The following is a 144,179-nucleotide window of genomic DNA, read 5'->3' as shown; positions in this document are numbered from 1 at the left end:
GTGGCTGAGAGTAAATCCTACCACGTGTGCAATCGCGCTTCCCGACAGTGACTGCGGCATTTTATTTATCGATATACGTCTAGCATTTTTTATGTCCATTTTCTCATAGACGTGCTCCACATAGGCGCTGCTTAGCCATATGCTTGTAAGATTTGTGCGGTCAAAATAGACTATTTTTTTCTCATTGCAATGTCCTGTGTAAGACACGGTACATTATTCAACGCCGTTTTGGTTCCGGTTCCGCCATCAGCGTGCTCTTTTTGTTGCTGATGCTTAATTGGTTCGGTGTACATACTGCAGGAAAATTTTTTTTAAAGAAATCTTTCCTAATTATAACTTATTAGGCCCGGAAAGAACATCATATTTATTTGAATCTTGAGTCTAACGGCTCGCTCCAAAAAATTGCCGATAGACATTCGCTTGCCGTAACAGATCTTCTTTTGCATTCGTTTCAATAAATACATCTATCTATCTATTTCGCTTTTTTTTTTGTTTAATCTTCTCTTGAGTAGAGGGCCAGTTTTTAATCATTCCGGCCAACCTCTCTGCCTTTAACTTTAATAAATTCATCTATCTATCTATCTCTTGAATATCAGACATGGTTTAAGGTGCGGACCCAAAGCAATGCCGGCTAAATGTTTGGGCAAAATGCTGGTGGAGCTCCTGGCCCCATCACAACCCTTCAGGTCGCCATGTGTACCGTCATGCTGCCGAACAATTTCATGCAAACACATCATTATGTACGCTTCGGACCTGTATCCTTTTTTTAAACAAGTAATTGGTTTTATTTGGTTAGGTTTAGGGGGCTTAACTTTCCAAAGCGCCAAGAAGTAATTCAATAGGGGTGAAGAGCTGCAGAAAAGTTAATCAATTACTCAAAAAGTTACTGTTTCAAAAACCAGGTTATTGTTTACAAACTTTAAACGAAAATACATTTATTTACAAAAAATCAATTACGTTCAACTCTGATATTTACATATTCTGAAACCAATTAGTCTCAAAGCAGGCGGCCGCCTTGCGATATACTTCGCACATATCCATTAAATTTGAGTAGCACAAGAACATTATCTGGTTAGATGCCCCTTCACGCACTTTTAATACTATGTATTAAAACGATACTATAAATGTATTAACACTAAATGCCACAGCGAAATCAGTGATACCAGAGCCCCAGTCTCCGTTACTGCTAACGCTCAAAACATGCCATCCAACTTCCTGGCAGAGAAACATTAACCCCCGCAAGATGCCAGGATCAGTAAATTACGTTTATTAGATCAGAAGAGATAGATGCCGCATGGATGTCCACTCGACATAAGCGCTTTTATTCCAAAAGTTAATTTTAGTGTGCTTCCTCATTTCACACATGTTCCCACTTAGTGGGTGGACTAATCGGCCGTCCTTTCGCTATTTAGCGGGATTATTTTTCCTACCTTCCGATGGACACGTGGTTGCATATTTTCGTCAGACAGCACTTGCGCGTTGTCGCGCCTCTTCTTACCATACTGGAACGACTTCATAACGAAGCACTCGCGGCCTCCTTAATCCTTTGTTTCATCTACAGGGCTGTTTGCCCTCATGTCAACTTACCTAATGCCCACAGCAGAAGAAAGTAGGCCGGTTTAATGAGGAAAAATTTTCCTTCAACGTGAACTGAAGAAAGTCAATGATAGGAGGGGCTATTGTTATTGCGAACAATTAGCCTCATAGATCCTGCAGATGACCGTATATTGAGCCTCACGGCATGCTCCGTCGCAAAACTTAAAAGCGACTGCAGGTACTGTTTCAGAGCGAAATTCCTTTACTGTGTACATTAAATGTTTTTCGCAGAACCTTGTCCTACTGAGTGAAGAACGGAAGTACCAGCACGCACTGGGTATAGTTGACACCATTTTTGTCAGGGCCCATCGGACCAGTGCTTATAATATTCTAGAGCACTTTACTAGTGCGAAGTGGCTTCTTGCTGCGTACGTCTTTGCCGACTCGTGTGCGCTTATTGTAGCGGCGTTCGACATGGGCTGGCAATTGTGTTTCATGTCTGGCATAACTGCGGAAAATGTAAAACAAAGTATGTGGTGAGATGCTTTTTTTTTTCAATATTTATTGCCTCAGAACATCAGTAGGGTATGAGATGAAGGATGTATAAATGATTAAATAAATGGAAAAAGGTTGGCTTATTTTATGAAGTCCAGAAGTGAGCGATGATGACGTCCTTGCGTCCAAGCGATATATGAGGCAGGATTGGTTGCTGAAAAGCCAGCTATCGTCAGGTGCCCCATTCATGTTGGCTTCAGTGCTGGGCAGTCCCACAGCGAGTGGTGAATGTCGGCTTCAACATTTTCGTTTTAACAGGTGGGACACCCTGGGCGGGGATATAAGTGTCGGAAGTGAGACCACGTCCAAGTGATAGCTGGTGTGATGACAACACCCACCCGGATTCTCCTAAGCGCAACTTTCTCTCCACGGGTGAGACCACGGGGAAGGGATACCGTACACGGAAGGATAAGTGCACGTGTCCGTAACATATATCCTGCACTCGTTGCGCGCCTCCTTCTAACGCACAGGAAAAAGAAGATTGCGACTGCGAAATTAACACTGCCGGCTTTAAGGACTTCACCATCTGTCATGAAGGGAAACAGATAAAGCGGTACGAAGTTGCGAAACCACAAAATTCTGAAGGCTTCATATCACCAGTAAATAGATGTTTAAAAACATTCAATGAACAGAAGCAGGGTCCATTAGGGGATTTTCATTGAAAATGTTTTAATTACGCATTTGCCGTCTGAAAGCTTGCATTGGCCTTGGGCAAGGCATCAATTTGAGTCTTCGCGACTTTCGCTAGCGATTACAGCTGGCAAACAGGCATACATACCTTTCCTTAAAGATATACTTTATTACTTAGAGTCAATTGCCACTAATAAAGTTTTTCTACGCTTTGCCATATGACTGTAGAAAGCTTAATTCCTATTTGAAACACGAGAAAAACTTTCGAAGTAGCCAGAATGGGAAACGGCTGCGCCATCTGCCGCTGGCGCATTCATTCACAAACCTTCACCTCTGCTTTGCGCTGCTGGGCGCCGCTGGAATCGGGCTCTAAGGGAACAAGGGGAGCCTACATGTTGCTCGCCGGCGCCAGCGGCCTCCGTAGTGCTACCTTTAGGCTCCATAGCATGCTACATAGCTTATTCTTTCCCATGTTTCTTTTCCTTGCGGACTGTCTGTCAGCCACATATGGTTCCTAGGTCTTGGTGACTTCAAAAATGTTTACTTCTTCCAAGCGACGATTTGTAGCTCGCTGTGTAGCTCATATCCTCTAGACGGTACATTGTAGTACTGACCTCCTGTTTAGCTCCGCAAAAACGAACGAAATTTACAAACTAAAACAGAACGCCGGGCAGCTGCGACATCTATGTGCCGGTGCCTGTACTGTCGAGAGTTTCATTCAGCTTGAAGCTGCTTCGCGGCGCTTGTGTGAAGGTTACCCTAGGTTATCCATGCCGTTTCTCGTTAATTCTATCCGAAAGCGAGATACTGTCTCAAAATTGAGGTGGTTCATTTTCCTCCCGAACATCACACAAAAAAAATTTAGCCACAGAATATATGAACAAGAATGCTGAATTGGGCGAGTTTGTGCATTCGCATTTTTCGCTCGTGTGTGTTTCCTTCTTTTTGTGTCCTTGTCTCCTTTGCGCTACGTTTCCTAAAATACAAAATATATGGCAGTGTGGGGAGGTGATAGGGGGTATCGGTTTATTTTTGCATTCTGTAATCATCGAACTAAATGCTAAGCTTCCAAGTGTGTTTTACTTCAAATTGCTCTCTAGTGAACGCATGCTACAACGACAGCACATGCTTTTTCAGTGAAAGGTTACTTGCAGGCTCTCCAAAAAAGAAAACGCACGCAGACGCACGCTTGCTAATGCTTATCCCTGTCAGCAGGACAATTTTTACGTTTGAGAACTGACTTCGCATAACCTTCCTCCGGTAGGCCAATAACCCAAAATCGTGTAAGGGAAGCATCCAGACACTTAATCAAAAGGCAATTCCTTCCACCGACACTTCGAAGCTTCCCTAAATAAATGTTACAGCGAAAGGTCTTCCAGAAATTAGCGTCACACGTTATTTGAGAATCGATATGAGGAAACTAAAAACACGCAGAAGCCTTCAAGGAAAAATAAAAAAAAACACAACATCTATAGGTCAAAATGACAGAGGTTTATAGAAACACTTTATAATTGGCAGCAACAGCTTACTGCCAAATATTATTCGAGTGAGAAGAAGGCGCCAAGTACAGCGGCGGTATTATAAATTGCCGGACATGCGAGAGAGATAAAGAGCCCTCGGCAATTTTCACGACATAGCAGTACCGCAGTGGAAACAAGATCACGAGCGTAATAAATATCGCCTTCGATCAGGTTGCAGACGGATTAAAGGCTGTCATTTGATCCTGCACCGATGGGTGCAACAAGTTTCTTTAACTGCAAATATGAATCGCATTATTCTGTGCTATGTGTGCGCCCAGTTGTAGGCAGATATTTTCTCAATATTTTAAATCAAATAGGCAAAACTCTGGAGCTGGTTAACTGAGAGCGGCCATGCTAGTGTAACCGCACGCACACGATCTACGACCACCCTACGGCATTTTTAATATTAATGAGAAAGTATTACTTCGCTATGTTCCCAGATTTATGTCCACAAAATCTTGTCCCCAGCAGTTGTGCGTAATTGAGGAGTAGGAGTTAACAAGTGGTATCAATCGATAGAGGGTGTCGTAATGTTTTGTCCGAAAAAATAATTAGGCCAATAAGGTAATTAGGTAAGCAATTAGAATAACTGGCTCACAAGAAAGGAAAGGCGCAGTATCTGTCACACTTGTTCTGTGGACACCTGAGCGCGGCATAAGGGAAAGGAGGAAGGTGGGAGTGAAAACGGTAAGAGAGAAAGGATGCCGCAGTGGATGTGAAGTCAAGGATCTGACGTCACGCAACCGGAAGTAGAGCCGAAAAAGGGCATAGGAGGGGCTTGGCGCGCAATTTGAAAGTACCAAAGACTAAAATGGTCAAATAAGAAGTGAATTATGTGACGTAGAGGATGTGACGTCACGAGACCGGAAATAGAGCAGAAAAAGGCATAGGAAGACATTGGTGCGCAATTTGAAAGTACCAAGGACTAAAATGGCTCACATTGCCTACTGCGATGCGACCTATGGTCTAGAAGGGCGGCTCTAATGGCAGTAATCGATGGAGACTACGAGACAGTGGTCCCCGGATCCCTCAACATTATAAACTCGCTCATAGCGGGAGAGGCTGCTCTGGCGTTAGCCTGAAGGAGCACCAAAGCCAAATTCATACTTTGCGACAGCAAGGTAGCAGTAAGGAACTTTAACAAGGGGACTGTTTCGAACGAAGCAGTTAGGATATTTGGACAATCGGTATTGGATAGAGAGATCAACATCATGTGGGTCCCGGCTCACGAGGGGATTCCAGGCGATGCGGCTGCTAACAGTCTCACCCGAGATAGTTACATCCATGCAGCCGTGGAATCCCTTTTACGCGGGTAGAAGGATCCGCTCATCACGTGCACAGAAATTACGGCTGCGCACAGCAATGAAATATTAGACCTCCCACCTCCAGGTTGGTCTCTCAGACCTAATGAGTGCAGAGAGTGGAGAAAATTACAAACAGACCAATTCTTTCTACCTTATTCATACGGGGAGGGAGAGGAAACTTCAAACTGCTGCACAAAATGTGGGATAATAGCCAATCAGGATCACCTCATTTGTAAATGCCCCAATTCTTCCGGGCATATTGATGGAATCCCAGAGAAAGAAATTTGGGATGCCCTCCTCCGGAGCCGGGCACCACAGCAGCAAGCTCGAGTAATCCGTCTGGAACGGGACGCCTTGCGAAGACGTCCCACTGCGGGACGTCTGCGGGACGTGCGGGAAAGACGTACCTCTCCATTGGAGGCCCTTTAGGGTCTTACTGAGGGAGGAGCGGAGGGGCCTTTATATCGACGGCAATAAAGTTGTCTTGAACTTGTGAACAAGAAGCGAATCAAGCAACTCGAAGCAACCAACAGCAGCATCCGTGCTTTCGCATTACTCTAATGAAGATTCTGCAGTGCTTTTTAATTTTTAAATTGCCAGGGCTGAGGAGATCTGTACAGTAGAAAACTAAGGAGAATGCAGTCATGACGGCGAATTCATTTCATGACGCTAAACAAAACCTCTTCGAGACGGTATCTCTTCCGATCGCTGGATGCTGGGACTTCAGTCCAGGAATCCTAACCGTATTTCTTAACGAGTTCCAATCACTACAGTTGAGCAAGCAACGCCCTTGTGTGCCCATACGTGAGGAGGAATTTTTATAAATCAGGTACTGGGTGCTTGGAAACATATCACAGGTGGCAGCAGCTGTATCTGTGCTCTGCTGTGTGGCTTCTCATCACCGAAGACACTGATCACAATACTCTGCTAGAATTCGCTTCATTTCTATACAGAGATCTACTCGAGCCCTTTGTAACAAACCTACTCCCTCCCGCCTATGGATTGCGGCGTGAACACTCGGATTAAAGGAGTAATGAGCAGAATGGCAGGGCATTCTGCTCAAAGATAATTTCCTATCATAGGTGAGCGGAGGTTCTCGGAGATTGGTGACGGCCGTCTGTGACTTTTTCGGTTAGTAGTGTAACACTTTCAGCGTCGATATGATTCCATCACAGGGAACGGTCGTTCTTGGTGACACCTGTTGTATGGTCTTGAACGTCCAACACATCGTTGGCGCACGCCACGATGGCGAAGCATCCTTCGCTCTTTATTCAGCCCACCTTTGTAGTGGCATCGCGCGGCGGCCTCTTATTCCTAGTAGGGCCCACACCTCGAATCCAAAACGCTCCCCCAGACTCTAATTTGCCAAAGAGAAGAGGGAAGCGGCTGCCAGAAGGGTCCCCGCGAAACATTAGTGGTGCGGGCGGAGTCTGACTTTGGACTCCATCTTACCTTATGTCAGAAGGGTTTAACGGATGATGATGGGCTGATAATTTACGTGACTCGTTCCTCCTCCCCTCCTGGCAACACCCCGCCGGGGTGGTGCAGTGGTTACGACGTTTGACTACTGTTCCCAAGAATACGGGATCGAATCCTGGCCTCGGAGGCTCCTTTTCCATGGAGGCGAAAAGCAAGGCGCCCGTGTGCTGTGCGATGTCAGTGCACGTTAAAGAACCCCAGGTGTTCGAAATTTCCGGTGTACTCTACTACGACGTCTCTTATAGCCTGAGTTGCTTTCGGACGTTAAACACCACAAACCAAAGCAAACATTTCTGACAAAGGTAACAGATAAGTGCAATGTTCTGGTTGAGTCTAGTGCGTGAATCTGCTCCTTGCCGAATATTGGTGGCGGCCTGCCATATAAATGAACTTTCTTGTTTCCAAAGGACGCCACTTTATAAAACGCACTGGTCTGTCTAGCTTAGATTTTTTAACTTCGTTATCTTATTTTGCAGTCCGTTGAACACAAGTATTTAGAATAAAATAAGCACCAATGGGAATGCATAAGATAGAAAGAGAAACAAAAAGAAAATATAAAATGTCGGCGGTTTCCCGTGACGGTACGGGAGCTGAGGAGAGCTGCAACTTTCCCTTTCGGTCACTTTTGAAGTCAAACCGATGGCCGCCCATGGAAGTGCAACGTCCACCGCTAGTAAATAGAATATCGCTGGTGAACATTGTCAACGTTAAGTTGCAAACCAACATTAATACTCAAAAAAGTAGTAGACTCACCGGCGATCTCTTTAGCATAGTTGGTAAGTGAACTGGACGCGGAGGTCGGAAATCATGATTTCCGATCCCACCAACGGCGTAAGGTGATTTCTTTTCCTTTGGGTATAATTATCTTTAGCGAAGAAAGTACTACAGTGTTAATTTTTGTCAGCAGCTGAACGTTTTAAATATTTCTAGTGCTTTCCTTGGCCACGCTGTCTTTCCTTCAGCTAGGTATCAAAAACATCTTATTAAAACCTATCTGCTTAAATGTCTATGATGTTGATGTTCTATTTGCCTTGAGACCAGAAATAGCATATAATGTTTTATCAGACAGCTCCTGCTCTAACTGTACACCACGTTCGAATGTACATACAGGCTAATCTCTCTAATCTGCTTATCTCTAGACGCTGACAAACATAGTGTGACCAAGAAAGATCGGTTAGTTTCCATCATTTGGGCTTACATCTTTCGACACATCGTTGAAGTTGTAAATTATAAAAAACGATTCCTTAGAAATTCACGGTAATAGAGGAATTTAAATCAAGATTCAAATACAGTAGTTTCTTTTTTTTTAATTAAAAATTCAACTCAAAATTTACTTGTTTGGAAGTGGGCGCGAAAAACATACAGGCTCGCAATGTCAGCCTCATGACAGTTGAAAACTAAGTAAAAGAACTTGCAATTATGACAATGAATTGAAATTGGCCAATAGAACGTCCTGATAGATAAATTATCTTTACTGTGTCGCGAGAAAAGTTGACTATTTATAAACAATTGAATTTTATAGGACTCGTTTTTATTTCGCATACTTTTATTTGATTGAATTTATTATATCATAACATCTTCTCAGCCACAGAGTAATTTTTCCACTTGCTTTTGCTTCCCTCTTTTGCGTTTTATGGTTTCTAATGCCTACTCTCGCGCTCATGCGTATGCCCAATTCATCTTTATAGAAACTCGCTACGGGTGCAAGTGTCCTCGCAATCTTAGATTAAGTATTTTAATGCTCATCGTTGGGGCATATAGCTTTGCTGGCATGACTGCGATCTCATTTGATCGTTGTATTTCTCTTAGGTGCTCCCAGAGACTCCTGCCGACACTAGCAGCCTTAGCTATGAGCACCAGTCTGAATATTAAATATTTGTCTCTGTCCCTGCGTTTCACCAGCCGTGGTTGCAGAGGCCAGGTAGTACGACAAGGTAACGCGGCGAAGGAAGAAAGCACCCTACACAGTGCCTCGAGGAGTAAAGATAGCAGGCGCTCATTTCATTTATCGATTTATCATCCACAGCCAGCGTGAAACAAAAGCTCATGGGGGCTGTTATCATCAATGATAAGCCCATTTCCTCATAAAGAAGCACAAGCAGCTGATCTGGCGTACAAAGAGCAGTTCTGACTTCTCCAACTGGTAAGAACCTTCTCTAAGCTTTGGGTTCGTACATTTGGTCTAATATAATCTGTTGATAGAATATTTTTTTCTGCAATGCTGGTATGTACAATAACATTAAATTCGCATGGTTAAGAATCAAATTTCTGAGTTGGTGATTCGTAAAGCATCACCATTCTAGTCAATGCAAAAGCTGTTTTTCTGAAAGCTGCATGTATTAGCGAAAATACTTGACGAGAGGCTGGTAAATGTACTTCATGAAGTCGCTGTAGCCTTGGCGCTTTAAGACTCGAAATGTACGTCGTTCTTTCACATGATGCAACCGATGGAAAAGAAAAGCAGGACCACTAACGAACCTCCTTTCTATTATTTAAGGTTTCAAAGAGAATTTGAGTTTTTGGTGTTACGCCTAAATTATGTCCATCGGATAGACTAAATACTCTTCGGTTCTGGTTTCCACCTAATTTAATTTTATGCATTTTAGGTGAATGTAGCTATAAATTTAGCAATGGTTTGCTTTTGCTTTTTGCTTCCTAATTTCACGTGCAGAGAAGTTCAGTGATCTTCGTTGGAGGTTGGACATAAAAGAAAATGGACATATGCAAAATATGCTGATTTTTGATGTCATAAAAATTCTTGCGCCTGAGTGCCTTTTCTTGCTCCTTCATATAGAAACCTTGTAGACCGACAATAGGCGAATATATTTACTACCGTTAACGCAATAATTATACTTACCAGCGTCTAAATTGCAACTTTCTTCCGCCAGCGTAAATATAGCCTTGCCTATTTCAGAAACTCATGAGTTCATCATTTAGAAGAAATAGCAAAATGAAAACATGTGCACCACAAAGGCTATTTTCTTACGATTTCTTTACTCTCCGAATAAGTGCTCGGTTATTTTGGAACGCAATTTGCTATGTCCTAAAATTCGGGCTGCATTTGTATCTAATACCGCTGCGTTTGTATGACAATACCTTTCTGGAGTGGAGATAAAGTTGTGTTCTAACAATAAACGAATATTAAGACCAGACGCATTGCACCAATATTGCTGCTCTAAAGACTTAACAGCAGCGCAAATTGAACATCCCGGATATGGAATTTTGTATGACTGGGAGTCACAAGTCAAAGTCACAGTATGACCGGAAGTCATAGTGAAAAAAGCGTAGGATCCCCGTAGTTGTTGGTGTTACAAGTCTGGAAATTTGGCGAGAATCGGTTTTCGGTGAACGGGTCCGCGTAACTTGCATTTACGACACTACATACTCCATGTTAGTAATGTTTAGTGAAGAGTATATCACTGCACTATGACCGCTGTCCCTAAGAGACAACAACGAGGAACGAGTCTTGATTGTGAGCGTGGATTCTGCGTAAATGTACTAGTTATTCTTACTAAAAAAACACTGAAGGTAGCTCCGTCAAATTGGAGTTTTTAGAAAGGTTTCATTGTCTTTTGCATACTTTTGACGTTAGCTTCGAAAAATATGGAGGTTTTAAAGCTGCGCGCTAACCAATTGAAATTCTTGGCGTCATTACTAAAAATCTCGCGGTACGTTGTTTTCATATGAAAGGCGGTGCAGCGTAGACTCTGAGAAAAATACTAGAAAATGATGTGGAGGTGTGCCAATTACTTGCGAGATCTGCCCTTGGTATTTACACCTTTATCTTAGTTTGTCCTTTTTGTTTGCAGTTTTTAGCTTTCCGTTTTCTGTAAGTGTAGTCGCTTCTGTCATTTGTAAAGGGCAACGTAACGATATAGGTTCGATGCTATTTGTTCCTTGTGGTTCTTTATGTTGAAAGTATGCGCCGGAGATAGAATCAAAAGCAATTCTCAAGCTGCTAAGGTGCCTCGGCACTTCGCTAGGAAAACGAACTCTTATCTCACCAGAAGAGGCTAGTTTATTAATTCATGCCCCGTAAATTTGTGACCACAGTGTGACGTGGAAGTATAGCAGGTACTTTAGCATCGGATTGACAGCATAATATTAAATCTATACAAGCCATTTCTAAGTACAAAGATAATTATGAAGCTGATATAGATAATTACAAGAAATTGACAGTATGCCACGCACAAATCAAAGCATCAAGAAATACGGCTGCTTGTTGTCAGTCCGGAGTATCGCCATTTGAAATGAATTAAATGGGAAACAGGCTTGGGATGTTTTTCGGCGGCGATAATGGAAAAAGAAGGAAGTGAACCGAATTTGAACCACACCGTCGTCTGAAACTGAAGCTCTTAGTTAGGGCGACGTGACGTGACTTGTACAACATGTCAGCCCCCAAGGGTGCAAAGAGAAGTGTGTACAATCTAATATGCATAAACCTTTCCAGGGTTAAAACAATATCAGGTAAACAATGTTCACGAACACACATCTTTGTTTCAAGTCGAAGTATGGCTTTGCATTCATTTTATTTTGATAACTTATCAACCCATCTCTTCAATACAAATCTTGTCGCTTAGGGTGTGATACCTTCTTGACTTTCTTGCAGCCATGGCACACTGGCCAGAAATTATCTGCTTCTTAACGGCCACTTCACTGGCCTTCTCGCAAGGCCCGCCAGGGGACGAAATCCATTTTCTACCAGGTTTGGCTCAGCAACCCAGCTTCAAACAGTACGCAGGGTTCCTTAACGTAGGAACAACCCGAAAGATGTTTTACTGGTGAGACTTCAAAATACCTATGTGCAATATATCATTACCACCATGCAAAATGACGCTTTTGCACTTTTTAAATCATTCAAATATTTAAAAAATTGCTACCGAGCATATTTGATAAAGCCCGCGTTAAGCACAGGGTGACAGAGTAACACCAAACGCAGAGCGACAAAGGACCAGTCGTGAATGAAAGGTGGGCATATTTTTTAAGGATGTGATTCCACATAGCATCACATTTAAAATCACAGCATGTACATAGCTGTTAGAAGCTTGGCAAAAAAGGAAAAAAAAGGAACGTAAAACGATTACGTGGCAATTGGAAAATCACATAACGATTAAGGACAATTTAAAGCTGCCGCTGACAGCGTGTTTCACCTGCTATTAGGGTTGTTTGGTGCTATTGTGGTATTACACGTCCACTAAAGTTAACGAAAGCAGTTACGACTGAACTCACTCTGATAAGAAGGCTCGTTTTACAACGTAAGCCTATGACAGCACACCTCCACAAAGAACATGGATTTCTCGTGTCCTCTTAAAGCCCTTTTCTGTTCAACCTTTTTTTTTTCTGAATCAGTAATTTCTTTTGCTGACTTAGAACCCGATTACTATTGTTTGTCTGAAATGCGCGCATTTACTTAATCGAAGAGGTTATGAAAAAGTTTCTCCGCTGTAAGTTAGGGCTGTGTCTCGTCCCTTTTTCCCCGTTATTTGTGTAGGCGTATTGTCTTAGGTTTACTTAATACTGCTTACGTGCTTTAAAGTCGAAAAGAAGCATACCTGATTGTTATCTTGGTTTCCTTTGTTTTTTTACTTCCTTTTTTCTTTTTTTAACGTTATATGCTATCACAACGTTTTGATGCATCGTGTATTCACTATGAATCTCTTTCATCACCTTCAACCTAAGAACCTTCATAGTTTGTGGATAGCGTGGCCGTATCGACATTCGGCTCCAATGTTACTCTGATCCAAGTTGGCCGAAATTTTCTCGAGTTTCACTACGTTTCATTGATTTGAAGCTTACTGTCAAATATGGTGTAAATTAGAAGAATTTGTCCGGTCACTATACATCCAAAACCTCGGTACAGATTTAACCATCTTAGGAGCATCTGATCGCATATTGAGTTCACGTATAACCTGTTATGATATTCTCTCGACGCCCAATGCGCTTAATCTTAGGCCTGACGTCCTCTCTGACCTTTCGTAACACTAACGGAAGACACATTTCTCATTTCATTGAGGTTTACGTTGCTGGCAATAATATTTATAAAGGCGGTGAAAAGCTTAAAATTATGTGCAAACTAATGTTTCTCTAGTTTGCTTCCGAGGCTAACGCAGAGGCTGGCGACGTTAATGTTGTGCGCTGAAACTATAGGAGAATTCCCTTCGTTACCTCACAGGCGCTCTGTTTGTTAAATCCAAAAAGACTCGGGCCCTGTGGGGCACTGTACTCGAAGGCTGCGGAAAATTCGATCACCTTAGATTCTACAACGGGCATAAACATCGCTAGCTGCATCGATGCCTTCGATTTCTTTTCCAGCGAATAGAGGCCACCATGGGCTGACATTGCGCTCGCGTCATTGTGTTTAGCAGTCGAGTATTCTAATTATTGAGCGACAGGAATTAGTTTTGAAGACATTTCGATGTTTAGTGCTTTGCTTTACGAGTAAAAAAGAATCAATCAGTTTCTTCACTTCTAACAGAGACGACACACTCCTCTTTTGAAACGGTAAGGCCGCTTTGTACGCAAATATTGTTTTGCTTTCTCGTATTTTCGCAAACATCAGATTTTAACGAAAGAACTCACTTTAAAATCTGACACACACTCTTTCTGGCCTCGAAAAGATTTTGGAATGATTGAATCTAACTTCGGTTTTGCGCAGGTTTGTGGCAAGCCAGGCTTCCCCTGACAAGGACCCGCTGATGCTGTGGCTTGACGGGGGTCCAGGCTGCAGCTCTATGGTTAGCTTGCTGAAGGAGCATGGCCCATTCCGAGTGACCGATAATGGAAAGACACTCACTGCAAACCCATATAGTTGGAACAAGGTACAGATTCCTTGATACGAGGTGTTCCCTCTCCAAATTTCGCCGCCGAAGTGGTCTGCTTCTAAAGGGCTTGGCTCGGCCCCAAGCACTACTCATAGCCCTTCGCTCTGAAGACGAAACGAAATGGCGTTCACGTGCTGTGCGATATCAGTGCACAGTAAACCTCACCAGCTGGTCGAAATTACTCCGGAGCTCTCTCCTATGGCACCGCTTTTTCTCTTTCCGCTTTCACTGCCACCTTCTTCCCTTCCCATAGGGCGCGGCCCAGGTGTCCACATAAGTATCACATATACTGCGCCTTCCCTTTCCTGTGAACTGATTATTATAAATTTTATTCAGGTGTCCACAGACAAAGTTTGACGACAGAGCAGTTTTTGTTTCCTGTAAACCAATTAACTTAAGAACCGACAGGCCGGCTCCAGCTTGCTGCCCGGTATGTATGGAAGCCAAGTTTTGCACAGGCGAGTTCTTGATCAGGACATACGAGTACAACTCTGTTTGCGACACATGTTGCACATGATTCCAGTAATAACCTCCTTAAGTACAATAAACCATGATTTTCAGTCTTCGGGTGAGAAGTTGTGGAAAAAAGGGTGCACTAAAATGCCACGACCAGGCGTGAAACACGTCATCAGCGATAGCAAAGCGGCGGTTAGGAATTTTAGCAAGGGTAGAGTCAGCAATCGTGCTGCAAAAATTCGGAACGAGTCGTCTCTCGCCGAAAGCGTGACCATAATCTGGATCCCAGCACACACCGGTCTCGCCGGCAACGAGGCTGCCCACATGCTCGCCCGCTCCTCGCTACCTCGGGGTGCTGCGGACGCCTCCACAACATCTAAAACCAAAGAATGTATTGGTACGTTTAGGGATGTAACCGACAACCTGAAGAAAGACCGGGGGATATATCCGCCACCGGTTAGATCCCTGAGTAAAAAGGAATCGTACGACTCGAGAAGACTCCAAGCTCGAAATTTCTTTTCGCCCCTGTGGAGGAGTTGGACGGGTGCCAGAGGGCGGAAGAGGGACGGTGCAGAAACCGAAATTTGTAAATTTTGAGGCCACGTGGCAACATTCGACCACATAATATGGAGATGCGTTCGTGCCCCAGGGCGCAACGCGATTAAAACTAGCGATGAATGGGAGACCACGCTAAAAAGCTCCGACGAAAAAACACACCGATTCGCCGTCCGCCTGGCGGCCGAGGCTGAAGACCTCTTCTCCTAGACGAGGCCGGGTTCCCTCTGGCCGCGATGTGACAGACTGCCTCCCCGGACGCCTGCGTGCGGACACGTAGGTGGCTGCAGCGCCATATTCGGCGGAAGTAAATGTTCGTCCTTGCTTCCAGATATACCGGCAGTTGCCTTTTTCATAATATTCGCGCTGATCCCTAAAAGACCTTGTTAGCTTTGACGCAAACGCAGAGGGCAAATGTAGCTGGACGTTGTTGAGGTGAATAGCTGGTAATAATTGTTTCTGAAAATTCTTTTTCTGTGGAAGCTTTCAAAACGATGTTTCTATGAATAAGCTTCTTTGCGATTTATGATCTCGGGCGTTGACTCAAGCTTTATTTTTTAGATGTAGTGCAACGAAAACCTTTCATACCAGATATGATCTCAAATGAGTCATCAAATTCCGCCTTTAACTTTGCTTCCTTTTTTTATTAAGTTCCTTTATTTTATTAGGTTGCCAGCATGTTGTACATGGAGGCACCGGCTGGCGTCGGCTTCTCCTACGACCTGTCGGGAAACAACACAAGTGACGACGACTCCACCGTGGACGACATTCAAAGGGCTCTTCTGGATTTCTTCGGAAAGTTCCCAAGCTTGAAGAGCAATGGGTTTTATGTCGCTGGCAAGGGGACTGCAGCTACGTACGTTGTCATGCTCGCTTCACGCCTGCTCAACGATAGCCATGGAATTAATCTGAAGGTATTTCAAATTTTCTGTATACGGTGCTGAGAGCTGAATAATTTGTTGCCGCAGCCATTACTATGAGCATGTATAGGACCGTTTGTAAATGATGCTATTGGGTTTTATTTCACACGTCTGTACAACAACTTGATTCGAATAGCTGTTCGTAAACGGAAACTTAATCGAGTATTTTTGAAATATGTGAACTACGTAGCGTGATATGTGAGATAGAATACATATATTGATTTTTAAACAAAAGCAGCTTATGGTTACAAGGTAAATCTAGATGACAATATTGTGTTAATACATTTAGGTAATAGCTACTTTCTGAAATCTTTCTCTTTCGGAAGCTCATCACCTTATGTCCAGCACCTAATAGATTCCCTAAAAACGTCAGCAAATAGTTCTGCTTCAAGCAAAACGGAAGCAGTATTGCGTTTGCCTTTAGCATCTACAGCGGCAACATCAGTCAAGAATACAACTCACTTTAGGATCGACAGGAGGCGAAAGTCGACGTGGAGCTCCATTTTCTATATTTCGAAGTAGACCTTGAAACCGCTTATGCGTTTGCAGTTTGAGTGTTTTTATACCGGGGAGAAATATAGAGAAATTTCCTGGGCATCTGATATGGTCCATCTGCATGCGCAGGCAATAGAAAAAGTAATCAACCCTGCCGTTCTTTGTCTAGGGATACGCCGTCGGCAATGGAGCGCTTGACTTCCGAATAAACGGAAACTCTCTGTTGCTGTTCGGCCAGTACCACGGAATATTGGATACGACGTGAGTATTCACCATGAAAATTACTTGTGAAGCTTGTATTAGAAATGTCCAATGTTATCTAACTGTTTTTAATGCAAAAAATAACAACTGTTAAACTGAATAATCACTGTCTTTAATGTTTCGGTTGTGAGGCAGGCTGTGGAACAATCTCCTCTCATATTGCTGTAATGGCAGCGCATCTGAGGAGACGTGCAGCTTCGTCGAGCCACCTTTCATCTCCCTGGAGTGCGACACTGCAGTGCGTATTCAAAGCATAGTTTTTTCATACATTTAGTTTGAAACAAATTCTATATTTTGTAATAAATTTCGACATTTTCTATCGGGTATATTTTATTCCATGAGTAGGATTCATTAGTCCATGGCTCGAGACAGGACCCTAATGGAGGGGTATATAATCTGCTAAATTTGTCCGAGAGTCGTACGGTAAAGTTACGTTCATTTCAATGACTATTTATGAGCAACTGTTTTAAATATTCACTGCCTCGGCTGCTTTGACAAATCATACCAACATTAAGCATACATGCTCTGCAAGTTTCCTTTCGATGTGTGCGAAAGATTTTTTGTACTAGTCGCAAAATTTATAAACAGCGGGTTTACCAAAAGGATCAAAGATACAGCAACATGTCCTGTGTACGTAGGAAAGTGAACATTTAAATTAAAATGATAACACAAAAACAAAACATTTATGCAACTGTGGCGCAGCCGCAGCTGATACTAGTTCAATGTCAATAGAGACGCTGTTTCAAACGGGGGCCGCTCTGATACACATCTCGTACGTGACCACCTCACATCACCTTACGTCCTCAACAAGTGACTGATTGAAAGTTATTTTGGTTCTCACGAGCAATCTGTTGGGCTGAGATATATTTTTATTTATTTATTTGTAATACTGCCAGTCTCTAGTTGAGACCATAGCAGGTGGGCATTACATTCATAATATCGACAAAATGATGAAGACAAGAATTAAAGCAGCTCTACAAAAATACAGCATTAGGCAGTTCTTAAAGCACAAAAAACTGAAAATGTGTTATCAAATTCGCACAAAGAACACACAAATAAAGAACACATACAAGTTCAAAAACGAAACAATGGGATAACAGGCTGTCGACTGCGTTAAACAAGCGAGCGAAAAAAGAAAGCGAAATTTGTAACCGAATAAGGTCAGCTCAATCTATAATAGATTTTGTGACCAGAAGCATTTTCATGCCTTATGCCGAAATAAGCGGGGACCCTGACTAACCGCTACAGCGAAGCAGTTAATTTTTTACAAGAAATAAAAGGGTGCAACCGGGAGCAAATTTATATGGATCCAATGTACTTGCCTGATCGTCAAGTTATTACTAGTTTTTTTCTCCAAATAAAAAAGCGCAATTTAGTGTTATTGTACATTCTGGGGTAATATTTGCATTATATTGGTGCTGTCAGCAGCAAACGCAGTGAGATTCCGCCAACACTCATATTAACCGTTCTTTCTTCTACCAAAAATTGCATGACGCTGCCTCATTGACCAACATGTTAACAGCGACATCATGCAAACTTTCTCTTCTGATAACCAAGCGACGGCCCATTCATCATATGCTGCAATTCTCATTGCCGACTAATTTCAGGAAATGGCATTTTAGTGAGGAATTATTACTTCCGGTCCACCGGAGGCTTATAAGGAACCTGCGCTACAAAAAGGAACCGTGCGCTAGCGTCTTCCCTTGTTGCGGTGCAATTAGAACAACTAACATTATTACTTATTCGGCATGTATACATCGCGTTCATCGTCCCCCTTCCAGGGAGGAAATTCTTGTTTATTGAAAATATGTCCTCTCCGGAGCCGACCACATCCAACCTATTTCCGTAAACCTGTTTGCATTTCTCTTGACAGCCCGCCTTCATTGGCTTTTGCTGCCAGCCATTGACTGATTTTAAGGAATCATTTGTTATTTTACTTTGTCATCATATGCCCCATTACTTCCTGATTTCAGCTTGCTGTCATTAAGTCAATTTCGCTTCAAAATATTTTGGTTTGTTTAATTGGCTCAATGATTCTTCTATCGTTTTCCCCAAATTCTTTAAAAGGAAGAATTTCCAAATACAGCAAATACGCTACGACTTAATTTCTTTACCTTACAAATGTGACACTAACGATCACTCTCTGCTCTGTGATCCTGATTCCCAGGTTGAGGTGGCAGCTCACCTTATCATTGAAAAGGGGCTCAACAACTATGACCTGTTCGATGTGTGCATCGGCTTTCACCCTGACCAGAGTGGTAGGAGTATGAATGGTGCCGAACGATGGAGCTGGGCTATTTCACCTTACCGTAGGTCACAGGAGTTTTTGCTACGCAGCCTCAACGTGAGACCTTCTGTAAGTGTTATTATCGCACATCTCAGTCTTTCCAAAATAAGCAGCATTTACATCGGTCAACTTGTTTTCAATCAAATCACGCGATTGTCCTTCAAACTTGCCGTCGCCGAAGGGCAATGTTCGTCCCATCCGATTCCTCGCTGAACAAGATTGACTAAAGTATGCGCTGAAGAGTTTTTATTCGAATCGTGATGAGAATTTACTACACGATTACACTTACGAACAAAATGATCGAAATGGGTGAACGTCCGATCCACCTAACTGCTACGGCTAAAGGTTACATCCGCTGGGGCCTCCTACCAGCCTCACTTAATAACAAAAGCTCTTTTTTTTTTAGCTCACTGTTTCATACAAATCCACATAATGCACAAGACTTGTTTGATTCAGATGACGCCGTTGAGGGCTTCACTACTAAATTTATTAAGTATTTCCTCTAGGGTTCAGAATCAAGAAAAAAGTAAGGAGATGCAGGCCCGATTTATTGTACTGGTTTTAGTTCTAGCTTCTGGTGTGTGCCGGTTCTGAGCTTTTCCTCTAGGCTTGGGACAGGGCGTATACTACAACGGGTTTCTTACTAGAACTCTGCTAACCCAAAACTAGATCACTCTGTGCCGTGAAAACTTGAAGGGCGGCAAAATCTCTTTTCAAATTTCGGAGGTCACTCTCCTTGAGTGAGATAATTCAGTCTAAAACTCCGATACCTCAAAATTAGTGGAGGTTGTCCAGCCCATGTGTCTAATTTAAAAGAGCTGCGAAATATCTTAGTTGTGTTCCTGCATAGCTTTTTAGCAAGCGAAAGAAAAAAATGGGTCCATAAATGAAATAATACTTGTGTTTTGACTGATTTTGCTTTGGCAACTTGCGCTGCAATCTGGATTACTTTATTTTGTGTGCCGTGGGTGAAGAATACATGAAATCGCAACTTAAAGGGTTAAAAAGCGCATAGCGCCGCCATAACAACAAAGCTGGAAGTCACGAGTCGGAAGAAGCCTCTACACTGAACCTAGACATATATATATATCGATTTTTACTTATCACCCGGCGTCAAAAGTTAACGGGGCACGTGAATCACAAAAAAAAATGCGAATTTCGTTTCAGTCGTAGCATGTAATGTGATAACCAAAAATGGTTATGAGCAGCGGACGCCATACTGCGCAAACATGCGGACTGCGTTGTATTGCCAGGCCGAACGCTACAAACCTACACAAGAACAGGCTTTGTCTTGAAGTAGCGTGAACCGGGTATTTAGGACGCGGGTGTACGTCGTAACAATGATGTCGTAACTTATGCAGACGCTAACACCCACCAAGAATTTTGCCAGATTTTGTTTATGCCATCGCTCTGATTGGCAAAGCCTTTGGTAAAGTCATCGCCACGTGGTTTCGCGCGGGTAATTCAAAATCAGCCCGGTGCAGCGGCCGCAATGCGCCACTCTGCCCGGCCGGTATTTCAAGGTCGCCTGTCAACGCAGACAGTAATGGAGCCTGTGGCCGACCATTATCTCTTGGAGAGCTTTATACTAACAAAAATCGCTGGGTTTAAAATGGTTGGGGTCGAGCCTAGGTACTCGTGTTCAATAGCCGAGCATCTGACCACTGAGACAAGATGGCGGGTGCTTTCGCTTGTTACAGCAAGGTGTAAGTAGGCATAAACATCTCCAGTTTAAGGTGGCGGCTCCTAGAGGGCGCCACAAGTAGGGCTAAGCTAAAGGTTAAACCTGCAAACTCTGCAATCAGGCGCGTCGTTACGCTGGAGATGATAGCACTGGTCAGAGTTAAACCTCCTGAAATATTTTTTTCTTATATGGCCTTTACAGATGACGCCACATCCACAGCAGCAACTGCAGCTTCTTGTGTTTCGCACTATAATAGGTTTAACCTAGCTAACGCTTTCCTTTTTTTTTCGTTTCCCGCTCTATGTGAAGCCTACGTTAGCTTCAGCTTATTGCACAAATCTGACCTTAGGTATTAGTTGCAGGCGCCTACGCTTACTAACATGCTAATTTGAAGAACTTCTAAAAAGTCCCCCTTAGAAGATTTTAATAAAAACTGATATAGAGTTAATATTTCTGAAAGAATTGAACAGCGTGGTTTCCATCATGATTTTGTCAAACAAAATTTGTTCTACGCTACAGGAAAACTTGAAGTCTAGTCCACCGTGTGTGAAATACGACGACGTCGCCACATACCTGAACCAGCCTGAGGTTCGCAAGGCGCTACACAACGAAGCATCGCCTTTGATATGGACTCCATGCAGGTATGTTCAAAAGAAAAATTGAAAAACATTTTTGGAGCAAATGAAAAAGGCAATTTTGAGGACGCAGACCCCGTCGAAGGAACATGGAAAAGAAGGAAATAAAACAGTTAATGCTAGAGTGAAATATACTGTTCCGAGAAAGCGCGCAACTTTCCGAGCGTACGGTGCAAAGTAACATTATTCAGCATGCAGTTGAAAATTACTTTTCGGGTTTTAAGAACAGGTAAAATTTTCCAATGCCAAACTGTGTGCATAAACGCTATAGGTATGCCGCACTGAGATCTGTATTCGAAATAGAGCTAACATAATTCAGTTTAACCAGACAATAACTATGTTTTCCCTGAAATACGTTTAAATGAGTTCATTGAAGTAGCTGAACCTAATATATTTGTCTTTTCATTTTTTTAATTACTCTCTTGTAACGGAAACCTCAATGACGACACATATTACTACAGACTGTCCTTTCTATCTGCAGTCCGATAAATAACAGTTACAGCTATTGAAACGAAGACATCCTTTCATACGCGGAAATGCTTCTATTAGGTGTATTAGGAATATGAAGCAACCGCTGGACTGTGTGCAGAAAGTGTAAATAAAGAAAGTGTATTTCACCCGAATAGCCGGAGAAAGTCCAGAACTATTACTCTAGCCTGTCTAACCCGGTTGTAGCATTTTCGCATGCTGTGTGTTCACCAGATTACCAGCATCATCATTGTTTCTCTAAGAGAGAACAACGGCCTCTTGTCGATATTGCTGTGGGTGATGGGGACAATCGCAAGCAATGGCAATAATGTAGTCACCCCATCATGTCTATATTTCTAAATTCGAGGCACATTCAGTAAACAATTGCAGCGTGTTTAGAGGTTTATTCAGTGAGTACAGAAGACCGCAGTAGGACTCCTTTGGATACGTTATACGTCTCCTGCAAAACCGCAATGGCAGAATTCAAATGGAACTCTTTTGTGCCGAAGAATTGTTTCTTTTTTTAACTCGCGGAACGGTGCAGGTATGAATAAAATGCTGAAGATGGTTTTATTTCATTCTAATCTATTAAAATAAAGCGTAAATACATTTCTGTTTACTACCTGGGTACTGACCGTCTGTTTGAAATTGTTCGCTCTTTAAAAACTTTGCATACAAGTTGAATAAATTTCATTTTCTCAGCATATCTATGTAACTGCTATGTTCTCTTCGTCATCTGCAGTGACAACCTAACTTACGCCATCCAGCACATCACGTTACGAGACGTAATCAAGAAGATTGTAGACTCGGGACGCCTGAAATCCCTCTTCTACAGCGGGGACACGGATTTGACCTCCAACGTCGTCGGAAATCAAATCTTCGTCGAGAGCCTAGGATTAGAGGTGATGTACACTGTTTATGCATATCGTTGAGAAATGTCCGAATGTACTACGTCGTTTTAAAATGGATACATATTTAATCTATTAAAGCAGATAATAAAAGAAAACCTTGAAAAGATCACAAACAGATAAGATGGTTCGTGGTACAGTTTATGGAGACAGAAGTCTTTTCATTTATTAGCAATGTTTTTACAAGACTCGAAAATATTGAGCTTCAGTGCCTGACCCTAAAACTTGCGTTAGCTGGCAATAGCTTAGAAATTATTCATTTGTTCTATCCACAACATTCTCCTTTTAGAGCTGAGCACTGGCTGATGGCACCTGCGCTGCAGTAGTCATTTGTTAGTATGCACCATTGTGCCAATTTAATTTCGGAGCGCCTATTGGTCGCAGATTTTAAAGCTGAGATATGCTGGACTTTTCTTCAAAACGAATGAGGGCACTTTAGTTTTCCAACACCAGTTCCCCTTATATGACTTTCCACAGGCCCTCTCTGAGTACAAGGTGTGGAAGCTGAACGATCAAGTCGCCGGATACTACCAGACCTACAAAGAAAACGTCACATTCATCACCATAAAGGTAATAACAATGCAGCTATTTTACAGGAGTGTGCCGAGCGCAGAACTATGAAGAACCATCTCTGTTTTAAATGGTAGTGTTTTGCTTTATAAACAGGGCGGCGATATTTCGAATGCCGTGAATGTGTTCCGCCGTTCTACGCAGCCAAAATAGGATTTTACTCTTGGCGCTAAGCAGATTTCTTAACAACTGAGAAGTTAGCATTTTAAGATCGCATTAGAAATTGCATTTTTGAGTTTGAAATGAACGGATAAAATAACACTTCGCTCTCTTGATTGTAACGTGAAAAGCACTGATTGGTTTTTGAAGGTTTCACGAGATGTTTATTTATTTATTTATTTATTTATTTATTTATTTATTTATTTATTTATTTATTTATTTATTTATTTATTTATTTATTTATTTATTTATTTATTTATTTATTTATTTATTTATTTATTTATTTATTTATTTATTTATTTATTTATTTATTTATTTATTTATTTAACAATACTGCCGCTCTCAACCGAGAGCCTAGCAGACGGGCCAAAACATACATGTTATGTTACAAGCATACAATATAAAAGAAATGAAAGAATTCTAAACAGTTCCAATAAATGCGGACAACAAAGTATACATTTTTTGGGAAAAACAACCGAACAATACTCGCAACAGTATGGCAGCATTTCATAAAAAACAAACAAACAAAATAAAAAGATAACAATAGTCGGTGTACCCCATATTAATCCTACGAATTGTTAGTAACGTGTAAAGGAAACCGGGAATAAAAGTATAGAAGCATTAATGGTCTCTTGTGATTAACTCTAGTCGGGTTAAACTGCGACAATGAATTTGTATTTTTTAGAGATGAGCTTAGCTGATTCCATTCTCTAATCGCGCGAGGAAAGAAAGAGTACCTGAATGCGTCGTTAGAAAAAGGGTATTCTGTTAGCGCATGCTCGTGGTGGTGCCGTGTTATTCTAGACTGTGAATACGATATGTACGTAGTTGTATCAATTTTGTACTGGCCGTGTAGTAGTTGATAAAGAAATTTTAGTCGGGCTTGTTTTGCTCTGGTCGATAATGTGTTTAAATCTGAACGAGCTAAGAGAAGGGAGGGTGAGTCTGTACGCCTGTATTTGCTGTGAATAAACCTTGCTGCTTTTCTTTGCACGCGTTCGAGTTTAGCTATAATAAGGAATGCGACGAAGCTGGACGCATTATTGCATTATAATGTTTAAAGTCTTGCTATTGTGACGTGCTAGTGATGATGCCAAAGACAGAAAGGAACGAGGTTTATACTTCCCTGAAATAATTCTTTATTGAGTTGACTTACGCCCGCTAAAGAACTAAGCGAATTGGCGGCGGCCGTAACAGGAAATGCGCTCGTCGTTCGACGAAGTACGAATACAATTTGCATTCGACAGTGCTCAATTTAAAGTCGACGCAGAAACATCTACACAAACCAGCCACAAGATACTGGAAAACTCCGGAACATTGCTTAGCTATTCAAGACACTTTCCGGACCTCATATTTTAGGTATGTGGGCATCGTTTCTTCGCCTATAATAGCGTCACATAATAGGCATTGCATATTGAACCGGAATATTGTCTGACCAGTTTACCTCGCTAAAAGCTATACTCCCACCCCTTAGACTAATGCACGTGAATACTCGCATATATATTATCAGATCTGCTCGACGTTTCTTCCTACGAGCAATTGTTTATACTCGTAATAGTGAGTCCGGCAATAACACGTGTATCTAGCAGAAATTTGGGCGAGTTGGTGGGTATTTATTTCGCTCACATACGGGAGATATTAGGATCGACCCCTGGTGGCACCGGGCACCTACCGGGGTTCTAAAGCATAAGAGCTTTCCCATGGCCTGGTGCTCGGCATTTCTGTGGTGATGTGCTCGGGAAAAGGGTCACCGGTAAAACTGCGTTGTCGTCTTGTTGCGCTTTGAGCGAAATGAACATACGTGTTTTTTCCCCGGGAAAGCCTCAAGAATATGTTCCTTCTTCTAGGGAGCCGGACACCTGGTAGCTCAGAAAAAGCCGGAAGAAGCACTCGCCGCCATTTCACGTCTCTTGATATAGGCTGCAGTTTGAAGAAGACAGAAAAAGAAAAAAAAACACATGCCATTGAGAGGAATAAACACCACACGTTGTAGCTCTCATTGAGTGCACGTACGAGCGTAATAAAAGAAAAAAATATTGTTTTCTTTTCTTGTGCTGCTGTACCCGCTGTTTTTCGTACCCCTAACCGTGCATCAATGATAAAGTGTTCTTTCTTAAAGACTCGTTATGAAGGATGTCTGTTTGAAAGCGAAATGGTTTGACAAACCCAGCCTTAAATATATGAAACTAGAGAGCTCTGCACCTCGGCCCGCTGAATTATGGGTCATTTAAGTAAACCAATATCAATAACGGCTGCTTCTATTTTGAGTAAATAGGATGTCATGCACAATTAAAGTATAAGAACACGGAAGTTTACATTCATAAAGTGTTCAGGCTATGGGTTTGGTAAAAGGGTACATCTTTTGTTTTAATCAATGAAATAGAGCTGTTGTCTTGTCAGAACGCTGCTTATTTTCGAATTCTTAAACATTACTATTTTCTGCAAAGCCATATGCAATCTTTTCTTGTGCAGTAACCCCTTACTGTAAATTGCTGCTTAATAAAATGAACAACACCTTCGCTCTTCGTCGCTGCAGATGTGTTCACAAAACATTCATTATGCACTGTCCTCCTGATTGCTATCGGCTTCCCATCAGCACCATTGACTTTCAGACTTGGACATTCGGTACCTATCATTGATCTCTAATATATTGTTTTTGTGTCTGCGGAAGAAATGTGTTGTTTAGGGAAAATGTTTATTTCACTTTGTAGGTCCATTCCCGGCTACCAACCACAGTCCCCTGTGAGAAATACGCGCCACCAGAATGCAGACATGAGCGTACAATAATGCCTCTTCCTGTGTGTCTAAGCTATGCTCGTCTTGAGCGCATTGGATGACAACTGAATATTTGTAGCGCTTTTGAAATTTTTCACGCGCACAACAATGAATAAGGAATTCGTGAAGGGGTACTTTCTTTTTCAGTATATCGGAGTCAGATAAACCCAAACGTAATGTTGTCTACACGAAATCAACACCTGAGTTAGAGCGCATATAAGAGCCGCGGGTCAAAGCCCAAACTCAGGCTCCCAAATCCGATACGTTGTTTAAATGCAAATAGGAACGTCTTGGTGCAGGTGGAGGGGCCAGTTCTGCCAGTGACATCACAATGAGTGCTTAACGTTAAAACCTCAGCATGTAGGCGATTTACGATTTACTGCTTTTGCGGAGCAATGCAATTCGGCGTGCTTGAAAAAGGCGCTTAGCAATAATTTAGAAGTCACATGCATATATATAATAGCGCGGTTCAATGACAAAGGCGCCAGTTTCATCGCAAATGGATTGTATATGAAGGAAAATAGTGACAAATAATGAGTTCAGTCATTGTCATAATCGGGAGGTTTTGATAGTAGTCTACGGATAATCATGGCAGCTTTATGCTTATGTTGCGTGTGCGTGCATGTTCCTGTGTTTTAATAAATGGAAAGTTTTGGGTTAGCTGATTCGACAATTTTGAAGCAGAATATGGAGCTCAAACTGAGCTCAGATGAAAATTGAGAGTGCGAAACTTATTGCTAGTACAGATCGCTTCTCTTCTACGTGTTTGTGTATTTACCGTCCAGTGCCTTCACAGTTAAGCGTGCGTGCGTGTGTGTGTGTGTGTGTGTGTGTGTGCGTGAGTGTGCGTGTGTGTGTGTGTGTGTGTGTGTGTGTGTGTGTGTGTGTGTGTGTGTGTGTGTGTGTGTGTGTGTGTGTGTGTGTGTGTGTGTGTGTGTGTGTGTGTGTGTGTGTTTGCGAGTGAGTGCGTGAGTATAAGGACTACTAAAGCCTATACCTCTCCGTAATTCACTTTCAGCCAGGATGACAAAGTTGTTGCCCGATCCTGACGTCAACAGGTTTAATCTCGTGGCAAAAACTATTGAAAAAGTTTTATCACGCTCAAATGCTGCTTTTGGTATCGAATGAATCTCATTTTATCTAGAAATATTGATTGAAATAATATTTATGCAACAAGAACATTGCACTGAGATTTATACATCGCAGCTTCAAAGTTTAACCATTATATTCAAAGATACGCACCAATAACTGCATCTTGTTTTCTTGGAAATTAAATGCGACGCATTGTAATCGAAAAACAAAATGAGCGTTTGGTTTTGGATCATTAACCTTTATTATCACAACAGTGTTACGTAACCTTTAGTGTTGAGTTTATTAATAGTTGCGTATTAAAATCAGAGGGACGAGCTGCTGAACGCTTAGGTACGCGTATTGCTGCGTTTGTAGCCAACAACTTGTGCTGTCCTATGTGAAGATCCTCATCATGTTGGATGTGTTGTCGGGCTAATGGTGACCATAATGGCCGCAAGTTTCGGTTTGCAGTCTATAACCTGGACGTAGTGAAAAGACCAAATGTAGACGGAGTGCGCGCTGTGTACAGAAAGCTGTGATATTTATATAGTACAAGGGCGCGAAGCTGGTCCATTATCAATCAAAATTATTAAAATTATCAATATCAAAATTTTATTCCGTTTGGGGAAATACTTACAACTGCCATTTATCGTCTGCAGAGTATGTAAAAAATCAGGCTATCCGCATTATCACCTCCAGCACTTATTTCCTCATACATTTCCAGCACTTAGTCCCTATACATGAACATCATATCTTATCAGTCCACCAGCTCATTTAGTATCACCTTGTAATCGCGTTCTTTAAGCTATTGAATGGCAGCTTGCATTTCAAGTCTGTTAATCCGCTACTACTTTCGAACTATAACTCTACAAGATTTGCAGCAAATAACAATTTACTACTCCCGAAAGTTCGTACTAATTATGGAACAATGACGAGATCTTTTGCAGCCATTTCATTCTGGAACTCATTACCTTTAACACGTAAAACTTATATGTCCTTGCCCACATTTAAGAATAGCTTGCAGGAATATTTGTTGAATTGCTGATGTTTTATATTTTTATGTCTAATACCTGTGTTAGTGCCTTGTTTTTGTGTAAAAATACTGATTTGCCATGTTTTGTATATTATAACCTTTCGGTAACTTTGCTGTTATTATTTATTTTGTTGTAGTGATCTATCGAGGGTCCCGGTGCAGTCTTCTGACTATGGGACCCTCGTCTGTATTTTTATGCACTTTGTAAATATGTTAAAGCTAATAAACTTTCACTTTCACTTTCTTAAAAAAAATGCGACTTTTAGGCACGAACTACAGCGGCTGCATATGCCTGTAAGAGCAGCATAAAAGAAGAACGTTCGTGAATGGCATGTGCCGTGCTCTGTACATGAGTACTATCTGTTTCTGAAATCTGGAAGCAAACTCTATGCTCGCTCTGGATCATGAATCAGGGATGCAAGTAAAATAATTTTTATTTCAAATAGCGAGGTATTTGTGCGGTATAACTGGTTGGGTTGTATTTTTCTGCTAAAGGACGTCCAACAATTGGCTCGCCTGTTTTAATGAGGAGTTGCTGGCAAATTTAAACGCTTTCGGCGCTTTCTTGTAGCACTGTATTCATAGATTTGTCTATACTGGAATTCGTCACTGTACCGGCACTAACTAAAGTAAATATATCACAGAGCGAATTCAAAAGAGCGGGAATCAAATCTGCTGATGAGTACACCATAGGATAATAAAAAAGAAGCTCGAACGAACTTACTGAACAGTGTATTACTACTATGCAAAAACTACAAAGCAAATATCTGAAAAATGCGGCGACTGAAAACATTTTTCTTATTCTCTGAGGTAAACAGGGTTCATTTCAAAGAATGCTCATTACCCTAGAAATAGCTTACGATGCTTACGGAAGAGCAGCCTGCCTAAATATGTCAGCGCAAACATGAAATATTTATCGTACATCTAAATAGGTAATCTATAGCTGATTGCCTATAGCTTACCGAAAATGACTCCTAAGAAAACATTGTATGCTTTTTTGTGCACGTTGTGGAAAAGAAGAGTTAAAAAACATTGAGCTGGAAAAATAGTGTTTATTTCGTTATGGTCAATGTTTTTTATACGATGTTATTGGTTGGTTTGCATATCTCTTTTCAGATGACGAAAGTAACCGTAGGCTCGGCTCGAGTGGATGAACGTTTTTCCTGAGACCTTCCGAATTCGAGTACAATTGCTGGCTGATCGAGCAAACTCAGAAATATGACTGCGATGAGAATCACGGTCAGTGTGTAGATAATGATGGCTGATATGTTTGCGACACCAAGAACCAGTAGATACCCCATATCGCCCAGCCTTATCAGACCGCTATTGTATTGGTCTTATCAGCGTGCGAGCTTATTCGGTATGAAGCTAATGTTGCACTAATCGTCTGCACACAGATCGTGGAAGTGGAATCGAGCAAAACGAAAGAAGTGAGTATATTTCACCCTGGAATTGAGCGACTTCATATTTTTGCCTTGTGCTCCTTCTACGGATTGTTTAAAGGTAGATATTGCGGATTCGCTCTTTATTCATAAAGTGAAACTGTGCATCAAATGTACACGCTAGTTTAGACATCTAAAACGATCATAGACGTCCCTGTCACGTGTGATTGCTGTGGCGTTCCAACCGCTTTTTCATATTTTTATACTCTAACAATGCATTGAAGACTTCCGGGCGTCACGAGAAGTCATTGCTACTCATAACATTTCTCCGGGTGGCATCAAAGGTGCGTAAGATTTTTACGCCAACTAAGGACAACACTTCCGACATGAAGTTTACTACACCTTTAATTCAAAAGCATTCTGCTGTAGATGCACTCAATGTGTAATCTGCATTCAGGTTTATTGTACTACCATGTCCAAGAATATTTATTTTTCTTTTATCCTGCACTTTCAATTGTAATGAATTTTAGACCTTTGAGCTGGCAAAGAGGAAAAAGTGTAATAAAGTGAATCTAAAGTTTACTTTACTTTCAGTTTTACAAACTTTGAAGCGCAAGGTATTTATGGACGCCATTCGTACACTATGGCCACAAGTTGGCTGTAATTTAAAGGTACTGAGTTTCAAGTTCGTAGCGTGGACTTCCGGCCGCCACGGGCACGTTCAGTGGAAGTAATGTGAAAAAAGAGCTCCCTGTGCGATAGGACTGGTTACAGTACCCCATTCAGTGAATCTGATCGATAGCCATTTTCTACTGCTTCCTTCGGAGCCGCACATAATTTACAGGCAGTTGTTTCTCAGGTTTCTTATAATAAGCCTTTTTCAAGGAGAATGGTCGAATGCATCTTTTCGGTCTGTCATTGTGTGCATACACAAATAGCAAACTTTCGCACTGCTGTCAGGCTGCAAAACGAAAGTTGGAAGCGCTTGATATTTAACGCAAAAGTAAGTAACTGAACTCACTGCGGCCATTAAGAGCCTTTATGTGGTAGTAACAATGCCCGTGGTGCTATTTGGGAAAGAGCGGCGCTAATTTTGAGCGATGGCTGTCGCTCTTCATGCAACGATAGTTTCCTACTGCTTTGCTTAACATTGTGCCAATACAGTTCCACATACATTTTTATAGCTTCGTAAGCTTAACACCATCTGTTTCACTGTTCAGAATCTCGTCTCTCTGTTTCTGTCATTTTCAGATTGCAATGGATTGTGAAATGATATTTATGGACTCACGGAAAGGAAATTTTTCAAAATGGGATAATGAGGAAAATGTTTAATTTCCTAGTGTGCAGGACGCGTGCAGAGATACCTATTTTTACAGTGCATATAAGCAAGTCACAATGTGGCAGCATATTTATACAACTGCTTGAATACACGAAAGAGTATGAAATTATTTTTTTTTCATTATCCTACACATATATTTGTTGGGGGTGGTGATGGCGTCTCTAACATTGCTAAAGACGCCAATCGCACGCTTGGTTTTTTACGCCGTAACTTGCGACTTTCACCTCCTTCTGTCAAACTGCTGACCTATTTAACACTCGTCCGTCCCAAACTGGAATACGCATGCGCAGTTTGGGACCCTCACCAGTCTAACCTTTCCCTCACCCTCGAATCCATCCAAAATCGTGCAGCAAGGTTCATTCATTCAGACTACTCATATCACTCAAGTGTTACTGATTTGAAGACAAAATCTAATCTCCTTTCCCTCCAATCATGCCGCAAAATAGCCCGGCTGCGCCTTTTTCATAAATTTTACCATTCATCACTAGGAAACTGTGCCATCATGCCTTGTCACCGCGTATCCCATCGACTTAACCACAATAAAGTAGTATACCCACCATCCGCAAATACCACTGCACATCTAAATGCTTTTTTCGTCCAGACAGCAAAGGACTGGAATCGCCTTCCTGCCGACGCAGTTCATCACGCTCATCCAGCACACTTCAAAGCATTCATTGAAAGACTCGCCAATGAACTGTAACAGCCCACCCCTCATGTAATACCCCACCAGGGGCATTTGAGGTATCAATAAATAAATAAATAATAGCAAAACAAAGGAAATGTCTTCACAATTTTTAATTTGGGCTAGCAGATGACATTTACGAAGGGTCGCTCTTTAAGTTACTCATTTGTGCAGTGCTGCATTGAAATGAATACCAGTTAAGCTGAATATTTGTTCACAAAAACTTCCTTGAGCTATGCAAGTGCATTGGAGTTTTTGTGGTTTTTCATTTAAACCACGCAGCGTTTGTTTGGCGTTTTCTTTTTGGTACTAATGATGACGTAGTCAAAATAAAGGCTTCAAAAGACGCACAGTGATAAATCATACTGTCAGCTTCCTAAAATACACAAAGTTCCAAAATGTCGGAGTAACTATTTCGTAAACAGAAGTCCTTCGTGTATTTTTTACGTAACAATAACAATTATTACATCCGTAGCTTTTGGTTGTCAGGTTTGGAATTCTTTATAATTTGTTAAAGCGTCAATGGTTTAAAATTGCACTCCGACTTATTTCTGTGAACACAGGATAAGTTTGAGAAGAAAATTTCGCTCCATGTCTGAAAATTAGGTCATGCTAATTCGCTGATTATTGTGCTCAATAATGCACCCTGAACGTATTCGCAGTAGCTTCACAATCATTGAAGGACGCACCACCAACGGGAGGGTAAACCTCTATTACTCACTATAACCACACTACAAAAGTTAGTAGCAATCTATAGCCGTCCATTGAAGGCTGAGATCGATCAGTTATATGATATTGTTACGGAGATAAAGAAGACTCGTGCAGGGCGAGGAAAAGGAAGAACGAAGAGGAGATCTAAGTGTGCGCTCTCCATTAGACCTTGGATTACTCTCCTTTCTTTATTTTCCTTCCTTACTTAGAATGGTCCCCTTTATATATCTTTGACAGGCACCCTCATTGCGCCCCTTTAAGATTGGATGTTGTACTGTTCCCATGTAATTAGTATCATTGTTGCTATTCAGCAGGCCTAACATTTAGCGTTAATTATTGCGAGTAGGGCTTTGTAGTAGCGGTACCTAACTGTGCGAATTAGTTGAGGTAAGTTACAGTGATAATTATTTATTATAATTTCGTCTGTGGAACTGAAATTTAAAATTCCCTGCCGACACTGTAGTGTATTAGGCGGTCGCACAAAGCACCTAAACAATCATTTTGGGCAAGTGCCCTACTGTTCTATGTAGCCCGCGTACAGCCTAAAACTCCGCGATATGATTTCTACTTCAATTCTTGTTTTCAGAAAAAGTGTGTGTCGTTCTAAAGGGACACTTTGCGATGGAAAATAAAAAAAAAAATGACATGACCCGCGATGTCGTCACCTGCTTAACCATTCAATTAGAGAATTTCGTTTTAAGCCCAGGCTTCTCGACAAATAAACGTTGTACCACAGTCACGTTAAAATGCGCGAAATTTCCCAGACCTTTCTCCGTGGAGGAGAAAATGGGAACTTTGTTAAACAGTGCAGCTTGTAGTGCGCTCAGTATGAAAATGCCTAATCAATTATTCTCTTGCTTACTGTGAACGTTGTCCTCCTTTTCCGCAGAAAGTAACCAAAGCACGAAAATGAGGTCAACGGCACTTTTTATCTTCTTTGCGGGCATAGCTGCAACGTCCACGGTGTCCGGCCAGGGACCTGCTCAAGACGAAATTAGATCTCTTCCAGGGCTTTCCGTCAAGCCCTCTTTCAAACAGTACTCAGGATTCTTGAACGCTGGACCGAACAAGAGGCTTCACTATTGGTAAGTTAAGTGGCGCTATAGAGGGCCAACTCTGTTATTTTTCGGCACCAGTTCAAGCCTTGGCTTGTGTTTATAATGCATGGAGGTGCCGAAAGGCTTCTGGCCTTAAATTGTTTTTTTTTTTATATATAATTGCGTTATACTAACAGATCTATCATTACGGGTGCGCCATTATTGCTACACGTGGTTTTTACGAACACTACAAGCGACAGAGCTTATTGGCGGACTCTGCTCAATCATTTTTATCCTGTACAGTCTGAAAAAACGAAGTAGTTTGGGTTCTTGTCTTTTGTTTTCTTTTTCAAATAACTTCTGACAACCTCCTAGAGCTGCGTTTCGTATTGGTGCAGCGTTAGTAGCTGTCGGCGAAAAGCAGGGCGGCTGTCACTTGAACAGTTCACTATTTGCTGCCCTGGTAAGAAGAAAAGTATTAGCACTTAAGGAGAAAGGTATTAAAGAGGCTATTGCTTTACTATGAGTGACAGTCAGAGAGTAACTGGGGGCTTTTATCTCAATTTATGGCGCCGCAATTTAAGGTTGTGCTTCCCAAGATACGCATATCGGTGGTAGTAGAATTGGAAACCATATATCAAGAGTTTTTTTTTTTTTTTTCTAACTGCCAACAGATGGTTGAAGTTGAAGTTTCAGGTTTATTATTTAATCCAAGAAAAGATATACGAACATATACAGCAAGAGGTTCCATGGTAGAAGACCGTGGGCGGGAACTCCCATATAAGTAGATTTCAATAAGCAACTAAATAGAAATATACATATATTCTTAAGCAACATAGACAAAAAATAAATAAATAGATACACAGTGTAGTAGGAGTTACACAAATATTTAAGTGCAAACAATATAATGCACCGGGTTAAGTGGAGAAATATGGGAGAGGCCTTCACCCTGCAGGGGGTATAGTCAGGCTGATGATGATGATGATGATGATGATGATGATGATGATGATGATGATGATGATGATGATGATGATGATGATGATGATGATGATGATGAATATAATGCAGGACAAGATAAAATAAAACGCTCACTGATGCTGTGATACAGAGAATAAATATAATGAAAATCACACATTATAGGAAGCAAAACCTTTAATTTGACTTTGAGCAAAGAAAGCGTATTAGTTTGTTTGATGTCATGAGTTCAAAGAATTTGAAAATGATATGGATGAAAAATGAGGGCATCATTTCCTGTAGTTAGTTCTGAACTTAGGTAGTAACAGTTAATTATTACGCAGCGCAAAACGTGTGAAGTTGTTGCTTATGGTCATGCCGGGTGAAAATATACTTAGCTGGAGTTAATGATGAAGAATATAAAAAAATAGCATACCAATGTTGTAAATATAAAAAAGCCAAGATAGGTAGAACGTTTAAATCTCTGATCAGAATGCGGGAGAGAGACATTCCAGGGGTAGAGGTTATGATTAATTTAAACAGCGCGAACACAAAGAACAATGACAAGATAAATTAATAATGAATGTGTACCAACTCGCCCAACAAAGTATCTTGGAAGAAGTTATGATGCGCATGTGGGGGACTTGTTTTTGAAGTTTTAATAAAGGCTAGAGATGGATATGGTGGGCGTTACCTTAATATGAGATAGCGCAGTTCAACTGATAGTTAACAAATGCGTAGTAAAGGGATAATGAAGTTTTGATTGGGAAATAGCTTCAGTATTTAATTACCGCGCTAATCCGTACGAGCTTTTTTTACAAATTTCAGCTACATGATGATGGGTCACTGGTAACACACAGATAATAAACTTGGCCTTGCCTCGAGATAGCAGCAGAATTGAGGTATAGTAGGGGTGTAATGAGGAATAGGTTCTGAGGGTGAGGGAGACGAAAATTTGAAAACAAATCTTAGTGACTTTCTCAGACAGGCGGTTAAATGTGGCACCAGCGAGAAATACAATTAAGGTCATTTTCTAGGTTATATTTGTAGATTATAGGTCACTTTATTGGTCATATTAAATACCTCAGCGTGATATGTCCAGATGATTTCTACAGGGCGGCAGACATTATGTACGTTACAGAGGTCAATGATGAAACGACTAATTACAACACTTGCTCTTTAATTGAAGGGCGAACATGAAATTTTTAAATTGAAGATCGTTTAAGACTTTCTCTCCCGGAAACGAATGCATTTCGAAATGGTTAAAGTCAAGAATATTTTTTTTTCTATTTTAAGTGTGCCTTCCTGCAATGCACGTATTTAAAGTAGAGTTGGTTAGTTCAGCTTTATAGAGTAAATCACATTTCCTACGACTACGGTATAAAATAGACAAACGGCTTTTGTATTTGCTGTATTGTAAATGAGAGCTGCGCCATTTTATAAATTTGAAATGAGTGAAGTAAAGACGGCATTTTTTCACGTTAAATATTTCGAACTGCAATGACTATAAAAAGTGTTCAAGAACTGAACTCAGCTCAATTATGACAGCCTTCAACGCCTTATTTTAATGGTTATCTTTTAAATCATAAGCAATCCACCTGCACAAACCCCACAGATTTTTCCCTCTCAGGGTTTAAAGTAGGGACCTCTAAACTGTTAAAACAACTGATGCTAATTATACATGTCGCTCCCAAATTACCTTTTTCAGTATGCCTTGAATTGTTTATGCGGCCTGTGCTGTCGCCGAATTTTCTGTTGCGAGCGGTAGCTATCCGGGCACTCTTTCGATTTTACAGACAGGGGTAATTGCTTTTAATCGCCGCTGACGCCTATATAATCTTTGTCGGCGTACTTGAATCGATAACTCGAGCCTATTTACTCATCGCGACCATGTTCAGAAAACGATCCTGTCATGCATGACAAAAACTCTGTCTTCAGGGGCACTGATAGAGATGTCAATAAAGTATTTCAAATGTTTAAGATTGGTCTAAATAGAGACTATCGCGCTCTTCTAGCCCCTTGATGCCTAAAGTATCGGGAATCGGCCATGCTACATTATCCGCTGAGTGGTTTTTTTTCATTTTTGTTGTGCCAAAAAAAGTTTAGATTTTTAAAATGTCAACTTCTGTATTTATAAAGCGTCTTGAAACATGCTTATTTTGTTCAAAACACCGAGTTTCTTGTGGTAAAGTTAGACGCATGTTTGGCATATGAGTTTATTTTCTTTCTTCTACAATGTTTTGCTTAATTCTGGACTAATAAGATAAGAACTGGAAGTCGTTGTCGCACATGGTGATGTCGGACTAAAAGCTATATTTTCCCAGCAAGTGTACATAGCCGCCAGCTCTTGACGCGCCCAAATGTGAGGGAAAGAGTGCTCAACAAACTTAGAGCACGGGAGATGAAGCGGTCGATAGAAATACCCAGAATCACCGCATGCGATGTGAACGTCAACGTTTCCGAATCTTATGCGTCGTATGACCACTGCTGAGGAAATGTTGAGCACGAATAAGCCAAATGTTTACATGAGACATGCGTTTTCGACACGGTCAAAGTATCGCAACAGACATAGCCGGTTTATTCCCTGATTATGCACAGTTTATTGCATATATTTCATGTCGACTACACAAGAGTATATGGCTTTGTGTACAACTCGAGCGAAACGCATAGTGAGGAAAGGCAGTTGGGTCACAAGCTATGAGGAAACGTGCGGTGAATATAAGCAAAAAGAAGAGTGTATAGGAGGTTATTAAGGGACCACATTTTGACAGTGAAGTAGCAAGATTTAATTTTTTGCCGTCGTTGTCATTCTGAATCACTCGGCACAGCACTTCGGCATGTGTTAATTATGTTTACTAGAGAAGCATGGTGAAATGATATGTTGACAGATGCACGAGGTAGATGATAAAACTCCACTTGGCTGTTATTTTCGCTGCCTCAGTAAATGAGGTTAACAGGTGGAAATACTCCTACTATATATAAACCAAGCCACTCGTAGACTGATGATCGCTGCTATCTGACATGCCATGTCGCTAAAGCAAAAAGGTATATATTATACACCAATGTCAAAATCTGACTCAGATTTCATCGAGTGTGCGGATAGTCTGTGGTTGTTTTGATTTAAAACAACATCAGTCGTGCTGAAGTAATGCTACTCTGATGAAAGTTTGGCTTTGTCATTTAATGCAGGTTTGCGGAAAGCCAAACAAAGAAGGCGAGCCTGGATCCGCTTATCATATGGGTTAATGGCGGACCAGGGTGTAGTTCCATGCTCACACTAATGATGGAACATGGTCCTTTCCGCGTCGTGGACAATGGACAGCTTCTTGTGCCCAACGACTTCAGCTGGAACAAGGAAAGTTCCGCTCTGTATCCTGTATCGAGAGTTTGCTTGCCTTATAGACTAGGCGTAATGTTGCCCGAAGCCACTCAATGATAACACAACAATTTACAGGAACCATAATAGCTACCGATGGAAGATAAAATGTGTAACTCCCCCTGAATAACGTTAGGTTATATTGTCGTTAGGTTGTATAGTTATATAAATAGCAACGGCTACTGAAATATACGACAAAAAGAAAGCTTGCAAGAAATGCAGTTTAGCAAATTTCATTACTTCAAAATTACAATACCACACGAATGTAAATATTAGGTTGTTTTTTCTTTTTGCAGAGATTAAGAAAGAGCTTTAAAATCGGGAAGCACTTATATAGCATTCAAATAACGCCTAAAAAAGCAAAATGAATAATTAGCGCACAACAACGCCCGAAGGTCTGTTTTAATTGGTTTCTAAAGAAAGAAAAGCATCGTTACAAAACTGTACTAAGGTTTTTGCAAGACACGTATAAACCTGAGTTTAATAGGGGCAACAAGAATTGACATTCCTTTATTTTTATTGTTGGTTCGCATGCAGGTCGCCAATTTACTTTTTCTAGACGCACCGGCAGGGTCAGGTTATTCATACGACGCAGCCGGCAACTATACCACGGATGACGAACAGGCAGCAGACGACACCTACTTGGCAATACTGGACTTCTACCACAAGTTCTCATACTACAGCAGTAATGCGCTCTACATTACTGGTCAAGGTGTGGCCGCCACGCATGTGTCCCTTGTCTCCGAACGGCTTCTCGATGAGCCAGCGATCAATTTTACGGTGAGATCTCTGCAAACTGCGGCAGTATGTCTTTTTGAGGGGGTGACATCTCTCTTGAAAATGATGCACAGAGAGGACCATGTAAACAGAAAACTTTTATAATTGTTTATACAGTATCTTTTTTTCTTGTAAGTGCATCTTTTTGTGTATTGAATTTTATATTTAGCCGCTTACACATTCCTCAATTTTAACTCTAACGTTACAGCATATATTTTTACAACACAATGATTATACTAGTGTGTCGCTATGCCGAATAAATTCAGAAATATGTAATGTTAGAAATGAGTAGGATTTAAAAAATATTACGAGGTCTCATTGCAGAACCAATTCGTATCTATAGTGCGCTTAATAGGAAAAAATGAAATATTGATGTTTATTCTCTCTTGGCTTATATGCTTGCCACACCTAATTTCAGAGATGTATTACAAATTTTCCAGACTCAGTGGAAATCATCTGAAGGCCATAAGCAGCATTATACCCACAATATCTTGACCCTGTATGACACTTTCGCTAAGCCCACCCCGTTAGCAGGAGCATCGCATCGTACGCAGCCAATTAATGGTATCACTTCCAAAGCCTATCTCACGAGGACCGCACAGCGCTTTGAAATATTTAGCAAATCTTAAATACAACTAATTTAAACGAAGTTGTGGATCCCATAAGCATGCCACTATGATAATCTCCGACCTGGTTTAGATAACATTCCCTCTGAAGCTCCTTCTTCCACGTATACTGTCATAGAATCTTTCGAGGACATGGTCATTCAGGTTGCGTTTTCCTCCGTCCTCGTCACAACCTCCTCTTCAAATAATGTGTTACTATGCTAGGTGAGGATATTTTATTTTAGGCAAAAGGAGCTAAAACACATAGAAACAAAAAAAAGGCTACGGGATTGAAGGCCCCGTTGCCTTATTTCCTTCAACTGATGGCCTCCATTGGGTCTTGGAAATTCCCAACACATTTCTAGAATTAAGTGCAGTAAGCATATACCGCCCTAAGCATGTATGTCGAGAAAAAATAAAAATCGTTATTTTATTTTTTTTGTATTCGGCGCACTATCAATACAATTTGTCCTTGCAATGAGGCCTTGCAGTACTTCATTTATCGTACTGATATCTAAAATTACATATTCCTTAATGTGACTGACAACGCGACCGTTCGGTAAAATCATTACCTTGGATTAATATAAGCTTTAACGTTCGACGTCACCTTAATATCGAGAAAAATGTAGCTGGCCAATATATACCTAAGTAAACAAAGCGATGAACTTGCAAGCTAAAGGATATCGTACAAACCTGTGCAAAATATATATTTTTTTTCATATGACCTTTCTTGCCTTTATACGGGACTGAGCACTCCGTTGACTTTCTTGCGTTCGTACGCGTTTTCAAGCCTTTTATTTAAGATGAACGAACTTTTTGCTCATGTTATCCACCCTGCGGGTTATCCAGCAAGCTGGGGGTTAGACGTCCCTCTCACTACTTGCTGCCTACGAACCGTAGCTAGGTGCCATTAGGAGGCTTCAGAGAGGGTTCAGAAAGCCTTTGCGATGAACCGTTTTCACCAAAATTTTTAACTTTGAAGATTCGTGTTAAAACTAGTACCGAGAACAAACGCTAACCTTTGTGATTTAATACACCGAAGTTAATTAATTAATTGGTTCACAGGAAGGGAAAGGCGCAGTAACTGTCACACTTGCTCTGTGGACACCCGAATCGCGCCGTAAGGGAAGGGAGAAGGGCGGGAATGAAAGTGGAAAGAGAGAAAGAGGGGCCGTAGAGGAGGGCTACGGAGTAATTTCGACCACCTGGGGATCTTTAACGTGCGCTGACATCGCACAGCACACGGACGCCACTTCGTTTCGCCTCCATCGAAACGCAGCCGCCGTGGTCGGGTTCGAACCCGGGAACTCCGGCACAGTAGTCGGGCGTCTGACCACTGCACCACCCCGGCGGGGCTACACCGGAGCCACATTGACGCGCTATGGGACGGTGTCGAAGAGTATTTTGGATAAACGTGCACATTCTGCCATTAATCAACGCTCGGGTATGTCGCACAGCACCCCTACTGAAAAAGACCCATATGATTTTCATATAGGCCACATATGAATTCATATAGGCCACATATGAATTCATATAGGCCACATATGAGTTCATATAGGCCACATATCGATTGATATGGGGCCAAATTCACACCATATGGGGCATATAGGACTAGGGGCAGTTTATATGGGCAAGTTGTATGGGGCCATATGTGCCCCATATTGTGCCCATATCCATATGCATCGCAGGACATATGGATCATATGGGCACGGGGGATATGGGTGCAGAGTTCATATGGGTGCCCATATATCAACCAAACTTCTATCGTCAATGGGTCATTTGTCATATTATGGCGAAAATGTACATCCCCTGGGCATTCATATGTAAACAACACAGTACCTTTAGCTATGACAAGGTGTCAAAATCACTCAAGCTTTTCAAAACATATTACACAGTGAAGATAAAATTTATTACTACACTCTTACATAAAGAAAACAGTGGAGCAATTAATAATAAAGTAATTACAGGCATGGTTGCTCAATCATACAATACTAAAATCCATTCTTGAATAGATGGTGCTTTTGGATGCTTGACAATGGCCAAAAGCAGTTACATTCTGTTTATGTGCATGGAACATATGGCTTGAAAAAAGCTGTTCATTTGATGGAATAAAGTATGTCATTGCACTTTATATACCATTATCAAAAAATATACATAGCAAAACATTTCAATAATCCAATTCCTTTCTGAAATCAAGAGAAATATTCGGCTTCCACATTAGTATGTAATCATTAAAAGCAGAAATCTGCATGTATACAACTCAAATATGGACAATTGTCAGTATTATTGGACCAGTACTTTATTAAACAGTAGTTAATGCTAAGATATAAAGTACGCAGCTAGAGCATGCATTGGATATATAGATCACACATACAGCAAAGAAAGGTCAGAAGGAAGCAAACTTTCCTGGACTGCAATGAAAAATAATTCTTGTTTTAATGTAAAAATTTGTAAAAATATGTAAAATATCTAAAAATTTAGCACTGCATTTTTACCAATTGAGCAAAATTGACTGAAAACATATGCACATTATTTTAACAACAAACAAAAAAGGCACCATTTTACTGTTATTTTTCTTGCTTCAGTTCTGCACTTATACTAAGTAGGCAACCTGCAATGTGCAGTCATATATACAATATTGACTCATGAGCAATTAACAGAAAAATAGTTTTGCAATCATTTTGCAATCCATCAAAGCATCACATTATTCAAGCATTACAGCAGGCTACTTTGGGGACACAAAATGAATATCAGCCTTGGCCTCTATCGGCACATGCAGCCAATTTGAAAGGCATATTGGCTGAGCTTATGATACTAGAGACAGTTCACTTTCATTTTGTTGTCCTCTTTGAGCACAGAAAGCATTCAAACAGTGCAGATGTGCACCTTGTCTGTGCATGTAAATTAGATTAAAAGATGAAGTAAGAACTTCAAAGCCCAATAACAGAATAAAACAAACAAATATTTTAAATAGTATAATTAAATTATGACATTGAAGGAGATGTGAACTTATGCTCGTGAAACAAATGGTCTCTAAATCACACAATGGGTCGATTTATTGCAGGCCACCTTTTACAAATTATGTGCACCTAAATGTTACTATCGCGTCATACATGCTATAGTGTTGCTGTGAGGAATAACAGCATTATTGCTTTGTACAAAATGAGAATTATCAAGATAGAAAAGTACCAGGAATGCTGTAAAAGCTCCAATAAGAATTACAATAAGAATAAGAATTATGTACAGGATGTTCAGCACTTCGATCTGTACAGAAGGGAATCCCCATGATTTCTAACTGGCACATTGCCAGAGAGCTTTCTGAATGGAAGTCACTAGTTTCCAGCATGAGGTGACATGTTGTAACAAGAAAGTACTCAAACTACTATAATGAAAGAGCCATCAAGCTTATTTCACACCATGAATTGACGTTATTACTAATAAAGTTGTATGACATTCTTTCAGTTGCATATTCACTTGCCTGAATGTTCTCCCTATAGCACTGTTTCCAAAAATTAAATTAAAATTAAGAATCACCTCACCTCCCATCACTTACTACTCCTCTTTAATTAACAGCTGGGCCATGTCTACAACTGCATGATGTTCCATTAGAGTGGTACAACAGTCCCTAAATCAGTTTTTTACATAATCAAAATCTTCCATCTCTTCAACTGGTCCATTTAATCCTCCTTATGTTGTTAGTGATGGCTATGATGCACACGTACTACCTACAGAATACCTGATATTGTGCGTACAGTATAAATATTTGATTCGCCTTGAAATGAGCATGCTCCACCAAAGAAGATGTGCTATCAAGCTCAAACTTTTTGAACTCAGTTGAAACATAGCAGCTGCTGCTGCTGCTCAAACGCATCTTATGCTTTATAGTTTAATAGCTCTCATGCTAGCCATCACCACTGGGCAAATTACAAACACTTCAGAACAAGACCTCATTCCAGACATCTCAAGTTATCCTTGCCCTGCACCTAGAAACAGCCGCTCCACATGAGCCCATTTTCTAATCTTATTGTTCCATTTGATTCTGTGCTTAGAAAGCTAATGAAGAAGCTAAAATTCTAAATGAGAACAGCCTAGTTAGCTTCCAAAAGAAAAATGATAGAAGTATATATCAACAGGAAGAGCCATGCAGATTTGGGGAACTAACCTAGTCTCGCTCGACTAAGTTGGGAATTGAGCATATGTAGTTTTCACTGCCACTGAATGAGATTAAAATACATGGCTTTACTATATCAGTGATTTTCATGGGTGCCAAAGAATACACCAATGAAAAAAAGCACTCTGAAACATGTGAAGGAAGCCCCTCAGTGCTACCATTAGCAATGATCTTTGCACAGAGAAGAATAGTTTGACCATTTGGAACGGAAGCACTGGTTGCTTCCAATATTCTCTTAATAACATAAAAGTCACCTGCCTTGCACTGAAACACACTACTGTTTTTTTTACTTGTACGATACTTTTCACTATGGAATATTGTACCAAGATAAGAAAACCGGAAGTGCTCTTGCAAAGATAAGACATGACCAAAATATAACTGTAAGCATGCAGCTTCTCGATTAGAGAGGGAAGGTGCAGCTTTTGGCTGACCAAACATCCATCCAGTTTCAATACATCTGGCGTGCTTTGTTTTTGGGTGGTCAACAAATGTCATGCACAAAGATTGCACATTAGCAGGCAATGGCAGTACTGATAACAGAATATGTAGCTCCTGCAACATCACTACTCTTTCAACAATTTGCTCGGGCACACCTTTAGCTGCATTCACCAATTTAACAAATGCACCATTTCCACTCTCAAATGTGAAAGCTGAATGTGCCCAAAGAGGTCCAAAGTTGCGAACAGCTTGTGCCAGGTGCAGAAGTTGGTGGACGTTGAATGTCATGCATCGTTGTCCATAGAGGCTAGGTGCTTGTGACACGAAGCTTCTCAGAAGGTGTTCTAAACAAAAAATTGCATATAAACATCAGTGTAATTGTACATTCACCAATGCACTTAAGGTGACTACAGTTATATAACTGATATACCAGCAGTATTCAGTGTAAACCTAATTGTTAGCATGCATAAGTTTTGCTTTTAGGTCAGATACATTGAGGTATAATTTCATGTAGATCACATGTAAGCATAACCACATAATTGCTTATTGCTTTCACTTCACCCCTAACAGACAGTCACATGATACACCACTTTGGTCTGCTGTTAATTCAAGCAAGCATTTGTTGATATTTGCACCGTCTGGGATTCTGCACTGACCTTTCTGGTTTCGGAGATAGAGTGCCTGTGGTTGGCACAAAGTGCACGAGTGTAGTTAAATCCGAGCCCTTTTTTAGCTGCCAAAGGTGTAAACAGTAATGTTGATCACTAAAGCTTCCTTTAAGCAATAGCTTACACAGCTCATTCAGTGTAAAAGCCATTTTTGTAGTAGTTGGCACCACGTGTCAGAAATTAGAGGCTGCATAAAAATTATGGTAATTTGTTCTAGTGATGGACCACTGAGTGTTAAATAATTGTAATGATGAGGTAATAAAATCATTATATATATAATTGAAAAACTCAGGCTATATGAGACACACACTAGAAAGAGTTGTGGTAATTTTGACCACCTGGCATTCTTTAATGTTAACTGATATCTCACAGTAAACATATACCTTGCTTTTTGACTCAACTGAAGAGCAGAGTTTGCAGCCAGAATAAATTTCCACATCCTTATGTGTAGCAGTCGAGCACTCTAGCCAATAAGCCACCACGATGGGGATTATGCAGTATAGTGCATATATGTTATAGTGTGGCACACAAAGCCCCACCCACTATTTCAGTAGTTCAGTTCAGTTCAGGCGTTCAGTCGTGTCCGACTCTTCGTGACCCTATGGACCATGTCACGCCACGCTTTCCGGTCTCTCACTATCTTCTTAACATCACATAGCTTCATCTGCAATGCCTCGAGAATGCCATCTAACCATCGCGTTCGCTGCCTACCCCTTCTCCGGCGACCCTCAACCTTTCCCAACATCAAATCTTTCTCCAGCGACTCCTCTCTTCTCACCAGATGACCAAAGTAGCTGAGCTTTAACTTTAGAATTTGACCCTCCAATGAGCAGTCAGGGTTTATGGTCGACAATATCGACTGATTTGATCTTCTGGCAGTCCAAGGAACTCTTAAGAGTCTTCGCCAGCACCACAATTCAAACGCGTCAATTCTTCGGCGGTCAGCCTTTTTCACAGTCCAACTCTCGCATCCATACATCACAACTGGAAAGACCATAGCACGGGTTATACGGATCTTGTTGGCAGACTAATGTCTCTGCTCTTTACTAGGCGGTCAAGGCTAACCATTGCTCTCTTTCCCAGAAGCAGGCGTCTCCTAATTTCATGGCTGCAGTCTCCTTCCGAGGTAATCTTGGCGCCCAAGAACACTTTGGGTCAATACAGCCAAAGTGCTCATACCTGCATGATCAATTTGATGAACCGAGAGCTCCTCCAGCAGCAAGGTGAAAACTGCTTCAGCCAGGAGTGAGAAGTGCCGAAGGTATCTTGGAGGAAGAATATGGCAGCAGCAGGGTAAGCAGTAAAATAACAACCAGTTGCGCCATTCATGAGCTTTCCAATAGCACCTCTCTCGAAGTGTCCGGGGCAAGCGTGTGAAATGATGTGGAGGACGTATGCCCAGCAAGCGTTTATTGATTTCTTGAAGTGTCTTTGGGCGGCCTGCAAGTAGCAGAACAAATTAATCACTTATAACACTATAGCTTCACATATTCTACAATGGGTGACCTCTTAAAATTTCATCTGCACGACTTCCCAATGCACAATGTAAGCAAGCAGATAAAAATATAAGCAAAATTTAATGCTCGATAGCTGGGCATAAATAAGGACAAATAATTCTTTACTAAATATAGTGAAACACATTTGTAGAAAAGGAAGCATCTAAACATAACTGCATCATTCATGTAAAAATAGTTTGACATGTCACAAGAATGCTTTTTCATGTGTAGAGACATCATACGACTGAATCTGTTGATAATTTATATTACTTGAAGGACCGGGTGGCAATATGAAGCCTATATGCTGGCTTTCCTGGATAGAAGACTTTTTTGTTTTTAAATTACCCGACTGACTCATACAGGTTAGAAACGGTGATAGCATTCCTTTAGTCAAGGCATTTTTCATAGCTTAAAGGCATAAAGAAATATGAAAGAACAAGAAATATAATTGGCCGGTCCACTAATCAAACATGGTTTATTGAGCATAAGCTTGGGAGCATAAGATGCTTTGGCAATGAGTAAGCAATAGTGTAACTATATTGTGCTTGTCAGCAGCTATCCGATGATATATATCGTACCATATTTGAATGCCTAATTCCAAATTAATTGACTAATCTATTTGATGATACTTGCTCTCATCAGTACTAGCTATACCTAATGTATGTCACATAGTTCAGTATATGCTTAATCATATCTACTACTTACTAAACTTGTCACTGGCAAGTAACTGCCTTCTGTACTTGCACTCAGTACTAACCGTATAGTACAGTGAGATATACATTAACTCACTTGGCTTAGCCAACTGCTACAAACTGAGTCCAATTTGACCTGCACTGGTGTTAAATGTCAAAGCAGGACAGACAGTCGATTTCCAAGTCTGTAGCCTGGATTGTTTATGACAGGCCAATTATTGAAAGTGTGAAAGCAGTGCAAGGTTTTTGAGCAATATGAAATCTGTCACACTAATGATAAGATTAAGCCTGCAAGACAAACCTAAAATAAAACTAAAGGTGCTGTTTATACTAGTATAGTGTTAGAGGTCCACACAAGTGATTGTCATGCAGCATGTGCAAAAAATAAGCTAAATAAATTTGCCAGTCACAAATGCTGGATCATTAACCCATAGAAAGCTTCTTTTTAAGTTCATTTGCACTTATGGTATCATAACCTACAAGCAACTCAACATACGAGCATTGCTTCCTTATTAATGATATGGTACATGTCAAAGCATGAAGCACAAGGTCTAGTTTCCCTACACACTACTGTGAGTAACAAAGTGCACCGGCTGTAGTTAACCTGTTAAGAAGCAAATAAAGAAAACTGTGCGGTACTTACCAATGTAATAGGCTTCTTGACTGTTCGAGGAGTCCAGCCAGTAATCAGTGAATTGCCTTGTCACGCCTAAGAGCACACAATGCATGTATTCAACTGTGTGACCCCATACAAGGTCAAAATATGGCAGCTTTTGCAGTGCAGACATCCCTTTCAGTCCATTCACAGGGGATTTTATCTTGGATGCAAGTCTCATATCTCTCAAGACACCTGCCATTGTCCTTTCCACATCAGGTCTTGGATTGCTGTACAGCCGCCGCCCTGAAGAAGTAAAAATTATAAAGCTAATGAATGAATCTGCTGTACTAGCAGCTCAATCGGAGCCATCTACGGCACGCAGGATTTACTTGCAGGCTCTTAACAAGTATTTCCATAGAACCTCCACTATTATCACCCTTCACTTCACTACAAATTAAGCCTAGCAATCTAAACATATAGCCTAAAAGCACAAGTATGCTACAGTAGAGACAATCACTAACCGTAGCAGATAAGTGCCTCAAGGTTACTTAGAGGCAGCAGAATTCTGAGAAAGAATTGATTAATTCTGGCAAGCAGGACAGCCTTCGGTGAAGAGAGTGTCAATGGAGACAGTTTCACAGAAAGAACATTTTCTAGAAAATGGCAGTAGCATGATTCTCCTAATCTGCCATTATAATTCCCATTTTTTTACCTGTCCTACATTATGTTCCTTTATTCAAAAGCACAGAATGCACTCACAATCATTATCAGAAGGTGTGAAATCATTGGCAACTTGCTCTAGTTTACGCATAGCTCCAAGTGCAATTTGCCCATTTGTCTGCTGCTCCTAATCACACTAAGATGAAATAAAGCATGCCAGTATAAGCTACAATGCACTGTCACACCCAATATGAATTGCAGCTTATGATATATTTGGGGTTTAATTAGTGCAATGAGCATTCATAGGCATGCTGAAAAGTGGTGCTTTTATTGCTCAATAAGATGTGCAAAGTACCCTAAATTTTGTGCAGGTTAAGTATTAATTGTACAATAACGCTCATTTGTTACAATACAATAACCTGAGTAGATTTACTGGTGACATGTTCCAGGTCGTATTGAGCATGGCAGTACATGAGTGGCTTGCAATATTTAATACTATTCTTAAAGACACATTTGAAATACTTTATAAAGCATGCATTATGCTCACTACAATTGAACCTTAGCAATTGAACATAAATTTCACACTTCATTTTAGAGTGTGCCATAAGTACACTTACCTTCCTGGCTTTCTCCACAGGCTAGACACCATGGACACCCAAAAAAGCCATTAAATTGAACATGGTTGCTCACAGCTGCTCTTGCAGGCGCGTCCACACACATACACACAGGATAGATTTTTGTGGATATTGACATCGATGACGATCTCCACAGAAGTTCACCAATATCGTTCATTGCTTCAATAAATTTACCGAGGAATATTTTCATATCTGGATGCTTGCGGCCAAACCACAGTCCTCCTAGAATTACATTTTTGTATCTGTGGGTCAAAGGGAGCTCAATCACAACAACTTGTATAGGCCATATTGAAGAATTTGATGACTTAGAAAGTGGACTGCCATCAGTGTTCATGATGACTGTGAAGTCACTCCATCTTAGCACCCCTCTTTCATGGAGGGAGCGACATATAAGACCACTTGTAAAGTCTGTCATTGCACGAGAACTTTCTTCTGCTTGTTGCCTTAGTTCACAGAGGCGGTCATACAGCACACTAGAGAGCCTTGAAATCAAAGCAGAAAACTGCTTCCTCACATCCAAAATAGTGAAAAATGTTCCTCCACTCTTCATGTCAGACACATTTGAATTTGTATGACAGCTACAGCAGGACAGCCTCTTTTTATCGTCAGACATGTGCATCAATTCACCACACTCACTGCAGCAGTAATGATATTTGGCCAGTGAGGCGCACTTAGCTGACCACAGCTTTCTAAATAAATACTTGGAGTGAGGTAGGCCGGTGTTCTGAAAGCCGAACAAAGCTTCCACAAGCTTCATTAAGTCATCAACTGCAGTCCAGGGCAATCCATGTGATGCAATAAAAGACATTATCAAAACTATAGCTACTGCCACTGTGGTTTTTGATCCAGGAAGAGTTTTCGCACCAAAGTCTCCCACACATCTAGCCAGCAGTTCTGATTCCTCAAAAGGTGGCACGGTATTGTGACTATGGTGCTCATCACCATTACTGCAGCCGTCTTCTCTGCTTGTGGGCGCATCTCTGTCGTCCTCACTGTCAGAAACTTCCGTGCTCACCATTTCGTCATCCGTGTGTTCAGCATGTTCAGGGCTGGACTCAGTTGCGCTGTCACTGTCAGAAGAGCTCTCTGTACAGCTTTCATTTCTTGGAGGCGACGATGGCATGGATTCAGGACCTTCAGACTGAGCAGCACTAGGTGTGAGAGTAGAGGCTGCAGATTTGTTGTACCATAATGTTGAGCGAGGGACAACAAAAGAGGACCCAGGACTCAAGTAAAGCTTCCGCCGTTTCTTCTCACCTTCTTGGCTCATGCTGACGGCGACGACTTGCGAACAGCAAAGAACCGCGATGCGACAAGTTGGATTGGCACGCTCGTGACTACAAATCTTAACTACAACTCTTAAAGCTCCGAAGAAATCCGTCGTTCAGCTAAACCATCACTACTAAGCCCGACTGATATATGCCACGGCACACACGCTAGCTTATGCTGGGCACTGTAAAGATGCTCCGCTGTTTTCCGCGATTCGAACTCGGCCTGCCGCTCACCGAACCTTCAATTTATTTACTTTCTGACGCATGTCTTCAGCGCTGCGCGTTGCCGTATATGAGCGCAGCGGAGGAGGGGAGGGGGGGAGGCGCTGAAGATTTAGCCCCCCCCCCCCCCCCATTTGTTTTGTGTTATCATGCACCAACAGCTTGTCCTCTCCATCGCCTTCATCGCATGCGACGCTGCTTCCTTCGTTCTGTTTTTTTTTTTTTTTTATTACCTAGCTTGTTGGAAGTCACGACCCCAAACCACGTGAACCGTACGAACTGGCCACAACGCAGAGAAAAAAGAAATGACCTCACTGAGCACCGCTGCAACCGCACACCTGTAGCTGCCGGCACCTTCACTCAATATAGGCTTTTAAACCTCCCCTCCCACCCCCTTCCTAGCCCTTTAACCCCACTCTCTCCCGCTTCCACTTTCCTGTACTCGTCTGTCCTTGCCTCTCAACAAGCCCTGCGTCCCCGGTGCAGCAGTCAAGCTGTCTCCCAAGCGTCAGGTGTCTCAAAATTAAAAAAAAAAGTGATAGTTGGAGAAGTTTCAAATCACGAGCATCGGGTGCCAGCGATGGGAGAGCGGTAGGGAGGGCTTCAACAATTAAGCAGCTGCATGGGATGCCAATGTTGCGGCTGCTTAATTGTTAAAGCCTCCACCGCTCTCTCTCCTCGCTCGCATCCAGTGATGCGTTCTCTAAACTTGAAACTTCTCTAAGCATCACTTTTTTAATTCCCAGAAACGCTACGTTTGGGAGACAGCTAGAGGCAAGGAGAGACGAATGCAGGAAAGGAGAAAAGAGCGAGATGGGTTTAAAGGGGTATGAAGAAGGGGGGGGGGGGGGAGATCGGTTTAAATGCCTATATTGAGTCAAGGTGCCGGCAGGTGTGAGGTAGCAGCGGTGCTCGCTGGGGTCATTTGTTTTTTTATCTGCGCGTTGTGGCCAGGTCATACGGTTCACGTGGTTTGGGGTCATCTAACTGAAGAAGGCGCTATTTTCGATTATTGGTCTCGGTCTCCAGCACAGATGGCTCTTGGACGGTTTTTTTTTTTTTTTTTTTTTTTTTTTTTTTTTTTTTTTTTTTTTTTACCTAGCTCGTTGGAAGTCACGACGCCAAACCACGTGAACCGTACGAGCTGGCCACAACGCAGAGAAAAAAAAAAATGACCTCACTGAGCACCGCTGCTACCGCACACCTGTAGCTGCCGGCACCTTCACTCAATATAGGCTTTTAAACCTCCTCTCCCACCCCCTTCCTAGCCCTTTAAACCCCATGCTCTCTCTTCCACTTTCCTGTACTCGTCTCTCCTTGCCTCTCAACAAGCCCTGCGTCCCCGATGCAGCAGTCAAGCTGTCTCCCAAGCGTCAGGTGTCTCAAAAAAAAAAAAAAAAAAAAAAAAAGAGTGATGGTTGGACAAGTTTCAAATCTCGAGCATCGGATGCCAGCGAGGGGAGAGCGGTAGGGAGGGCTTCAACAATTAAGCAGCTGCATGGGATCCCAATGTTGCAGCTGCTTAATTGTTAAAGCCTCCACCGCTCTCTCCTCGCTCGCATCCAGTGATGCGTTCTCTAAACTTGAAACTTCTCTAACCATCACTTTTTTAATTCCCAGAAACGCTACGTTTGGGAGACAGCTACTCCGTTTCATACATCAGGTGCAACGCAGCGAAAGCTACGCAAGTAGTCCGCAAGGAAAAAATACAGGAGGCGTATCACTACGCGCTCGTTCTGTAGGCGAGTGGTTCCTGCCGAAACGGGCTCTATTCCGAGCAGACACGTTTGCAGTAACATGCTTCGCATGCTTAGACATCTTCACAGAGCGGATCTTATAGAAAAAATGCGCACCAAGGAACCTTTTTCTCAAAAAGAGATGCGCAGCGCGGAGGGCACAGCCAGCGCCATCTGGTGGCACAGCTGGCAAGGTGGCGGGGCAGCAAAACGCGGCACGAACAAAAACTACATAAAAAAACATAGAAATTAGCCAAATCCGACCTTTTCTCCCTAAAAAAGGTGCTTTTTATGAAGTTGATGGCAAATGTAAAATGTGTTAAGCTTGCAGACAAAGCAATTATTATTTTCTCTCGTCAAGAGCAGGCCCTATTTTTTATCGCGGATGCGGAGAGCGCAAACAAGAGATGTAGCTTTGGTAGTGTTGCACTTGATGTATGAAACGGAGAAGGAGAGACGAATGCAGGAAAGGAGAAAAGAGCGAGATGGGTTTAAAGGGGTATAAAAAAGAGGGGGGGGGGGCAGGTTTAAAAGCCTATATTGAGTCAAGGTGCCGGCAGGTGTGAGGTAGCAGCGGTGCTCGCTGGGGTCATTTGTTTTTTTATCTGCGCGTTGTGGCCAGGTCATACGGTTCACGTGGTTTGGGGTCATCTAACTGAAGAAGGCGCTATTTTCGATTATTGGTCTCGGTCTCCAGCACAGATGGCTCTTGGACGGTTTTTTTTTTTTTTTTTCTTCCATAGTATGGAATGTTTGCCTATATGGTAGGTACGTGTCGCGCGTTCTCTTAAGAAATTCCTTACATATCATTTTTATGTTGCCGGAGTTTTGTCTTTATGTACTTGTATTGTAATATTGCAGTCGAAGCGCAGTATATAGTGTATACTGCTTTTAACACGTTAGTCGCGAAGCCGCGAAAATTCGCAATATAAACGCGTATCGCAATTAATATTTGAGCTCAGGCTCACGTCAGATGGGTAGCTTTCCTTTCAAGAACATCTCATTAATGAGTGCACGATAAGCAACCCACTAAGTCTGCTCAACACTTGATTATAGTTCCAGCATATCGCACGCCGCGCGACCGCGAAAATTACCGCAACCGCCGCAGCGCGGAATGGTCAGCACTGCACGGGCCTGAATTTCTGGCCGGGCCAGGCCTCGGCCCGGACCCAATGTTTGAAGGGAGCCAAAATCCAGCTCGGGCCAGTCCGGACCCATGGATAAAAGTCTGGGCCCACGCTGACATGGAGCAGGCCCGACTGGGCCCGCGCTCCGAGACTCGGCCTGTCCTAGACCCTGCAAAGTAAGCCTGCGCGGGCTCCTTAAAAGACTGTACTACTAAGGCTTTTCGTACGTGTAATGAACCCACTCCTATCTAAGTCTCGAATAGGACTGATAAGGTTGTTAAAATAAATATACAATATTGCTTAAGAGGTACACAATAACAAATCAAGATAGCATAACAATCTGACAAATATTCTCTGCAGAGGAGGGTATTTAAAGTACCGACAGAGCAAATGCTTGGTCAAGAAATTTTTGGCATGCCCTTAAATTGAATGATATTGTGCTCGATGTACGTTTAAGAGCTATGGATTAAATTCAGTTTAAATATAGATCGATATTTGGGCAAGTTATTTGCTTAATCAAACACAGAGACTCACTGCCCAAGGCAACTATGCCACACCAACCTGTGTGAGTTAGGCTATAGGAAAAGAAAAAAAAAATCTATATTCTTGTAAAGAATTCATGGCGGTGCTTCAAATAGCTCTATAAGGAGAAAAACAAAACGCCTGTTTTGTGCATACATATGCGATTGAAAACCCCCTGAGCCATAAAGCAGAGCGCGCTTATCCAATGACGTTTATCGCAACGTACAGCATTTTTTTTTTTTTTAAGAGGGGGTAGGGACGAAGCCAGACAAATGCTACCTTTGTATTGATGCATCAGTTGCTGCCTGCCGAGCAGTCGATTAAAGATCCTTCTCCGGCGGCTCTTATATGAGGCTTCAAATGTCCAGTCTGTAGTGGTAACGCAATATCGAGAAGATACAAGCGATCAAGTCTGCTTGATCCGGCAGAGTATGCTCATTGGTTGCTGAAAAATGCCAACCTAGTGGTGTTGTGTACTTTAGCACGCGCGTGCTCATGCAAACGAGCCATGTTCGTTGCAGCGCTTCATAAGACCGCTGCAGGGTCTTTCGCTTTTTCAAGTTTTTCGCTATGTCGTACTCCGCCGGGCGTGTTTGTCTAAGTTACTTTTTTTTTTTTTTTCCCCAGTGCTCATTTTGACGCCAGGCGTCGTCTAATATTGTATAATGTTGTTTCTTTATTGTGTGCTGAGTTGCGTGTACCTCAGGGAGGTTTTCTTTCTGTCAAAGTGTATTTCACACCCACTCCTGCTTAAGGCTTTGCAATAAAGCCAGCAGTCTTCTGTAAACAAATAAAATAAACCACTAAGTGCCGCTGATTAAACTTGGTCTACAAATAAGCTCTCTCATTCGGCGTTAACAAATGTACTTGTAGGGGTTTATTCATAAACCACTTGGACGATTTTAGTGCTCGTGTTCGTGTTTCCGAAAGAATAAGCCGTACACAGTCCGACCCCAGCCCGGACTGGGCCCGCGCGCTTCTACTTCCAATCTCGAACCCGGTCCAGGCCCGCACCTTCAAGCCCGAGCCCAACCCGCCTGCCCGCCCAAACTCCCCTCCCCCTCCCCATTTCCATTGAATTATTTTCGTGTTGTGTAGGCACCGCCAGCTTGTCCCTCTCCCATCGCCTTCATCCCCTGCATACGACTATGCTTCCTTCGTTTTGCCTGTTCTTTTTTTTTTTTTTTTTCTCGTTCGAGGTCAGTCCCTTTGCTGCAGCTGCTGAATTGTTAAAGCCCTCCGCACCGCTCTCCCCTCGCTCGCATCTGCACTCTAAACTTAAAATTTCTCCAACCATCCAACCATCACTTTTTTAATTCCTGCGGCTGGGCTCCTGCACCGGTAACGCAGGGCTTAAGAAGAGGCAAGCTAGGAGGGACGAATAAAGGGGAAGAGAGCGAGTGTGGTTTAAAGGGGTAGGAATAGGGGGGGGGGGGAGGTTTAAAAGCCTATATTGAGTCACGGTACCAGCAGGTACAGGTGTGCGGTAGCCGTGGTGCTCGCTGGGGTCATTCTTTTTTTTTTTTTTTTTCTCCGCGTTGTGGCCAGCTCGTACGTGGTTTGGGGTCATCTAACTGAAGAAGGCGTTATTTCCGATTATTGGTCTCGGTCTCCAGGACCGTTGGCTCTTGTAAGCTTTTTTTTTTTTTTTCTTTTCAGAGTATGGAATGTTTGGCTATATGTATAGGTACGTGTCGCGCGTTCTCTTAAGAAATTCCTTGCATACCATTTCTAAGTTCCCAGATTTTTTCTCTTTATGTACTTGTATTGCCATATTGCAGTCGAACCGCTGTATATAGTGTATACTGCTTATAACACGTTAGTCGCGAAGCCGCGAAAATTCGCATTATAAACACGTATCGCACTCATTTTTCGGGCTCAGACTCACGTCAGTTGGGTAGCTTACCTTTCAAGAACATCTCAATAATGAGTGCACGAAAAGCAACCCACTAAGTCTGCTCAACACTTGATTATTGTTTCAGCATATCGCACGCCGCGCAACCGCGAAAATTACCGCAACCGCCGCAGCGCAGAATGGTGAGCACTGCACGGGCCTGAAGTTCCGGCCGGGCCCGGCCTCAGCCCATTGTTTGAAGCCTGAACCCAGCCCGAGCCCATGGCTCCAAGCCCGGGACCATGCTGACATGCGCTTCCGAGACTCGAGTCTCGGAAGCGCATCGGTCCGGCTTAGGCCCTGCAAAGTCAGCCTGCGCGGGCTCCTTAAAATACTGTACTACCAAGGTTCTTAATTGGGCTAGTTGGTTGCTATAGGTTCGTATGTAGAGGATAGTGCACGAGGAAACGTACAACTACTTTCTGTAAGCGTCTTTCACGTGCGCGAGGCGCTATGCTGGAAGCGAGCTAGTTGTAATAATTATTACAACTCATGGCTTTCAGGGCATAATTATTATTGGTAAGTTTAAACTTAACAATAAGAATGTATGCCCTAAGAGCCGTTAGTAATTATCTCTGTTATCTAAATTGCTGAACTAACGATTGTAGACATGCTGTTAACGATTTTTTTTTTTTCCTTTGGTCAGGACTGTACTTCATTTTTAATTGTTTAGTAATTACTACTATGTCCGCACTTTTCGTGCAACCAACCCCATCTAAGTCCCGAATAGGACTGATAAGGTTGCTAAAATAAATAAATAATATTGTTTAAAAGGTACACAATAACAAATCAAGATAGCATAACAATCTGACAAATATTCTCAGCAGAGAAGGGCATATTTAAAGTACCGACCGGAGCAAATGCTTGGTCAAGCAATTATCGGCATGCCCTTTTATCGAATGATATTGTGCTCGATGTACGTTTAAGAGCTATGGATTAAAGTCATTTCAAATATAGATCGATATTGGGGCAAGTTATTTGCTTAATAAAGCAGAGAGACTTACTGCCCAAGGCAACTATGCCACACCATCCTGTGTGAGTAAGGCTATAGGGAAAAAAATCTATATTCTTGTGAAGAATTTTTGGCGGTGCTTTATCTATATCTCTGTAAAGACGAAAAGAAAACGTCGGTTTTGTGCATGCATATGCGATTGAAGACCCCCAGAGCCATAAAGGAAAGCGCGCTTATCCAATGGCGTTTATCGCAACGTATAGATGTTTCTTTTTCTTTTTTGCTTTTTTTTAGGAAGGGGGGGGGGGGGAGGGGGCGAAGCCAGGCAAAGGCTATCTTTGCACTGATGCATCAGTTGCTGCCTGCCAAGCAGTCGATTAAAGATCCTTCTCCAGCTGCTCTTACGAGGCTTCAAATGTCCAGTCTTTACTGGTAACACAATATCGAGAAGATACAAGCGATCGAGTCTGCTTGATCCGACAGAGTGTGCTTATTGTTTGCTGAAAAATGGCAAGCTAGCGGTGTTGTGTACTTTAGCAGGCGCATGCTGATGGAAACGAGCCATGTTCGTTGCAGCGCTTCATAAGACCAGCACTGTATAATAAAGAACGTCGCAGGGTATTGCGCTTTTTCAACTTTTTGGCTATGTCGTTGTACGCTGCCGGGTGTGTTTGTCTGAAGTTACTTGGAGAAACCACTAAATGCCGCTGATTAAATTTGATCTACAAATGAGCTTTCTCTTACTCGGCGTTAACAAATGTACTGGTAGGGGTTTATTCATAAACCACTTCGACGATTTTAGTACTCATGTTCCTATGTTTTCGAAAGAACAAGCCGTATAGCCAGGCCCCAGCCCGGCCTGGCTTCTGCTTCCAATCCCTGACCCGGCCCAGGCCCGCAACTTCAAGCCCGAGCCCATCCCGGGCCCGGAAAAAAATTAAAGGTAGGGGATAGGAAGGGAGGGGGGGATTTAAAAGCCTAGATTGAGTCAAGGTGCCGGCAGGTTCAGGTGTGCGGTAGCGGCGGTGCTCGCTGGGGTCATTTTTTTCTTCTCTGCGTTGTAGCTAGCTCGTACGGTTCATGTGGTTTGAGGCCGCCTAACTGAAGAAGGCGTTTTGTTTCCTATAATCGGTCTCGGTCTCCAGAACGAGCGGCTCCTGGAAGTTTTTTTTTTTTTTTTTTTTTTTCAGATTATGGAATGCTTGTTTATATGGTAGGTATTTATATGGTAGGTTCTCTTAGGAAATTCCTTACATATTTTTATGTTGCGCAACATAAAAATATGTAAGGAATTTCCTAAGAGAACCTGGCAAAACAAGTGCCTAAAAAATCTGTGGCGCCACAGATTTTTTAGGCACTTGTTTTGCCAGTTTTCAGTCTAGGAGCAGTATACATGCAGTGTAGACCGCTTATAACGTGGGTCGCGGGACCTCGAACGTTGCACTGAAAGCGGTACCGCACTTTTTGACCTGAAGCTATACACGCATCTCATTAATAAATGATCAAAAAGCAACGCGACCGCGTAAATTACCGCGACCGCCGCAGTGAAGAACTGTGTATGCGCAAACGCATGCTCAGTATCGCAAAGGCGGTGATGCTAACCTTAGCAGTCACAAACGCGGTGGGCTAAAGCATCTTCGACTCTTTTAATTCCTACAAATTATACGAGGATTCTCGGAACAAGAATATTTAGTTGGAACACAAGCTGTGCGGTGAGGCTGATAGAGGAATCCTCATTTAGTGTTTAGTGCACTGTTGTGGCCGCCCACTACATGTACCTGCTTCCCAATAAGCGGTTACTTTATAAGTGGTTACTTTATAACTTTCCTTGAATATCATGGATTAATCTTGCGGCAACACTAAGTGAGCAGAACATCGAAAGTCCTTGCCTCACATTCGGTTTATTTCAACTCGTCACCTCCTAGGCTTGACGAAAGGAGGAAGCTTTTAATGCTTTTAATCAGGAAAACTCGTATCGTCGGTATTTGCAGGAATATGCGCACAAATCATAACGGAATGTCCTATTGAGATACCGTAGCTTCCTTAGGCTATGGAGATACTCTCCGTCTTGTACTTGTTCAACTGTACATTTTTGTTCTTGTTTTGCAATCCTATGCTATGATATGATGCATTCTTTTTGTCGTATTGTTGTACCAACCTCCCCTGCAGCATGGATACTCTTTATTTCCTGAATGAAATAGCTGGATTTATTTTATTAGCGTAGAAGTAGGCCAGCGCTGGATCATCTCTAGTGCCATGAAAATAATTGCGAATTTGCGATCCAAGGAATTTATTTTGCATTCTAAGGACTGTCTCCTCGAGGGCACCTAATTAAGTGTCATGCAGTGGGGTTCTCCCCCATCGTTTGTATATATGGCAATTAAAGTTTCTACCATCACCAAGTTTCTTTCCTCGCGTCTCAGTGGTTAGGAATAACACATCGAAGCTCTCCGCTTTCTCTTTTTCTCACTCACTTTTTCACCGCGTTCTGTCATTCTCTCCACATCTATAACCTTGCTGCGCTTTCTCTTTTCTCCTTCTCTTCCACTGCACCGCAGTCCTCCGTGCTCTCTCCACATAGCTCTCGCCGAAACCTGTTATCGCTCTCCGTTAGGAAAAAACCTCTCCAACTCTCCGCTTTCTCTTCTTCACCTTCGCCTTTCCGCCGCATTCTTTCATTCTCTCTCCGATCCGCTTCCTCTTTCCTCCTCCTCCGCGCTCCCGCCAAAACTTCTTTTCTCGGTGTACTGTTAGGGCTGCTGGCGCGCGTCTATATATACTCGCTCAGTGTGCTTCGCCGGCAAGTGCCTCTGCTGCTTGTGTCGTGAAAATGCCTGGTGAAGTGAGGGTAGCATACGTCTCATACCAAGACGGGTATAAGGCTGTAGTTGATGTCTCCTTAATCAAAGATTTCGACCCGGTCGCTGAGTCAGCGAAATGCAAGAGAATCTATTGGAAGGAGACATTCAACGACGAGGTGCAAGAATCCTACCACCCCGGTGACGTTCTGCTTCTTGGATGTAAGTTTGCATGTGCTCCAAGTATATTGCAATACTTTTTTGTCTCGATCGTACTATTACTGCCTGCTGATGTAAGTTGTGTAAGTTTACGGCCCTTATTTTATTGTTCGGCAAAAGGTGATGGAGGCGTTGCATAGAATTTTGATCGGTGTCGGCCTGCCGTCAGCGCTGTGCGTACGGTCAAACACAACCACGCATATGCACCAAAGTACTTACCAGGAGACCCTAACTCTTGAATAAGCTAGGAATAACGGAAAGCTAGTAAGCATGCTCAGAGTAATTGCCAATTCCCCCCCCCCCCCCCCCCCCCCCCCCCTAACTATTCTTGAATATGGGAATAACGGACAGCGAGTACAGCACGCATGCTCACAGTAATTGCAGCATTCCCGGCCCTTTTATCGGATCATTTCTGCGTGTGCGCATTCGCGCACTGGCATGAGGGCGCTTTTCTTGATGGCTTTATAGTGTCTTAAGAACGTGTCCAGTGCACTATGCGACTGATTGCACGTACGTTAACTGGCTCACAGCACTCCGCTGCACTGTGCGTGCTCACGCGGCAGATTATTATCGGTTATTAATATTATCGGGATTATTATGACGCAGCATATTATTATTATATGTCGTAGTAGCAAACAGTTTGACCTGTTGATGGCCGTGGAATCATATTTAGGCATTTTTGCTGCCCCGGACAGTGACTCGAGCCGCGTGAGTCTTCTCGCAAGCAAATGTTTACTTTGCACGGGTGGTGGAGCTTGCCGACTAGAAGTGCGGCCAGTTTATCTGCTCATCATATATGCTCATATTATTCCTCTCATTCAAATTCATTTTTAGCTAGCCTGAGTGACCTCGTCCAGAAAATGGCAAAAAAGCGCATTGCCATACCAGACAATATATTTTACGAGTCTGACGCTGGCGGCAGCACCACTGAAAAGGTAATAGAATATGTATATACATTCCATATTCCATTGTAAAGTGCTGTGTAACGTGTCCTTTAGTTAGCGATAAGTTTAGCTCCCATAAATTTCTCTCTCTGCATGCCACATATGCTAGTACAATTAGCAGACAAATGACAAAAAGGGACGTGCATCTGTTGAGCATTTATTTGTTGCCATTAAAATTTATCCACCCGGTCACATTCAGTTTGGTCATCTGCTACAGCATATGCCATCAATATTTAAGGAAATATAGGCTTCTGGAAAATAGATACCTTGCAGGATGGACGAACGAGGACAGTATGTATGTTGGAAAGCAGGAACATTATTTAGATGAAAGGGAAGAGGCATGTCAGAGTAATGAAGTATAGAGCAATATGGAAATGCAATGGGTGTGATGTGCTGAGAAGTGTATGGAAAGGTGTATTAGCACCAGAGATCACTTTCAGAAGTGGAGAGTTGTTCCTGAAGTCGAAAGTACCAGTGGTGCTAGAAATAAACCACGGATGCGGCAGTACTGGGTGACATAAAGTGGAGATCATTGAAAGCTTGAGAAGCATAGAATGAATGCTATGAAGGATTGCTGTGGAGAATGGACAAAAGCGACTGGCAAAGATGGTATTACTTGAATATTTGTATAGGAATAGTGCGGACTTGCAATGGAGGAAGAGAACTAGAAAACTGACCAGTAAGTGTACAGGATTCCAGAAAAGCGTATATTGAGCATATTGAATGAATGGTCAAAAATGTAGGGTGAGAGAAATGTAAACGGGGAAAAAAAGACAATTGTGGCCACAGTGGCTGCCATTTCAGGGTGCAGGCAGGTTACATCACGTCAGGATGCATGGCGCACGCGTCTAATCAACTTTTAGTCCCTGCTTCATCCTGCATGATTGAAGCTGCTGTACTTCAATGCTTCTGGCTTAACAACAGTGTGATTCAGTGGGTATGTGTGCAATCTGTGTGCACTAGAAATTACCACATGTTTCTAAAAAGTTGGACTATCTCTGAATATTGACATCTGTGTATCACTACATAAACTCTGACGTGGGGCAGTTTTTTTACTGGAGAAAAATTCAAAGCCTATAGATCCTTTAAAATGCAGTTATCTATTAGCGGGCAACATATACATATGACATGTGTGAGCACGCTTGCTGACAGTCGATGCACTATTCTCAAAACTTATATATACCGAGGCTCTTCAAGCAGTTGGTTTGAAATTTCAATCTTATTCTGCTTGTAAGCGATGGGCTATAATTTGAACTAATGGAATTAGTACACCTATGACTTTTTCACTAAAGCTGGATTCTCGGTTGGGCACATTTGCAGTAGCGATTGCAATAACAAAATGTCTCTGATCACCGCTCCACTTGTACTGTGGGTGCATGTCTTTCCTTTCTCCACAATTTCATATCTGAATTAAAGCAACTTAAGTCCTTCATTACAGTGGTGGCTCAATAATTTTAAAGGCACAGATCAGCATGCACCCAGTGCAGCTGCTATAAATGTGTTGCTGCTGTTAGGTGATTTTAATACTTAGGCATTGCTTCGTGCCTTTGCATTCTTATTGCATTGTTTGTTAGCTACTGCAGAAATGAGAAAGAAGGTCCAGCAAGTAGTTTGCAAATGCAGTGCAATTCACCATGCATTCACAATTAGAGCTACCAAACAATACTAGACAATGTGGGGCCAAACTCTGTGTGTAAACTTCTTCACAGCAAAGCTTCATATGAACAAACATGTATGCAGGGGCATTCAGTATGTAATCATCTAATAATCTTGAAAACTGCTTTGGATGGTACACAACTGGAGGTAACAGTGCGGAACGTGGACGGGAGCACAAGATTAGAAGACGACACAACGAGCGCTGACTTTCAACAACATTTATTTTGGAAAACCCACAACTTCTCATACCCTTACGCCACACATCAAGTACAAGTGACTTGCACATCTCAGCATAGTTATAATAAACAAAAAGCTAACCGTCCCTACTGCTAACACAAAAAGAAATCGAGCTGCTAAATGTGCAATCTTTTCCGTGAGTGTACCACGCTGTACTTTTTTTTATAACTATGCTGAGATGTGCAAGTCACTTGTATGTGATGTGTGGCATAAGGGGATAAGAAGTTGTGGGTTTTCCAAAATAAATGTTGTTGAAAGTCAGCGCTCGTTGTGTCGTCTTTTAATCTTGTGCTCCCGTCCGTGTTCCACGCTGTTACCTCAAGATGCATAACCAACATGCCCAAGCTGCTATTCTAGGTACACAACTGTACTCTGCTGTGAGCTCAAGACCATGAGTGCATGTAACAAAAAAACCACAAGCATGGCACAGTAGCGTGGACGGCATAAGTGCCTCCTGGGAGCATGGCCTCAGATTAGTTCCCCTATAGACAAAAAGATACTCCTGGAATGTCATATCAGTGCATGGGGGGGTAGGATTTTGTTGTTTTTATCTTGCGGGGGCAAACACATTCATCCTAATGAGGGGGGGGGGGGAGTGCATTTGCCCATGCATCATGCTGGCAGAGGCACTGATGGTCATGCGCCAACACCTTTGCCAGCCAGATCAAGATCTTGGATTACTATAGGTTCCGAGATAACACATGTAGGTATTTGTGTTGGGCGTATAGATGTTTGTTGGTGATTATTTGATAAAGTAATCCTTTTATTTGCTCAGAAGCTGCATGGATGCTTGAAGATGGTATTTACTAATCTATACTTTCTGTATTCTGAAGGTGAAACGAAGTAAAAAAAAAACTGCTGCTTCTCGAAAAAGGCTCCCATCGCCTGAAAGCTCGGGTGATGAGCTTATTGAGAAAAGGCTCCTAAGAAAAGAGCAAGAAAACAGCAAGTCCCTGCGAAGAAAAATCAGAAAGCTGGAAGATAAGCTAGAACTGGTTGAAGGTCAAAATAGCCGCCTCCAGGATTTGCTGCACAAGAAATTCGGCAAGTTATAGACACTTTTTTTTTTTAATTTAAGCAAAATGTTTTGTTTTTCAGTTTTAAATGTATGAGGTAAGGTGAGATAAGCATTCTGTTTGATATGTGCTGACAGTTCTGCATTATATATATGTCCCTGCAACATGCTGTAATAGCCTGTCATTTCCTAACCATCAATTTTAATGTCAAGTGTTCAATTTCAGACAGGCCAAAATACTATTTGTGCTTGGAATCTTGTTCTAAACTTTATTGTCATTTTGTCTGCACCAAGCAATGCTTCTAACAAAAATGTCAAGAATCAACAAAGTTGTATAGTTACACCGGAAGACACCAGACATAGTCGCTGCTGGGCACCATCTGTGTTCATCGAGTAGATGCAGTGAGTGACCTTGAGTGTAGCTAGGAACTTAAGTGAATCGGCGACATTAGCTGTGGGAATAAGTTCTCTACTGGCATCATCGCAGTCAGTTATTACTATACTTGGTTGAAAAAATCCACTCTGGTGAAAAAGACGACTAAACACTCTAAACAGGGATCATACCTTATAAGCACCATAACATAAAGAATGTGGCCGATCGTTATGAGATTAGAGTGGTTTTTCTGCACCCTTCAAATTGGCCAAATTGTGTCCCCGTGTACAGCAAAAAAGTGATTCGTCCCAAAGTATTGGCCTATTTCAGTGTTTTATTAAGCACAGATCACAGCATGTCCCCTGCATGTGTGCAGTTGTGTATGAGTTCCCTTTATCTTGCGGTAAGGTATATGTTGGCCAGACGGGCCGATGCATAAATGTATGTTTGAAGGAGCATTTGGGGGCAATATCATCCGACACTTACTCGCATGTGGCTGTGCATTGCAGAAAATGCAACGAAGGAAAAAATAAGAAAGGTAATATAGACAAGGCTGCTATCCGCAGCTCTCACAAACTAGCATTGTTTTCCATCATCTGGATAGGCTAACATACGAAGTTAAGGATGCCTACTGTATCAGGAAAAAAGGTGATAGATGCATCAGCCAGCCTTCTCTCTCCCTTGCATTATACCTAAATAAAACTTGAAACGTAATGTTTTTTTTTTACTATCTGGCGGTTCTGCGCAGGTGCATTAGTTTGTTTCTCTATATATATCTTGTCTGTTTGTTCAAATAAACTTAGTTGTGAGACTGCGCTTGTCCTGTTCTTTAAGTGTTTAGTTGTCATCTTTTTTAGCGCAGTAGATTTTTTCAACCATGTCTACCAACTCGCCCAACTTTCTACCTTATTACTTTACTTGTATTCGTCTTGCAGCTGTTCATATTGTAGGCTTTGATTTACTTTTGTTCCTGCAGCATATAAACTGTTGTGTCTGCATTTTGAAAGTACTATTACTTGCTGAAAATGTGAGATGAATAAGAGCAGTAACTGACTTCGCGGCTACCAGGAGCGGAACAGATTCACACAGCTTAGGCCTCTGATTTGTTCATCCAGCACAAGTGGTGCTGGCGGCACCCAAGATCACTTTGCACATTCGGAGCGAGCACAGATGATGCCAAGCAGTGGCGCTGTCTCTGTTGTCTTATGGTGTAAATGTAGACGTTAATGTCACTAGCTGCTACAAATGCATAGCACCTCTGAGGGGGCCATGTGGCTAGAGAGGGTATGAATATCTAAATACTAGGTACTGTTGAAGAATATGTTCTGCATTGAAAATTACGTACTCTTACGGCACACTTCAAAACTACTGCTGTCATTATTGTGTAGTAAGATTGCTTTCTTCAGTTGTATTTTATTTCTTTTTGTACAGAAATTTGTGACAGTTATGTGTAAAGGTGGGGGCTAAGGATGCTGAACCACAGAACCTCTTCTCCGAGGATGTGAGAAGGGAGCCCAAACCATAAAGCATTGAATGTTGACCGACAGGCATGAAGAGAGAAATGAAGAGATGGGGACCACACCTGATGTTACTTTGTTTAGCTTTTGTTTTTGTCAGACTTTGTTGAGCTGCAAAAACAGGAATTCCCCTTCACTCTATGAGGTCTCTTTCTACAAAATAATGCATCACTCTCGTGCTAATCACAGTGATCACACCTTGTTTGTTTTTTAAAATGACATGGGGCATTTGCAGAAGTATAATATGGAAATGAGGAGGGACTTCCAGGGGGGGGGGGGGGGGGGGGGGAGGTTGCATGCCCTCTAGCCTAGGGCCCTCATTTTTGTTAATCTGCCCCTGAGAATGTTGCAAGGTGTAGTGGCTGAAGATGCATCAAAGTGAAATTTGCATGGCCTGCTAATGCACCTTCCAATTTTAAAACGTGAAACTAAAAACAATTGCAAAAATCGCTGAATTTGTGCAATCAACATTATTATGCAGGATATGTTGCTGGTCTTGTTAGTAGTTGTTGAGCATTATGGTATCGCAGTGCTGGCAGACGAGGACAAAAGGGCAAGAGACACACACATAACTGCGCTGAACTTTCAACTTGATTTTGGATGTTTTGTTTTGAGCTTTACATTTGACAGAAGGACATCAATGCACAAACACACTTACAAAGCAGATATGATAATCTCGGTAACCACATGTGTTTTTTTTTTTTTTTTCATGAAAAATCGGGGAGAAAATTCAAAGGCCGGGCCACTAAACCAACACCACACAAAAATGCTAATGGCGCTAAGAACAAGGCATAGAAGCAAGTAAAAACTCAAGGCAAGATGACAAGTGAAAAATGGCAATGAAGAGCCAACAATTAACAAGGCAAGGTTCATGAAAAGATGAAGATGCATGAAAAATAAAATAGGCCAACAAATAACATGCCGAAAAATTCCAATGAGGCAATATATAAAAGCAGGTAAAAGAAATTCATAAATGAGGCAATAATCAACTGCCAAAAATTTATTGAGCTAAAATAGGTTAAAGGATGATGTGAGATGACATTCAACAAATGAGGTAACAATTAACAGCCAAATATTCAAGCAGTTGCAGGTTTTGGCTGTTAGTCAAAAACCTGCTACTGTTTGAATTTTTGCCTGTTAATTGTTACCTCATTTGTTAATTGTCACCTCACGTCATCCTTTCACCTGATTTTAGCTCTCATTGAATTTTTGGATGCTAATCATTGCCTCATTTATGAATTTCCTTTACCTGCTTTTATCTCATTGAAGTCTTTTGGAATGTTATTTATTGGCTTACTATATTTATCACGTGTCTTCACCTTTTCATGAACCTTGCCATTGCCAATTTTGCCTTGCTTTTAGCCCCTTTAGTGTTTTTTGCATGGCGTTGGTTTTGTGGCCCGGCCTTTGACTTTTCTTCCTGCTTCTTTTGTGAAAAAGAAACACGTGGTTACTGAGATTGTCATACCTGGCTTGTAGGTGCGCTTGAACGTTGATGCCCTTCTGTCAAATGTAAAGCGCAAATCAAAATGTCCAAAATCAAGTTGAAAGTACAGCGTGTGTGTCTCTCGCCCTTTTGTTTTGTCCTGGTGTGCCAGTGCTGCGATGCCATGATGCTCGATTATTGAAACATTTTTTTAAAGCTGCACTTTCACTCCCACCCTCATTCCTTCCCTTACGGCACGGTTCAGCTGTCCACAGAGCAAGTGTGACAGATACTGCGCCTTTCCCTTCCTGTGAACCCATTAAAAAATTAAGATATGACCAAATAGAATTTTAAATATAATTTTCTGTAAGATAGGTCATCATATTCTTTTTGAGTTATTGGACAGGCTTTGATAACAAAAACTTGAGTTGATTACATTTTTTTCTTCTTTTCATGTCCTGTCCTTGCCCCTGCTACCTTTTGTTTTGAGAGTGCAATTCATTTTACCAGAAGTTAGGATTAATAGTTGAGTGGTGCAGTTGCAGCAGCAATGAGAATGGAGAGCATAGTGATGAATTAAAGCTAGTGGATGAGCTTATTTTTCCATCTGTGGTGGTGAATGCATAAAGTGCGTAAAAAGGAACCATTTCAAAAAGCCACATTGCTGCTGTAACAAAGTGCAAAATATCTCAGGTCAGTAGATATGGTTCACATAGTTTCAAATAACATGTGTACAGCTTTTTTAATAGATAAGTTTTGCTATGATATCAGTTTAAGATGTGGCCTCCAAGTTGTTCTTTGCAAATTTTAGTGTGAACCAGAATTTATGCAGAATATCAGAAATTTGTGAAAACTTTTGAACTTACTTAAATTTTATATGTAGGCCCAGGAGCTTGCATAATATAAGCTGGTATGTATTTTTTATTGATAGTTGCTAAGCAGTATTCTTGGCAGTTCATTTTGGAACCTAGCTGTTCAGTGTTGCGAGAACCTCGTGTTTCCTGTGAAATAGGTGGGCGCTGTTCCTTTTCTTTTCTTTAAGTTGGCAGCCATTTTATTTTAGATGCTGTTGCTTGTCCTTTCAAGTTCACAGTTGATTGCATATTTTTATTTCAGACACTTTGGCAAACAAGCTCCTGACTCACAAAATCGATGTGGCAGTAGCAACAGAGGCTTTGGTACCAGACGAAGGCAGTGCTAGCAGCAGTGGCAAGCCTGATACAGGCAGTCACAATGCTATTCATAATGAGGTAATAACATGCTTGCTTCAGTTATCTATACATATTTCTAGTGTAACAAAGGGGTGCTTTACAAAGTTTATTTCCTCATGGCTATAACATGCACAGAATGCATAGCATCGTGGCTAGAGATTATGGAAAATGTTGTTCCATCAGTACTCTTAACAGTGCAGACTTGCCATGCTATATTTCAGCAAAAGCCAGTCTCAATAGTAGTATCTACTACAAAGTACCACTGTTCACAACATTTGTTCACTTGTGCCCTGTAATTGGCTGTTTTACGATTGTTTTTTATTGTAGCTGTGGTGATTTTTTGTTTATCCACGTCAAACAGGAGCTGAAAGTCTCACCACGATGGGCAGCAATACCCACTGAACTGCATCAACCACTGTGGGGATCAGAACGGCAAAAGCAGAGTTGCTCCTCATCAGTGCTGCACGAGGAGCCAATGCCAGATGTCAGTGTTGTCAACACACCGCATTCTGCAGAGGTTGAGGATACTAGCCAGGTGCAGTTTTTTTAAAGAAAATAATCCATTCCATAAACTCTTCTGCTTTCTTCTTAATAATTTTACATTTAAGTCTATATTTCAGTCTATACTTCCACTATAGCATTCAGTATACCTTCTTGAACTCTTCAGCCTTGTGAAACTTGCCTAACCTGCTTGTACACGATGCAAATCAAGAAATGCAACTTACCAATCATTGTCGATAGAAATTGAGCAACCTATGTTTTGCACATTGTAATTTTAACCTTTCAGTGCTAAGCATTAAGTCCAAAGTGTGGTGCAGCTTTTTTTTTTTATGTGCATACCTAGCATCCAGCAGCATTTCTTGCTGATAATATGTAGATGTCAAAATTTTGCATTGACATGGTAGAAGTGGGGTTTTTGTATTGATCGTATGCAATCAGCAATGGTTGGTGACCAAACATCAAATTTTCCAATATTCTAATTTTATTCACTGCAAAAAGAAGTTATGTAGAATTAGACTCTATCCACTGTAGCAAAATCCATTGCTAGTGTGTATACCATCATACAGTCAAGCCCTGATATGCATAATATGGCATTTGTGAACTACAAAATGGCACAAGACTGTAGAAGCTTTCCTGTATTGATACATTACTGTGCTATTTTTAAAATAGTACAGTAAATTGTCATGATGGATTCTTTTAGTACAGATTCTTTTAGTACCAATTATTAGGAATCCTCTGTGGGTTTGATGTGTATAGTGAATTTACTGCCTAAACTAGGCTACAGCTTACTGAAGTGTTTTGTGAGAGCCATCATTGCTATGTCTCCACTGTAATGCACAGTCTGTTCTGTAGTTTTCATCTTTGTCATCTATTTCTCTCTCTTGATTTGGCTGGTCTTGGTTTTAACCTGACCCACTTTGGTGGCAAGCCCAATAAGGCATGAAATAAGGACTTGCTAGGCCTCTAGGCGCACAAATTGAAAGGCGGGTTCCTTTGGTGGCTATCACTGCAAAAACAGTATTTCATTTGGGAAATCGTTTTCTGAATCATTAACGCATCACTTACTGCTTTTAGTATGGCCATCAATAGCAAACTTAATTTCGCTAAAAACACAAACTATATGGATTTGTCAAAAATGGTTAGTTATATATTTGTTGAGATTTATGCTTTATTATCTGCTGCTTGGAAGGTATATGCTGGAAAAGCAGTCTTCCTGTAGGTTATACCCCTTTACACAGATAGTTTCAGTGTCCATTGAGTTTATTGTCATGGCGTGCAGTTGGTGTCAGACATTGCCATACAGTAGTTTTCTGTGGGCACTGAGCTCAATGGAGATTGACTTAGTTGAGGTTTTGCCAAATGGCTATTGCAGCCTTAAGTGCAATGGAAAGATTAGCTCCCACTATTGGCAGTTTTCATGAAATAGGTGGCTGCACTGATTATTAATCTAAGAAAGATTAGCAGAATGGAGAACCATTTCGTTACTCTGTGGGAGTGCTTCTTTAGTGTATTAAGACGACATAGTTTTGATATGGAAACATAGGCGACTTTCTACCACATTGCAATGTGTCTAGATCACGATTCCATCAATGCAGAACTCACTCAGCAGATTGTGCTGCATAGCAAGCACCTTTAATTGTAGTTTCAGGAGTGTCTGGACAGAAAGGGAGCTCTGCAGCATTGCTCTGTGCCAACAGGATGAAAAAGCTGGGGTGAAAAAGCAGGATAAAAAAGCACCGCTATAGCACTACCTTAAGCTCGAAGTGAAGGCAGCTTTTGATGCAAATACTGGCAACTGTCAAGTTAGCTACATAACCAGTGGTCATATGTTTGTGGCATTTTTAGAGAGTCGACCACTTTCCAGTTTAGAATTCCAAATGGTATTATAGGTTTTCTCCTTTTAAATTAATGACTGTGGCAATAATTGTAATCATTGCAATTGTGCTTGCAATGCAACTGTAATGCTCACTAAATCACACTTTGTCATAGTCAAAGCTGCAATTAAAGCACAGTTTTTTTTTTTTTAGTTTCCTTTATATTTTTACTGTGTTCTGGTACAGTGTATTTTTAAACATTTAGTGTTTCCTGCAAAATATTACATGAAAAGAAGAGATATAGCAGTAATAGATGAGTGAATCTGAGAAAGTGGGAACCTAGGTGCAAGAAAAAAAATGAAGCAGCAAGCCAGGTCAAATGAACCATTGATGAAAAGAAAGTTAATACACACTATCGGTAAACTGCAGCTCACCAGTTTAAGGATTGAATTGTATTCAGAAATGTGGCGCAACAAACACAAACACGAGAAGATACACAACACACGTGCTCTTCTCTTGTGTTTGTGTTTGTTGCGCCACATTTCTGAATACGATGCAGCACCAACTAGCCCCTCAAGCCCTTATTTTGGGATAGAATTGTATTACTGGCAAAGTGAAAACAGGAACATGCCCATGTCTACTACTCATAACCTCGAGCTTCTGGCGCACACACTGACTTAACTTTGCAGGGCATAGATGTGAGCAAGCTTGTCTGCAAAGCAAAGGAAGTGACATTTCACAGCAGGTTTCAGTCTGTGCTCACATTGCAGCAATACTGCATAAACATAAAAGCAAGTAACAAGCACATTGACCTAGACAAAGCAGTTGCACACTAGGATTTGTTCCACAGCATAATGCTCTGGTGCTGTAAACTTGGCTCATAATCTACAAGGACACTGCCTGCTTAGCTGAAGTGATGGCCATGCATAGATGGTACTGGGCTCTGGCTTCCTGAACTAAGCAGTTGCAAGTGAAACCATTCATTCAGCAGTCAAAGTGACTCCTCTTCAGAGTATGAATGAAGATACACGAATGCTGCTTTCGTTGCATTCTGTGTGCCTGCACTTCACTATACTTATGAACTTTGTGCCATAATTGCTGTATAGTAGCTGCGAAAATGACAAGGACTGTGACCATTGGTCTGTGCCAGCTTTGCTGTATAAATTGGTGCCCATATGAAGTTCATATCATCATTCTTTGTCAGTCCGCTATCACTTTCTGTAGACAGTGCCAAACGTTGAACCATTAAAGCAGTTTTTCTGAGCAAAACACTCTATCACTAATAGGTCTTCAGTGTGGGACTGGCAGTGTATGGCTTCATTCAGTGCTTCTAATACAAGCTTTCTGAGCAACTTGAGCTAAGATTTCAAAAAAGTTATTTTGCCCTTATCTGGTTATATTTACTTAACTCCTACATTATTTCCTGTAGCCCCCAAGTGAGATATGCAGAAAACACCTGCTTGCACAGGCACTTTTTTTGCATTTTAAAGCCTATAAAATATGAAAGAACAGATGATTGGGTGCTTGAGCTTTGCTATTATGCAGCTGTCCAGCATATGTAATGGGCGGGCAAGGTCGGCAGCAGTATGACTGTATAGGTATGGCGACGCAACAGTGTTGTAGATACTTGGACCTCTAGCCTGTGTCACGGGAAGGCGCAAATGCATGCTGCAATGACTGACCATTGCAGACTGCAAAATAAAGAAAAGAGCCTTTCCATTCTCATTTAGAATGCTCAGTCAGGAACATTCATTTGTGCCATTGTGTAGTAAAAGCAGGAATACCAGTTACCTACAACTGAATTATAATTCCGTTGCCATAGCCAACCTTGTTCACTCACTGCATGCTTGAGAGCAGCACAATAGCTTGGCGTAAGCATCTGGTCACATTTGTTTCTCATATTCTGCGAAAGACATATAATATAGGAAACAATTTATTGATTGGTTTCCACTGGTGCTTTAAAAGTTTGAATATCTGGCTCTGCAGCAAATATTTACAACTTTCAGTAATTAAGCTTAAGTAATCAGTAAGTTAATGGGCAATTAAAAATCAGCCTAAATTACTGTAGTCTCCAGTACAGTTGTATCTGAAGTGCCTTTAAATTTTAAATCTTGGCTGTAGTTATGCATGTTATGCATGCCTATTGCTCAACGACTACTGCAGTTTGCCATATTGCCACTGTGCATCTGCATGGATTTTAAAACTATTAGTGAGCATTAAGGCTGCCTATGTAACAACAATATAAGAGATAAGTTGGGATCCAGTGGAAGCATTACTTCCAGATGGCCTATTCCAGTGTTTCTCAAATGGGGGTCTGCGAAGACATTTTGAGGCCTATGAACACACATCTCCCACCCCAAAAAGAAAGGTTGTCCAATAGATCTGTGCTCTGGCCTGGCAAGACAGCTTTGCAGGGTTAAAAGCATGGAGGTTCAAAGCCAACTAGTTTCTCAAAGGAAAGGCACAGGAGAGAAGTGGAAATTGAGAGTGTGCATATGAGAGAGGGAGAGAGACAGCTTTTTGTTGATGCAGGCATCAGTTAAACTCGTGCTCTTGCTGCACTGCTGGATGGGGCTGCAAGCAAAACATCTGGAGTGGGAGAGCGAGCAGCACAGTATTGGAAGGAGTTCAGTCCTTTCCAGCGGCATGCATACTTACATGCTGCCTCTGCCTATGTCCTCTACAGCTGTGGCCCACAGGCTTATCAAGTTCAGAAGTGCAAGATGCCGGGCTAGTTGGTACTGCATAATAAAATAAAACAGCGCAAGGAACGGGACGAAACACGAAGGAACGGAGGCCTGTGCCTTTGTCTCCGTTCCTTCGTGTTTCGTCCCGTTCCTTGTGCTGTTTTATTTTATTAGGCTTATCAAGTGCCCATTTTTAGAGGTCAGTTTAGCCTTGACCCTATCCCAGTTTGGTGTTCTCTTGGAACTGCAGCAACAGCAGTCCTCACAAGATGCCCCACCCCCTCAGCCAAGTTTCAGCGGTTTACAAGAGGTCCCCGACCCATCCAAGAATTCTATGTATTCATTCATGTTTTCACTATTTCTTACACATCAGAGTTGTAAGGGTGGCTTTTCTTCGTGGCTGTAGACAACACATAGCTAACTTCCATACCAAGAGTGATATCTTTTTTTTTTTTTTTTTTCATTTTTCATGTCTACTGTGGCCTGTCTATAAACATGTGTGACTTCGGATTTCAATTTCATACGTGTTTCACTGCTTTTCCTTTCCTGTAGGTGTCAAATGTGCCTGGGGACGAGGTACCTGCACTGGCAACAGCAAACTGCCAGGTAGGGGATTTGCATATGTTTACCACACTTATGCTTGCACAACTGTCTAGACAGAAATACATAGGGAAGAAGTCATAACACCCAGATTAACATGTAACTCTTTAATATGCATTGCTTTGCTTTGTTTTGTGTTTCTTGCTATGCCGTTCCACTTAAAAACAGGGAAAGACCGGTCAAGAAATCTGTGTATTCATTCATGCTGTAGACAACACATAGCTAACTTTCATACCAAGAGCGATATATATATATTTTTTTCATTTTTCATGTCTACTGTGGCCCGTCTATAAACATGTGTGACTTCGGATTTCAGTTTGGTACGTGTTTCACTGCTTTTCTTTTCCTTGTAGGTGTTGAACGTGCCAGGGGACGAGGTACCTGTACTGGCAACAGTAAACCACCAGGTAGGGGAATTACAGATGTTTACCACTCTTATACTTGTAGCTGGGAAGAGGCTATAATGCCCAGATTAACTCTTTTTAACATTTTGTTTTGTGTTTCTTGCTATGCCATCTCACTTAAAAACTGGGAAAGACTGGTCAAAAAATCTATGTATTCATTCATGTTTTTACTGTTGCTTATTACCATGTGCTTGGGTACGCATGGAAATAACCATTTATTTCACAGCACTTACCATATATTAAAACACTACTTGGCTAGTGATCAAACTGTAGGGACATAAGCGGCTCATTTTATGGCACATACATCAGCCTACAGTCACTCCTACCAGGGAAAGCATAGAGGATTATTTATTTTGTTTATCAATATCGAAAATAATGAGTTGTTTGATACTCCAAATGCACCAGTTTGTGTCTTCTATGATCTGCAATTTCTTCTAGAATCTTTACTGAACTGTTCAAAGCCGATTTTCTTTAAAGGTGCTACATTAACATCCTTTTGAATTTTTTAGTCTAATGAAAAGCAAAATTGCATTTTTGCACTCCAAATTTTTTTGTAGGCAATCTGTGAGCAAAGGTTTTTATTAGGCACCAAAAAGTGCCAGTGGAGTGATTTTTGTAACTGAAGATGCATCTGTTTTTCATTGTTTTTCAAAACACAGTAAATTGGTGAGCAATAAGAGGCCTAATCAGTTTGTCATAACATGTATACCTTGGAAAAATATTTATAATAACTTTGAGCTCAACTCCCTCATGACTGGTAAATATCCTCCCAAGAAATATTAAGGGAAATCGTCTTTTTCTTAAGGGTACTGTAAAGTGTAGATTTTATCCTTTAATGTGCATATTTATCTTTGCATGAATGCAGAGGGTAATGCGTTTTTCTGTTCCATGCAGGTTCACCTCGGCAAGGGAGTATACATCCCAGTAGAGAGATGGGAGTGGCTCCTGACACGGCCCAAGGATTCACTGTTTTGCAAAGAAACAGTGAAGGCGCTTTGGCCTGTGTCAGAGCTTAAAAACAGGAGCGTGACAGGGGCCCCATGTCGCCGCTTTCTGAACGCAGACTCCATTCAGCCTCCGAAAAAAGCACTAACCCCTCACAAGTTGGAAGCTGTAACAAGTAAGTGTTTGAACCTTGACCTAATTATCTTTTTTTCAGTTATTTTCATGTTGTTTTACGCAGCACAACATCCTTCACGTTTGTGGAGAATATGAATCCCTTCAAATTGTTTTGATGTTTCTCGACTGATTTCAGCAACTCATTTGTTTGCTTTGCAGATGGATTTGCTGCATACATTAGCAGAAATGCAAGCGAGCTGCCTCCAAGCAAGCGCATACAGAAAATGAACAGATATATTGCTGAAATGCTAAAAGACATGAATAGATAAAAAATTCAATCATGTATATTGTAAGACAAATAAATAATGCCGAAAATTGCAGTTATTACTAACCTTCTCTTATTGTATAATGTAGAACACCTGCACAGAACACCTGAAAAGGAATTATATGGCCATGGATTCCAAATCACCTATCCTGCCCGAATCACCCATAATGCCCGTATCGCCCATAATGCCCGTATTACCCATAATGCCCATATCGCCCATAATGCCCTTATGCCCATATGCCCATATTGCACATATGACCCGTATTGCCCATAATGCCCATATCGCACATATTGCACATATCACCCGTACTCCCCATATGTCCCGCATAACACATATCCCCCATATCCAATAATACCGTATGTTCGAAATTCATATGGGAGATTTTCAGTAGGGACAGAGCCCCTTTTTGTGCTTTGAATCTGTTCAAACGCAATCCAAAGCAGCGATTCACTCTGTCCTACTGCTCCATGGTAAACGCGTCTATCTAAATAAAGATGGTTTGGTTTGGTTTGTATGGTTTAACGTCCCAAAGCAACTAAGGCTATGAGAGACGCCGTAGTGGAGGTCTCCGAAAATTTCGACCACCTGGGGTCCTTCAACATGCACTGACATCATACAGCACACGGACGCAAAAAACAAATAATAAAAAAAGCGGCTTAGTCAATGTTACTCACGTTCTAACTGTCGACGCGGTACTCTTTATCATTCTTGTAAGGTGATCAAACCGTAAACTAGCCGCTGATTTCAATAATGTTCCGCGTTTATAGTCGTGCCTGTCGTATTTAGAACAATATTGTAGCCGTTTTTCTTGAAACTTTGCGCACGGATTCGTTCAATGTGATTTTGGGCTCTTAATTTCCACTTACGAAGATGCAGGAAGGGAGCCGAGCATTATAAATAAGGTCTTTATGATACAAACGCATTCACTCAAGTCTATTCAACCGTTGTCAACCGCCCGTCTACCTTACTCATGGTAGCACGCAAAACGAAATAACACAGGACCATCGAGGTGTAGCAAACGTTGGAAGTAAATTTCTTTTTTAATGCTTTATTTGAGCCCTCCCCCCTCTCGCTTACGAAGATACTAATGGTATCATTGCACACGAATCCTTTAAAATGGTTTTGCACATGCGGAGGCAGTCATGTTCAAGAGTATGCGTCCTTGGAGAGTGGTCGTTATTTATAAGTTCAAAATTGACGTTTCCAGAATAAGTGCTCATCATTTAGGCATAAGTCCTTATTATGCAGCCACGCGAAATAGGTTTGCCTAAATACAGATCTTTTATCTGATAAGTTGTCCGTACGTTCCGACTAGCTTTTCACTCAGGTGTCCAAGCGTCCGGTTGCCATGGTATATCTGGGCTTGTTGTCCTAGAGGTCCAATAAAATTTCATTAAATGAAAACCCTCGGCTACTAGGTTAACAACATGTGCACTACAGGTTTGCTATGATTTATTAATGTAAACCCTTGCCCGGTATGCCTGAATTTATTGCTGAACCACTCAGGCGACGTGGCGGTGTTCTTGATCTAGTTTGCAGCGCTTGTGCTGCACACCATCCATTTCGGGATAATGGATAACATATTTACACTTTGAAACTGAAGTTATAGGCATTGGCACTAAATTCATTCCCGAAGGTAAATGAAGTGGTGAAGGCGCATGCTAGTAGCGCGCTGTTGGTGCGCTCATCAAGACTTAGCTTCAAGTCTTTCGCCGTTTCTCTTTTGCGTTATACAACACTAGGTGCCTTTGATTTATACAAAATTTTGAGCGCGAGCGAATTCAAAGAAAACTCGAACTGTTTGAGATGTATGAAATGTGATGTGTAAGGTTTTTACGCCCCGTTTCGAGACTGACAGGAGTGCTTGGTGAGAAGAAGGGCAGAATTAAAAAAAAGATGGTTGACCTTTCAGTCTTCGTTCTCAACATTTACTGACATTGACTAAAGAGTATCGAATATGACATTGTCAACATGAAACTGGTTTGCATTTAACAATGGTTTCAAGTACTTCCTTTTTTCTCGCGAAGGGCTACGCCATCAATAACGGAGTATTGGACGAGCGATCAAGGGCCAATTCTCTTATGTTCTTCAGTAACTACCACGGCCTCTTTGGACGCAGGTAACTCACTTTTGTTTTGGTTCACCAGTGTGCTCTCAATCTAGAAAATTAGTTTGAATTGGGGAAATGAAATGCAATGACTTGCTCAAAGTTACGAGGAATGAAATAGAAAGAGGTTTATGCAAGTGCCTATTAGTCATCAGTCTTTTGAGTGAAGATTATGAACTACCGTTCACGATGTAAATTTAAGCTCTTCAACACTGACTGATAAAGCATCATCTGTTGAAAACCTTAATATCATATCTAAAACAATTGCATGTCTTGGTAATTAGGTACATTTTGGCGCAATTTCAATAGCAGTTAAATTTCTGTTCACGTCCTTTGGAAAAAAAGTTTTCGAAAGAGGAAATATTTTCCACTACCTTGATATCTACGTCACATACATCATTTTCATTCAAGTAGATCTGATCCTAGGTTGATGTATTGCCACTGATATTTATCTCTAGTTCCCAGTCATCTATGAGATAGCGAAGCGCCGCTTTCTTCAGGAAACCGTGCTACTGATATCTGAGCAACTTCATTAAAAAAAAAAAAAGGAAACATTAGCTTAGAAAGTAATTCAGGCTCGTCTTGGGAGGCTGCGCATACGCACCGGCTTTTTGACATCAATTTGATGCATTGCTGCACGAAGGGCACAAGGAACTTTTTGCGAAAGCACGTTTTCAAGGACGGGGAAATTGCAGTCAAATAAGGTGAAATGCTTTAGAAACTGGCAGGGAAACTTCAGGCCCCTTACGCGTCATGCTCATATCAAGGTGACTTCACTCACAATTGCCAAAATTAGGAGTGGTTTGGTTAGTTTATTTAGTAGTACAGTTTTTGAATGTGCGATCAATAGGGTTCGAATTAGCGGTGTTCAAATACTCGACAATGTCGACTATGGAATTGAATACCCTACTTTTGGATTGCTCGAACCATTCAAAACGCATATGTTCAAAATTTCTCGGAAAGAATCTAAGATGTTCACATTGCTTCGAATATATTTGCATTATCTGACACATCGAATAAAGCCCCCCGTAATGAAGACTGTTCGAAAACCGGGTCCACACCGATGTCACTTGTTATATCGCGGAAGAAAGGTGATTCACAGCGACGCGGTCTAAGCGTCTCACGGATTTTATATTGCTCATACATGACCCCTAACACTCTACGACACGGCCGGGCTTGATAAAGCTCAACAAGCCCTGCCCCGATGCTCTCCCACGGTGGCCATGACTGCGACACTTGTCTCATGTCGAGACGTGCAGCTCTAGTTATTCACTCCACCATAAAAAGCAACCTGAAATCTCCATATTGATGCAGCTTTGTGGTGATATAAATAACATGCACGTAACGAACTTTCAAGAGAATATGAAATTTGTGATCTTGTAAGAACTAAACGGCTAACTACGCATACGCTTTGCCACCATACCGCGGTGCCCCCGCTTACGCTTGTGTTTGGCACGAATACTGTCTTTGGTCAATATTCGCAAAAGTCGCTAGCATTAGGAGACATAGTTGAATCGATTCTAACACTTTTATACTCACTTTTTATTTCTTAAAAAAGAAGCAATATTCGTGCAGCATCAGCATAAATAGTTCGTTCGGTTCTAACACTTTTGTACGCATTTTTTATTTCTTAAAGAAGATGCACTATTCTTGCAGCTAGAATTTGCAGAAATAGTTCATTCGGTTCTAACATCTTCATACCCATTTTTGATTTCCTAAAAAGAGGCACTATTCGCATATAATTCACGGTGAATCCACGCTATTCTTATTTGGTACAGTAAGGACAAAACCTGCTGTTTGTACAACGATATGTGAGCAGTGAGAAGGCAGCCAATTGTTCACTGTACCCATTTCTAAGAGGAGTTGTGAGACGAAACCAGCTCTAAAAATGTGACACTGATGAATCTGAAAATGCAAAAATAGTAGTTAAATACGGATGCTTAAGAAAACTTGAAGTTGGGCTAGATGGTGCATTGCAACTTGACTGAAGATGAAGCGTACAGGAAGACACACACAAGAGAAGAAGACACAGGACACGCGCTAACTCTCATCTGGTTTATTTGCAGCAATGACAGCAAATATATGCTGAAAAGGGGTCATGCGCAGTACATAACAATAACATAAAGACAGAGTCACAATAAGGAATATTACAAAACATGATCAAGGAATATCACAAAACACGATCAAGAAAACTGATCTCTGCCTTCCAGTGCCGCACCGACGTATCGCTGACACACCTATCTCCCCTTTTCCCGATATGGAATGCCTCTAAGAGCTCACGCGCTGTCTTATCACGGCCTCTGTCCAGAATCTTAATGTCAGCCAGTGACTCGGTCTTTATGTTATTGTTATGTACTGCGCATGACCCCTTTTCAGCATATATTTGCTGTCATTGCTGCAAATAAATCAGATGAGAGTTAGCGCGTGTCCTGTGTCTTCTTCTCTTGTGTGCGTCTTCCTGTGCGCTTCATCTTCAGTCAAGTTACGGATGCTTCATTGCAGGAAATATCAGAAGAACAAATTTTGAACGACGAACGAGAAACAATGCCAGTACAAAAGCTGCAATAGGTATGAAGAAAGAGGGCAAAGCATTAACGAACAGCGTCAGTCAGCGACCAGGAAGGGTGGCTACGATGATAATATATGCAGCAGACAAAAGATGGCTTTTATGCAGAATTTGATATAAAATACTCAAACCGAATGAAGGAGCTAAGCGGTCTCATCAAACGTTGGCGTATTATGCCTCGCATCCACAGAAACTTATAGAGAAGTAGGAAAAGAGACTCATTATTTGACGGTTACATCTTTAATGCGAAGGATAGAAAGATGTACATTAATAGAGTAAGACTCAGGTGGGCTAGTTGGTTCATATTAAGTGAACGAGAAAAACTGCGCGAAAACGGACCTGTGTGTTTCTTCAGTCCCGTTTTTCGCGCAGATTTACTCCTTCGATTAATGGAGGATCTGGACAATCCTTCATTTCATATTTGTTCTCCTTGGGCGTTGTTTCGCAGTCTGTGGAAGAAGCTGACCACCAACTGCTGCACCCGTGTTATCACACGAAACACTTGTAACTTTGTTGATTCAACGACCTCTTCTTGTAAGAGTGCTGTAAGTGGGTGATTTTTAACTCCACTTTGTTTTCTTTACCTTGTTTTCTGCGTTTAGCAGTAGGTTCGCATAAAAAGAAGTATAAAAGAGGTAGATATAGGATGTGACTGCGATTTAGGGATGCGGAAAGAGAACGAGCAGTTACACAACGAACTGTTTGTTCTGTATACTAGAGCCCATAACTATCTGCTCGCCTTGTTTTATGCGCGTGTTCACTTCGTTTGAAGAAGTCAAAAAGCTAGAAATGGCATGGTATTAACGTAGATAAACCAAGCTGGTCACGCTAAAGCTTTTGGATGAATGTGGAAGTTGATACAGAAGACGAGCAATATGCATGTCGTGATAATGTGTTGCAGTATAATACTTTGGTTGATCGGCTGCGGCGATAGCCTTGACATGACGCAATATTACCCTGAAATATTCTGCAGCATTCACTACGAAAAGCTGCACCATTCGGTAATCGCAGTTATCATGTGCTGAAGGAGGATTGCCTGGATGGTTATTCCTCTGGGACTGGATAGCGTACGGAAAACGCGCCTGGCTGCTGCGCACGGGGAATTATATGTTCGCTCCACTCGAGTATGCATATTTATGAGAAAATTGTTTCAAAGCCAAAGGAATACGCCAAAGGGGCTCTCACCTGTCTACGACCTTGCAAACTTCAAACATCTTTAAGTGACGCTCAGTCTATGAGAGACGAGTGCGCTGAGACAGTTTTATGAGTGCTATATGTTTTTGCTAAACCTGCAATAAAAAATGCGCTCACATCTACGACGTTTCCTAGTCGCTTCGCACAAGAAATTTATTTTTTTCTCGCACCGCTCCGATGCAAGGCTGAACCACATGGCAGCGTTTCTTCGGCCGCGTCAGCGTCCCGGCTATCGGCGTTGCCGGAGGCGCAATTCTGGCCTTTGAAGCTAGGCGAAGTTGAAAGACCAGGTATCTGGCGGTGTCAGATCTCTGCGTCGACGCCAGCAATGATTCGCAGGCGGGGAAAAATGACAAGCCATGCATGGGCAGCTGCAGCACCCACCGCAACAGGTGCAGCTCGTTTCCGCGAAAGCAAGAGTTCTTCTTTTGTAGGCGCATGGGGGGCGCCTTCGTTCCCCTTGCCTCCCCCACCCTCCCCAGTAAGTTCCCGTCCAGTAAGTTCCCGTCGTCGCTGAAATGTCCGATTTTCGCCATGGACGGAGGACAGTTGTTCGAATTTCGATGATTTCTCGACATCGTAGCTTGCAGACGCCAGGTCGTACCCCGTCATGTGTTTGGTGACCCTTTTCGGCACGCGCCGAGCGACGACGCTCATAACGAGACGCTGGCGCTACGCCGAAGAAACGCTGCCATGTGGTCAGGCCTTTATTTTTTGTAGAGTTAGGCAGATGCAAGGCATAAGAGTTTTGGTTGTGATTAATGATGTGGAGTAGCCTTTTCGCATTAAGAATTGTGAAGTCCAAAGTCAATGTTCGTATGTTAAACTGTTTGAATTACCCACACATGACACGCGGCCTATAACGTCAATATCTGAGGGGCCAATCAGAAGTAAGGCAGCAGAAAATATAATTGTCCAGCTCGGGTGTTCGTATGAGCGCTTTCATGCTAATAAATGCGTGTTATTTTGAAAAGCGCCAAAAAGAAACATGATTGTGAGTACGCGTATTAAGCAGAACTAATTCAGCCAAATTTGACAGCTTATTTAACAGATATTCAACTAGAGCGTTTAGCTTGGCTGAAAAAACGAGCATCAACGTAAAATAATACAAGACAGAGTTACAACCCAGTGCTTCACATACCCGAAACTGGCTCAAACTAACCTCGGCGACAAGGAAGAAAAACATATGCTGCACATTAAACACACAAGCGTGACATTTAAGAGCAGGTTTACGTTTTCATACAGGCTCACATACCAATGGAAGATATTTGGGTGTAAATCTGTCTCTATTGACGGAAATTGCCTAAATAGGTGGTAGCTACTGCACGTTGAGAGCCATTTCAAACATCGTCCATATCGTCTACCGAGAAATTGCACAGGGTATGCTGCTGGGCTAGTTGGTGGTGGCTGTCAAGCATTATGGTGTTGCAGCGCTGGCAGACACGGACAAAAAGACAAGGGACACACACGACTGCGTGGACACAAGCGCAGGTGTGTGTATCCCTGATCCTTTTGTTCTTGTGTGCCAGCGCTGCGACACCATAATGCTCGCGAAATTACCATTTCTTCAGATATCACGTCCTTGTCATTTTGCAGGCATTCTTAGCGTCCTTAAATGTACATGCGCCAGTTGGCAACTTTGTCCAGGCACTTGCTATACACTCCCTGGCTCACAAACCACACTTGTCTTGGTGTTCTTATAAAATTTGTTCTCATTTGCGCATTCTTGAAAGTATTGTCTTTTTTTTTGTACATGGTGCGCTTTAATTTCATTACGGAATGATAACAGAGCAACTTCAAATCTATAAACTTATTATGATCAGATTTTACGATGGCTTGTGGGCGAGGTGATAAGCGGCTGCTTTTTGCTTAGTGATTACTTTATAGATTCCACTCGTTCAAAAAATTTATGATAACAGTGATTCGCTCTAGGTTCATTGCTTGAAGCTGAGAGAATTCACACTAATCCACTCCCACTCTGTATTGCATCCGTGCTTATGTAGCGAAGCTTAATTGATTGCTAAGCCCGTACGTAAAATGATTTCGGATATATTTTGGGTTTCTAGGTTTTAGTTCCTAATTGCGGATGGCATTTAACAGAAATGACCGCGGGGGAAGGAGGACAGGGCAAAAGGAAAAATATTACCTTTATCGTTGTCGTGCCTTTCACTACCAAGTGGTCATTCTGATCAAGCGCCACCCTTAATTCAAATAACGAATCACCATCTAACACAGCACCACGTTTTACTACCGTTTGTCTTCTAGACGCTACTCAGGTTGCAGTTATTCTTTATGCAGGTGAAGGAAGCCTCCGAGATTGTTGCAAACCAAGGATTAAACATTTTCAACCTTTACTCGAAATGTGAATTACCAAAAAATGGAAGTGACGCCGTCAACAGTGTCATGTACCACAACTCACGGGAGTCTCTCCTTAGAAGCCTGGGTTTAAGCGATTTGGTAAGTGTCTCCGCGTTGCTTCTGCAAAGGTGATAGCCGCCGCCACAAGAGGGGTGCACAAGGATATAGGGGGAACTATGTATGCAATGTAGACATGTGGTAGATGTGGTAGTACCTTCTAGGATTTTGGCGAGCCTAGCACCCTGTCTAACAGCCTCAACACCCGGTCGTCTTGATGGAGCAACTCTTTCTCTGACTGGTTTGGTTTTTTACCAGGGATTAGATCTATCCCTAGATTCCTTTGACATTGCCATACTTTGGAGTGTATTGTTGTGTTTACAACAGTCGGTGCGTTGTGCCAAGTACTGCACGGAATAATTAGGTAAAACCTGATACGGCATAGCTGTACCTGTGCCCTGTAAAAAGGTGAAAAATTTTGCGCCCAGTCAATTTTTAACAATAAGTAATAACGTTGAAGAGGCGAGTTTTTTCTTATTTTGATTGTTACATTACGTTTTTGAATATATTGCATACTGAGTTTGACACGTCGAAGACCCGTAGAGCAAAACAAAATCAGCTCCAATTACGTATCGGTAGGCCGCACAGACAAACATCCGCACGCGCACATGCTTCCATCTTGTGAATACACACCAACTAGCCCACCTGTCTTCCACGATCATCTTGTGAACACCGCTTATGTATGACAGGCAAATTCCCATAATGGTAACTGAGGGATTAAAGAGGGGAAAGAGGGGAAGGGGGAGGGGGAGGGGGAAAGAGGAAAAGAGGGGTGGAGGGGGAACCTTTGCTATTGCTCAATATCAATTAAATTTTAAACAGTGTCAACAAAAAACATAAATATTCTTGTAACGTCTAATGAAAGGCGTTTACGCTTTTTCGCGTAGGATATCAAATGGAGTCCGCCTTGCTTAGACACCACAGCCGTGACCTTTTATCTCAACCGGCAAGATGTGAGGAATGCCCTACATGTCGATGAGTCGCCTCTTCAGTGGCAGCCGTGCAGGTGAGGATTCAGTGGCTATCTACTTTACGACCTTAATTAGCCTCGAGCGTAGTTCTCCAACTTTGAGCTCGCCCTTAATACCTACTTCGCGACATCCACTTCAGACGTATTTGTCGATAGATAAACAAAATGTGGCCGCATTTAGCAAAATGAAGTTAGTCGGAAACGGTGACTTGAAATTTCACCTCGAGGGCCAGTCTGAATTTAGGAGTTGAGCAACGCAAGCATACTGGTTTTACGGAAACAACAAGGCTTGGAAGATTTCTTCTTGCTGTTGGTGCTGTTTGTGAAGATCGTCAAAATGAGGGTGTTAGATGATAAGAACAATCGGTTGTTTTAATAATAAATGGCACACACTTTATAGTTTTCGTCGTACTGATTATACCTAGTGACGGCGAAAGTTATTATGCAACCCACAGATAGATAATGATGTCTGGCGATCACTTATAGCGGCTACGTGTTCAGCTATGATGTTCAAGACAAGCTAGGTTATCGGAGTAATGTCTGCTCCACTTGCCTATTATTGGAAGGATAGATTGCGTGACAATACAAATGCGGCTGTTGGTAGCGCAGCTGTCTGGCTTGCAATATTTTGTCTTGCTCAAGCACTCTCCAAGGCCATTGGAGCCAGTAACAAGCAAGTTGAGTCAGTGTGTATGTTTTTGCCTGATGTTTCGTCTTTGAGCACGTGCAAGTAAACAATATTTTCGGGAAATGAATTATGGCAGTTTGTTGGAAAACAGTGCAGTCTCAAAAAAATTATTCCTGTTACTCTACTGCCAAAAGTGAACCAACGTTGGCAAACCGCTAGCGAGACATTGAACAGGCGAGCATTTAAAAATACAAGACAGCGGCAGAGAGTGTAGGAATCTGCACTTGGGGTTCGTTTTAGCTACTTCACCGCACCTAGTGACTGGACCATATCTTATCATCAATTAAAACAAAAATATTCTTGTGATGCACAGTACCCTAAAATTTGTGATTGCTGTGATATTTTTTCAGGCACCGAACAGCAAAGCCAATAGGGATTCTTTGGCGATAACTCCTATCATACTCGGTACTGGTTTATTATTTTTTGCTGAATACCGGATGCACCATTGCCGCGATGCTCCGGTTGGATTCACGCAGGCCTCTGTGGGAGCAGTCGGCTCTGATGCCTGGTTATCCTGCAGCATTTTTACTGGCGGAGGAAGACTGATATAGAGCGAACTCCCCTTACAATCACTAAAGCATATTGCCCTTGCCGCAGCCGTCCTATCTTTTCCACATGCAAGTTTGATCATAGCTCTAACTCGATGCTCAGCGCGTGCGGAGCCATCGAAGAGGCCGCGCATACTAAGCAGCGGTGTGTCCAGGCAGCGTGCATGGCTTCCATACTCCTTTTAGTTAAATGACTACCGGTGATAGCACGGATACCGAGCAGTCAGCCTCGGCCCACTAATCACTAAACTTTTTCGGAAAGAAGAGTCTTTAAACATTTCAGTAAAGCACTTCTATGCTAGCCCGATCTATTTTCGCTGACTGTCTGGTCCACCTGACCGAGTGCTGCTATAGTAACAACCAACTATGTACTATGACCTGCTATGAATGACTATAGTTACTTTGAGTATCATGACCAAGGTCAAGGACAAAGGCAATTCGGCCTATTTATTTCTGATGCGCACGTTATGAAACGCAGTCTTAACGTGCCTGGACAAACATTGCTGTAATTATGTCTTCTTACGTCTATAGATGAGCGTGTGAGGCTTAGTCGAGAGCAATAAGCCTAGCTAAGCCTAGGCTTATGTAAGGCTGCACTACAGCAGCCAATAGCTGTCAGAACGTACAATGGCACTAATACACCTTCTGAAGTCTAACAGGGCTTGATTAGGCTTTTCAAACCGGGTAGACTTGAGATTATTTATTGCAAAAGACTTTTTGGATTTCTCGCGTAAAACTTGCACTTAGCTGTGGGTCACTAGCTAACTTTCTTTTTTTTTTTTTTTGAAGCGTACACTCAGATAAGAGAATTCAGGAGAGCGACTCAGGTTACGACAGACGCCGTGGTGGAGGGCTCCGGTAAATTCGACCGCCTGTATTCTGTAATATGCACTGACATCGCACAAGCACGGGCAACTTCCTGCCTAAAACCAAAAGCTGCCGCAGTTCCCGGGATTCGATCCCGCATCATTGGGTTAAGCAGTCGAACACCCTAATCACTGTTCACACTGCCACAACTTCAATCTTCCATTTACTCAGACATTATCAAACAAATTAGCGCCCTGGATGCAATGACGTTACTGTCATCTGCTTAAGATATCCCTATTTTGAGTAACGATTTCAGTACGTCGATCAAAAGGGCGAGCATAATCATTTATCAAGCACTGACTGGAATGCCACATTCTATTTTTTGATGAGGTAAATAGGTCCTTCCTACGGAAAGCCGCCGCCACTATTGGAGGCGTTCTAAGCACAACAGTGGAGATTTAATCATGGTTTGAAGATTGTAATGCAGGTAAGAACTCCGTTAAGCATGGTTGAGAAAGGTTGTACATAGTTTGATTGTTTAAATTTGGGGGACGCACAACCTTCGCCTTTGGAGTAGACGCGACACAATCATCAGCGCCGTCTTTTCATTCCGTGTTTTTTTATGTTTAAGTTAGGTTTGAGGAAAGAAGGCAAAATATCGAATATCTCGGTGGCGAGCTGCACCTCATTTTACGTTGCTTTAAAGAAAACAAAAGGCGCAGTATATTTTTCAGTATTGAGCGGACGCGCACACTTTATTTTTGAATTGGTTCTCAGGAATGAAAACGCAGTGTGTCACAGTTATTGGTGGATACTGCAACCAAGCCGTAAAAAAAAAAAAGGGAAGGAGTTTTTCTAATTAACAAATATAAGCAGTTGCTCGGCATTTACAAGAGCTTAATCTTTGAAATAATGATTTGTCGGCAGAATGGTAACGTCACGAATAGTTGACCTCGCGCAGGAATTTAGGGCACACTAATATAAAAATGTCTAACAATACAGGCAAGGGTAGAAGTAAATCCAAAATGGCGGCGAAGGTCCTTTAAAAAAGTATTATGTTTGAAAATGTGAACGTGAAAGCCTAGTTAAGACAATCTCTTTTTCTGCTGTTGAAAACGCTGCTGTACTTTGTGCGTCTGTGGTGTTGAACATTGGGTTGAACTTTCTGCCGCCGAATGTTGTAATCAACGCTTCGCTGCCTCCTGTTCGCTCCCGTCGGTGTCCTCTCAGGGCAGATCGTCTTGTAAGGTCGACACAGGCGTCTCACTCCAGCAAATTCGCATTCCCAAAATGCCAGCGTCTTATTACGATAGCCTGTTGCCCACAGCGGGCCGCTGCGCCAGCTCCATTCATACCACTTCGTCCCGAAGGCGGTTATTATGAGCGGCAATTCAGGCTGCTTGAGCCAGTTGCATCGGGGCGTACTTTCTGGGGAGGAGGAGGAGGAGGAGGAGGAGGAGGAGGAGGAGGAGGAGGAGGAGGAAAAACTTTTATTCTATATTGCCTTATTTTCCTGAGTGGAGCCCTCAGTCCAGGGCTCCATGTGCCGCCTCAATCCTGCAGGCCCGCCAGAACAGCTGTCGCTGGTCTTCTGAGTTGGTTCTGATGAAACCGTCTCAAAAAGGAGTAAATGAATGCAGTACATAAGTTCATTGGCTACTGCAATCTTCTCGGCCCGCTCGATTAGCCGGCGTTGTTCGGTCAGCTCCGTGCGGGACAAGGCATCTTCCCAAGAGGAGAGGTTGGGATGAGTTGTAGGTGGAATGCCGCTGGGTGGTTTTAGGCAAGCCCAAACAGAATGATATAGTGTAAGTCGGTGTTGTTGGCAAGCGGGGCATTTTTATGAGTAGCGAGTTGGGAAGAACAAATGTTTGTGGTACATATTCGTATACATGTGAGTCTGCAGTTCTCGCCATGCCACAGTTTCGGCCTTGGGTGCGGCGGTCGCAGTGTTCTTTGTGTACGGTAATATTGAGTAATGTGGGTGTAAGACTCTATAACTGTGCTGGTGTCATCTCTGTCTATTTCCTCCCCCGCTTCTGTCGACAGCACCCGGAAGGTTGCTGCTCGGGCAAGCGCGTGCGCACTCACGTTGCCAGGAAGGGAGGAGTGACCAGGAGTCCTAACGATTTTAACAATGGGAAAGCTATCATAGTGTATATGTTAGAGCACGCATGCAACCAACAAAGATAATGTATTTTTAGCGAAGGCGCGTCACGCAGCTTGTGAATCTGTGATTATGGTATATGTCGGACTGGAGTATAAATTTGTCACGTGTGTCTATGTGGTCTATGAAGGCGAGTGCTACCGCTATGGCGGTCTCCTCAGCGGTCGTGCTCGAGTTCCTACCACGAACGGAGCCCGTAATCTTAATTGAGCCCTTAATGTCCATAACAGCTAGTCCCATAGCAAGTGGGAATTCCCCACTTGCGATGAGGGCGCGGTGCGTCGTCACCCACAGAGGTGTCGAATGAAGGTCTGAGCCAGCGCGGCGACGCATGCAAGTGCCTCGTTTCACGGTGTAAACCACAAACCGTAACCCAACACCGAGGCGAATCTAAATGAAGTTTTGTGGAACATCAAGCTAACAAATAGCCTCGCTTTCTGGTGGTCACCTAAAGCTCCTATTTTCTGTATTCCACGATAAGACCTTGAAACATCGAGCATTTGGCATTGTTTTGTAGGGATTAAAGTCCCAAAGCGACTCAGGCAATGAGAGACACCGTAGTGAAGGACTCCAGAAATTTGGACCAATAGATTTGTTTAATGCATACTGATATCGCACAGCACACGGACGTTACTCTGTTTCGATGGAGGTATTTCCGATATGCACTATAGGGCCACTGTCCAGGGCATGGCCTTTTAAAGGTCAGCTGTCCAGGGTATGACTTCTTAAGCAGAGAATCCCAATGCTTCGATCAGGTACCAGAGTTAGCGCGTGCAAAATGCTACAGCGATACGCGCGCCGCAAAGCAGCAAAAATAATAATCAAAGCTCCCTCATCCTCCCCTTCGGGAAACCAGCTTCCCCGTTCTCCACGAACCGCTGGGCTGGCGTCGGAGTAGGGACAAACATCCACTGGCCAGTCTCGCTGACTGCGGTTAAGGATGGGCGTAAACGACTAATTGTAAGTGCAGCTCACTGCGTGCTTTTCCCTCGCCACGGCCCGACTGAATGCAATAAATGCAACGCCGCGCGCTCCCTCACCCGTTTCGTTTTCGCGCACGCAGATTCCCACGCCCCATTTCCAACTAAACGTGGACGAGGAAGGGAAATTTGGCTTGCCGAGGCTAGACGACCAGGCAGGAGAGTGAAAACATTTTACAAGGGAACATGAGGAGAGAAACACGATAGAATCGGGTGATTGCGGGGACTGTAACTGCGTTATTAGTTACTCTATTCAAAAACATTTTTTTCGGCCTTGCGTTCTGGGGGCGAAGCCTCACAGCTACCGGGGAAGAAAATATTTTCGACCGGAGGGTAGACGGTGGCCCTTTAAGCAAAGGAGCTCAATGCTTTGATTAGATACCGGAGATTGCGCGAAATGCTACAGCGATACGCGCATCGCAAAGCAGCAAAAATACAAATCAAAGCTCTCCCACACTCTCCTTCGAAAACCAGCTTCTCCGTTCTCTCCGCTGGCCCGTCTGGCCGCGTGGCTGACATCAAGATCGCAAAGACATCCATTGGTCCAACTCGCTCACTGACGGGTGAGGATGGGCGTACACTACTAATTGTGTCTGCCGCTCGCTGCGCGTTTTCTCCTTGCCCATTTCGTTCCCTCGTTTTCATTCTGACGCGACCTCTCGTTTTGTATCGCTTTTACAAGATGCCCCACCTGCCGCCAAACGCGGAGGAGGAAGGGGAGGCTAGCGACCGGGCAAGAGACTGAAACTCCTCAGGGAGGAAACGGAAGGTGATGTAAACGCAAAATATGTTGATTGTGATGGCTGTAACTGACTCCTTCAAAAACTTCTTGCGGCCTTGCGTTCGGGGGGCGAAGTCTCAGAGTCTCCAGGAAGAAAATATTTTCGACCGCAGAGTGGGCAGTGGCAATTTCAAAGAAGATAAAGGAAGTTTGAAGTGAACAACTATCGGTGTGAGACGTGCTTATAAATGTCGGCAAACCAATAATGCAAATGGGACAGGTTTGGTTTTTTGAAAAAAAAAAAAAGTGACACTACAGAAACTTCATTGAGTAAATTTGAAAGCGCTAGCCTCGCCGCACTATTTTTGTTTTCTTAACTTTTAATGTGTTTATTTTGATATAATTTTGTTCTTAATTTATTCAAAACGCTATATTTAGTTGTTTTATTTATTGTATTTACCCTAATAAATAATTATTATCGTCCTTGAATATTAGATTACTTACACCATAACTAATTATTGTTATATTATTGTATACATAACCTAATTTCGCATTAGTAATCGGCTTGCAGGAAAGGAAAAGCGCAGTGTCTGTCACACTTCCTCTGTGGTACCCTCTACTACACACGCGCATACTGGTTTAAATATACAGTCGTGGATTCACTATTTTGCACCCACGGTTTGGCTTTAGAAGCACAGCTTATTATTTTTATTAAAATTATTACTTGTATATAACTGAGCCGGCACAGAATTCATGAAACTTCACATTTGACATTCACTCGAAAATAAACACTAGTGTGCCGGAGTGCCCGGGTTCGATCCCAACCGCCGGCGGTTGCGTTTAGATGGAGGCAAAACGAAGAGGCGTCCATGTGCTGTGCGATTTGAGTGCTGTTTTGACTGTTTTATTTATAGGAAGGGAAAGGCGCGGTAAGTTAAGTTAAATTGGTTCACAGGAAGGGAAAGGCGCAGTAACTGTCACACTTGCTCTGTGGACACCCGAACCGCGCCGTAAGGGAAGGAAGGAAGGTGGGAATGAAAGTGGAAAGAGAGAAAGAGGAGCCGTAGTGGAGGGCTACGGAGTAATTTCGACCACCTGGGGATCTTTAACGTGCGCTGACATCGCACAGCACACGGACGCCACTTCGTTTCGCCTCCATCGAAACGCAGCCGCCGCGGTCGGTTTCGAACCCGGTAACTCCGGCACAGTAGTCGGGCTTCTTACCACTGCACCACCCCGGCGGGGCGAAAGGCGCGGTAACTGTCTCACTTGTATTCTGTGGACACCCCAACCGCGCCGTAAGGGAAGGGAGGAAGGCGGGAGAGAAAGAGGACTAGTAGCGGAGGGCTACGGAGTAATTTCGACTACCTGTGGATCTTTAACGTACGCTGACATCGCACAGCACACGGAAACCTCTTTGTTCGCCTACATCGGGTTCGAGCCCGGGTACTCCGGCACAGTAATCGGGCGACTTACCACTGCACCACCCCGGCGGGGCGAGTGCTGTTCTTGTTGCTGAATACACGGGTCTGCTACTGGCTCTGTAGCTGAGCCACCTTCGCTGTCTCGTGCAGACAGAAGAGAAAATAGACAAGAAAGAAAAAAGAAGAAACGGAGGAGAAAGACGTGCGCCGCAACAACAGCCGTCGTTCACCACAATCAAAGCGGAGGCGGGTGAAATGACGGCCTACAACAGATCAAAATTCAGTGGTTGGCTAGCCCCCGCCGAGACAGCCGAGAACGGCGGTGAACCACCTGTCCCAGCCCCACCGGGACCAAATCAGCCACCCTTCACCACCTTTGTTTTCGGAGAGGGGACACCATTTGAGTGCTCGCTAAAGATCCCAGGGTGGTCGAAATTACTACGCAGCCCTCCACTACGGCTCCCCTTTCTCTCTTTCCAATTTCGCTCCCTCCTTATCCCTTCCCTTACAGCGCGGGCCGGATGTCCACAGATCGTGTGACAGATACCGCGCCTTATCTTTCCTTTGAATAAATTATTAATCTTATTATTGTGTGGAGCTACTACAGAGGAATAATAATAATAATAATAATAATAATAATAATAATAATAATAATAATAATAATAATAATAATAATAATAATAATAATAATTCGCATGAGGAGATTGTGATGCATTTCACAAAATGACAGCCTGAGGAATACACTTCGATGCCAGTTTGACCTACATGCCCGGCTCAAAAGGTCAACGTAAAGGCAAATTGCCCGCAGTACACACACGCGAATGCGAACCCCCGACCGACCGGGCAACAACCTTATCGCTGCCGCCGTACGCCATCGGAGATGCTGGCACCATAGCGCGGCCTCTGAGGGATCTATAACTTCAAAGCTCGCAGCTAAGCTGGCTATAGACCTTATTCACGTGACGTCGTAGTAACTTCCCTGGAATTAGTTACTAATTGGTTTATAGGAAGCGAAAGGTGCGATAACTGCCTTACTTGTTTTCTGTTGACACCTCAACCGCGCCGTAAGGAAGGGAGGAAGGTGGGAGTGAAAGTGGAAAGAGAAAAAGAGGAGCCGTAGGGGAGGGCTACGGAGTAATTTCGACCACCTGAGAATCTTTAACGTGCGCTGAAATCGCACAGCACACGGACGCCTCTTCGTTTCGCCTCCATCGAAACGCAGCCGCCAAGGTCGAGTTCGAACCCGGGTACTCTGGCACAGTAGTCGGGCGCCTTACCACTGCACCACCCCGGCGGGGCAGCTTCACTGGATTCATTTATAGGAAGGGAAAGGCGCGGTAACTGTCTCACTTGTTTTCTTTGGACACCTCAACGCAGCCGTAAGGGAAGGGCGGAAGGTGATAGTGAAAGTGGAAAGAGAGAAAGGGGAGCCGTAGTGGAGGGCTACGGAGTAATTTCCACCACCTGGGGATCTTTAACGTGCGCTGACATCGCACAGCCCACGGACGCCTCTTCGTTTCGCCTCCGTCGAAACGCAGCCGCCGAGGTCGGGTTCGCAGCTTCACCGGAAACTATGCCATGCATGCCATGCCCAACACAACGTCAGAGACGGGTAAGAAAGAGAAAGTGCCTACCGCGAATCATGACACGGCGACGCTGAAATCCGAGCTGGGATTGGACGGCGTTGCAAACGGCGTCTGAAGTGTCCGACAAATGAGCGGCGCGAATCAGGCCGACTGACGCCGGTGTGCCGGAAACATTCTTTCGTTTGCTTGTAGTTTCGAAGCACCCAACGTTATGGCGTCTCCGAAATACAGGTTTGCTACAACTGCCGCCAGCTAAATATGATAGCGTATTATCACCGCTGTCTCCAGAGGACGCGCCTGCTGGCTGCCCAGCACTGCATTCCAGGCGAGGGTGCGTGGAAAATCTGATGTCTGCCTCTAACCGAATTCAAATGACTGTTCGTTGCTTGCGGAAGCAACTGTGCGAAAGTCACATAGCGGCATTACAATTGTTTAGAAATATATCTGCTGGAGAGTAAAATTTTAACAACAAACACGAACATTCACCTTAGTTTTGTGAATGTACCTGATAAAAATCATGTATTGAGATCGTGGTGCAGACATTGCACAAGAGAGCATCGGGAATATGCTTCAGCGTCAGTTCGACCTAGATTCCAGGTTCAAAGAGGCCCTTTTATAGTCAAAAATGGTCCGCAGTCAGAGACACCTTCAGATGCCTCTTAATAAAGTGGCCAAAAACAAACTTACTTGTGCTGAGTACATCTGAGCGATGCTGCTTGAGGCGAACAAAACATCTTCATTTGAAGCAAGCGGGCATATCAGTCGCTCTGCAATCTACTCATTACCGCGAGCTTTTATCCTGGACAACATAATAGATATGGATAAGTAGGAAATTTAGGACTTTCCGGGAATGTAGGAAATGAAGATGTTTAAACTTATGTTTTACGTGATAGCTGATACATAAATGGCGATCGGAAAAAAAAAGAGTCGACGCTTCAAGGGCAACTCCGGCGATTTTGCGATGCTCCCAGATATCAACGAAATTTGCATCAGACTTTCTGCTCAACGTCAAGATTCCGTGTTCGAAAAAGTGCAGTTGAGGATGCATTAGTTCTTCTGCAAAGTAATTTTAAAGATAGCGCTCCGGGACCCACGACTCGCTCTGCCAGACATGAAATGTTTACGGCCAGCACTGTGTTTGATGACGTTGCAGTCGTGCCTGAGTATTCGAGCAGACAACAGCGACAATGTAGCTGGCTTACTGGGCGCGGCACAAACCTATGAAGGGCTAGCTACTGGCACGGGACAGGGCAACGACCGCGCTACTCAGAAACAGCCTGGCACAATGCAGACAAGGCCGACAGCTTGCTTGCAAAAAACATAGATCTTGGAATCACTGTCTTGTTTCAGCTCAAACTTTTGCATATATCTTTGCAGCGATGGGTGGCAGCTATACTTGGGGACAATGTTCTGTGGCAATGTGGTGGAAGCTACGGAGCCGAAACGCACTAGCTCACTCCGCACAAGAATATAGTGCCTTCGGAAATTTCGCAGATGATGCTCTGGAATGTTATACTGTTATGGAACTATTAACCTTATTGTATTAGGCTTATACTGCAGTATTAGTTCAGAGAGAGTTTAATACGCAATTTTCATGTCGATGGCTTCCTAGTGGGACGTGTCTGCCGATTTTCTCCGGCCATTTCTGCGCGCGTTTTTATGCGCGTCTGTTTTTGACAGCGCACGCCGTGCGCGGTGCCGACATCGTAGCCGAGGCCAGGTACTCGGAACTACATGGCGTAGTAACACAGTTAGTAAGGCCCCGCCCCCGAAGTTTTGGCTCCATTGCCACAGAAAGTTGTCCCCGAGTATAGTGTTGGGTTGTTGGCTGTACGAGATATTTTACGAAACATGGCACAGGGATTCGAACTCGACCGCGGCGGCTGCGTTTAGATGGAGGCGAAACGAAGTGGCGTCCATGTGCTGTGCGATGTCAGCGCACGTTGAAGATCCCCAGGTGGTCGAAATTACTCCGTAGCCCTCCACTACGGCTCCTCTTTCTCTCTTTCCACTTTCATTCCCACCTTCCTCCCTTCCCTTACGGCGCGGTTCGGGTGTCCACAGAGCAAGTGTGACAGTTACTGCGCCTTTCCCTTCCTGAGAACCAATTTAACTTTATTTATTTTATTCACCACCAATTTCCCGAGAAAAAAGAGCTTCGCCGCAAATTGAATCATGCGATCCGGCACCCGTGCGGGCATACAAACAGACAAATAAGGCGAAAGGATTAAATGGCTCATGCTGTCGTGGGTGAAGTGTGCCCCGCTTTTGCGGCATTTTGATTGATCGAGGCGCGATGCGTCCCTGCCATCTTCAATGCCGCACTTGAATGCGCGCTAAGGAACGCCATGCGACAGGAGCGGTGGTATACCGTCCAAACTTACACTGGCAGGAGAGTTTGATAGATACTGTGCCTTCCCTTTTCTGCAAACCAATTATAATTATATGTAGCACTGCAACGAATGCCGACATGAGGCTAACAATGGGAAGCAAATTATAGGATAGGAAGGGTAGGCTTTCACCATTCTCCTCTTACGTGACATCTAAGAGACCCTTTATTTTAGAAGGGCCCCGCCGGGGTGGTGCAGTGGTAAGACGCCCGACAACTGTGCCGGAGTACCCGGGTTCGAACCCGACCTCGGCAGCTGCGTTTCGATGGAGGCGAAACGAAGAGACGTCCGTGTGCTGTGCGATGTCAGCGCACGTTAAAGATCCCTAGGTGGTCGAAATTACTCTGCAGACCACTATGGCTCCTCTTTCTCTCTTTCCACTTTCACTCCCACTTCCTCCCTTCCCTTACGGTGCGTTTGCGGTGTCCACAGAAAACAAGTGAGACAGTTGCCGCGTCTTTCCCTTCCTATAAATAAATAAATCAGTATTTTAGAAGGCTGTAACTACCAGGTTGTATTGTTAACTGGTATAGAGGAAAGAAAAGGAGCAGTATCTCACATTTTCTCTATAAACACTGATTGATTTATAGGAAGGAAACGGCGCGGTAACTGTGTCACTTGTTTTCTGTGGAGACCTCAACCGGCCGGAAGGGAAGGGTGGAAGGTGGGAGTGAAAGCGGAAAGAGAGAAAGAGGAGTCACAGTGGAGGGCTACGGAGTAATTTCGACCACCTAGGGATCTTTAACGAGCGCTGACATGGCACAGCACACAGACGCCTTTTCGTTTCGCCTCCATCTCTCCATAAACGCGCGTTCTGTTGTTGTGCCTTCTACTGGCTCTGAACCACAGCCACCTAAAGTTAAAGTTAAATTGGTTCACAGGAAGGGAAAGGCGCAGTAACTGTCACACTTGCTCTGTGGACACCCGAACCGCGCCGTAAGGGAAGGGAGGTAGGTGGGAATGAAAGTGGAAAGAGAGAAAGAGGGGCCGTAGTGGAGGGCTACGGAGGAATTTCGACCACCTGGGGATCTTTAACGTGCGCTGACATCGCACAGCACACGGACGCCACTTCGTTTCGCCTCCATCGAAACGCAGCCGCCGAGGCCGGGATCGTTTCGATGGAGGCGAAACGAAGTGGCGTCCGTGTGCTGTGCGATGTCAGCGCACGTTAAAGATCCCCAGGTGGTCGAAATTCCTCCGTAGCCCTCCACTACGGCCCCTCTTTCTCTCTTTCCACTTTCATTCCCCTTTTCCCCGCCGGGGTGGCGCAGTGGTTACGACGCTCGACTACTGTTCCCAAGGACGCGGGATCGAATCCCGGCCTCGGCGGCAGCTTTTCGGTGGAGGCGAAAAGCAAGGCGTCCGTGTGCTGTGCGATGTCAGTGCACGTTAAAGAACCCCAGGTGGTCGAAATTTCCGGAGTCCTCCACTACGGCGTCTCTCATAGCCTGAGTTGCTTTGGGACTTTAAACCCCACAAACCAACCACAGCCACCTCCGGTGCCCCGTGCGGACAGAAGAGAAAATAGAGAAAGAAAAATAAGAGGGAGAGAAAAAAGCGCGCCGCAACAACAGCCGTCGTCCACCACCTAAGCATTGGCGGGTGCAATGACGACCTACAACAGATAAAAAAATTTTGTGGCGGGCTAACCCCCGCCGCAAGCGGCGTTGACCTACCGTCCCAGCCTCGATGCAAACGCCCTTTTTTATACCACCGTGGTCACTGCAAATTTGGTGTCTCCTCCTTTCGAGGACGCGTCAGCAAGGAAGTTCGGGCCTTGAGAAGCATATGCTTTCTCAATGAATCCGGCTCTTGCTTCTCTACTACCTCGATGTAGGTTGGGGTCCTTGTTCCTCGAGATGGAGATGCAATAAGGAACTTTCGAAGTTCCTCGGGGCTCATTTCCATCCTTGTCAATTCTCTCATCTGCTCGCGGTATCCGAGGCTCTGTAAGAGTGCTCTTCCAGTAATTGTCTGCAGCCGCCTGAGTAAAAAGGACGTTTGCATTGAGGCTGCCTAGTCCCAGCCCCGAAGGGGCCATGAACTGCCCCCCCCCCCCCCCCATAAACACATAAACTGCGCAATCAAAATAGGTGCTCTGCAATGCGATGTCAGAACACGTTCAAGAACCCCACCCGCCGGGGTGGTGCAGGGATCACGCCCAACTACTGTGCTGGAGTACCCGTGTTCGAACCCGACCTCGGCGGCAGCGGTTCTATGGAGGCGAAACGAAGAGGCGTCCGTGTGCTGTGCGATGTCAGCGCACGGTAAAGATCCCCAGGGGATCTAAATTACTCCTAAGTCCTCCACTACGGCTCCTCTTTCTCTCTTTTCACTTTCAATCCCACCTTCCTCCCTTCCTTTACGATGCGGTTGCGGTGTCCACAGAAAACAAGTGAGACAGTTACCGCGCCTTTCCCTTCCTATAAATAAAATAAATGAAAAAACCTTTCTTCCTATTTTCAAATACACGAACTGCGCAATCAAAATAGGGAGAAAGGTTGCATTGAAAATAAAAAGAGAGAAAGAGAAGCCGTAGTGGAGGGTTACGGAGTAATTTCGACCACCTGGGGCTCTTTAACGTGTTCTGACATCGCATTGCACAGCACACGGGTCCGTTTTGGATGTAGCGAAAGATACGGAGGTAGCGGCTGCTCTTGGCCTATGGTGGTGGTGGTGGTACAAACTTTTTCAGTGGGGGCCCAAAAAATTAAAAAAAATGTAAAATTATGTTGCCGCCGTTCCTTGGGTATGGGGCTGGGATCAATAGGCCACCGCCGTTTGCGTCGGGGGCTCGCCTGCCAAGGTGGTTGTACCTGTTATCATTGCATCCGCCACCGAAGAGGTGGCGGAAGAGGGCTGTTGTAGTGGTTGTTCTCTAAAAAGATGCAACGTACCCACACAGGGGATCGGCCAAGAACTGGGGTGCAGAGATATTCGTGTTGGTGATTGATAATTACACTATCAAGGAATAAAGGAATTAAAAACTTTATTTAGCCCTATATTGTTTTGGCGGCTTTATGTCTTCTTGCATCCACAAGAGTCTTTTCCGTCGACCTCGCACACTTGTACACAATGGTCGGTTGCCCTCAGCCCAGGGCTCCTCTGGCCACTGCCGCCCGTTGCGCTCGCTGTACCAGACCTTGCTGGTCTTCGCAGCGGTCGTTGGACAGCAGAGTCTCCCATTGCTCCGCACTCGTGTTTCGAATTTCGGGGACCACGTCTAGGTTTTGACACGCTCATGTGATGTGATACAGTGTGGGTTTTTCATCGCACCACGGACATCCCCAGGTAGCACAGAATGTGGGGCCCCAGTAGATCCCATGTAGGCAAGTGGGATTGGGGCAACCATCATAAAACCTGCATCGGTTCCCGATGGGGCGAAAGTGGGCAAGCCCCATTTGGGCTTGTCCCTGCTCCTTTTGCATGGGTCCCATAGTGGCATTGCTCGGGCTAACGCAGAGTACATTCCTGCATCCAGACTGCAAGGGTTCCTTGTCGGATATTTGAGGGAAATCCAACCTAAATGTAAGCTCTTTATGGGAAAGCCCGCATAGATCCAAAATTAGGCCGCCCCCATAAATCTTTGTGGGACCTACATCGGCCGCAGTGGGGCAAGAAAGACGGATAAGCCCACATGCTGCACCAATCGGTGCCTTGTAGGTTACTTGAGTGCAGGCGAAATATTGCCAGGGGGCGCTTCCATTATGAATATGACAATATGAATAAAAGCTTAATTTGGGCAAGCGCTCGTGAAGCCCAAATGAGGCAGCCTTACCTAAACCGCTCTAGGTCCCACATCGGCCTAATGGGGCTGGAAGGTGCGCGTGCAACTGTGCAATCATTCTTTTCAACCGTTATTTGTATTAGATGTTGCCCAAAATACTATTATAGATGATATGTATAAAACTTGTTGCCATTTCAGTCGGTTAGATATATTACATGGCTTAGTTCTCGCGCTCATGCAAATTGTACTAAAAATACTAAAACATACTGATTGCTAACTGTTGCTCCTTATGTGGTTGCTGTGGACAGCATGAAAATCTCAATAATGAAACGTTTGTTCGGTTTCCCACATTCAATACGTTTACTATGCTGTCCAGAGAAGAACTGTTACAGATATAGAGCCTTTCCTTTTCCGTACCTGTCGCACTTCCTCTGTGGACACCTGAACCGCGCCGTAAACGTATCGGTTTGGTTTGGTTTGTGGGGTTTAACGTCCCAAAGCGACTCGGGCTATGAGAGACGCCGTAATGAAGAACTCCGGAAATTTCGACCACCTGGGGTTCTTTAATGTGCACTGACATCGCACAGCACACGGGCAACCTTGCTTTTTGCCTCCATTGAAAAGCGGCCGCCGAGACCGCGATTCGATCCCGCGTCCTTGGGAACAGTAGTCGAGTGCCGTATTGAATGTGATTCGGTTCTCATTTCATCATTTCTCCGGGATCGCACAGCAGAAATTTGGTTCGCTCTCCTAAAATCCCCCACTTTACCCTTGGTAATAGGAGCACCCCGCAGGGATCAGAACTTCCGCCTTTTTTTAATTTAACATCACACTCATCCCATGGCTAAAAAGCTGTCACAACTCTCAAACCTCTCCCATTCTCTATATGGACATATCACCCTGTGGACCACCTCTGGAAATATCGGTAGCATGGAATAAACTCTTCGGGAGTGGGCGGTCATGGTGTCGAGATGTGCAGCTTCACCACTCCCCTGATGGGGCTGGGGCAGGTAGGTCACCGCCGCTTGCGGCAGGGTCTATCCTGTCACCTAATTTTTATCTATTGTAGGCCGTCATTGCACCCTCCACCGCTTCGGTGGTGAACGACGTCTGGTGTTGCGGCGCGCGTCTTTCGTTCCCTCTTCCTTTTCATTCTTCTCTATTTTCTCTTCTGTCTGCACGAGGCAGCGGAGGTGGCTCAGCTACACAGCCAGTAGCAGGCCCGTGCATTTTGTTTTCCTTCTTCCTACAGCCACAACAACTTCCCTGATGTGGCTGGGACAGGTAGGTCAGCGCCGCTTGCGGCGGGGCCTAGCCTGCCACCGAATTTTTATCTGTTTTAGGCCGTCACTGCACCCGCCACCGCCTCGGTGGTGGATGACGGCAGTTATTGCTACGCGCCTTTCTTTCCCTCTTACTTTCCTTTCTTCTCTATTTTCTCTTCTGTCTGCACGAAGCAGCGAGGTGGGGCGAAACGAAGAGGCGTCCGTGTGCTGTGCGATGTCAGCGCACGTTAAAGATCCCCAGGTGGTCGAAATTACTCCGTAGCCCTCCACTACGGCTCCTCTTTCTCTCTTTAAACTTTCACTCCCATCTTCCTCCCTTCCCTTACGGCGCGGTTGCGGTGTCCACAGAAAACAAGTGAGACAGTTACCGCGCCTTTCCTTTCCTATAAATAAATCAAATCAAGCAGCGAGGTGGCTCAGCTACATAACCAGCGTTTAGGCTCGTAAATTTTCTTTTCCTGCTTCCTACAGCCGCAACAACAAAAGTATTACTGTTCAGAGCATGCATCTCCATAGCTTGAACAAGATTCGATGACTGCGTTGAATTGAGATGGATTGGAGTGGTGCACGAAGTCGACTGGCAGATTGTTCCAGTCCCGAGCAGTTTTTACGAAGAACGAGCGATGAGCTGTAGTCTGCGCTGGTGGAGGGTAGACAACTGGGATGGCTGGTGCGGTTTGAGAAGCGATGAGCTGGTAATATCACTGAAACATCAAGATATACACGAAGTCATTTAGGCTAGAATACTGTTATGAATTAGTGTACAATTTAATAGTTTGGCTGTTTGGAAAGGCCACACATGTATAAAAAAATTACTTAATTACGTGCATATTGATTGGAAGAACTTGGACTAGGGCTTCCCATCACTTACCTGCGTCGGACCCCTATGAGAATAACGTGGGCAAGCCCAAGTGCGGTTTGCGCTATAGAACCCCCCTCGGCCCTATGTCATTATCTGAGGGGCTAACCGAAATAAAAAATAAATGGTCATCCAGAGAGGCTGCCCGAATCGGTCCAAAGTAGGACCATCGGGGGGAGTTGGCAAGATGTGCCCTCTTTGGCAATGCGGTAAAAAAGTGGGCAGCCCCGCAAGGCCTGCTTGCATCGGTCCCTAGTGGGGCCCATCGGGGCTTTGTCGACAACCCCCTTCAGGCCTATGCCGGTCCCTCTTGCAGCACCCACAATGAGCCCACCGGGGCTGTCCTGCATTGCTTATATCGGACCCAACGGGGCCTCCCTACATAGCCCACTTTGTGCTACCTGGGTCTGTCCGCGTATATGGTAGGGTGCATTTTTTTTAGTATGTGTAGTTTTGGGTATGAACCTGTCTTTAATTGTCTCCAAATGACAGCTTCCTGTCTGTTGAGAGAACTGTGCGGTGGGTGATATCGCTTTCTTCTGCCTCTATAGTTTTCTAGCATTGCCGAGTATACATTGGGTGCTTGCAAAAGTTCCGCGGACTCGTCGCATGCTCGGAACGTAGTGTGTGCTTGAGCTATCCTGTCGGCCTCTTGGTTCCCTGTGTACCCCAGTACCCACATAATTTTGTGTCTGGCGTTGTTTTATTCGTGGTTTTTAATTCTGTTGCTCGCTTCAACGAGTAGACGGAGCGCGTGGCAACCTATCCTACCATTCATGTAATTTTGACAGGCTGTTTGAGAGTCCGTGAGTATCTTTAGAGACCGCCCGATTTTAAAGCCCTCCGCCACCGCTAGAGCAGCGGCTACTTCCTCAGCCTCTGCTACTTTGCAGTGTCGCATAGCGGAAGGATCGATCACCGTGGCAAATGCAATTTTGTTCCGACCTCCTCTCGAGGACGCGTCTGCATACACGTTCATGTCTTGAGGAGAATATGTTTTTTGAATGAATTCGGCCCTTGCTTCTTTTCTGCCTTGGTGAAGGTTGGGGTCCATGTTTCTCGGGATTGGAGCTACCTTAAGGGACTTGCGAAGTTCGTCAGGGATCGTTTCCGTCCTCGCTATTTCTCGCATCTGCTCGCGGTATCCGAGTCTCTGTGAGAGCGCTCTTCCAGTCGTCTGCAGTAGCCTGAGTTTTTGCAAACCTAAAAAATGAAATGTTTGTTAGGGTGATGTGATTGTTAGAAAATATTAAAAACCGAAATAAAAAGGAGAATTTCTAACGCTCTCAGGAGGTGAACACTGCGAGATTTGTATCTAGAGATTTAAAAATTGAAAGCATATAATCAAGGCAGACTTAGATTCTATTAAAATGATTTGAATAGTGTTAACAACAGACTATTGGCTGTATCCAAGCATGGTGGCACCGACTGACAATAAGATCTGGCCGCTCAAATTAAGTCCCGGATGTTGCAATGGCTCCTCCAAATACCGTCTTCTCATCATGGTAAAACGGTGGCCAAACATGAAGAAGTATTATATTGATTACGGTTCTCCGAAGAATGCGCAGACGGGTATAAGCGCCAAATCAAACCTAGCACTGTGCATATAAAAATTTTCTTTCCCTCTTCTTTTTCTTTCTTTCTACCCTGTTTTCACCGATGTCCGCACGAGACAGCGCAAGAGGCTGAGCTACATAGCAAATAGCCGGCCTGTGCATTTCCTTTTCCTTCTTCTTACAGTCGCAACAGCAACTCTGACAAAACACAGCCGCCAGCGGTTGGTTTCCAAGAAGTGACCTCCGGTCAGCTATCGAGTGTTTTAGCATCTGAGCCACGGCAGCTGACACGGACTATCACTACAGTGCCTTAACGTCGCCTGTTCCTTCCGCCAATTTCCTTTCCAATGACACAGCTGTTCATTAGCATACAGTTGTACAGCAACTCATGCACAAGGCGCACATTTTACACTGTTTATGCGCCATCTGTACTGCCGAACCGCAGTACGGTAACGGGATTTCGTGTGGGAACCAAATTCTGCTGCTGATTTTCCCGTTACAACAACGGATCCTAAGCCGAGAACGTTTGGGTTGTTTGACGAAGAGTATCAGTGTGGGCAATAACGGGAAAACACTGGGCAAAACGACAGTATCAATCAAGACAGACCGCTACCGTAGCCAAAAAGCAAACCTTTAGAGGCATAAAGGGAGTTTGTGCAGAGTAAACGCTAGAAAGAAACCGGTGGAGAAGATCAGTGGAACAGTTGGATATAAGGGATATTCTAAAGATATGTCCTTGAATAAGACGCGAAGGCAATGTAAATCTAGTTCGCTCAAGGCAAACTTATGTTGGCCGGAACTTTTTACAAAGAAACACAGATTTTTTAGGTGCTTGTTAGGGAAGAAATTTCAAAGTTGAGCAAAAGTTGCGATGTGACAATAAACGCATTTAGCTGGTAGGTGATCTGTTATGGCGCCATGCGCAGCTCTGGCTGGTGCAGCTTCCGTTTGTTTGGTTTATGGGGTATAAATCTCAAAGCTACTGACGCTTGAGAGAGGCGTAGTGAAGGGCTCCGGAAATATCTACCATCTGGTGTCTTTAACGTGCACGGACATCGCACAGCACAAGGGCGCCTTGTTGCTCGCCTACATCAAAAAGCGGCCGCCGCGACCGGGGTTCGACCCCGTATTCTTGGTACAGAAGTCGAACGCCCTATCCCACAGCTCCACCACGACAGGGCGCGATTTCAGTTTTTCCTAAGCCCGCGAGGTGATCCACTACAAGGGGTGGCGCAGTGGTTACGGCGCTCGACTACTGTTCCCAAGGACGCGGGGTCGAATCCCGGCCTCGGCGGCCGCTTTTCGATGGAGGCGAAAAGCAAGGCGCCCGTGTGCTGTGCGATGTCAGTGCACGTTAAAGAACCCCAGGTGGTCGAAATTTCCGGAGTCCTCCACTACGGCGTCTCTCATAGCCTGAGTCGCTTTGGGACGTTAAACCCCACAAACCAAACCAAACAAAGTGTGAACATGGTGAACGAATGAAATGTTAGTGCATGTAAACTGTGAATACAGTGAACTGTTAAATTTGTGTGAACGTAATTGAAGGTTAGCAAAGTGCGCATCATATATATTTCCAAAGCTTAATTAGACCTAAAAGCGCTGGAGCTTCCCAGCCTGTCAGGTGCTTTATGCGGCAAGACAGCTGCACGAAAAGTGGATCTTCCTGCTAATGTCTGCGCCACATTCTGAAGCACTTTCGTCGGAAAGGGCATGAGTGATAAGAGCTACAGTGTGCATTATGTTTTAGTCTGGCGCAAACATCACATTCGTGCCATTCCCTGATTTTATTAGGTACTCGTCTTGTATCGTAAATTATATTCATAGAACCTTTAATCAGTACCAATTCTGAGGACTTCGTGCGCCAGCTCTTAAAAATTCTGTTCGCTCGGATTAAAATAATAACAGTAATATTTCTGCTCCTCTGCATAATGGGGTAGTTTAAAACTGTAAGCTAAATAGAATGTGTGAATTAGAGGGAAACTAACTGACGCATCAGTGATCACACTAATTACAGTCGTGAGCAAGGGAGGTCGTGAAAACTGGATTGCAACGCCATCAAGGAACAACTCTATGGGATCAAGACAATTGTGCAGAGCCCCATTGTTTTAGAAGCATGTGTCCCTGTATCTTTGGTTGTCGCTAGAGAACTTTTCAATGCAGTTTTCCCGAGGTCCAACATCGGCCGCGCTTTGTATACAATTTTTGATCATAACATAAATGATATATATAAGAGGGAACACCAAACAAGTTTTCTGCAAGTTACTAAAGGTATGCCACAAGGAAGGATCTTAGGACCTCTCTTCTTTAATGTTTTTAATAATGGCATTGTCCTCAATGGTAAGTCGTTAAGTCTTATATACCCCTAGACTGTTGTATATGTATACCCAGTCCGAATATAGACACGTTATTTAGGCAATGAGAAGATTTTCTTATTTATTTATTTATCCTCGTGGTCATAATTTACCACCATGGAAATAATTACATTCAAAACAAAAATGAGGCTTCCCAGAGCAAAATCAGACCTTTCACTCGAAACATGTCATAACCCATGAAGCATAGAACAGTGATAAGGTAGAGAAAGGCAACTGTGGCGGGGTATTGCCTATGCATCTACCTGGTTGATCCTGCCAGTAATCATATGCTTGTCTCAAAGATTAAGCCATGCATGTCTAAGTACATGCCGAAATAAGGCGAAACTGCGAATGGCTCATTAAATCAGTTATTGTTCCTTAGATCGTTTCTTTCTACTTGGACAACTGTGGCAATTCTAGAGCTATACATGCATTGAGCCTGAAGGCCTTTGGGTGACGGGCGCTTTCATTAGACCAAACCATATAAAATACTTAGAGTCACATTTAGCAGCACGTTTAGCTGCTATACATAAGATGGTCTCGCCTTCCCGCACATTCCTTCAAACACGGTTCAAAATACAAATATATCATGCGTTATTTATTTCACATGTCTACAACTGCAATATTGTATGGTACACTAAACCAATATGAATAAATAGACAATTTTCGCAGCCTAAGAAAAGAATTATACGGTACGTCGGGAATAATTAACACCTCGCCAATACAGGTCCGGTTTTGGCAACCTCTAATGTTATTCCTGTAATTCCATTACATGATTTCCGCTTTTTGCGCACATGCTTCTGTCGTTTTCCTCATTTTTGACCAAATTAAAAGCCCCAGTCAATAAAACACAGCCTGCTTACTGCTAAATAAGTACACATTTCATGCTAAGCCTTCAACAAATGACGTGCGGGAACAATTTCTAAACGCATCATAAAAACTAGGAGCTAAGAAAAAAATTAGATAAAGGAAAACCTAACAAAAGACAAGCCAAAATGTTGGTCCTTAGATTGATTGTGCTAGTTCTTTTTTCTAATATTCCCATTTGTTGCGCGATTATTTTGCTTAAGTTAATCATTTCTGTATTTTTTGTTTGCCTTAATCTTACACATGTTATGTGTTACTACTGTATAGAGAAGTGTTTGCCGATTATATTGTAGCGGTACTACTTCCATACGGAGTCAGATTTAAGTTATATATTCTTGTGCGTTTTTTTTTTCATATAATAGAAATAACAGTTCTTTTTGCATCTTGAAATTATGTATTTACACTTTCATACCTTGCTATGGTCTCTTGAGTTTCGCCAAGCTCCACAATCCCTAGGGCTCTAACCTTGTATTTGATGAATTAAATGAATTGACTAACATCCCCATTAGCGCAAGATGCTCCACAAATAGATAACTGTTGATTTTGCGCCATGCCATGCTTGCATGGCGAGTTATGAGCTGCATCAGCTCGAAAGAATGAGCTAGAGTGCAGTTTGAGGACAGTAACGCTATCGAGATCGCAGTGGCATGTGTAATTTAACGTTGAGCCTTGACGAAATGCTCTGGTGATTTTATCCACATGTGATATGGAGGAGCAGTTCGTGGGGATTCAGGCTACTGATACATTTTCATACCGCGATCTAGCTACTGTCTTCTACTCGTACAATTATTCACGGGTCAAGTAGCTATATTTAAATTTATTCAATGCTGAGTGTTATGAAATGAATGTTTCAAATCCCGCCTGATATTTCCAGTGACGTCCTGAAGTACAAGGTATTGTACACAGACCTGAAACAGATCATCCGGACGATAGCAGATAGGAACCAGGTGCGAGCTATGTTCTATTACGGTGATGTCGATATGATGTCCAATTTTCTTGGCGGAAAGTGGTTCGTCGACAGCCTTGGCTACCAGGTGAGTTATAAAGGTCCAAAGTAATCATTTACACCCTCTCTGAATTGATAATGCCTGAACACAAAAGGCTTTTGCTGTACAAATGATCGACAACATTTTCTGACAGCATGACGGACAAAACAAAGCAACCGTAAAACATTTTACCAACAATCATCCGGGAGAGCACTCGGTGAAATAGAAAATGAAAATTTATTAGGCGCTGCTAATGAAGTGCATTTACAGCGGGATCCTAAATAGCATGGCTCACCGAAGCTCGCAACATTGTTCGCTCCCTTTCGTAGCCTCAGTTAGCGAAGTCTCGTCAAGAGACTTCGCTAACTTCATTCTTACAGAGACTTCATGAGACTTCATTCTTACAGACAGTGGTCACTTACGTCCAGTGGCTTTTCGAGCAGCAAATCAATGGTTACGTGGAGTTCTACGCTGGAAAAATAGAGTATGTTACAGTCAAGGTAGGTGTTACTCTTATTTGTCTCTGTTGTTGCACTTTCAAGACAGGGAAACCTTAGAGGTTACGGCATGAACTGCAATGAGAAAATGCGAAAGCACGAGCGTTGGCGGGACGTTGGTCGCTCTTAGTCGGCGCCTTTCTACATCCACATCTACTTTATCATCATTATCGTTATCAGCCGGGCTATACCCACTGTAGACGAAGGCATTTTCCATATTCCTCAAATTATCCCGGTTTTGTGCTAGCTGCGCCCACTTGACTCCTACGAACATCCTAAACTCATCCGTCCACTTAATTTTCTGCCGTCCCCTGCTACGCTTTCCTTCCCTTGGAATGCAATGTGTTACAATAAGCAACCATAGATTGTCCTCTCGTCGCGCTACATGCCTAGCCCGTGGCCATTTATTCTCGATCTCCACTAAAATCGCATTAACTCGAATTATTTCTCTGACCCAGTCTGCACTATTTCTATCTGTTATCGTTGCATCTACCATTTCTCGTTTCATATCTCTGTGTGTTTTGTTAAACTTAAGTAGAACACTCTTCATTAGCCTCCACGTTTCAGCCCATAGGTGAGCACAGGTGAGATGCAACCGTTAATATACTTTCCTCTTGAGCCCTACCGGTAAGCGGTAAGTCATAATCTCCCACCACTTACCAACTCCGCTCCATCCCAGTCTTTTTATCCGTTACTTCGCTGCATGATCCGGAACTGTGATTACTACCTGACCTATGTAGGCATATTCACTTACTTCTAATGCTGTATTGCACTCATATTGCACTTCCCTAGAACAGCATCTGCTTACCCTACGCTCTTCATTAAAATTTGACCACACCCTTCAAACTAGATGCTGCTACTCGATGTTGTGACGCAACACTGCGACTCATGGCTCATGCCTCATGACACGCGACTCATGAATTACATGAATCGGCACTTTTATGTCACATATCTAATGACTCACGAATTGTTGGTTATACAACACTAATTTATAACAAGATTTACAACTCTCAATCCGGTCGTTAACTGATGACGGCACTTGAGGACGTCATGAGTAGACAACTTTCCGGCGACACGTACTGCTGACACTTCCATGGCCAACATAGACTACTAATGTTTTAAAATGAATAATTTCCGAACATTGAAGGAAACCTGGACATTCGTTGCTTAGCGCGCAGGTTACGTCGCATGGTTTTGTGAAGTGTGTTCATATATGAAAAAAAGCACGTGTAAAATTACACAATACAGCCCCAGAGGAATTCTGAACAATATTGTATATCCTGATGAATTAAAACTGTGAGAAAGGGCAAAATAAATTGGACATTGCCGCAACAGTCACAAACGGATCTAGATTCAATTCGGTACCTGCCTTAATTGCCACGCTTTTTGATCTGAAACCTATTGTGCTCGTGGCGTAATTTGGCGCTGCCGGGGAGGTTTTAAGCACTGTAAAGTAGAATCTTCCTTACTAGGTAAGGCGACAGCATTGGATTAACTTTAAATACCTCCTTCCAAACATTTTTCGTAGGAACAAGAGTACAATAAATAGGCAAAGTGTTTTTCTTACAATGTTGCCCTAATATGGTGTATTATGGTGGACTCTGTGCACCGGTAATGCGCACTACAAAAACCCTTTCTTGCTATGGAGAGGAGGTGCGGGAGGAAACTGCTAGGCAGAATTAGCGGTAGGCATCCTAAGAATTTCTGTCTCCAAACACAGAGGTTTTATAGTATCTTGCATTCTTGCATAATTTTGCGCACAGTATGCTTGCTGCTACTGGCCCGGGAGGTGTGATGCATCGTTATAGTTAGAACCTAAACTCTCGCATATTGAGTTATGGTACGAATACCTGTTAGCGGCTGGTTTCTTCAGGAACCTTTTCCGTCTGCTTGTTAGGTGGCTCGGATAATTTCTGAATGCTTGTAACAGCGTATAGTGACGAAGTTCAAATTTCTAATTGGTGAGCTATGAAACAAACTCAGTCTGTGTCGAGAGTTCGGCTGAAAGAAGGTGTTACTACCACTCATCAATACTACATTATATAAGACAGAATAATGAAGGAGGAAATAATGTGTCCCGCCTCACTTTCTACAGAAAAATATGAACCGCTTATGTCCATGATGCTGAAAAAAGTTTTTATTTTTCTTTCCCAGGGTGCCGGATTTATGGTGTCCAGGGACCAGCCATCTGTCTCTCTGCACATAATGTCACGTTTCATTGCTAATAACCCTTTCTGAACACGCAGCTACTCGCTTATGCTAGGAGTGCACAACCGATCAAGCGTAATAAAAGTATTATAAATAACGTCTCTAGTAAGAGCCACAGGTAAGTGCATTCATCACTGCGGATTTGTGTCAGCCTGTAGACGTGGTTTCAGAAACGCTCTCATTTTGAAAGGATTACATCGGAATCGTTGGTACCTGTAAGATGGGGCTGTAGAGGCTGAGTTATGCATACTCCGTGTTGATAAACTAGAAACGCACACTGCTTGTAACGACGGCTCTCCCCACCGTTCCCAAATACTGACATATTGTGCTGACGCGTGCAGATGTTCCTAAAATACGCTATCAAGTAGCTATATGAAGCGAACATTTTACCGTGACAATATTGTGACACACTCCTCTGTGGCCTACTACACCGCGTCTCTTCGGAACATTCTATACACATCGTTCGTTTATACGTACTCAGAACTAACTTATCTCCCTCTGACGGGAATTTGAAAGAATCAGAACTTTATTGCTACCCTTCGTACCACAGCATTCAGGATGGTGTCATACTTTTTCTCGTCGCCTTTAGCATACATCTGCCAGTCAAGTTGAAAACTGCCTCATGATAGGGATTTGAACCGACCACCATTATAGTCTATTCGTATACTTTCCAACTAAAGTTTCTGCACTCAACGCCTTGATGTTGCGGGGAGCATGCCTGCACACATTCGATACGTAAAGACAAGTAGCGAAAACAATAGCAACAGAAAGACTGTCACATGTCGACAACCTCGCTCGAAAACATTTCACCTTCGGGGCTGTCCTCCGCTCGCATTCATAAATGTTAATTTTTCTGCTCGTCTTTTGATACCCCAGAAAAGAGCCGACGTAATAAGGCACCTGCGTTTGCTCGTCCGAGGATTGACTACAAAGTCATGGTCTACCTCTGCAGGTTGGACAACCCGTTCGCACCACTTTGACAACTTGGACCAGTTACTCCTACTTCTGATATCATTAGGCCTGCCACGCTGTGATGCGGCGCTGTTCGGCCACTTGTGGCTGGGAGAAGTGGTTGCAAAATTCTCTTCTCATCCCATCGCAATGACAGACGCTCCAATGCCTGAGCAGTGCTAGTGTGACAAAGCTATTGGGAACATACTTTGTGGCTCTCTCAGTTTGAGCGCAAGTGTTCCCTCCTGGCTGCTATACTCCGCCGCTTGTATTCTCGTATTTTTACGGAAGCAAATATTCTGGGCCTTGGATAAACACATCATCAAAAAGAACGCGCTGAAAGAGCTACTGAAGTACTTAAAACTCTCGCGGTTTACTTTTCCGTTGTAAACCTGTAGTCTGTGCCCTCTGCCACCTTATCGCAGTTGTTTGTAGAAACGTAAAAAGATCATGTCGTTCCCACTCTTTCTTTCCCTTCTGTTTGTTCCCCTCCACACGTGTAGGATAGCCTATTGGGCATCACCTAATGGACGTTTCCTGCTTTTAGTTCTTCTGTTTCTCCCTCTCTCTCTTTTTCCTCTTTGTGTTTTCTTTTCTTACTTAGCAAAGAATATTGACGGTGGACGCTAAAAAAGTAAACCTTGATTCGAGCGGGTATTACATCATTACTGCAATCAGCAGCTGTAACGTTGTTCTAGATTAGATGTTTCATTTAGCAATAAAATTGTCCTCTTAAGACAACAGGTACCGGAATGACCCGGAATCAGGTGGCAGCTATGACGAGCGCAATGTGAGGGAACACATGATTATTTAGGCAATTTTTTTTAAGTATGTTGGACACTGGAAGTAGAGAGGAAATTTACGCGTGCAGTTGCCTGGACTATATACCTGGAAAAGTGAAAATTGAAACAATATCAATACACACACACACACACACACACACACACACACACACACACACACACACACACACACACACACACACACACACACACACACGCGCGCGCGCACGCACACACACACACACACACACACGCACACGCACACACACACACACACACACACACACACACACACACACACACACACACACACACACACACACACACACACACACACACACACACACACACACATATATATATGATGAATGGAATATATCATAATATAACGTATTTATTATATTATATAAATTGAATATATTTTAACATCGATTACGTCCTGTCAGGTTTGAGATATGCGGCATTTCTTACCGTGCGAGCTATGTGAACTGGCGAGCTCGGCTGCACACACGGAGGTTCAGAAGTAATTTAACAGACAGGAAGAAAACCAACAAATAACGACGTGCATCATGCAAATTTGGTCCATAGGGAAAATTGCTTTACTACCATGGCTCCACTGCACAAGTAACGAAAGTGTAAAGATATAACGTTATCAGAAGCACTATAATGCAGAGAACAGAATAAGTTCTCTCTAATGAAAGGGGTATGACTCAACTGATGTCAGTCACATCCTTGTACAACAGAGGAAAACGGACGTCCAATAAAACATTTACAAATTTTAGAAGCAAAGAAAAATATATCATATAGTGTAAAAAATACATAAGCAAATGGTAACAAACGATATACAATAAATTCGCCAGATGTATACTCAGCGATGTCTCTTCGACCCCGTAGAGGCTTTTGAGGACACCGAAGGGTCGTCCTTATTGATATTTTGTTTGAGCAGTAAAATCTGCTCAAGACTCAGATCCTGCGTCTCCGGCATAAAGAAGGACACCATCAGCCAGCCGATGAACGTCATAGCGCTCAAAGTCAGGCCGACGCCGGAAAAGTGGAACGTCGTGTGAAGCTTATCGAAAAGCCACGTCACCGTGAACCCGCACACCCAGTTGAATGAGGCTACAAGCGCTAAGTACACTCCGCTGTTCCTCATCGGCACCAGCTCGGCGCCGAGCATCCATGTAATGGGACCCAGTCCGACCGAGAAGCCGATCATGTACAGGGCCAGGAACACTATGGGCAGCCTGTGAGTAATATGGGCACCAGCCTGCGGGTCACCCTCCTCGTCGTCCACGCCCAAGTTGTTCAGCGTGGCTAGAATCATCACGGCGAAGGCGCAGGTGTAGGCCGACACGGTCAGTAGCGCCTTGCGACTGAACACGTCCATTAGCTTTACTCCAGCCGCTGTGGCGACGACCTGCGCATGCCAGATTGGCATGCAAAAGTCGTTCGAGAAAATACTTTGATGTGCGCAAGTTTTGGAATATATAGTATTGAATTCGTTCGTGCCGTCTTTGGTTAACACTTTACACATTTTTGAGGAAGTTCAGTTTGCGTGAATGAAAACATTCCGACATCAGGTTTTTTATAAACTTCCGCAGACACGTTACCGAAAAAGAGAATGCACATGCTGTTTGCAAGGGGTGATACATCTTAGAGTCATCTCAACGTCTGCTTAGTATGTCAGCAGAAGAATTAATTTTCCTTCAGCTCTCTGCAGAGGGGGTGAACATTACGACAATTGCTGGTAATAATGCTGTTGAAAGTATAGTTAGCGGTCGTTATGTTGGACAAAAACCTGTCCCTGGTAAAACTATGCTCCTAAAAATAACCCTCCTGCTTGTAAATTGTAAAACCGTGCTGCTTGTCCAATAATATTAAGTTGATTACAATTTTCGACTTACACTATAAAGGAAGATATATGAAATACACAGAAACGTTTGGCTTTGCATGTGACTTAGGCTATGTGGGACGCCGTAGTAGATAGGTTTATTTTTGTAGTGTTTAGCGTCAAAAAGCAACTCAGGCTATGAGAGCTAACGCCGTGCTCCGGAAATTTCGACCACCTGGGGTTCTCTAACGTGCACTGACATCGCACAGCACACTTGGATGCCTAACTTTTCGCCTGCATCAAAAAGCGACCGCTGCGGCCTGGATTGGCTCCCACATCCTTGGAACAGTTGTCGAGCGCCCTAACCACTGAGCCACCTTGGGGGAGTAAATATAAAAGGCAATAGATCCGATTTTAATTGTTCAAAAAGCGGGCATGTTTTTTGTATTTTTCGGAGTATATATGATGACGTCGTCACTATCCTCTTTAATAGACGCAGTAATGAATAGTGATGCAAGATTAGAATCTCTCAAGGCAATGGAAAAGATTATGTGGGCAAAGCTACAAAATCCTGTGAATTATCTTTAGCCTGAAAGGCAAGACTGCAGGGCATTTTTCCTATTTATTGCTATAAATCTTCCAAAACTGCGTAGACCGAATGGCGCATTTCAGGTCTGTCAAAGAAGGGTGCAAGTTGGAGCGTATGATCAAAACTTGACTGCTGGAGGAAGATTTTGAGGGTGCTGCGTCACCTTTGTGCAGGCAATACATGTGTTACAAATTCTATCGTCATCCACGCGTGCGTGATTCGTCTGCTATGCGAAGGTAAAATCGAACTCGCATATCTTAATTTAGACTCACGGCGTAAATGCAGAAAGCTATCGAGGTCAATAAGTGGCCGCAAATATTGACACCTATGTCTCCTACCTGTCCTTGCTATTGTTGAATAGCTACGAACAAACGAAGAGAACGACAGAAGCCGATGCGAGTTGGTGTTTTTTTTACTTCATTCTGAGTTCACATAGGCTTTAAGACCAGTAAAGAATATCATGAAATCACATTTTCTACATGCAGCTGGTACTAGAACAAGAAATGCTTGTGATTGCAGGTATTGATAGCTTTAAAATTATTTCCTTAAGAAAGCCTTGAAGGTACAGAATATGGCAGAATTCTTTGTTTCATGACACAGAGTACGTTACCAAACACAAACTTTATAAGTCGTATAAAATTATCAGGAGTATTCAGTGAAAGCTGTCATAACACCATCCCGGTTTAATTTCATCTTACCTAGAGTTATGTATTATTGCTATACTTAGATACCAAGTATTACAATCAGCGAATTTTTTTACTGCATTTGTCCTTTTCTTTCCTGCTTTGTCTTGCGATCACACGATCTTCTCTCATAGTTTAAATACAAGTCCTGCGGCTTTCGCACGTATATATTTTCAATACTTAATGCGTGTAGATTAGCAAGTAATTTATTTGACATAGCAATTGATGTGATATCTCGGTGTCATCCCGAAACTCCACTACTTTCTTCATTTAAACTGCTGAACTGGCAGCAGACCATTTTCTTGTGAAAACGTTGAAATACTTGCACAGTCTTTTCATAAGTGTAGAGCCCGGGAGGTCTGTTTTTGAGCCAAATAGCTGCGCTAAACTAGCGTCAGTGGAGGTCCTTCCCATTGGAGAGGGTAGGACAAAAAATCTTCTTACCGTCGAGATATTCGAACACTGGACATGCACTACAACCCGCACGAAGCGGCTCAGAAGAAGACCTCCTGAGCTCTACACTTTTGATAAAGACTGTACTTCTGTTCACCCATTCGTTTAGCTGTATCCTCTCCAGAAAGTGTGCTCGGGGAGCTGGCAAGAACACTCGCCCACCTGGAAGCCAGCAAGAATGATGCTTGTGTCAGAGTAGCTGATGATAAGGCCGGCTTTGTCAAATAACTGGCGAGAGTAGAAGAGCACGGGGTTGATGCCCGAGAACTGCTGGAGGAACTGCACAGCCATTGCCAGCAGGACGTGAGGGAGGGGCGTCGGCACTGCCGCAAACACCGTCTCCATGTCATTCCATTCCTTTTCCACCTGCCATGAAGACAGATCCTGAGGCGATGGTTCTTTTCCGCAACTACTAAACACCCATTCCCTCCCATCGCCAGCGATCTGAGACGAAGTCTCCAAACATACGACTTCTGAGGCATTTTTAGAATGTGCCATTTAATACGCCACGTTTCATCAAAGGAATCGGGGCGTGAAACAATTCGGCCTTGAAGCTAGGACCTTTCAGTGTGGTTTGACGTTAACTAGGTCGCTTCAAATTACGTTCATCAATTACTCCAGCGACCTTTGACCTTTGACCAAAAGTTTTGATCTTAGACTTTCCGCGTGATGCGGAGCTCCGAGCAATCATCCTGTATCTAGGTTTAAAAGAATTAAGCCTGCAATTTTTTTTCTAAGGCATGTCAGAAATACAGATGTGCTGTTTAGTACTGCAACAGCTGGTTTTATCGCAATGTCGTCAAGTGCCGAGTTCAGCGTAAACCCAGCGGCGGTGACGTAGGAGCTGTGAGCAACAAATCACGAGCACGTATTTTTCAGGCGATGGTTTGCAGGTGACAAAGCCAGGCATTGTTTTATCGGCGGGCTGCTATGACCAATACAGACTGAAATAAAGACCTGCACAGATAGCACTCCTCCAGCGCGCACCATCTAGTTTATAGTGTTTGCCGCTAGGGAAAGAACCTGGCGGTAAACCTGTTTATAAGAAGGGTCGATTAGTTCTATCATTTTTCTTCGTCGTTATAGTTTAATTATCTGTCCACGCTGTAATGCACAAGCACCTGTTCTGTGCATGCGTAGCGGGTAACTGCAGTGTTATCGTACATGCGTAGCACAAAGCGGAATCCCGGTATTTTCTCTAGCGAGAGAAAAAACAGTCTGTCAATAAACAAACTTTCCGCTAAAATACAAAAAGGCAAAATTTTTGAAGTATAACTCGGACAGAGATCCTTCTTTTTATTAATTTAGTTACGGTTTGTTTGAAATAAATTTATAGCTTAATGATGATGATAATGGCAGACGACCAGGTCAACCGAGAGCCCGCAACGGCGAGAAAGGTAACGAAAGTTGGCGCACGCGGTCCCATAGGACCCTGTTTGTTGTGCAGGTTTCTATTCCAGTCGGTCTTGGCTATGACTACAGTATTTACTATCACGCCACGAAAACATAGAACAATAATTGTTCGTTTCTGAACTTATTGATTCGTGATATAGTCTCTCACCCTAGAAAAGCGACCGCACTGGAAAAAAGACACAAACTTAGGGCTTACTAGGTAATGAATTTCACTGAAGCGAAATATATAGTGGAAACATGCAGATGATTTTGAAAGAGGGATGGTGTACTCCGAAACGCTGATTGGTCAGTAGTAGTAACGTCGGGAGGTAAATACTAGGGATAAAAACATATTCCTAAAGAGGTAACGAATTATAAGAGAAAAAAATCTGGATAACAACTTGAAACTTTGTACAAACCGGTGTCATGAATTGGAGGCTGGAATAAAGCCAATATAAAGACGTAAAATGTAAAACCCTCGAGCAGTGAAACCAAGGACATTGTTACGAAAAAAAGTTCTGGACTGGAAAATCTCTAAAATTATCGATAAAGAACTGAGCTCTTTACTGGTGAACGGCAGTGTGCTAATACCCCGTTCACGGTAATCGGCAGTCGCAACTGCTTACAAAATTTCGCTCCTTTCATTGGCATAAACTTTAATCAGTATCTATGAAGGAAAGGAATAGATTAGCTTTGCAATCACTGCTGCCAGTACTGGACACGTTTTTCCTCGAAACAATTCCTTCCACTTGTAGCGCGCAAGGTAGAATTCGAAGATTTCAAATGATGAAGTGAAAACTACGGCTCTTGTATTTGCACTGGAGCATTAGGGTTACAATCAAAGGAGCTTTGCTGTGCCACACACACAGCTAGGATGTAATAAGGTTGTCGTAACGCGATGTATGGTGTACAGTTAGAATCGAAATAAAAAGGAACACGGGAGCGTGTGGCCTCCAGGCTTTCAAATGCGCTGTCACCAGCAGGTGATAAGAATCAGTGGTAAAGACGCATCCAGAGTAGACTTGGTGGGGTTCTCTTTCCGAGCATACCCTTTGTGCTACCCATTCTCGTCCTGGATTTGTGGCAGCGCTTTGCAAAGTGCGGAGGTCACGCGCTCCCGTGTTCCCTTTCATTTTACTTCTAGCTGTACGTTAAATCCTGCATCAGCGCTACGAGGGCAGTTCCAACGCCCAGCAACCCAGTCTATCGACGGAAGGAAGTGCCCGAACGCAAAAAGCTGCCCTTCTGTGCTTGCATCAGTTTGATCACATCCCAAAAACAACCGCCCTAGGATACTGAAGTTTAGCGCTCTCTTGTGTACCTAGGAAAACTATTTTTTTATGCTTGCAATCGTTGAAGACGAGAGATTTGATGGGAAGTGTGGCTCAGAGTGCCAAAAACAGTATACGCCGTGCGAAGTGCGCATGTGTGAAGTGCGCACGATCTGCAATGTTCACAACCCTTGTGCTGGCGAATAGATGTTGTACAAACTCCTCGATTCTCTACTGAGCTGGCTAAAACACGCTGTCTTGCTCGGAACAGTTTCCGCGGTAAGCGAGCCCTAGCATTGCAAGAATTGTAAGCATAGCGGGTGCGGTCCGTTTTATTTATCATGAAACTGCTTTCGGAGCTTCTAAAACTTTGAGGATTAATCCTCAAAGTTTTAGAACCATTTGGGAATGTCTATTGCAGTGAGCCCTACTTAGCTCGGGGTCTGACCCGATCACTAAGGTAGGACTCAAATATCTTGGAGCAGTATAGACATTTTCATGCTTCGCATATTGCTCAGCCCCGCCGGGGTGGTGCAGTGGTAAGACGCCCGACTACTGTGCCGGAGTTCCCGGGTTCGAACCCGACCACAGAGGCTGCGTTCCGATGGAGGCGAAACGAAGTGGCGTCCGTGTGCTGTGCGATGTCAGCGCACGTTAAAGATACCCAGGTGGTCGAAATTACTCCGTAGCCCTCCACTACGGCTCCCCTTTCTCTCCTTCCACTTTCAGCCCCACCTTCATCCCTTCCCTTACGGCGCTGTTCAGGGTGTCCACGTAGCAAGTGTGACAGATACTGCGCCTTTCACTTCCTGTGAACCAATCATTATTACTTTATTATTATAAGCATTGCTCACTTGCAAAATCCATTTGAGGCTTCACACACTGTTTTGAATTCTACGTTTTTTCTTATTATATCGGTTTTATTTCAATGAATACTCTATCCTCTTTCACACCATGTTTGGATTCGCCCTAATTGTATTTGGCATTATTCCAGAATCTTGCCTTTTTTTCAAATTGTTTTCACTTGTATTGATCTTCCGACGAGACTATTTGTGACGGATCAGCATTGCAGAGCACATAATCCCTGTGTTACAAACTTCTTCACATTTTAGTTTATAAAAGTTTTTATCACTGAATATCACTGTATTTGTACATCACTGAGTTCTCAGTAAGCCCAGCGTTTTTGTGTTTCTTACTGTGTGCCACCTTTAATGTGATAGCGTATGGCGCTGGCGTCGGCACCCTCCGCTAGTGTTAGCGTTGTTGGCGAAATATCACAAGCATGGCACTGGCAGGCGGTAGCTGGCAGACGACATGACCGCGAACTCTGTCAACGTAAAGTTGCTTGACGTTACTTTTGGCATCGATAATATTTACAGTCTCAACCAGCGGATAGAAAAATGTTCCATATAACCAGGCCTTCATTGATTACGAAAAGCATTCAAATCATGGTGTACCTAAGCCGTATGCGAGAATGCTGGAAGATATCTGTAGTGGCTGCCCAGAAACCATAGTTCTGCATTAATAAATTAATAAAATACCTACAAAAATGTGCTAGGCAAGGACACACGATCTTCCGACTACTATTCATACCTTGCTTAAAGGTAGTATTCAGAGATTTGGAACGGGAGGCAGTTAGGGATAAGGGTTCATTGGAAATACCTCACTAATCTGCGATTCACTGATGACATTGCCTTTCTAAGTAACTCAGGGGATGAACTGCAAAGAATGATTGATGACCTAAAAAGAAAAAGCAGAAAGGTAGGCTTGAAAATGAATATGCATAATACTAAGGTTAAATTCAACAGCCTAGGGAAGGAACACTAGTTTACGTTAGGTAGCGAAGCGTTGGAAGTGGTAGGTGAATATCTCTACTTTTTACAAGTAGTATACCGTAGATCCGGACCACAAAAAGGAAATAACTCGGAGAATAAGATTGAAATGGAGCTAAATTGACAAGATTATGACTAGAAGCTTTCCGGTATCGCTCAAATGGAAACCTTTAACAATTGCACCCTACCTGTACTCACAAACGTAAAGACTAACAAAAAGGGCTTTACTTACGCTAAAAGCAAAGCAGATAGCAATGGAACGTAAACTTTAAGCTGTAAGGTTAAGAGATAGAAAGCGTGCCGAGCTGGTCAGAGAAATAACAAGAATCAATAACCTTTTGGAGGAAATCAAGGGTACGGTATGTGGGCGCGGAGAAAATAATTGATGATCGAAAACGGTAACAAATCGAATATGAAGGGAAGGAAAGCACTGCAGGGAGCGGCAGAAAGTGAGGGGGGAGGTTTAGATTAAGGATTTCAGAGGGGTCAAGTGGATGCAGATTGCAGAAGACCGGGTTAATTGGAGTAATATGGAAGGGGCCTTAACCCGGCACTGGGTATAGTTCGGCTTTTGATGATGACGTGTGGAAAGAACTAAGAGCTGCCGTCCCTGGCCTTTCATTTCTTTGAGAGGGGGATATAAGAATCAGCCTAGCAGAACCTTAGTATTGCGAGTCAAACACGTTAGCCCTAAGACGCAGAGGCACATTTAGACGTCTTAGTTCAAATGGAGCTGCATATGTGGGGTGATAGCCTACCCTATTGCGTCAATACTTTGAGGCGCAGCTTACCCGTAGCCCTTAATTTCTTTGGCCATTCAGTTCAGCGGTAGCTATACAGTGAAAAATCATTTTTCGTACTGTACTAAAGTCAAAGGTCATATATTTAGGACACAATGACACCACAGAGGAAGATACGCTGTTCAGGAAATCTGCGTGTAGCACTTTTACTACATTCTTCGAACAACGAGAGTAGGTTTCGGAGATAAGCTTCAATATGGGGCTCTTTTGCAGCAAGAAAGTTATTGGGATTATTCAAACAACACTGAAATGACTGACTTCCATTCACTGCATACATGGTAGATTGTAAGGAATTTTTAGTGTCTTGCTACTGCCTGTGAACCATATTTTTTCAGATCATACTGACATTTTCAATCTGTTCTAAACAACTGTGTATACTATTAGTTATCTCTATGATAATGTAGACCGTTCTGTTAGATAAAGTCGTCCCTAGCGAAAAAACGGTATGCGTCGTACATTAGCCTCATACAGATATCTCATACTAAACTCATACTAAACTAATGCAAATCTCATACAATCTCATATATCTCTCACACGTTGCATGATATTTGTATAAGATGCTATGAGATTTGTACGAGTACAGTTTCAGTTAAGTATGAGAAATCTGTATGAGGTTATTGTGACGCATAGGATCTTTCGCTTGGGTTGTAATCCTTTACCAAACCAAATAAATATTTTTGTGTGAAAATGCTGCCGCAAATTACGGCAAAGCAAGACATAACGCGCTTAGATTAAGTATTTATTTCACCAGCAATACAATCAAGGACCTCTTAACGATACCGAATATATTTAAGAGAAGGCCCACGTCTCAGCGGTGGGCTGTTGAGAATAGGCTGTTTTGAGGTTTAACTCGACCGCAGCTAGCTTAGAACATCTTTCTTGGGATAGATATGTGAGGTTCGTTTTTCCCGCCGTCAAGATAGCTTGATGGCATTATTAAAATTTTGCGAATATTTAAATTGTTGCAGAGCTTTGCGCATGGAGAACTGAGAATGTCTGGGTGCTATAATATCTCTCACATCCACCTTTGAATTATGTAAAGAAATCGACCATTTCTTAGTGAACAAAATTCATAGATACAATTTCGACAACACGCCAACAAAACTAAGGTTATTTCTAGCTAAAGAGGCCGTAAAAAGCTATTTATTAAATTTATTATGTGTGCCCTAGGTATCGCATCAGTCTATATTGGAATGCAAACATTTTTCAGTTAGCTTATTATGTGTGCCCTAGGTATCGCATCAGTCTATATCGGAATGCAAACATTTTTCAGTTAGCTTTATTAGCACCGATCATATAGGCAATCGAAAATGATGCTTCTTCTGAGCTCCTCTCAACTCAGCGCACTCCAGCGCATCCGGAAATGTAGTGAGAACAAGTAGCGAAGGTGCCCAACCAGGCCTCGTCTCACCCGCGTCACTTGAGGGCATCCAATGAATGGGTACACCCAGCCAGCCCTAATGGCGTCATTGAGTAATAAGAAAGGTTTGTGCGCCCGGAGAACTTTAAAAATACACATATATGCATGTTATAGGCCTCACGCCAAGCTCCTATATTTGACGCGAATGCCAACAAAGATCCCCTCTATTCAGTGCTTGCGTTGGAATATTCCCTGAAGTAAAGTTTCCGGGGCTTTTTCAACTCATTATTTCAAGCACTGCCTTCCTTCCAAAAAGATTGCGGTGCTATTGGAAATGCGCCAAAGATGTTGCTGGGACGCGCAGCACCTTTCCTACCGTTTTCGTCCGAAACACATGCAAATAAGGTTTAGGAATGGTCATTACAGCGTCAACAACCACGTGTTTCGGCAACAATCTTGGTCTTCTTAAATGTCACAAAGCAATCTCCGTCGTCAGCTGCACTCCGGCTAAATCAGTGGCCAGATTCAGTTGGTCACATCAACCATAACCTTATTCATTCTTACTGGAATCTACTTAGTAAAATGTCTACTTTAAATGTTCTACTTTAAATGTCTACTCTTCATTTAACTGTGATATTAGCTACAGTAAAAAGAACGTCTATGACAGGGCTTACCTTGGCATTAGGCCCACGTAGTTTGGCAAGTACGTCAGTGGCCTCCATTCGTCTTCCCTGCAGAAGCAGCCAGCGTGGTGACTCTACCGCGAAGTGGGAGGCCGCAACGAGCGGTATGCCACTGGCCATACACAAGAAGGCCAGACCGTCCCAGTTTAGGAAGCGGCCTACGACGTGAGTGTACAGGATCCCTATGGTAACGGCCAGCTGCAGAGAGCCGCCCTGCACAGACGTATGCTAAATGACTTCTGCTTTACAATAATATTGACGAAGCTGGGTAACTTTTCGTACAGCCGTGCGCAAAAGGAACGAAGCGTGAAGCAATGGAAAAATAACTTTTCTCAAAGAGCAAGTCGCTTGCTACCGTTTCTGCGTAATAAGCATGCACGCCCTTAATATTCTGACATTTTTCATTGATTTCAGTGAAACACTTGCGCAACAGCGTAGATGTTTTTTTTTTTTTTCATTTACCAAACCGCTTAGGGATTTTGTGGCAGAACATGCCGCAACAGAGCTCAAGGGAATTTCTAGAGCATATCTCCTAATCGCTCCTATTGTAACCCGGCTGATTACAACTGCATCTTCAAACCTTATTTTTCTCAAGACAGACCGGTTTAATGTTCTTGTCATGATGTAGTGCCATAATTTACTGTTTGGTTAGATGTTCGCTGGGAACTGTAAATACATGATGATCTCGTCTCAGAATGAAGAAGCTATGTTTGTGACCTAGCACGCTTGCCCCTTTATGCCAAACCAGAGACAGACTGCTACAAGTGAAACTTCAAAACACTCTCCGCCGGACCCACATTGCTTCTCTTATTGGACAGATAGAATACGCTTGTAAGAGCTCCAAATAATGCAGCCACGTAGTGAACCTCCTAGTGAACCCCATAGTGAACTCCCTGGCCCATTATAGTAACCAGAAGCATCAGCACCATATTTAGATCGGCAAGTATCGCTAGCCCTAATAAGTGATAATGTACCTGTCTTCCTGAAAAACGAGAAGCGTGCATCTGTTATGTGGTAGTTGGAAGTTAACGCGGCCTGACAGTGATTGGTTGACATCTGTGACGTCACGAGATCACGTGTTACGGCCGAATGGCTAGGAACTGCCATTGCTGACGGTGTATTTGTTTTGGGAATCAAACCCATTAGAACCCTTAATTCGAAAGATGGACACTTTACTCTCAGACACTGCAGGTGCGTTCATATAGCTTAGATAAAGCAAGTACTCGAATATCTATTCCGCTCATAAAAACTGGGGAATATCGATTACGGTGCTTCTTCAGGTCGTGATTTTGGAACGTGGCAGCTATCAGGCGAAATGGCCATGCACTCACTTATCGGACGTGTATTGTAAACAAAGTTGCACCTTTAAATATGCATTTGCGTGTCAGTAACTGCCAGCCTCCATAAAGGGTTCATTCAGCTACTGATTTACGCTTTCAAGGAGGGTAATTCCTCCTTTTAAAAGGGCGCATCAGTTTTTCAATGCTCCTTTCTGAAGGCTGTCAGTTGTAGACACGGAAAGTTTCTTGTTTTTTTGCGATGTAGCAAGACTTGGCACATTCAAAAGCAACGTAACATAAGGTGCAGAGATTGTGCAATATTATGCATAGTCATTGCTCTAAGCCCTAAATATATTATAACCATTATGCAGTGTAACAGTACAAATATTTTAGAAGATAATGTTTATAAGGTAATGATATGATTTCACTTTATCTGAGACAAGATAAGCAGTCATGTCTGCCCAATTTTGTTTCTTGAAAATAGTTTCAAATGTAATTTTTCATCCGTATAAAACAATGAAGTCACTACAACCTTTCCTGGGGCCTGACTAGATGTGCTAATAAAACTGAATATTAAACGCTTGCATGAAAAAAAAATCTACAGAACTATGCCAAAACACTATATATATTATTTAGCTCTGTCGCAAATGTCACAAGTTTCTCTAGTTTTGTATTAAATTTCTGTTTTTCTGTAGTACGCTTCTGCAGGTTCTAGTTCTGTCGCTCGGCTCTTTTGAGTTCTAACGATAAAAATAAGAATCCTATAAAACAATTTCGGTCCTCACGAAAAGTTCTCCGATATAAACAGCACAAAAAATGGTTTGCGACAACAGAAAATATTTTATAGGTCTTTTCCCTTGCCCAGAGAGTGATTGGCTTCCTTCAATGGCTGATGGCAGAAAAATGAAGCTGCTCAGGGCTAAATAGGCCTCTTGTTCTTGGAATGTCGGGGAACATGATAGAGGTCTCTTTAGGAGACAGCATGAAAAATTGGCGAAAGAGCTCGCAAATAACGTTCGCGTCCCGGTAGTGCAAAAACATAGTCTGTGGTGACAGTTAACGGCCCCAAGCGCTTACGAAACCCCCCCCCCCCCCCCCCCCTCAGTAACAGCGAAAAAGAAATTTTGCATACTGACATACTGGTAGGTGGAAATGAAAAACAAAGAAAAAAAACAAAATGTTGCGGGACAAAGAGATGGGGGCAAAGGAAATTAAGATAGAGCTGTGCAATATTTTGTTACGCCGAAGCACTGCAGAAGCAGACATGAACAGAGCTACAATATTTTTTTGGCCTGCTGTTACAGAATCAAAGACGCCAAACATATATGGCAGGCATTAAAGCTATTATTGCACCCCGTAATATATGAAGCTATGGGCAGCCTTTCTTCAGCTGTCTGCTTAAAGATAGCAAACTCTAAACTAATACGTTAACCCAACACTAGATCAACAAATAGCGAAAAGATGGAAATATTATAAAACAGCAGCAGGAGCTGGAATACTGTTGCTCAGAAGTGAGAATGAAAATAAAAATGGGGGCAGCTATAAGGTCCGCATTTAAAAGATGAGATGACCGCATTATTGGCGGATCCCCTTGTGGGTCCTCATTAATATGCATGCCCTTTGGAGCTTGCCTGTCAGTAATATCTTAACTTGTGTCATTATCATCATTGTATCACACACATACATACACAGACATTACCGTACAGTCGTAACATACAACTTTATGTAGTATCCTGAGGGGCTTATAGGTAAGGGGCCTAATGTTAGCAACTTTATGTGGTATCCTGAGGGGCGTATAGCCAGCCTGTCTCATTTGGGATCTAAGGGTACAGGTTTTGATTATCATCACGCGCTTTTATCTCACAGGAGCTACTAGAATTGACGGATCCTGACAACTCGGCAGTGTCAAGTAGTTTAGTGAGGTCGTATGTAGCTACGACTAATAAACGGCCAGTCGCGTTTCCTGCCAAAGGTATATGCTCGTCACTTCTACTAACAACACTGACAAGGCTGAGTCCGGTTTTTACTGCTGAACAACGGCAGTAACGCTAAGTAATTTTGCAACCTTACAGTAGAAAAGATGGTGCTCTCCACAGCCCCTATTAAAGACAAATGCCATTAAGGTGGTGATTTCCCATCTGGTCCGTACCACGGTTCCTCGTTGCGTCGGTGTCGCCACTTCTGCAATGTAGACGGGCGCGCAGAGCGAACACATGCCAGTCGCCACTCCTGTAAGGAAGCGTCCTGTCAGAATCACGGTGTCGGAGCGCGCCAGGGAGGTGACGCCGTAACCGGAGAAATATCCAAGGGCGCTGGCCAACAGGGCGAAGCGGCGCCCCATGGATTGGGCAACCAGTGCCGCTACCAGGCATCCCGTGATGGCACCAACATAAAGTAGGGTGGTGAACCTGCGTACAGGTCACCGGGCGAACACAAGATTGTAGTGAAGATAGGAGTTACGCTTATTCTGGTGACCGGAGATTGAGGCGCATTGCCATTGTTCTTGAGCTGCCCACTACCAGTAAGATTTCGCTTTGGTATTGTGTGTCAAACTTCTGTACAGCTTTCGGGATAAATTAAGAACCGAAATTTTAACTTTTACGTGTAACTCACCGAAGGCTGGCTTAGGGCCCTCCGGGCTCAGATGCTGAGCTTAAAGCCAAAAAGCCAGTTCTATGTCCAAAGCGAGCATGTTTATGAAAGCAGTACTCGCAAACACCAATGCGCTCTCTGGTGTAAATTGCTGTGTGATATGTAGAGGTTTCCCTAACTGGTACTACGACCTGGATTTCAGTGTCCCACGTTCGGTTCGGGATGTTTGAATATTTTACTTTGAGAACACACATTGTCATCAACGGTTCTACGTCTATGAAAGTACCAATGCTTTCACATTAGAGCACCGATGAACAGTTAGCGAGAAAAGTTTGCGGGAAGTGAGTTCATGGAAAACTATTTCTGTGTTACTGGGCAAACATAGTGCTTGATATTTTCTCAATCACGAGGGGGGGGGGGAGGACATTCACGCCCTATTCAAGTAAGAACATCACAATAAATGTTTTTCCACAATTCCGCATCCCGCAAACGTTTATCCCTGACTGTACCTCTTATAGCATCTTGCTCCAATTTCTCAGACACTCCCTCTCTAAAAGCTCAATATTCTCTCCAGGGCATATGAATCTAGGCAATACTTTTAGTTGTTCTTAACTAAGTTAGGTAATTGCATAATCTGCCATCTCGGTGCATTACTTGCTACCAAAATTGTATTTCAATAAATCAGATTTAAAAACGCTTCCTCATTGGATTTCCTTTTCAAACACAGACTCCCTGCAGTACCTTATTGTTCATCGAGCATTTTCATTTTCATTTGGTGCTGCGTGGGTCTCAGTTTTTTGTTTATCATGGTTCCTTTCACCTTAAGATTTGGGCCTACAAGTGCGGGCTGGTGGATTACAGCAATATCTCCGCTTGATTCATAAAACTAAGCTGCATTTCACAATATGAGCGAACGTAAAAATTATTTGTAACTCAATTTGATTCTCGAGACAAGCTCACCGTCATGAAGCGCATTGGCGGACTCTAGTTCTGCAACAAAAATGTGTTACTTTTGAAAATTTTAAATCCATGCTGGCTACACAAACATAAACATTAGTTCAGTGTTGTTCACTAATATTCAACCTTGTAGCCGCTAATTTAAGATGCTACAGCTTATTAGACCAGTGAAATTGTGAACAGGGTGAAATTGTGGAAAGATGCGTACCATACTTTGTTCGCCTCGGCGTTAAATTCGTGCTCCGTGACGCCGGAGATGAGGCTTTCTAGCGCAGGCGTCGTATACCCGAGGCTGGTGCCCAGACACAGTGAGCTTGCCATGGCACTGGCGGAAGTCAGCAGGAACGCCCAAGTGACCTCCTCCTTGAGGCTAGTGGGGATGTCGCCGATATGCAGCCGCATCTTTACTCCCAATATTGCAACTCTGTGGATTGGGCTGCTTTTCTGGTGTCCCAGGGCCGCTGAGAAATTAAGTCAAGGCAGATGCAGACGCAGCCCTCTTAGCACCAAGTTCCCGCTTCTTCTTCTTCTTCTTCCACTCCTCTTGGTTTTTGAAGCGGAAGCTTCATTGCGCCAGCCAGCTCGAGCCTTCAGCATCAGTGTTGGCAGGTGTCGGTAGGGTCAGAGGCTGCGGTAGTTTGACGCTGACATAGCCACGCACTTGACTTAAGGTGGCTTGACCTAACATTTTGCAAGAGCTGCCAACTAGGCCTCTCCTTTCATATGGGAGGGTGATATCAGACTCAGCTTGCCAGGACCCTAGGCCACGAAGGCACGTTGATACTGCTCGGCTAAATTAGGACATTACATGTGGGCTGGCAAACTAGCCTATGCTATTGAATCATGAGCTTAAAGGCAAGTTTAAGTGTCCCCCATAATTCCACCACAGGTTTAGCCAGGAAAGAGAAGCTTCCGCTTCCATCCAGGTTTAACCAGGTGTAAACAACACTAATTTTTCGATCTATGTCCATGGTGTGCCCTCTTGCTTACTTGGGAACTATGGCCTCTACAGCCACAGGGATTTAACATGTATTATATATAATGCAGAGGTTCAATTACCACCGGGACGAAGTTGCAATAAAACGAACCTCATAAGAAGGGCGCCCAGGAATTTTATATGAGTAATTTTGACACTTCAACATAAAACAAACAACGTTAAATTTTTGACCAAGAAGAATAAACACAAAACCGCCATCAAAGCTTTCCAAAAAACGAAAAAAGGCCTTTAGCATGTCCGCATGTAAGCTTTATTCCGACATATACGAAAAAACATATTTTGAACTGGAAGGAACACATGCGAAACAATGTGAGATGAAACCGATATACTGGCGTACTTTTATTTAAACCCTTGCTCGAATGTTCTACTCTGAAGAGCTGATAAGCAAACTTGGATGTAGAAGTGATTGTGGCCAAAGTGCAGAACTGGATGTGAGCCATGACTATGAATCACCGCCATCGCTGGCGGTGCTTGAGGTTTCAAACATGTTTCCTCATATGCGTCTGCGGAAATAAACGCTTGGATTAGACAAACGGAAGGGCGACTGCATATTATACACAAATACTAGGCACTATTTTATAGAATGTGACGTGCTTTTACACGTGCTACACGCAAAAGTCCCCCTGATAATTATGGCTGCATGTTCATAAGAAGCGCATCTTTAAACAACTATAGGTAACTTTATTTAACCATCGCCTAGAAGCATAAAACAGAAATAAACAGCGCACACATGAAGATGCAGATGACAGACTAGACACCATAGATGCGGTGTTTAGTATCCTTGTCCGTTGTCGTATGTGTGCAGGTTTTTTTGTCACGTAGATGTGTAAACTGGGTGAAATTTTGGCATTGCTTAGAATGTTAGAAGACGTAAAAATGCGTTACTAAGAAAACAAAAGAACGCACACAAAATTTCTATAAATCGCATTTTTTGTTACATTTATCCATAAAACGGGAATAAACATACAGTTGTCAAGTACAAAATGTCTGAAAAATGATGTGAAGTGAAAGCTCAACTTTTCGGCACACCAATGAAATGGATTGGTGGTTAAGGACGAGTTGCACACACATAAAATACAAACACAGGAAGAGAACGATGGAGAAGGAAAGAGCGCAAACCTGTGAAGAAGCATTGAGCCCTTTCCTTCTCCACTGTTCACTCCCTGTGTCTGTCAAGACACTTTGTTGGGCGAGTTGGTACTTATTATGATTATAAACAGCGCGAACACGAAGACAAAGGACAAGATACAAGAAAGCCACAGTACAAGCGCTGACTCACCACTATGCCTAAGCCCTTTACTCCAAGGCCCAGGAAAAACAAACATGAAGAAAACGAAACAGTCACGTGAAACAACCCCTTGGTTCACCTGCTGCCCAAAAAATCACTTAAAAAAGACACCTCTTTGTTTGAAAGAGCAAGAGAAGTCTTGCTGACACACTTATTGTCCGTTGAAATAAAATATGATTCCACTATCTCTCTCGTCATCTTCTCTTTGTGGCGATACAAAATCCTAACCTCGTCATACTTAGGAGTGCACTTCTTCTTCTCCTTCATTATTTCGCATGAATGGCACATGAATGGTGTTGACGTCGCATTGACCGCCCCGCTCAAGATGAAGAGGATCTGCCCGGCTATTCAAAGGGAAAGAGAAGCGAAGAGGCAAGAATGTGGGGTGAAACATAGAAACCCTTATGTTGGATGCATGACAGGTGTTGTGTACAGGCTTCCACTCTCTTGTGGAACCAATTATATCGGACAAACAGGACGATGTATTAATAAGAGGCTACAGGAACACCGGAACAACTTGGAAAGTGGAAATGACAAAACGTTTCTGGTATCACACTGCCATTCATGTGAAATAATGAAGAAGGAGAAGAAGTGCACTCCTAAGTATGGCAAGGTTAGGATTTTGTATCACCACAAAGAGAAGATGACGAGAGAGATAGTGGAATCAGATTTTATTTCAACGGACAATAAGTGTGTCAGCAAGACTTCTCTTGCTCTTTCAAGCAAAGAGGTGTCTTTTTTAAGTGATTTTTTGTGCAGGAAGTGAACCCAGAGGTTGTTTCACGTGACTGTTTCGTTTTCTTCATGTTTGTTTTTTCTGGGCTTTGGAGTAAAGGGCTTAGGCATAGTTGAGAGTCAGCGCTTGTACAGTGGCTTTCTTGTATCTTGTCCTTTGTCTTCGTGTTCGCGCTGTTTATAATCATAATGCATCCTGTGTTTGTAATTTAATAGTGCCCAACTCGTCCTTAACAACAAAGCCTTGCACCAATTAGCCCAACAAGAAGTTCTAATAAACTACCAATGAAATTGAGTGCACTATTTTGTGTGAAAGCACGTTGGATTCATTACAAGAGCTAATATTTTATGTTAAATGTTGCAGCGTTATGCTTCCACACATGCTCTTATACGCGTTTCCAAATTCTACCCAAAAACAGTGATACTCTTTCTACTTATTTCACTACCGGGTTTGTTTACAACACAGTTCAGAGCTTCGTTAATTGTAATTTGAAAAAGCAATTTTTAATCTTCACAATTTCGTAAACAGTGATATCCTACCGGCTGAGTTCACGGAAATAGCACGGCCGAACTTTCTTTGTCAAGTGGATGAGGACGTTTGTCTCACACCACAAAGTGGTGTTCTGCGCGCCCAGTTATAAAACAAGGCCTGATGAAGCAACCAGTAAACATTTCCTGCAATTTCATAAGCTCAGAAAATGATGTTCCCTCCAGGATAACCTCGCACTGTGCCTGTTTGTTGATTTTGATCCTTTTTTTGAAAAAAAAACATAATCTGAAAGTGATTTCCGGTTAATATGGAATTAATATTGTTTCCTCTCCGCTCCGGGTAAATTCTCTAGATGATGCAGTCTGTTGGGAAAGAGTGATTCAAACATAAGCACTTATGAAAAAAAAGCATTTGGATGAGAACAAGCATGTTGCTTGCCCAACAGGTGTCACCAACATGATTCCCCTCATTGTTGGCGTTTTTGTATTAGACAAACCAAGAACTGCCTAAACAATCGTTTTCTAGAGCACTCTCGTTCCTTGCTGGATACGCATGTTCCAATACGCCTGTTCACTGTAGCAGGTGTCCAGGCTGTTGTTCTGAGATCAGCCGGGCAGATATCATAGGACGAAAGAAGGGACAGCTTGAAAGAGAGATTGAAGAGGCGGTTGCCATCCAAGGTTCGCACCAGGATGAATGGGCTAGCTCGCCTTCTGTTTCTATTATTCAAAAACAATCGAACTTTTCGGGCATGAGTGGCCTTTGTCCTTTGCCTTTTCATGCACTTTTGGTACTTTTCTGCAGTGGTTTTAAAGACTTGCTTACACATGTGCAATCGGTCTTGCAAGTTCTGAATTTATTGGTCACTTTGGCAAGTGCAGCTTTTATGATACATGCTGAAACTTTTCCTTGTTTCCAACTGCCCGTTGTTGGCGTTTAGGCTCACCGAAGGTCTCGTTTAGGTTTTTGTTTCCTCATCTTATTTTACCTCTATAAATCTCATGTGCTCCCTGTCAATAAAAGCATCAGTGTTTTTAATAAATATTTAGTTGCCTCTAGCGCACTGCATCGTCGCCTTCCTCCGTCTTTTGCCTGCTGTTGCTTTTATTAACTCCCCCCAAAAACATTTTCGTCTTCTTAAAGCCTGAAATTTTGGCAAGCATAATGCTTTTAGTAAAATGTTTCTTCCGCTCACGCATCTGGCAAACGTTCTTTTGGCAACAAGCCTCCATTATATTTTTAATACCAGGTCACTTCTATAGTGAAAATTTCGGTTGTTTGGTTTTGGGGTTTGACGTCATAAAGAGACTCATCCTATGACAGATGCCATAGGTGAAGACTGTGGAAATTTCAAACATCTGCAATTTATTAATGTGCACGTAACTCTCACAGCATATAGGCGCCTTGCTTCTCGGCTCTATTGAAAAGCGGTCGCCGCCGCCGACATCCGATCTCACATCCTTGGACAGATAATAAAGCAGTGCACCACCTCGGCAGGGCAAGCATGAACATCTCTTTGCTGAACACAATTCTCTTTGGGGCTTCGCCACGGATCAACTGCTTCATCGTGTAGCAATTTTTCTGTCTGAAGGCCTTCATCTGTCTGGGAGCGCATGCTCTTTTCTCATTTGTGCACTCGGAGTCCTATGTCTTGTTTGAGTAGATAGAATTACAATTGCTAGTTGCATGTTCCTGCATAAATCCTTACAAGAGTCTTTGGAGATTTTGCTTTAATTTTTGCTCATCACACATTTCATCTCCCAGCTTCCGGTTGTTCGAAATATTCTCCTCTGCGGCTGTTCCGTGATGTCTTCTGTCTTCTTGAATAGATTTAAAGTCATGGAATTAAACTTAGAGCACTTTGGGCATTGGCAAAACTATCATTCTCTGCCTTTGGTACCTGACTATAGTACAGTGCTATCATTTAGAAACCAATTAAAAGAAATAGGTAATATCTTACCAATTGCAATAAACATATACGTTCGGTATGAAAAAAGCAGAAGAAATACAAATATAATGTCTTACTGAAAATTCAAACAAATGAAATAAAATGGGATTTCAGCGCCTCAAAGCACTTTCCAGTCCAACCATGAAAGCGTGTAGATAATAGCTTGTACTTTGGTGGCTACGGACATGCAGAATAGCGTAAATGCAATTTATTTGATCACTAAAGATTGCCTTTATTCGCCCAAAAGCCTATCTGCTAAATTCTGGGACGTTTCACTGATGCACCACAATTTTAAATTAGGTTGAGTGGCACGAGAGTGCACAAGGAACTCTCCTGCATTTCAAGCCATGGAGTTTTTAACTAATTCGTTTGGAGCCGTGCTTTAAAAATACGTACTAGCTGTTATCAGCTTAAATGCTGAACAACTGTGATGGAAACCGATATCTTCAGAGATGACAAGCGTGCGCACGACGCTATCTTTGCAGCAAGCAGTGTCCTGTATCCCATGAGAAGTGCGCAGGCAGCGTGGCCTTAGCTTTTAATCTGCCCCAATCGAAGGGTACACAATTGTTTTCCCAGAAGAGGCAGATAACAAACTCGATCGTATCTTTCCCGTTCGGTTTTTTTAATGAATATACTTATATAATTATCCACCTAGGAGGAAGAGTGCGCAGTTTTCGACACGCATGGTTTTAGTTGCACACTTTTCGGGTCATATATAACACAGGCCGGATGTTTTCCTGTCTCTTTCGCGCATGCGCACTTTGTTCGTACGTTATTCTTTTGTCTTCTTTTTCGAAATTTTATTGATGCCCTCCTGAATATACCCCCCATATGTGGGCGCTACAATTTTTCAAGCGCAGCTTTGATCCGCGTTTCGATGTAGTTTTCTCCATACATCTGGAGTCACTTTTTTCTATTGGTTTATCCTTGAATCAATATCCGGTTAGCCCACATGCTATCCTTGCACATTTACAATAATGTTAGAATTTAGCTCATACTAAAAGCAATCTCAAAATTCCGTGGCAGTTGCACTTTTTTCTTTATTTGGTATACGCTTTTGAATTATGACCTTGACCACGAATGAATATAATGCTTAAATCTAGTCTTTGTGCTCTGACTCAGACTGTCATCCATGGTGTGCAACATTTTATATTTTTTATTTTTCTGAACTTTGTCGCGGTGCAATCAGGTTCAATCTTTGGAAATATTTTACGTCGTAAATAATCCGCCAATAACATTTGGAAATTTGCTTCGGACCCTGGAATTCTGTCCTGACTTAAAGGTAGTCATGAGCATAATTTTGATTGCTTTCAATTGAAAACTTCTCTCAACACCTGCAGATAGCTTGGCACTCGCGTATTACGTGCCTTATTGTGAATTTTGTTGTCGCTTTATTGCCGCTTAAAGATTTACACCTATTTTTGATTACCCCTGTGCTAGTTTGTCTATGCGTACTCTTTGAACAACTCTTCTTTAGAAGTTAGGTGCATTCAGAATAAATGGAGTGAAATGGAATCGCATGCCGCCCTCAACATTCCAGTTTTGTCAAGGCATTCGGTATAAGATTTCCGAATGTCTGTTAATTTGTATTTTTGTGTTATACGTGCGCGTCATAAACTAAATTTCATAAGCCCCGCAAGGGCGGCCCAATGGCTACAGCGCTCTACTACTGAGCCTAAAGATGCGGGATCGAATCCCAGCCTCGGCGGCCGCTTTTCGGTGCCCGTGAAAAGCAAGGCGCCCGTGTGCTGTGCGATATCAGTGCACCTTAAAGAACACCAGGTTATCGAAATTTCCGACTCCTCCACCACGGCGTCTCCCAAAGCCTGAATCGACGTTAAACCCCACAAACCAACCAACTAACTAAATGTAATACTTATTACTGTGTTCAATATGCTCTATGCCTTCATAGTCGAGAGACCGATTATTTTTCAGTGAAAAGATGAACTTCATTCTTTGTTGTATATATATATATATAATCCCGCCGTGAAGATTTACTGAGACAAAAAACAAAATCTCAGAATTTATTTACCATAATGATACAACCTGATAACCATTTCTACATGTCCACGTGACTTCATTCATCATTTCGATTTTTGTTCGCGGTCCTACTATCAGCCTTGTTCTTTTGTGCAAAGCCGCACTTTCACCTCTACGGATTTATCTTCCGCTGTTACGGAAAGAAAACTTGGTCATATTACATTTTACACATGTAATATGACATACTTGAAGTCTTTCAGCGTACAAAAAGCGCGTTGCTGCGCCGAATGAAATCAGTTGGACGTGAAAACAGGGGTGTTTCATGGGGGCGCGCATGAAACACCCCTGTTTTCACGTCCAAGTGGGTTCATTCGGCACAGCAACGCACTTTTTGTACGCTGAAAGACTTCAAGTATGCCATATTACATATGTAAAATGTAATATGACTTTAAGTTTCGATAGTGGGCGTGCCAGCCCGTTTCACGTCACCGTACGTCACATGACGTTGCGACGCCCCTCGGCACCTCATTGTTCAGTCGCAGAACGACCGCACCGACGCTGCGACTGAATTCCAACGTGTTGGAAACGCCTCTGAAGCTGGAGCGACGCTCGCTCTGCGGCTAGACCGACGAGAATCGCAAAGTCGCAGGGCAAAAATCGCATTATGTGAAACGGGCCTTACTCGTAGCAGCATTCATACCTACTTGCGCAAAAGTCGTGTAGCGTAAAAGCTTTCGCCTTTCATCACTTTATTCGCCAAAGTGTCCTCGAAATTTTTGATGTCATTCGCTCTCCTGTGCCATCCGTGCAAATCAACCTTCATTTGTTTTAATGTTGGGGCGCAATACCATTTTCCTCCACCACAGGCAATAACCGTCCGGGTGATTTTATTCTCGACAATCCTCAGGTTGATTGTCCCTATTTCCTCCTATTTATATTATAAATGCGGTCTGAAAATTTTTAGCGGGAAAATCAATATTTTTTCCCTAAAAATTTAGAAAAGTCTTCATATTGGTTCCTAGTGGAAACATTCGTCTCGATGCCTCATATAAGCGAAATATGGAAGTGTCCCTTCATGAAGTGTTTTGTTCTACTGAGCATTGAATATTTACGTCACAAAAATGGTGGTGTTTTGAAAGATGTCAAGAAAGCAGATATTTTTTTATAAACTTGTTTTCCTTCATATCGGGCTTGTTACAATGCCTAGAAAGAAGCAGCTCTCGTTGCCCAATAAGTGCTGATATGCCAACTATTAGTGAGGAATGCAATGACGCACACGGCTGACGTTGTTAAAATATGTACGCATACTTTTTGCAGACCTTCAAGGGAAGCTTGACAAGGACATCCATTCCTCCAGCTATATATTTTTAGTTTAACGACAATGAAATGAAGGTCAGCGCTGCTAACAATGTTTTATGTTTGTCCCGAAGCGACTCTGGAAAAGCCTGTCAAGGACTTGTTTTGCACGTGCTTTCACCGTTGATCCGGAAGCCGGCACCACCAGGGCTCGAATGCGGCATGCACATCTGCTGTTCTATGGGGATGGCCCCTAATAATCACATATTGCAAATATCGTTCAGAACTTTCTATTTTCTTTTACAACTCACTTGCTCGCTTTTCCCATAAACATCGTTTTCCGGCCCTGTTGCCATGCCTAGTGTCTGTTTCCCTGACCTTGTCGCTTTGTTGCTCCCCCTTCCTTGAGCACGTTTGAGTGATAAAGCACCACATTAAACGTTTGAACCGTAGATGATATAACAAAGCTTAATGCGACTGTGTCATTATGGAGGTTTACTGTTTGGTTGACGTCGCATTCATGGGTTACATTGTAATGCATTACAGGAATGAAATATACGCCTTTTTACTTCATTCTGCCGGCTACAGAGTCCTTCATGTTGCGATAGTCTTGGCTCTTGTTTCAATTACTGCATATTTATTCTGAACCATCGAGCGAGTAGGAAGGAATCTACAGTTTCGCTGTTTAATGTGAATGCACATTACGAACGAAGAAAGTCCGCATTACTAATGCGTCTGAGAGTGAAGTTAGTTTTGACGTCATTATGGTTACAGAGATTTAGTTTACAGATATTACTGACGGTCTAACAATACCGGGTTATTCCGCATTTCACATCAACCGCTCTAAAAGCAAGGCGGTGGCGTTTTCATCGCCCTTAGGAATGATCTTTTCTGTAATATTATAAACGAGCTTTCGAGAATGACAAAAACGGAATAATATTATATCTCTTGTCTATCGTCCTCCCAGTGGATCTTTTGCCACATTTTTTGAATTCATAGGACATGTGTTCGATTACGTCTGTCATAATATATAGGCTCTTTTATGGGAGCGGACTTTAATATCAACCTTCCCTTGCCCTAAACTGCAAAAAAAAAAAAAAAAAAAACAGAATTTCTTGAGCAGTTGAAAGCTAACAGTAGGCAAAATGTGACAGCGGACGCCATATATATCACATAGCCTAAATCATCTAAACTTCTTATTAGAATTGTAGTCTTCAACTACTTATCGCCTGGAGCAGTAAAGTAAGCTATCTGCGATCACTCACCTATATACATGGTTGTTCAGAGAATGTCCCTTAATCGAAGAAAATAAATGCGGTTCTTTCGAAATATACACAAGTAAGATGGAACTTTTTTTTAATAAAATAGCATCCATTACTTGGGAGAATGTCTACTAAAAGAATACTGCTGATGATGCTTGCACACATTTCTTTATAATCTCAGAGGGAGTTATTATAAATGCTCGCAGAAAAAAAAACATCCAAATGTAGCGCGTAAGCACAAAACCCATAGATTTCAAGAGAATTCATTAAAATGATGCGAAAAAAAAATAAATTGTTTCCTAAAGTTTTATAAAATCAAGGAAACAAGTGATCTGCAAACGTTTGAGAAGGTTTGAACTATTTCATTAAAACAATCCGGGTGTCAAAGAAACGTGACCTTTTTAGCCATTTTTCTACTTCGAATGTTTCGATACCAAACAAAACAAGGAAGCTGATGAATGTGCTGTTAAACAAACCTAACGCAACTAGAACACAGTCTGAAATAAAAGAAAATGGCGATGTTTTTACGGAATCAATACTTGCATAGTTATTTAGGAATGCTTTATTTCACTGCCACAAACGGGTGCATCTCAATTAGGAACCGGCTGCTTGCCGCTACCAAATACACATATCTTTAACCTGGACTGTGCTACAGAAATAGTATCGCACTAATTTCTTTGCAATACGAATTGCAGTGCCGTTGACGGCTTACAGCTCAGACCAGTGAACTTTGTCCTAAACGAGCTAGTATCCGTACTAATCTTCATAAGCAACCTCTGTTTATCGTCTGGAAATTTTCCACGCATATTCGGTTTTGCTCTGGAGGTCGAATCATGCATGCAGTTAGGCTCTGCCCCGCGCATGCCTGTAGTGGTGAAACAAAGGAAGAGAGACCTTCAGCTGCGCGCTGCATTTATTTTGCCCTTTACCAGCTGCGAACAGCGTTATGAGTGTCTTTTATGACTACGAGCGTTGCTAGCTCTTGAGAGTTGGTTATTATAACGTGGCGCTATCGAAATTTAAGGCAGCAAACCGAGCATCTATGTGTGTTAGTTCTGCTACCAGAAACAACTAGTTAGCTTAGGAGACGCACCACCTTGAACAGCTCCAGTTTAATTTAAGTCAGCAAGATTTTAACGGCTCATACTATCATGGACAAAATGTGTCCCGCTTTTGCGGCGGCTGTGATTGGCCGAGGCGGGATGACGTCATAGAAGTATCGAACAATCACAGAGCACTATCGCAGTATGCGCAGATGCGTGCCTTATATGTCCATATGTCAATCAATTGGCAATACCTTGTTAATTACTAACACTAAATAAGTAATTGATGACTAATTTTTAATACTAATTACGGCCAGTTGGGAACTAGTATGCAGCACTCAGGCTTTCGGCTTTCACTCCTTTAGTCGCTAAAATCCCTCGTAATTTTTTAGACGTTCTGCACTCCCCTGAATCTTCTCTGACGAGACATAATACGGGGCTATCACACTTTTACTTCGTTAAAATGCGGTTCTGCAGTTTAAGATTCGATGACGCATTTTAAACAGATATATTTAAGGTACTGCTCCAAAGAAAAACTTGGGGTTTGTCAACTTTGTCGGCACTTCAAGTCAATCATCACGGTCATTACCGGCAAGTAGGGGCTGCCAGGCGACATGAGTACTGACTGGTCGGCGTGCATTTTGACGGCATGGCATCGTATAACGTGACAGGCGCTGACAACTCGGCGTCAAATTTTCAGGCGGGAGATTTATCTTTTTTGGAAGGTCTTAATTAAGGTCTCTGTCTTCTCAGTCAACGACAGAATACCATGGAGTGTCGTTCATGAAGGAAAGCATGAGGTAGGAGTGAAAGAAACCGTCAATACCTCCAAAACATCTGCTGTTGCAGTCTCTTTTATGCATGACAGTGAAACTTTCATAAAATGTACAAAATGTCCTTAGCGTTATAAAAATATCTGCAATAGTGCAGACAACTCTGAAGAAATCCCAATAAATCTGATAGCATTCAGAACGCTCTCGTGTAAGCAGTGGCAAGACATAAATAAGAAAGAGATTCACTGTTTTCTATGCTCGTTGCTTCAGTAGAGTATGAAATGCGCAAAAAAATATTTTTAGCTTTGACTGGGTTAACTATCTACTGGCCCCAATCGATACACTTTTTGGAGCCCCTTCGCCGGTATATTTGCATGCTCTGTTATTGTCTCTACGTTACATTACTATAGGGACGGTGAAGAAAAAATTCTGAGAGCACTGTTGAATCAACGCTGCAGACATGCGAAAGCCTGAGAGTTGCTGCTGCACATGGTGCATAGCGTTTGATCACATTATTACTATAGACTAAATGCACCGTCCTTATTATTGCTACTGTCGTCATTGTCCTTATCACAAATTGCTAAGTCATGGTCATCGCTAATATCCTCCCCGCGGTAGGCAAGGAGACTTTTGATGTGAATTTCATGATAACGGGGGTTACCAGGTAATTGCCGTTTGAATACAGTCACAACTGCAAGCATATTTGACAGGGTCATACCACTTTTTGCCACTTTGTAACTTTTAAATAAGAGGTGCGAGTGATAGCTATTGAAATTAGGTCTGTTAGGTGTTTTTACGGCACGTTTCAAGAGAGCACACTGCATAAGAGTTTGTGTAATCTCCCTGATTTGGAGCTTGAGGCACTGGATTATTATTGAGGGAATTGCTAGTACAAAGTGTGACAGGATGCTGAACGATACAGGGTGCACGATCTCAATCTTGTATGAATCGTGATTTGCAGTGCGAATATCTTATTCGACAACATCTACTTGACAAACACTGTCGCACTACGTTCGAGCTGATACTCGAAATTGTGTTATAATGGCACCCTTTTAATAAAAATGTGGGTTATGATCTCAGCGTTGGTGAAGTTTTACATGGCACTGCTATCGGATGATGATGTTATTGAGGGCCCCATCACGTTGCAGGAAATAGAACGGACATTTCACCAATTACCTATCACCAAAACACCTGACCTTGATGGCATTTCATGCGAGTTTTACAAAGCTTTGAAATAATTTTTGGGCCCTGTCCTGCCGCAAATTTTCGCTTTTAGTTTATATGTAGGGGTCCTTCCTCTGTCGTTAGGAATCAAACAGTCCTTATTCCAAAAAGCACAAAAAAAGAAATATTGCGCTCAGTGGATGGCTACAGGCCAATAAATCTGTAAAATGCTGGCAACAACAATTTCGTGAAATTTCTATCATATCGTCTAGAAAATACTATGACCGTTCTCTTTGGCCCATATCAGGAGTTTGTTTTGAGGGGCCGCTCTAAACAAAATAACATACATATTGCACGTACAACTCTCGAATCTTGCTCTGGTGCTTATGAGGAACTTCCTCTATTTCAGATTGACCTTGCAAAGACATTTGATGGTGTCCGGCATTTTTCTGTTTACTCTTTTCGAGCATACGAATGTTGGACCAACCGAACATAAAGGGGTGCAGCTTTGTTACGACAATTGTTCCGCGTGCTTGTTTGTTATTGATCACCTCTCAGAGCTATTACCACTTCGAATATCTGGGAAGCAAGGCGGCCCTATGTCACCGGTGCTATTTGCCCTCTACCTAGAGCCACTTTGTTTGATTGTACTGCGAAACAATAATATATCTGGTTACGTTGTCTTTAGTATCAAGCCAAAGTGCTTGCGTACGCCGATGATTTGGCCTTTTGTGCACTGATAAACCAGTATTCACAAAACTGTAACCAACATTGAGCAGTTTGGCAGTGTGTCTGGCGCTCAAATCAATAGCTGAAAACGTTCGTCTCTGCGGTTCTGTTCATGAGGATCAATGCCGACGCATTATGCTGGAATTGAATGGTCTCGTGTCTCCCAAATACACTCCCTCATACATTCAAGTATAGTGTGTGTTATTGAATAGAGTGGGTCCAAACCCTCCAAAGCTATGCTCACACTTTTCGTCCACACCGCCTAACAATTTTTGATCGAGTGCAGGCCTGTAACATGTTCCTGGCAACAAAAATGTAATATGTTTTGCACCTACTCCATTGCGTGAGGCCATACATCCAAAGCTTTCATCGAACGTTTGCGACGTTCATATAGTCTTCCGGTTTTGAGTCGATGTGGCGCGATAATCTATTCGGGCCTGTTTCTCCTAGTGGACTAGGCTTGAGACATCTCTCTATCAGGCAGTTTAATGCTGTTTATTTCTTCCGTAATAGCTGCTATCCCATTATCAGAGCATCTCTGCAAACTAATGCCTTCCCAAGGTAGTGGTCTCTTCCAATTTTACCTATCGGCCTTTATTTGGCGTTATGAAAAAAGTTTACGATTCAGTGCGTTTTCTGGCCCTTCGCTTCTCGCATGAGTACTTATTCTCTATCTATGCTGTTCTCGCCTACATTATATAGTTCTCTCTGCTCTAATGGTATGGGGCATGATGTGTTCAGAAGAATACGTAAAATGCCGATCTCACCTTTTAATAAAACTTTTTTCTTTAAACTTTATGGCGCATTTCTACCTGCTTGTGTGGTTTCACAAACACCATATTTTTTTTTTACTCGTGTTATTTGTCGGCTGTGTGATAAACCTTAAATTATCGAACTGTTATATTGCCTCTAAACATTCGATATTCTTTTGGACCTTAAATCATCGAACTGTTCTATTGCCTCTAAAAATGCGATATTCTTTTGGAACGTTCTACAGAGAGCACGTACTGAAGAAGGACTTTATTTTGAATTCTCACAGTGTGCGTTATGTAATGACTACCTGATATTACCATTAACCCTTTGACATGAATTTACTCCTTGAGCTGCGCAGTCTGTGGATAACGCATATGTTCGACTGGAATGCTGAGCCTCTCGTTTCCCTCACTACTTATTTCGGTCATATGGTGCACCATCGGAGAGACGATAGTGACAATGTACCGAACTGGCTACCATTATTGATGTGTTAGTTTTCTTGGCCACCATTTCAGTGCTTTTGTGTCAAGGCGCGTTTTAGCTCTGTGGTGTACATTTCAGTAAATTTTGTTAAGCTACAGGCTGATGAATTTGTAAATAGTGTATATATATAGTAGCTCTTTTCTGCATGTAAATGCGTGTAATAAAAATCATGCCGATAACTCTCGGCGGGGCGCAGTTGGCTAAAGCGCTCAACTAGGATTGCGGGAGAGGGAGGTTTGATACCCAGTGGAGACATATTATTTCTCTTTCTGATGGCGGTATCAGGATGCTTGACAGCTAATTTCCTTCCTGATACATAAGTAATTGGCAAGTAACAAATCGACGCACAGATACAATGCACAGATCCCGCGCACAACTGTCGCGCATAGATCTTCGTTCCATGAGGGCTTTCGCCTTGATAGATCAAACTTAGCAAGTGAATCAGAATATTCTACGAAGCGCTAATAACGCTCACCTATGCCAAAATGAGGCAGCGGTGCAGCAAAATCGAAAGCTCAGAATTCCGTTCCATCCAAAGACACTGCGAAAAGTAAGGTGCCGATTTGATTTCGAGTATGCATCCTTAGCAGAGCTGTCGTATAGGCCAGAAAGGCAGTTCCAAATGTCCCGAATGGGCCCAGAAACGGAATCTAGCCTACCGAATCATTTCTTGCGAGTTCAAAGGATGTCTGCCTTTTAAAGACAGCTTAAAGCTTATTGTAGGAAGGAGGCAATATGTGTGCAGGGTGGCCTCGTTTTCTATCACGATCACGCTAACGTTTTTAACGGACCGGCAGTTAGCTATAATTGGCCACTAAAACACCGTAGAAGTTATGCCGAGGAAAATTTTTCTCGGCATAACTTCTACGGTGTTTTTTTCGGCTACCTTTAGTAATGGCCGAATGACAAACAGCTGTGCCCTACGGCCTGTATTCAGAAAAGATATTATAGATGCTACTGAATAACATGGGCAACCGCAGCATGTTACTTCACTCTTCTCTGGGGCAAAAACATGAATGCTGACGGGCAACGTGCAACTTAAACTAGGGCCGCGCCAAGAACTATGTAAATTAAAATTAAAAGTGAAATTTTCAGGAGAATTGTAGAGATGATATCAGGGGACAAATGCTAGTTAATGACATGTCAGATGAAATCATAACTAAGTTGGTACTGAAAACACATGTAGAGGGAACTCAAGATAACCGATAGTTGCTAAGGGTAAACGATTGGAATCCTAGGGAAGGCAGACGTAGCAGAAGATGGCAGATAATTAGGCAGGCGCATCAGATTTGTAAGTTTGGGAGAATTATTTGGATGCAGCTGGAAGAAGACCGGCTTGATCAGATCGTCATTGAATGAGCCTATGCATTTTATGTCGAGCAGTCGGCTAGTGATGACTGCATTTTATATTCTACTACCATTACGTAAGCTACAGTATAGATCTGCGTGAATTATTCCCACATATTAACTGTTTGGTTCATATTGGTATATACATTTCAGGGCTTGCGTTAGCACCTATATGCGATTTTATTTAAGCCTAGTTTATTTTTGCCACTTTACGGCTACCCCAAACTTTTATAGTGGTCTTTCCCCCATATTATATCTCGATATTTCGGCAGTCTTATTGCCATTAATTTACGTTTAGTTGCTGGCTTTCAAACTTCGACGGTTCTTGATACGAACATTCGTATTCATAAATAGGTTATTAGTGTCATGCTCAACTATCTTAAAGATTACATGTATTGCGCTGTAAGATATGACGTCATGCATGAGACATATTTTATTCAAGGTATCCTGCAAGTGATAAAAGTCTACTGATGACGGAACGTGTGGCTAAAGCTGCCTTTCAGTCTTTCAGAATGTGAACAAAATAATGAAGTCAGTTTGAAATCTTGAATAAAATAGCCCACAACGACACTTTGCAACCACTGATTCAAAAGATTATATTACTCAGTTAATTATTACCCATGGTGTACTTACTTTTCGATTCTTCGGAAGCAATGTCCGTAAAGTTTCAGATCCTAC

The 144,179-nt window shown here is 42.8% G+C and overlaps 6 protein-coding genes across 6 annotated transcripts; 3 read left to right on the top strand and 3 right to left on the bottom strand.

The window, feature by feature from the left end:
• The first annotated feature begins 11,653 nt into the window (after positions 1-11,653).
• On the top strand, positions 11,654-25,485 carry LOC146181679 (lysosomal protective protein-like). The gene is made up of 10 exons (XM_084575531.1): positions 11,654-11,805; positions 13,680-13,842; positions 15,525-15,770; positions 16,441-16,532; positions 16,668-16,770; positions 18,700-18,888; positions 21,023-21,144; positions 22,349-22,508; positions 22,992-23,084; positions 25,091-25,485. The coding sequence occupies exons 1-10, from the start codon at positions 11,795-11,797 to the stop codon at positions 25,160-25,162; spliced, it is 1,251 nt and encodes a 416-aa protein (XP_084431657.1). The 5' UTR covers positions 11,654-11,794; the 3' UTR covers positions 25,163-25,485.
• A 3,984-nt stretch (positions 25,486-29,469) lies between these two features.
• On the top strand, positions 29,470-109,851 carry LOC146181676 (lysosomal protective protein-like). Its single transcript, XM_084575530.1, has 11 exons — positions 29,470-29,552; positions 33,126-33,321; positions 37,417-37,603; positions 38,141-38,383; positions 76,882-76,973; positions 79,976-80,072; positions 83,020-83,178; positions 84,024-84,142; positions 106,938-107,097; positions 107,457-107,549; positions 109,701-109,851. The coding sequence occupies exons 2-11, from the start codon at positions 33,146-33,148 to the stop codon at positions 109,782-109,784; spliced, it is 1,410 nt and encodes a 469-aa protein (XP_084431656.1). The 5' UTR covers positions 29,470-29,552; positions 33,126-33,145; the 3' UTR covers positions 109,785-109,851.
• On the bottom strand, positions 40,808-49,837 carry LOC146181678 (uncharacterized). The gene is made up of 4 exons (XM_084575529.1): positions 48,326-49,837; positions 47,094-47,351; positions 45,442-45,702; positions 40,808-43,938 (listed from the first exon to the last, which is right to left on the bottom strand). Exons 1-4 carry the CDS (start codon positions 49,611-49,613, stop codon positions 43,148-43,150), a joined length of 2,598 nt encoding a protein of 865 aa, XP_084431655.1. The 5' UTR covers positions 49,614-49,837; the 3' UTR covers positions 40,808-43,147.
• On the top strand, positions 58,797-74,902 carry LOC146181677 (uncharacterized). The gene is made up of 9 exons (XM_084575528.1): positions 58,797-59,087; positions 59,919-60,019; positions 62,755-62,965; positions 67,369-67,502; positions 67,825-67,998; positions 73,018-73,071; positions 73,419-73,472; positions 74,364-74,589; positions 74,748-74,902. The coding sequence occupies exons 1-9, from the start codon at positions 58,898-58,900 to the stop codon at positions 74,855-74,857; spliced, it is 1,254 nt and encodes a 417-aa protein (XP_084431654.1). The 5' UTR covers positions 58,797-58,897; the 3' UTR covers positions 74,858-74,902.
• Positions 109,852-112,355: 2,504 nt separating the features above from the next.
• LOC146181675 (trehalose transporter 1-like protein) lies at positions 112,356-115,388 on the bottom strand. The gene is made up of 2 exons (XM_084575829.1): positions 115,206-115,388; positions 112,356-112,904 (listed from the first exon to the last, which is right to left on the bottom strand). The coding sequence occupies exons 1-2, from the start codon at positions 115,386-115,388 to the stop codon at positions 112,356-112,358; spliced, it is 732 nt and encodes a 243-aa protein (XP_084431955.1).
• Positions 115,389-120,222: 4,834 nt separating this feature from the next.
• On the bottom strand, positions 120,223-127,612 carry LOC146181674 (trehalose transporter 1-like protein). The gene is made up of 4 exons (XM_084575828.1): positions 127,419-127,612; positions 125,811-126,069; positions 122,373-122,579; positions 120,223-120,228 (listed from the first exon to the last, which is right to left on the bottom strand). Exons 1-4 carry the CDS (start codon positions 127,610-127,612, stop codon positions 120,223-120,225), a joined length of 666 nt encoding a protein of 221 aa, XP_084431954.1.
• Positions 127,613-144,179: the final 16,567 nt, after the last annotated feature.

The sequence above is a fragment of the Amblyomma maculatum genome, chromosome 8, assembly GCF_055883805.1.
Source record: "Amblyomma maculatum isolate TAMU_Amacu chromosome 8, ASM5588380v1, whole genome shotgun sequence".
Taxonomy (NCBI): Eukaryota; Metazoa; Arthropoda; class Arachnida; order Ixodida; family Ixodidae; genus Amblyomma; species Amblyomma maculatum.
This window is presented reverse-complemented; position numbering and strand designations above follow the sequence as displayed.

Excerpts from the sequence above, each read along its gene's own strand:
- LOC146181678 (XM_084575529.1), bottom strand. The coding sequence starts at position 49,613 with ATGAGCCAAGAAGGTGAGAAGAAACGGCGGAAGCTTTACTTGAGTCCT. Across the intron at positions 45,703-47,093 it reads TCAAGAAGCCTATTACATTG|GCCGCCCAAAGACACTTCAA; the intron begins GTAAGTACCGCA and ends TGCTACTTGCAG. Across the intron at positions 43,939-45,441 it reads TCATCAAATTGATCATGCAG|AACACCTTCTGAGAAGCTTC; the intron begins GTATGAGCACTT and ends TTTTTTGTTTAG.
- LOC146181677 (XM_084575528.1), top strand. The coding sequence starts at position 58,898 with ATGCCTGGTGAAGTGAGGGTAGCATACGTCTCATACCAAGACGGGTAT. Across the intron at positions 62,966-67,368 it reads TTTGCTGCACAAGAAATTCG|ACACTTTGGCAAACAAGCTC; the intron begins GCAAGTTATAGA and ends TTTTTATTTCAG. Across the intron at positions 67,503-67,824 it reads ACAATGCTATTCATAATGAG|GAGCTGAAAGTCTCACCACG; the intron begins GTAATAACATGC and ends CACGTCAAACAG.
- LOC146181676 (XM_084575530.1), top strand. The coding sequence starts at position 33,146 with ATGAGGTCAACGGCACTTTTTATCTTCTTTGCGGGCATAGCTGCAACG. Across the intron at positions 83,179-84,023 it reads GCCTGGGTTTAAGCGATTTG|GATATCAAATGGAGTCCGCC; the intron begins GTAAGTGTCTCC and ends TTTTTCGCGTAG. Across the intron at positions 107,098-107,456 it reads TCGACAGCCTTGGCTACCAG|ACAGTGGTCACTTACGTCCA; the intron begins GTGAGTTATAAA and ends TCATTCTTACAG.
- LOC146181674 (XM_084575828.1), bottom strand. The coding sequence starts at position 127,612 with ATGCGGCTGCATATCGGCGACATCCCCACTAGCCTCAAGGAGGAGGTC. Across the intron at positions 126,070-127,418 it reads GCCGAGGCGAACAAAGTATG|GTTCACCACCCTACTTTATG; the intron begins GTACGCATCTTT and ends ACCTGTACGCAG. Across the intron at positions 122,580-125,810 it reads CGACGCAACGAGGAACCGTG|CTGGCCGTTACCATAGGGAT; the intron begins GTACGGACCAGA and ends GGCTCTCTGCAG.
- LOC146181679 (XM_084575531.1), top strand. Across the intron at positions 21,145-22,348 it reads TTGATATGGACTCCATGCAG|TGACAACCTAACTTACGCCA; the intron begins GTATGTTCAAAA and ends CGTCATCTGCAG. Across the intron at positions 23,085-25,090 it reads TCACATTCATCACCATAAAG|GGAGCCGGACACCTGGTAGC; the intron begins GTAATAACAATG and ends TCCTTCTTCTAG.
- LOC146181675 (XM_084575829.1), bottom strand. The coding sequence starts at position 115,388 with ATGGAGACGGTGTTTGCGGCAGTGCCGACGCCCCTCCCTCACGTCCTG. Across the intron at positions 112,905-115,205 it reads TCATTCTTGCTGGCTTCCAG|GTCGTCGCCACAGCGGCTGG; the intron begins GTGGGCGAGTGT and ends TGGCATGCGCAG.